General features: G+C 38.0%; 1 protein-coding gene across 1 annotated transcript; it reads right to left on the reverse strand.

The window, feature by feature from the left end:
* Positions 1-7,405: 7,405 nt before the first annotated feature.
* On the reverse strand, positions 7,406-70,152 carry IFNLR1 (interferon lambda receptor 1). The gene is made up of 7 exons (XM_053704799.1): positions 70,046-70,152; positions 55,481-55,625; positions 27,467-27,633; positions 26,487-26,629; positions 26,217-26,373; positions 23,625-23,755; positions 7,406-8,623 (listed from the first exon to the last, which is right to left on the reverse strand). The coding sequence occupies exons 1-7, from the start codon at positions 70,104-70,106 to the stop codon at positions 7,913-7,915; spliced, it is 1,515 nt and encodes a 504-aa protein (XP_053560774.1). The 5' UTR covers positions 70,107-70,152; the 3' UTR covers positions 7,406-7,912.
* Between the last annotated feature and the right edge of the window lie 74,027 nt (positions 70,153-144,179).

A 144,179-nucleotide genomic window follows, 5' to 3' on the forward strand; every position in this document is an offset into this window, starting at 1 on the left:
CAGATTACAAGTTATGCGCAAAACCGGGTGCGTAAATAACGCAAAAAAATGAGCGATATCACACTCTCCATAGCGCTGTCATTACAAGTTTCTGAAAAACCTTCTTTTGCTGTGCGGTATGGTGCGATAAGCTCCATACCGCACAAAACCCAAGGCCTTACTATATGTGCTTGTGCATGTTTTGCCCCATAGACATCAATTGAGAGAAAGTGTTAGAAAAAACTAACACCTGCTATCGCATAATGGCGATCGCTGTAACACAATCCCCATTGATGTTTATGGGGAAAAGAAAGTTACGTTAAAACCGAACACCCTAACATAAACCCCTAATCCACCGGCCCCCCGACATTGCTGACACTAAATAAAGTGATTAACCCCTAAACCCCTGCCCCCTGCATCGACAACATGAATTAAAACTATTAACCCCTAAACCGCCGGCCCCCACATCACCAACACTAAAATAAAGTATTAACTAAAGACTAAACTAAGCCTATTAACCCCTAAACCGCCAGCCGCCCTCATCGCAAATCCCTAAATTAAACTATTAACCCCTAAACCTAACTATCCCCTATACTTTAAATTAAAATTATAATATAACAATCTTAAAATAAAAAAAACCTTAGCTATTTTACCGAAAATAATTACAAAGTCCTCCATAAAAGTAAATTCCCCCACCCAACCAACAGCCAATAGAATTTAAGCAGCTCTCATCCTATTGACTGATTTTAATTTTTCAGCCAATACGAATGCAATGCTACCCAAATATAAAAAAGAGTACCTTGCATTCAAGCTTCAGTGTGCTGAGGACGCATGAAGAGGAGGCTCCGCGCTGGATGTCGCTGCCGGTCCTGGTTAGCTCTGCGCCGCCACAGCTCCACGCCACCAGGATTAAGATAGAAGATGTCCCCGCAATAGAGGAAGATGTCGCCGCCTGGATGAAAACTTCTAGCTGCCTGGATGAATATGGATGTCCGGACTTCAGGAACTGTGAGTAGATTTTCTGGGGTTAGTGTTTGGTCTTTTTTTTATTTTATTTGGGTGTTGTTTTTTTTTAGATTAGGGCTTTTTTATTTTTATGTGCGAAAAAGAGCTAAATGTCATGTTAAGGGCAATGCCCATATAAATGTCTCTTTAGGGGCAATGGGTAGTTACGTTTTTTTTAGACTTAGGTTTTTTATTTTGGTTGGGTGAGGGGGTTTACTTTTAGGAGGGACTTTGTACGTATTTTAGGTAAAAGAGCTGTTTAATTTAGGGCAATGTCCTACAAAAGGCCCTTTTAAGGGCTATTGGTAGTTTATTGATAGGTTAGGGGGTGTGTTTATTTTGGGTTGGCTTTTTTGTTTTTATAGGGCTATTAGATTAGGTTTAATTTTTATTATTTTTGATAATTTTCGTTTATTATTTTATTGTGATCTTAGTTTTTCTTTATTTTTCATAATGTTAGTGGGGGGTTTTTTTTTAGTAATGTTAGATTTTTTTTTATTTTTCGTAGTGTTATTTTTCATTTATTTTATTTTCTTAAAATAGGCTCGCCTGAAACGGAAGTTAAGAAGCAGTGGTCATAAGAAAAGGTGGCAAATTGATATCATCCCGATACAATACGATCGGGATGATTGACAGCCCCTGCTAGCGTCCGATTGGCTGCCAGTGAGCAGGGGTTAGCATTGCACAAGCATTTCACCAGAAATGCTTGTGGCATGATAAATGCGGAAAGCCTATGCTGTCTCATTTAGCTATATCGAGCGGACATGATTCGCTGTAGCGAATCATGTCAGTTAGACAATGACATATGATAAATCAACCCCCTTAGTCTAGATGAAGAAAATAAATGTGCAATATAGTATTCCATTGAAAAAAAACCTGGAAATAACAGCCAAAACTTTGGGATAATTAATTTGAAAAATGAACAAAAGCTTCCAAAATTTCCCGGTTTTAAACAGTTATGGCGACTTTCACTTATTATAAGTGCCTATTTGGCTATTATTGATAACTATCGGCTAGATCACGAGTTTTGCGGTATGAGTGAAAAAGAAGCGTTAAGTCTCTTTTTCACTACTGCTGGTATTGCGAGTTTTGCAGGTTTAGCTGCACCGCACACTTTTTTGGCCGTAACGCAACGTAACTACAGCAGCTTTCAAAAAGTCCTTTTTCAATGGGACTTCCATAGCGCCGGTATCACGAGTCTGCCTGGGAGGCCAAAAAGTGAGCGGTACAGCCAATACCGTCAAGATCCATACCGTAAACTGAAAGTCAATAGTTATGGGTTTTATGCTACAACGCCGTAACATAAAAGTCATAACTAAAGTGCTAAAAATTACACTAACACTCATAAACTACCCATTAACCCCTAAACCGAGGCCCTCCCGCATCGCAAACACTAAAATAAAATTATTAACCCCTAATCTGCCGCTCCAGACATCGCCGCCACTATAATAAACATATTAACCTCTAAACCGCCGAACTCCTGCATAGCAAACACTAGTTAAATATTATTAACCCCTAATCTGCTGTCCCTAACATCGCCCAAACCTACATTACACTTATTAACCTCTAATCTGCCGCCCCCAACGTCGCTGCCACTATACTAAAACTATTAACCCCTAAACCTAACCCCCAGTAACTTTAATATAATTAAAATAAATCTAAATAAAACCTACTAATAATAACTAACTAATTCCTATTTAAAACTAAATACCTGTAAAATAAATTTAGATATGTGCATGGCGAAAAAATTTGGTTCGGTTTGGTTCGGATCGATTCGGAATTTTTCGAATTTCGGTTCGGATCGATTAGAATTTGGAAAATTTTGAATCGATTCGGTTCGGATTCGTGTCGGATTCATTAGGATTCGAAGAAATTCGGCTGGATTCGGTTCGATTCAGTTCGGAAATTCGGAATTTCGGTAAGTGTTAGGTGGGATTAGACTAGTATTATGTACTGTATATTAGGTGTAACCCATAGCAGAGTGATCTAACCTAATATACTGTACAATACTAGTGTAATCCATGGCCATCCGAATTTACCAAATAAATCCGAACTAATTCGGATTTATTTGGTAAATTCAGCAGTATTTTAATTCGGAAATTCGGTCCGATCCGAATCTCCGAATTTGCTGAATTTTCTGAATTTCCGAATCGATCCGAAACGAATTGCACATATCTAAAATAAACCCTAAGCTAGCTACAATATAACTAATAGTTACATTGTATCTATCTTAGGTTTTAATTTTATTTCACAGGCAAGTTTGTATTTATTTTAACTAGGAAGAATAGTTAGTAAATAGTTATTAACTATTTACTAGCTACCTAGCTAAAATAAATACAAATTTACCTGTAAAATAAAACCTAACCTGATTTACACTAACACCTAACCTTACACTACAATTAAATAAATTACATTAATTAAATACAATTAACTAAATTACAAAAAAATCAAACACTAAATTGCACAAAATAAAAAAGAAATGATAACATATTTAAACTAATTAAACCTAATCTAATAGCTCTATCAAAATAAAAAAGCCCCCCCAAAATAAAAAAAACCCTAGCCTAAACTAAACTACCAATAGCCCTTAAAAGGGCCTTTTGCGGGGCATTGCCCCAAAGAAATCAGCTCTTTAACCTGTAAAAAAAAATAAAACAACCCCCAATAGTAAAACCCACCACCCACACAACCAACCCCCCCCAAATAAAAACCTATCTAAAAAACCTAAGCTCCCCATTGCCCTGAAAAGTGCATTTGGATCGGCATTACCATTAAAAGGGCATTTAGATCTTTTTACGCCCAAACCCTAATCTAAAAATAAAACCCACCCAATAAACCCTTAATAAAACCTAACACTAACCCCCGAAGATCCACTTACAGTTTTTGAAGACCCGACATCCATCCTTAACAAAGCGGCAGAAGCCAATAGGATTTTTTCACCTTTAATTCCGATTGGCTGATAGAATTCTATCAGCCAATCGGAATTCAAGGGACGCCATCTTGGATGACATCCCGTAAAGGAACCTTCATTCTTCAGTTGCCGTCGTAAGAAGAGGATGCTCCGCGCCCGATGTCTTGAAGATAGAGCCGCTCCACGCCGGATGGATGAAGTTAGAAGATGCTGTCTGGATGAAGACTTCTGCCGGCTTGGATGAAGACTTCTTCCGGCTTTGTTGAGGACTTCTTGCCCCTTGGATGAAGACTTCTGCCGCTTCGTTGAGGATGGATGTCGGGTCTTCAAAAACTGCAAGTAGATCTTCGGGGGTTAGTGTAAGATTTTATTAAGGGTTTATTGGATGGGTTTAATTTTTAGATTAGGGTTTGGACGGAAAAAGAGCTAAATGCCCTTTTAAGGGCAATGCCCATCCAAATGCCCTTTTCAGGGCAATGGGGAGCTTAGGTTTTTTAGATTAGGTTTTATTTTACAGGTAAATTTGTATTTATTTTAACTAGGTAGTTAGTAAATAGTTAATAACTATTTACTAACTAGTCTACCTAGTTAAAATAAATACAAACTTGCCTGTGAAATAAAAATAAAACCTAAGATAGCTACAATGTAACTATTAGTTATATTGTAGCTATCTTAGGGTTTATTTTACAGGTAAGTATTTAGTTTTAAATAGGAATTAGTTATTAATAGTAGATTTTAGTTAGATTTATTTTAATTACATTAAAGTTAGTGGGTGTTAGGGTTAGGTTTAGGGGTTAATAACTTTAGTATAGTAGCGGCGGTTTCGGGGCGGCAGATTAGGGGTTAATAAGTGTAGGTGGTGGCGGCAGATTAGGGGTTAATAAGTCTAATGTAGGTGGCGGCGACATTGGGGGCGGCAGATTAGGAGTTAATAAGTGTAGGTGGGTGGTGGCGACATTGGGGGCAGCAGATTTGGGTTTATAAGTATAATGTAGGTAGCTGCGACATTGGGGGTGGCAGATTAGGGGTTAATAAGTGTAGGTGGGTGGCGGCGACATTGGGGGCAGCAGATTTGGGTTTATAAGTATAATGTAGGTAGCAGCGACATTGGGGGTGGCAGATTAGGGGTTAATAAGTGTAGGTGGGTGGCGGCGACATTGGGGGCGGCAGATTAGGGTTTATAAGTATAATGTAGGTAGCGGCGACATTGGGGGTGGCAGATTAGGGGTTAATAAGTGTAGGTGGGTGGCGGCGACATTGGGGGCAGCAGATTAGGGGTTAATAAGTATAATGCAGGTGGCAGCGACATTGGGGGCGGCAGATTAGGGGTTAATAAATTTAGGTGGGTGGCGGCGACATTGGGGATGGCAGATTAGGGGTTAATAAGTGTAGGTGGGTGGCGGCAACATTGGTGGCGGCAGATTAGGGGTTAATAAGTATAATGTAGGTGGCGGTGACATTGGGGATGGCAGATTAGGGGTTAATAAGTATAATGTAGGTGGTGGCGACATTGGGGTGGCAGATTAGCGGTTAATAAGTGTAGGTGGGTAACAGCGACATTGGGGGCAATAGATTAGGTGTTAATAAGTATAATGTAGGTGGCGGCGACATTGGGGATGGCAGATTAGGGGTTAATAAGTATAATGTAGGTGGTGGCGACATTGGGGTGGCAGATTAGCGGTTAATAAGTGTAGGTGGGTAACAGCGACATTGGGGGCAATAGATTAGGTGTTAATAAGTATAATGTAGGTGGCGGCAACATTGGGGGCGGCAGTTTAGGGGTTAATAAGTGTAGGTAGGTGGCGGCGATGTTGGGGGCGGCAGATTAGAGGTTAATAAATAAAATGTAGGTGTCGGCGATGTCGGGGGCAGCAGATTAGGGGTGTTTAGACTCGGGGTTTATGTTAGGGTGTTAGGTGTGAACAATAATTTTGTTTCTCCATAGAAAACAATGGGGCTGCGTTACGGAGCTTTACGCTCCTTTATTGCAGGTGTTATACTTTCTTTTAGCCGGCTCTCCCCATTGATGTCTATGGGAAAATCATGAACGATCACATAAAAACAGCTCACCGCAGCTCACAGCAGCGCTGGTATTGGAGTGCGGTATGGAGCTCAATTTTGCTTTACGCTCACTTATTGCCTAACGCCGGATTTTTGCAAACCTGTAATAGCAGCACTATAGGGATGTGAGCGGTAACAATAACTTGCAAGTTAGTACCGAGCAGCTCTTACGGCAAAACTCGTAATCTAGCCGTATATTAGCTGTATCCTTGCACCATTAAACAGGTTGGGAAAGTTGTGGCTCTGTATAGATTCTGGTTGTTACTAATGCTTAATCATGGGCTGTTTACATGTTCTCAGTTAAACACATTTTCAGAAGATTGAATGAAAAGTAATAGAAATACCAGAAAAAAATGAGTAAGTCTATAGAGTACAAATGTATATTGACCAGTTGTGTTATCAGTTGTGTTATCACATTTTAACTTTTTTTTACTGAGGCAGTTACAGAGAAAAGTGTGAGGTTAAATGTGTTGACAAGTCATATGAGTGGCCACTCTGTGAGTGCTGCTTTGAGCAGGGTAAGAGAGGCACAAGCCCCGCGCTATGGGAGGTTTTTTTACGGGTGAGGGTATGATAAGATGCACATACTGTATTTAGTTTATGAAGAAGTGTTTGGTATCAGGAGGTGTAATATATAGTGTTGTTCTTTATATACAGTAGGACACATTGCAAGTTGGGTCAGGGGTGAGCCATACAGGTAGTGGGGAATAAAGGGCATAGGTTCCACAAATGTGTCTTGTCCAGTGTACCACAAATGGTGGCCCTAGATGACAGCAAAATATTTCACTGTAATGTGACAGAACCATGTGCTGTACATAATCACTTTTGGGGACGCGCAGTCCAAGTGAGTGTAATATAAAACGCATTCATGGTTCATATACAAGTAACACACAATCACCTAGATTATAAGTTGTGCGTTCGTGTTTTAACTCTGAAAAAATGGTAATTTCAGCGTTAAAACAGCAACGCAGCCATTACAAGTCTTGTCGGTATAGCTGTACCGCAAGCCTTTTAGACAGTAACGCGATGTCAACCCCGCACACGTAAAAAGTATGTTTTTTCATGGACTTCCATAGCGCAGCCATTACGAGTTTTGCGGTGAGGCTGAAAAGCTTGCATTGCAGCCTTTACCGACAAGATCCGTTTCGCAATCTGAGAGCAGTAGTTATGAGTTTTACGCAACAAAACTGTTACATAAAACATATTTATTTGACTCATTTTTGCATTTTTAAGTTTTGTGTTTTGGGGCGTGGGGGGGGGGGGGGCATATATTTGAGCTTTGCCTAAACCCTCACTAACTTAAGGGCCACCTCTGACTTTAAGCCTTAGTTTGGGCATATCTGACATATTGGGATATTTAGGGAAACATGCTGGAAAAAAAATATTATTAGGGAAGTTATAGAGAAATCCAGGCTACAAAGCAGCGGAATCCAAAAAACAGGAAACAAATTACAACACATTTTGCATCTTATTTAATTTTGGGGTATGTAGTGGAAGAATAAAGTGCATTAATGCACTATTACAAAGTGCAGGCACTTTCATGGTTAGGCTAGTTCAGAAATATTTTCAGCCAAGTGACATGTTAACAAGGAGAAATATGGGATATAAGACAAAAATGTGCATCCTAAATTGTAAATAAACCTTCTAGGTAAATGTTTGTATGCACAAGATCATACTTTACACTTACCTTAACTCAGCCTAAAATTCCCATAGAGAATTATTTGCAACTGCTGGTGTTTTAATAAATGTAGATATACACAGTATATATAAACAAAAATGTGTTACACATTTTAAACAAAGGCAGGATAAATGTGTATTATCCCTAAATAGCAATTCCTTCCATGTCAAAATGGAATATCTGCTAAATTCATTGGCCAATAATCACAAAAAGTCTTCATATAATGAGCAATCATAGAGTGCAGTTTAACTTTTGCATTAGCAAAAAGATCCACAGTCTCAGCATTCCCTAGACATATAACTCCTCTTTTCATAACCTGAACATTTGCTTCTTTGTGAATCTAAGTCTTTTGGAGAACTATGTAGCTCCTCTATCATATCTTCTGAGTCTGAAAGGAACTGGTCACATGATTCACTGTCTGAGTTCTCCATCTGGTCACTGATGTTTGCAATTCTTAATGATGCAAAATGCACATTTTGCTTTTTGTTTAACATGCAGATATCCCCAACTAGTTTACATAAAGATATGTCTTTAGGAAGTTGATTCAGTAAATTTGTCGACTGGGCAACCTGAAATTCCTCTGGATTGTGGGTTTGAGGTTTAACTTGATTCATATTTGCTATTAACATACTATGTCCAATCTGAACTTTATCCAGTATTGAAATGCCTTGAATGAATGGTCCTGATGAATTGTCACATTCTTCACAGCTCATGTCAGATGTAGAATATTTATCACTTTGGCAATCTGCCAATAACCCTCTGGAAGATGTATACTTGTAGCAAGTTAGTTGTGAACTATTAGTTCTGTCATTAGCTGCTTGTACATGCAATGTACATTTTTCAGTATATCCAAAATCACAACTTGTATCAGTGTCATCTCCAGTAAGAACAACAGAAATAACATCTGAAGACTTGACGGTAACGTCATCATGTTTTTCAATACATTCACCAGATAGAGCTGCCATTGGACATCTGTACTGTGAAAAATCCTGAGGAACAAGATGAAAACAAATGCAAACATTATAATTTATCAAAAAAGAGTGCTATTGATTTAAAAGTACACAAAATCAAATTTAAAATGCACAACATTGTATTGAAACGTTAACTAGAAGGTTTTTTGGAATAAACACATTACTTTTAAAAATGGATATGAGAAAAGTTGTCAAATATTCTGTGACAAATGTTCTGTTGCTTGAAGCTCCTTTAGTGGTTGCAAGTAAGCCGCACTCATGCGCATACAACATACGCACAGGCTCTGCGTACTGGTGGTGATGTCACACATGATCTCAATAGAACTATGAGTTTAGACAAGTAGCAGGTAACTGTGCACACTGCTAACCAGTGAATGCTTAAGGAGCCCTATACACAAGAAAAGAACATGTCTAAAGTTAACCCTACTCCTAATACTAAAACCTAAACCTACCTTCAGTAGAACAATATAAGCACCACTAGAAGGATAGAACTACAGTTAACTTGTCAGCATAAAAATAGGAAAACGCCTAATTTCTCACTCAGCCAGGACTAGTGAACTAGTGGAAATAACTAGTCCTGGCTCGAGGTAAAGAATAATTTTCTATACCTATTTGACACCAGTATTTCATTATTCCATGAATAAGCAGGTCTAAAATTATATATACCCATCAACCCTATTAATTCCAGTTTATTGATACTGTAATTATATCCAGATTAAACCTCCATGCTACTATTTGGTGGACTTTGCTCAATTTAGGAAGTATTACTGTTAATTTTTTTCTTCTTTAACCCCTTCACTTCAGAGAAAAACTTGCCGAAAATACCAGTGAATTTTTAGCATTTTCGCTATTTAAACAGAAATAGATATTTTTTTTTTTTTTTATTTACCTATCAAAACTATATATATATATATATATATATATATATATATATATATATATATATATATATATATATATATATATAATATTTTTAGTAGAAACCCAAGGTATTGGTCTAGACCCATTTTGATATTTTTCATGCCATTGTTTTGCCGCCAAATGTGATCATATAACAAAAAATCATGACTTTTTCACAAACTTTGGGTTTCTCACTGAAATTATTTATATACAGCTTAAGCAGTTATCACACAAATGGATGTAAAAGCTGATATGATGGCTTTGCCATTGCTTTTTGGTAATTAGAAGGCCAATAATTGCATATGATCACCATACTTCTGAAATTTCTGGTAGTGAAAGGGTTAATTAATTACCCTCCAACCTGACACCTCCCACCTCCCTAATCCCTCCAAAACAGCTCTCCCCCCCCCCCCCCCACCCATATACGCCTCACCACCATTTTAGGAACTGGCAAACAATCTTCCAGTATTAAGTTGTTTTTGTTTGTTTTTTATTATTATTTTAATATAATTTTCTATATTTATTTATTTTCTGCAGTGTAGAATCCCCCCTTACCATTCCACCTCCCTGATCCCTCCAAAAGAGCTATCTAAATCTACCCCCTCCAAATGGTGTCTGTCATCTTAGGTACTGGCAGTTGTCTGCCAGTACCCAGTTTAGTAATACATTTCATTATTTTTAAATGTATTTATTATTAATTAATTTTTCTCCTGTTTTGTAGTGGTCCCCCCTCCCTGCGATCCCCATATATATATATATTTGCACATCATTTTGGGTCAAGTGGTTAAATGTGTTCCCAATGATGCATTTTACCTGCTGGAGTATATTCAATTGTTTACAAATAGCTCCTTCATCTTTATTTTGTCAATATCACCTGCCTGATAGCTTCTTTGTATAGGTCTACAACAGTTTGTATACTCACTTCTTGAAGCAAGAGGGGTAATCTGGTACACGGTCAGTTAGTGCAGAAAAAAGCCTTATGGCAACAGTTGTAACCTCAGTTTACCCGGAGTGCCATAGCAGATGGCGGATCAGGCCAGGAAACAAGATAAAAGTACAAAAAATAGCAGTCACTGCTCAGCTAGTAGAAATAAAAAATATACATTTTATTAGTTACACATAAAAATGGAGAGCTCCCAGACAGGGGACAATACAAAAGGACTGTCTTACACCTTTCACGCCCCCTAGTGGCGCTTAATCATAGACTGCAGGTTCAGTGATGAGGCCACTTATTTATGCAAAAGGCAGCAACAGATTAACCCCCAATTGACCACAACATTTTTTAAAAACATACTTAGTGCAAAGTGAGGAATTAAAAGTAACATTGCTTACACAATATAATAACAGTGATATGCTGAACAGCAAACAATTGCAAACTAACATGTGTAAATTTATACATGCTTGTAAAATTTTACATAATAAACTTATGTTTAACACAATGGCCTATAGACAATAATAAATACTGGAAGGATCAAAATATTATATCAAATAATAATATACAAATCTATTATGCATGGGTCCTTCCTAATATTAGAAAATATAGACAAATGTTAAGAAATATGCTGGTATTTATATGAATATAGAGCTCAGTCATCAATAAAATAACTGATATCAAATTCTCTATTGATGCCTAAGTGTGGTATACCTTTAACTATAACCCCTCCTATTTGGTCTCCACCCTATATAAGGACTACCTGTAACACTCATTTACTGCCTGATTATTGAAGTCTTAGCTACTCTGGTGTAGCTTTCCTTATCTCAGTACCGACTTTGGATCATTCAACGGCCGGATCTACTTTTTCACCGCTACCCGGAAGTAAGCCGCATTCACACACGCTGCCTCTCCCTAACACGGATCTTCCAATGCGGTAACAGAAATATCACGGTCCTCAAGGTGGTAACGTACACGAACAATGCTAAAGCCTTTAAACTTCTTATCTGCTTGTTTTTTGTTACCATACTGAATTATTGGGCATATCCTATTACCTGCAACATCCAATATGAACAAACATTGTATGTCTGTGGAATGTCTGAACTTGTAAATATTTTAGGCTGTGTGTGATTGCGTGAAGTAAGAAGAATCATTTGTTTCTACCAATTCAGATTCTGAGCTTGTCAGTATTTCTTTTTCATCTGTGGCCTCCGGTTATATATATATATCTTGAACATAAGATATATATTATATTAAATATTCATTATATTTATTAACACTTAAGTCAGTAGTTAATATACAAATTCATCATATATTAAATGTCTCATATTGTTTAATCAGGCTACATAGAAGTTGTTTTCTGATTACTACAAAAAAGAGCAACAAGCTCTAATTTTAGAGCTAACCTTTATAACCAATGTGCAAATACTTGTTTACTTAAAGACAAAGCTCAGAATACCACATAATAATCAGGCCTAAAAAACCGAATTTTGAATTAATTAAACATTATGGATCCTAATGAAATAAAAAAGGAGTTTAATAATGTTTACCTTAAACTTGATTATTTAGCAAGAGCTGTGACTGAAGTGCAGACTGAAAATGCTGCACTTAAAACTATAGTTAAAGATTTTGTTACACAAAAGCCTCATGACCCACCTGAACCTCATATTAATTATCCACAACCTTTTTCAGGGAAACGTTCTGAGTTCAGGGAATTTAAGAATGCCTGTAATTTATTATTTTCTCTTAGACCTAAGACTTATCATACTGAGCGGATTAAAGTTTGTACCACAATATCTTTCCTACAAGGTGAACCCAGGACTTGGGCTAATAGGTTTTTTGAAAACAATAACAATATCCTGGATTCATTACAAGATTTTTTTTCTGCTTTAACTAGTCTATATCAAGACTCAAATTCTCAAATAAATGCTGAAATGAGATTGAGGTCTTTAAAACAAGGTAAGAGAAATGTGGAGGATTATACCACTGAGTTTCAGATGTGGGCAGAGGACTCTCAGTGGAATGAAATCAGTTTGAAAAATCAATATCGTTTAGGTTTATCTGAAACACTCAAAGATGAACTTTCACGTCTTGAGATCCCAGATAACCTTGATGGTCTTATTAAATTAAGTACATCTTTAGATCGTCGTTTGAGAGAAAGGAGGGCAGAAAAGGCCTCTAATGATACCTCATATAGAAGACCTTACCAAGTCACAACAAGTCATGACAAAGCTCATGACAGTGCTACCCCTATGGAGATTGGTGTACTTAGAGGACCTCTGCCACCAGAGGAAAAAATTAGAAGGAGGTTGGAAAATCTCTGTTTATATTGTGCTCAAAAAGAACATGTAGTATCTACTTGTCCTTTGTTGAAAAAACAAAAGAATGGTAAGACAAAAACCAGTGACTTTATTTACAGCATAGCTAATGATACACACATGACTTTGTCTATTTCTTTACAGTGGGACCAGAAAAATATCCAAACCAAGGCATTAATTGATTCAGGAGCATCCGGAAATTACATTGATTCCACTTATGTAAATAAAAATCAAATACCTACTATTTGTAAACAAAATCCTGTATCTATTAAGCTGATAGATGGTTCATTAATAGAACAAGGACCTATTACACATCATACTATTCCCCTGCTTGTAACATCATTGCAGGGACACACTGAATATTTATCTTTTGATCTCATAACCATACATCAGCATACACTCATCCTAGGCTATCCTTGGTTGAAGAAACACAACCCTCACATAAATTGGGTTTCAAATAAGGTAACATTAGATTCTGCTTTTTGTTCCCAAACTTGTTACCCACATCAAACCATAGCGTCACTTGATATTGGTTTACCCTCGTGTTATCAGGATTTGGCAGACGTATTTAATTTAAAAGAGGCAGAAAACCTTCCACCTCATAGGGAGTTTGACTGTCCTATAGATATAATACCTGGTTCCAAAATCCCTCATGGTAAGATCTATCCCCTCTCTCAAGAGGAACTCCAGTATATAAGAAACTACCTAGACGAAAATTTACGTAAGGGATTTATTTCACACTCCACATCCCCTGCAGCTGCAGGAATGTTTCTAGTAAGAAACAAGGATGGTACCATAAGACCTATTATTGATTATAGAGCATTAAATAACATCACAATAAAAAACAGATACCCTTTACCTTTAATACCTGAACTTTTGGAACGTCTAACTGGTGCAACTATTTACACCAAATTAGATTTAAAGGGAGCTTATAATTTGATTAGAATTAAAGAAGGTCACAAATGGAAAACGGCATTCAGGACCAGATATGGCCTTTTCCAATATAATGTAATGCCTTTTGGTCTGAGTAATGCTCCGGCAACTTTTCAGTTTTTTATAAATGAGATCTTTCGTGACCTGATAGACGTTTGTGTCATAATATACCTTGACGACATATTAATTTATTCTAGAACACCTCAAGAACATGAAAAACATGTACGCTGGGTATTAACTCGTTTAAAAGAACACAAACTATATGCTAAACTGGAAAAATGTTCCTTTCATGTCACAGAAATAAAATTCTTGGGTTACATCATCAGTCCCAACAAAATTCAAATGGATCCGGAGAAGGTATCAGCAATTCTAAATTGGCCTACTCCTACTTCCACAAAATCTGTACAACGATTCATTGGTTTTGCGAATTTTTATAGGAAGTTTATAAAAAATTTCTCTTCAATCGTTAAACCATTAACAACACTCACTAGTGAAAAACAAAGATTTAAGTGGACAGAATCCGCTAGTCTTGCCTTTAATAAATTGAAAGAAAATTTTACTACAGCACCCATTCTAGTTATGCCAGATTTTGATTCAGAATTTATCCTTGAAGTAGATGCATCCGACTCAGGTATCGGTGCAGTTTTATCACAACAAGATAAGAACAAGACTGAGATTCATCCTATTGCTTTCTATTCAAAAATGTTAACTAGTGCTGAGAAAAACTATAGCATAGGAGATAAAGAACTTCTAGCTATAAAACGTGCTCTAGATCATTGGAGACATTTATTAGAAGGTTCTAAGCTACCTTTTAAGATTTATACTGACCATAAAAATCTTGAATTTCTAAAAACAAGTAAGACCTTGTCTGCAAGACAAGCAAGATGGTCTATATTTTTTGATCGTTTCAATTTTCTCTTAACCTACAGACCAGGACATTTAAATACCAAAGCCGATGCCCTCTCTAGATTACATGAACAAGACACTCATAATCAAATTAACCAAATCATTCCAAAAGAAAAAATTATAGGTTTATTAACACCTTTAGAAGAGGAGATATTAAAAGAATTAAAACATGAACCACCACATGGAATAGACTGTCAAAAAGATTCCAAGACTGGTCTTTTCTATCATAATTCTAAACTATATATCCCCAAACAAATTAGATCTTCTATTCTTAAACAAACCCATGACGGGACACTAGCAGGCCATCCAGGTATTTCTAAAACTATAGACCTAACCAGGAGAAATTATTGGTGGCCACTCATGGATACCTATATTACAAACTATGTAAAACATTGTGATACCTGTGCCAGAAACAAGTTAACACACAAAAGACCATCAGGTCTTTTATCTCCTCTGCCTATTCCTGACAAACCCTGGAGTACCATATCAATGGACTTTATTGTCGAGTTACCTGAATCCCACCATTACAATACTATTTTAGTTGTCATTGATCATTTAACAAGACTGGCTCATTACATTCCCCTAAAAGGTCTCCCTACAGCTTTCACTACAGCTCACGTTTTCCTAGACAACATAGTTCGCTTACATGGACTGCCCAAAGTTATAATAACTGATCGTGGTACACAGTTTACCTCTAATTTTTGGAGATCCCTATGTAAGTTAATCAAAATTGATTCTAGATACTCGACTGCTTTTCACCCTCAGACAAATGGCCTTACAGAACGACTCAACCAAACCCTTGAGCAATATCTTCGTTGTTATATATCTCATCTGCAGGATGACTGGTCATCCTATTTACCTTTGGCTGAATTCTGTTATAACAATACTACTTCTACATCTACTAAACTATCCCCATTCTTCGTTACTTATGGATATCATCCTACTACTATTTCATTGTCCTCTCAACAAGTGAACTCTCCCTCAGCATTGGATTTCGCAACTACCCTACAAGAAAGACTTAACATCCTGAAAAAACATCTTTCGGAAGCTAAAGATTATCAAAAAAGGTTATATGATACCCATCACACTGCTAGCCCGGCTTATCAGATTGGAGATTTGGTACTACTCTCGACAAAGAATCTCAAACTGTCAGTTCCTAGCAAAAAGTTAGCAAATCAATATTTGGGTCCTTTTAAGATTTCTAGAATAATCAACCTCAATGCTGTGAGATTGGAGCTTCCCCAGGATTTTAAGATTCACCCCTCTTTTCATGTCTCTCTGTTAAAGCCATATCTTCCTTCACCTCAGTCTCTCTCCTTGTCTCGACCACCTCCAATACTCGTTGATGATCGAGAGGAGTATGAAGTTGAAGCTGTATTGGATTCTAGGATCCATAGGAAGAGGTTAGAGTATCTTGTGAAATGGAAAGGTTATGGTTCGGAGGATAACTCTTGGCAGCTTCATTCTGATCTTCGCACTCCCCGTCTTCTACGAAATTTTCATCGCCGCTATCCTGAGAAACCTAGTTTGGAAACCCCTGGGGTGCTTCCTTGAAGGGGGGGAGATGTGGTATACCTTTAACTATAACCCCTCCTATTTGGTCTCCACCCTATATAAGGACTACCTGTAACACTCATTTACTGCCTGATTATTGAAGTCTTAGCTACTCTGGTGTAGCTTTCCTTATCTCAGTACCGACTTTGGATCATTCAACGGCCGGATCTACTTTTTCACCGCTACCCGGAAGTAAGCCGCATTCACACACGCTGCCTCTCCCTAACACGGATCTTCCAATGCGGTAACAGAAATATCACGGTCCTCAAGGTGGTAACGTACACGAACAATGCTAAAGCCTTTAAACTTCTTATCTGCTTGTTTTTTGTTACCATACTGAATTATTGGGCATATCCTATTACCTGCAACATCCAATATGAACAAACATTGTATGTCTGTGGAATGTCTGAACTTGTAAATATTTTAGGCTGTGTGTGATTGCGTGAAGTAAGAAGAATCATTTGTTTCTACCAATTCAGATTCTGAGCTTGTCAGTATTTCTTTTTCATCTGTGGCCTCCGGTTATATATATATATCTTGAACATAAGATATATATTATATTAAATATTCCTTATATTTATTAACACTTAAGTCAGTAGTTAATATACAAATTCATCATATATTAAATGTCTCATATTGTTTAATCAGGCTACATAGAAGTTGTTTTCTGATTACTACAAAAAAGAGCAACAAGCTCTAATTTTAGAGCTAACCTTTATAACCAATGTGCAAATACTTGTTTACTTAAAGACAAAGCTCAGAATACCACACTAAGGGGGTTTTAAAATAAAAACCAATTATTTTTTGTCAAGGATTTTGTGTTTGTTACCTCCTCTAATAGGTACCCATGCTAAATCTATTATTTGTACCGATATATCTGCTTTATTTGTGAAGTATATGCCATTAAAATGGCTGGAAACAGCAGATTCTTTCACATCATTTTTGACATCCCTTACATGTTCTCCTTCTCTTTTTCTTAACTCTCTGCATGTTTGTCCTGTGTATTGATATTTACATAAGTTACATGTTAATAAATATACAGCCCATTGGGTACTGCAGTAAGCATAAAAATCAATATCAAAAACTTGGTTGGTGACACTAGAAGTAAATGTATGACCTTTTTGTTTTAAGGCACAAGTGTTGCAGTTTTTACTACCACACCTGAAATTGCCTTTATGTGTTAACCATCTCAATTCTGACTCTGATGTGTTCCTTTTAACCAAGCTTGGGGAAAGAGACTGACCCAAGATTCTCGTTTTTTTTGGAACAAATTTACATTTTTCAACACAAGACTTCAATATGTCATCTCCCAGAAGGAGGTGCATATGTTTTTTAAGTATTCTGACAACTGAGTCACATTTTCTGGTATATGCGGGGGTGAACACCACAGAATCTGAAAAGTCATCATTGCTTTGTTTTTTCTTAGATATTTGATTAATACTTAAATACTTTAAAAGAATAACCACAAAAGAAGAGTGGTCTTCGGGGCCTCAGAAGGGGATTCAACTGATGCTGATAATTTCAACTCTAGCCATTCTACCCATTCTTCTTCTCCTCTTCCCCTTCATCTTCCTCATCCTGTTCTTCTTCTTTTTTACAGGACAGTTCAGGAGGGGAGTCGGGGGGATGCCAGCAGGTGGTCCGCCCCAAGACTCGCAGGACCACCCAATCAGAAAAAGATGAAGACGTAGATGGAGAGAAAAGAGGAAAAGAAAAAGCAAAGAAGAGGAAAAAGGGACATTAAATCATGATTGCTCTTTATCTGAAAATTTCAGTATCGTCAATTTGTCCCAACACAATCTCACTACTAGTGAAAAATCTGTATTAGCCAAAGGTTTAGGATTTGCTCCAACTAATAGATTTACTTGTTTCCCCACTCCTCTGGATGTAAACACCACAGAATCTGAAAAGTCGTCATTGCTTCTTTTTTTCTTAGATTTGTGATTAATACTTAGGGTTTTAACCTGTTGGCAACATTGTGCTAAGGTGTCCTTCTTATAGCGTCTTTGAGCCAATCTATTCTCAAGCTCCATTGCCTGTTGATCATAAACCCCATCTGATTTGGTGTTACGTTTGAGTCTTATAAATTGACCCTTTGGTATTGCTGTGACAAAATGTTTGGGGTGTTGCGATGTAGCATGTAGTTTTGTGTTCCCTGCCGTTGGTTTTCTGAAAGTTTTTGTACATATTTGATCATCTTCAATATCTAAGGTCAGATCTAAGAAATTAACTTCTGTGCTACTATATGGGCCTGTGAATTTTAACCCCATGTTGTTATTGTTATTGTTAATATAAGAATTTGTGGAATGTGGAGTCATCAAGTGGTTTTTGACCATAAATAACAAGTCATCAATGTATCTTACAAACATGATGACATCCTCATGCCACGGATTCTGTGAGGTGTAAATGTGATTGAGTTCCCACCAGGTCACATACAAATTGGCAAACGATGGGGCAAATTTTGCCCCCATCGCCGTGCCACAGATTTGTTGGTAAAACTCTTGATCAAATAAGAAAAAGTTATGGGATAACAAATACCTGAGAATGTCACCAATGAAATATTTGGTAGTGTTGTCCAAATTCAGCTCTTTAGCCAAAAAGTATTCAATGATTTGTACTCCCAAACAGTGTGGGATACATGTGTACAATGAAGAAATGTCAACCGCTATCCAAGTGAAATTAGACTGCCATTGGACATGTTCCAGACTTTCAAGTAGATGCGAGCTATCCTCCAGATAGCTCAACTGTCTAGTGGCAATAGGTTGTAAAATGGCATCCAGCCAGGCACCCATAGGTTCAAAAAGGGAACCGATGCCAGAGACAATTGGTCTACCCGGAGGGTGCTTACAATCCTTGTGCACCTTTGGCACATGATAGGAAATAGGAGTAATGGGATTTGCTGGAACTAAACTATTCAAATCCTTAGTGCCAAAGATGCCCAAGGAAATGCCATCTTCAACTAGTCGTGACAATTCTTTTTTTAATGTAACGGTCGGGTTAGATGGTAATTTACAATACGTTCCTCTATCCGACAACTGTCTGTTGGCTTCAGAAAAATAGTACTCCTTATTCATAATAACAATGCTCCCGCCCTTGTCTGAATTTTTAATGACAATGTCATGATTGTTGTATAGGGATTGGATTGCCATACGTTCCCTTTAAGTCAGATTAGAGGCAGGGGCATTGTTTTTAATGCTTTGTTCTAACTTCAGGATGTCATCCTGTACTGCGTTTTGATAGGCATTTAGCATTACGCCTCTGTATTGTATGGGGTAAAAATCAGACCTAGTTTTAAAAGGTTTTTGTAGTGGTTTTGTGCTAGAAATTTAAACATCATTGCCATACAGATCATTTAAAGTTGCTAATGTACAAGCATCTATAAAAGCCAAATGGGGATGGATATAGGAAATGTGTTTGATTTCATCACTTTCTGAATGATCAGAAATTTCACCCCTGTCATCAGAGAGAGAAAAAAACCTCTTAAGTGCTAATTTCCTGAGAAATTTATTTACATCCAGAAGAGTGGTGAAACAAGTAAATCTATTAGTTGGAGCAAATCCTAACCCTTTGGCTAATACAGATTTTTCACTAGTAGTGAGATTGTGTTGGGACAAATTGATGATACTGAAATTTTCAGATAAAGAGCAATCATGATTTAATGTCCCTTTTTCCTCTTCTTTGCTTTTTCTTTTCCTCTTTTCTCTCCATCTACGTCTTCGTCTTTTTCTGATTGGGTGGTCCTGTGAGTCTTGGGGCGGACCACCTGCTCGCATTCCCCCGACTCCCCTCCTGAACTGTCCTGTAAAAAAGAAGAAGAAGAACAGGAAGAGGAAGATGAGGGGGAAGAGGAGAAGAAGAATGGGTAGAATGGCCAGAGTTGAAATGATCAGCATCAGTTGAATCCCCTTCTGAGGCACCGAAGACCACTCTTCTTTTGTGGTTATTCTTTTAAAGTATTTAAGTATTAATCAAATATCTAAGAAAAAATGAAGCAATGACGACTTTTCAGATTCTGTGGTGTTCACCCCCACATATACCAGAAAATGTGACTCAGTTGTCAGAATACTTAAAAAACATATGCACCTCCTTCTGGGAGATGAAATATTGAAGTCTTGTGTTGACAAATGTAAATTTGTTCCGAAAAAAATGAGAATCTTGGGTCAGTCTCTTTCCCCAAGCATGGTTAAAAGGAACACATCAGAGTCAGAATTGAGATGGTTAAAACATAAAGGCAATTTCAGGTGTGGTAGTAGAAACTGCAACACTTGTGCCTTAATACAAAAAGGTCATACATTTACTTCTAGTGTCACCAACCAAGTTTTTGATATTGATTTGTATGCTAACTGCAGTACCCAATGGGCTGTATATTTATTAACATGTAACTTATGTAAATATCAATACACAGGACAAACATGCAGAGAGTTAAGAAGAAGAGAAGGAGAACATGTACGGGATGTCAAAAATTATGTGAAAGAATCTGCTGTTGCCAGCCATTTTAATGGCATACACTTCACAAATAAAGCAGATATATCGGTACAAATAATAGATTTAGCACGGGTACCTATTAGAGGAGGTAACAAACACAAAATCCTTGACAAAAAAGAATTGTTTTGGATTTTAAAACTTCAAACCAAAACCCCCTTAGGCATCAATAGAGAATTTGACATCAGTTATTTTATTGATGACTGAGCTCTATATTCATATAAATACCAGCATATTTCTTAACATTTGTCTATATTTTCTAATATTAGGAAGGACCCATACATAATAGATTTCTATATTATTATTTGTATTAATATTTTGATCCTTCCAGTATTTATTATTGTCTATAGGCCATTGTGTTAAACATAGGTTTATTATGTAAAATTTTACAAGCATGTATACATTTACACATTTTAGTTTGCAATTGTTTGCTGTTCAGCATATCACTGTTATTATATTGTGTAAGCAATGTTGCTTTTTATTCCGCACTTTGCACTAAGTATGTTTTTAATTTTTTTTGTGGTCAGTTGGGGGTTAATCTGTTGCTGCCTTTTGCATAAATAGGTGGCCTCAACACTGAACCCGCAGTCTATGATTAAGCACCACTAGGGGGCGTGAAACGCGTAAGACAGTCCTTTTGTGTTGTCCCCTGTCTGGGAGCTCTCCATTTTTATGTGTAACTAATAAAATGTATATTTTTTATTTCTACCAGCTGAGCAGTGACTGCTATTTTTTGTACTTTTATACTCACTTCTTTCCTGTTCCTTATAGAAAAGGGATTGTAATGATCTCTGTGTGTGGTGAGCTGTGCACCAAGCTACTGCGAGTATAATACTGATTTTAAGGAATATTCAGCTTAGTGATTAGATTGACTGCTGTGTTCTCATTTTCCCTTTATTAATGTATGGACAAATCTATATGATTATAACAGAATGTTTATATTAGCTGCAAGAATAAGGGGATCCCAATAAAATGTTTGAGTGGAAAGGCTTGACTAAAGGTTGACATCTGTGTTTTCTTTTTATCTGATCTGATTGCTGTAACCATGGAATAATCAAATGAATAGTCCCCTTTGGTCACTGGGAAACAATATTAATATTGCAAATTGCAGTCACACACAGATAATTTAATGCAGTTTGGCATATAGTATGTGACAGACAAAATGTGTGCATGCATACCTGTCACAAACATATCAATTCATTAGCCAGATCTTCATTTATTAAAAAAAAATGTTAGTATGCACAGCAATGTATAGTTTAAAAATGAAATAGATATTATTCATATTAGACAAAAATATCTCCTTTCCTTAATGACAATAAAAGATATCAACCAATTTGTGACTGATAACATTGCTGAGTTTTTTTTTTTTTTTCATATCATACTGTAATATTTTAGTGGTTATATGATTGGTAACCATTATAGAAGAATAATAATAATATCCTTAAAAAAATACTAAAGTCAAATTTAAACGTGATTCCGATAGAGCATGCACTTTTAAACAACTATCTATTTTACTTATCTAATACTAATATCTAATTTGCTTCATTCTCTTGGTATCTTTTGTTGAAATGCAAAATAAAAATATTGCTGCAGTGCACTATTGGGAGCTAACTGCTGATTGGTGGCTTCAAAGGTATGCCTCTTGTCATTGGCTCACCCAATGTGTTCATCTATCACTCAGTAGTGCATTATTTTAACAATCTAAACCAAGATACGGAAACAAATTTGATAATAGAAGTAAACTCGAAAATTGTTTAAAATGATATGCTCTATCTGAATGATGAAAGAAAAAAATGCTTGAGTTTCATGTCCCTTGAACATTTATAATAAAGTCACTGCACATTAGTACTATATTAACTTAAAGGGACAGCCAACAGCAAAATTGTTATTTTTTAAAAAGATAGATAATGCCTTTACTACTCATTCCCCAGCTTTGCACAACCCATAGTGTTATATTAATATACTTTATAACATTTAAACCTTTAAATGTCTGCCTTTTTCTAAGCCACTAAAGACAGCCTCTTATCACATGCTTTTTTATTAGTTTTTTACAAGGGAGTGCTAGTTCATGTGAGCTATATAGATAACATTGTGCTCATGCCCGTCGGTTGTGGCAGACACTGCACTAATTAGACAAAATGCAAGTCAAAAGATAATAAATAAAAAGTAATGTGATTGGGGGGCTGTCAGAAAAGGCTTAGATACAAGGTAATCACAGAGGTAAAAGTATATTAATATAACTATGCAAACCTGGGGAATGGCTAATAAAGGGATTATCTATCTTTTAAACAATAAACTTTTTTGAGTTGACTGTCCCTTTAAAGGGACACTCAAGTCAAAATTAAACTTTCATGATTCAGATAGTGCAAACAATTTTAAACAATTTTCCTATTTACTTCCATTAACAAAATGTGCACAGTCTTTCTATATTTACACTTTTTGAGTCACCAGCTCCTACTGAGCATGTGCAAGAATTCACAGAATATACGAATATGAGTTTGTGATTGGCTGATGGCTGGCACATGATACAGGAGGAGTGGAAATAGACATAACTTTGAAATTTGTCAGAAAAAAATCTACTACTAATTTGAAGTTCAGACTAAGTGCTACTGTATTGTCTTTTTATCGTGCATTTGTTGATTATGCAAATCTACTGTATTTACTGGTCCTTTAAGTGGAAACGCCATATCATCAACAATAATTAAAGGGCATTAAATTCATAATTAAAAAGTTTCCTAATCCTGATAAGGCATGCAATAAAAAAAAAAAGTCCACATTATACAGGCATACGCATTTTGTGATTGGCTGATGGCTGACACATGATACAGGGGGAAAGGATCATTGGATTAACTGTGACATTTTTCCAGAAAATATTCTTCTACACATTTCAAATTTAAAGTAAGTGCTATTGCATTGTTTTTTTTTTGTATTTTATTTTTCTCAGTTATTCAATTCTACTGTACTGTATTGGTCCTTTTAATGATTCAACACATACCAATGAATCAGGCATTTTCACTTCATGATTTCTATAGCAACTTCTGCATGAAAAAAGAAGGAATCCAGAGATGATCAGTGCCGTTGAAATTGACAACCCTGCCATTAGTTGCCAAAGCTGAGCTTTCTGATCTGAAAAGAAAACATATTTCAGAGACAGGATATTCAGAAAAAGACAAACCCACAACAAAGTTGTGGTGATTTAGTGATCTAAACATTTTATTATTTTATAATTATCTTTACATTTCCCATTAATTTAATTTAACCTAAAACATTATATGATCTTTACCTAACTCTGAATAATCTGATTAAAGAACTAACACACACAAATGGTACTTCTGTGTCTTTATGGAACATCTTGAATTAATATTTACTGTGTTTGTTTGTATGTGAGTCTCCAAGATAAATTATGTCTAAAAATGGGGGTCACATGTTCCAATCAAAGAGTGGTCAGGAACATAGAAGTAACCATAACACCTGTATAACTCATAACACAACATTTCCAATGCTGCTATCAAATATGCCACTTTAATACAGGTAGCCCTCAGTTTACGCCGGTATTAGGTTAAAAAAGGAATGGTTGTAAATCGAAACCGTTTTAAATTGAAACCCAGTTTATAATGTAAGTCAATGGGAAGTGAGGGAGTTAGGTTCAAGGCCCCTCTCAAAATTGTCATAAGTAACACCTAATACATAATTTTTAAAGCTTTGAAATGAAGACTTTAAATGCTAAACAGCATTATAAACCTAATAAAATAATCACACAACACAGAATATATAATTAAACTAAGTTAAATGAACAAAAACATTTGCTAAACAGCATTATAAACCTAATAAAATAATCACACAACACAAACTTTACTTGCATTTTTCTGCAAACAGTTCTTTCTATGCATTCTAATCTGGACTGATTTATAGACAGGAAGATCTTGTTCCTTTTAAATCTGCTCGATACCTCAGGTCTGGTTAAACTGATTAATTTCAGCTTGCTTGGCTTGCATATATTTGCTGCAACACAAGGGGACAGCTCCACCTACTGGCTTTTTTAATCAAGCACTGCTTCTCAATGCTTTTCAATAGCAGTCACATGACTGTAAAAAAAGGTTGTTATTCTGAAACGGTGCAAATGAAACCATTGTAAACCGAGGGCCACATGTATACCTTTATTTAATTAGCAATGTTTTCCTAATTAATTAGACAGATGCATACCAGAAACAGAAATTAAAGTTAATATCACTACAATTATGGTCTCTGTCTGACCTTCAGAATGAGTATCAGTCGCTCAGCTCCACCACAGGATCTGGCTCCATGCTTTTTCCTAGTTATGTTCTAGCACAGTGTGTGCAATCCAAAATGGCAGTTGTAAGGATCACTTGTAAGGTACCATCGCTGGTCTAAGCAAGGGTTAATATCCTCAGAGAACTGAGACCATTGTGGTAAGATTACATTTTTAATTTCTGTTTCTGGAACGCATCTGACTTTTTAAGTAGGAAAAGTATTGCGGATAAATGTTAGACTGCACTTTCTCTCTTCTGTTTACTTTTATTAGATCTTTTGGATTTGGTGCAGAGATACCTCCCTGTGAGAGCAGCACTCTTAATGCAAAGCTGTTCAATCACGTGTGTCAGGGAGCCACCGGCGTCTTAAAATTAGGCCTTGGTGTCCTGCTTTAGAGTCCCTATGACACCAATGAGTGCCCAACTTTTCTCCGCTGGCCACCATCAAAACGTTCTAGGCATTGCAGCTGTGAAATCCAACTTTTATTGGGTTATTAAATAATGTACGTGTAATATGTATAATATATATAATATATATATATATATATATATATATATATATATATATATATATATATATATATATATATATATATATATATATATATATATCAAAATAACAAGAGTATTTTGATATCTAAATCTCTGGACTAACATGGCTACTCCAATCAACATTATATATATATATTTATACACACACACATACATATAATTATAAAGATGGACAAACGTTTTTGACTCCTAAATTTATGGGCTGGCTCCTAGATTTTTAACAACATAAAGAGTATTAATATCATATGTTTTATTGAGTTTTCAAGGGATTACCACTCTGAGACTCTAACAGAAAAACAAAAGTTGACATTTGTGAGGTTTTATTATCCTTACTCCAGAAATTCTACAGGATTTAAGGTTTGCATTTGGATGTTTAACCCTGAGTGCACTGATCTGTTTGTCATTTTTCAATTGTCTATTGTGATGAGTAGCATGATGGTAGGTTTAATGGCTTGGGGGTTAGCTTGGAACCTCAAGGTCTGGGCTACTCACAATCACTGATAAAATAATGAAAATCCTTTAGAAAAATGTATTTAATGATTTTCTACAGAAATCACCATTGAATTCTATGGGTATTTTGTGGATAAATAAGTTGATATGTTTTTCTAAAGGACTGAAATCGACATCTTAGTCTGAGACAGAGCAAAACATATCTATGTCTAGTTAACAATTAGATGACAATGCTGTGAAGTGAAAAGTGGATACATGGAAATCATCAGGCAGAGATCATTTTAGATTTACAGTAGCATTGAAAACAAGGTTACCTTTGTAAATTATCATCTGACAAACAGGGCTTGAGAACTTGCTCAATTTTAGTTTACCAATTAAATATTTAGTCTGGGCTGCTACACAATAGTTTCCTTCATGTCCATAAGTTCCAATTACCAGCTCAGAATTGATTATGTTGTCGGTATAAGTAGTCTGTTAGAAACAAGGATATGGTACAAGTTAAAGTAGAGAATATCGTTAGATGCCATTGTATTCTGTTTCTATAGTCTTTCTTTAATATCTATATACATTATTAGGACACTTACCTCTGATTCTCCAACCTGCCATACTCTTGCATCATATTTCAGATCATAAAGGTAACTGAGACAAGATGGCTTCTCTATGGAGGCATTAACAATTATACTGTCATTCCCCTGTCTAACTTGCAGTACCGGTGGGCCAGGCTCAACTGTAAGAGGGAAACAGTAAGATTGAAAAATATATTATTTGTATATATATATATATATATATATATATATATATATATATAATCGTGTATATATAGGTATAGATATATATTGTACCAAAATACCATCAGATATATGTAGAAATATGTATTTAGGAATAAATAGAACATATTATGCTCTGTAAAGAACATTTGGAATGGGAACTATTCATGTTTTCATGTCCGGTTTGCGCATTTGAGAAGATGCGATCAGGTGTGTGCGCGCAAGTAGGGCTTTTTCCCACATTTTTTGCTCCTTTCTTCTATGGACGAATGCGTTAACACACACTATCTATCTATCTATCTATCTATCTATCTATCTATCTATCTATTGGGTACTTATAGAGCGCAAACTAATCACCCGTGAGGGTCTCAAGGCGCTAAGGGAAACACTTGTTATCCTAACTTCGGCCTTTTCGCGTGCATCGGGTTAGCATGCAAGCGCAAACCCTTTACTCTTAAATTGTAATATAAGCATTACCCGACGCTCGCAAAAAACTTACTTCTAGCATAATTAGCTTGTGAACTGAAGCGTTAAATACCGCTCCACTTGTAATTTGGCCCTAAATGTTCTTTCTTCACAAAAAAAAATTTGACATTTAATTGCTGCACATTTACATGCATTACATTTTTGTAATTATTTTGGATGATGTTATTAGAAAATGTATGCTGAGGTCTATTTAGAAGAAAAAGTTGTTTTGTTGGTGGGGGGACTACAAATTAATTAATTAATTAAAATTATATCATTACACAAAGAGCAAATAGACAAAAGTTTAAATTGAATTTTGCATCACTACATACCTTCAAACATGTATGTTATATTTCCAAAAGTTGCCCACGGAGAGACCGATTTTTTATACACTGCTCTGACACGAATTTTGTAAGCACGTGTATAATCTTTTAGATAGCATGTCAAGTCACATTCAGTTGCACTGAAATTGTTGCAAAGGTCGATAGTGTTCCATTTACTGAAAGGTAACAGAAAGGGGGTGAATTGTCACACTGACTATACAACATCACACACAGGTTTTCAAACAAATCAGGAGCATACTGTACCTACATATTAAAGGGATATTAAACACTAAATAAATGCTAGATAGAATGAGGCACTCAAAAAAAAAGATTAGTATGAGAATAGCATGAAGATGCATTTTTAAAAGTTTCATTAGTTGTTTAAATATGTCTATAAATCAATGGGAGCTGCCATGTTGTAACTTAGGTTACCTTCTCTGCTGTGGCCAATTAGGTACAGATATAAATAGGTCACTAGAGTGTGCAGCCAATGGCTGTGTGGAATATAACAGTGTTCTGCACTTCCATTTCTAACAGGAACTGAAAAACTCACAATTTCAGAATGGAATTACAGGAAAAGGGGGGAAAAAAACAAATAATGAAAGTATATTGCAGAGGTTTTTATATATATATATAAGATTTATCATTTTATATTACCATCTCAAAGTCTTTAATGCCCCTTTAAAGAGATTGAAAGGTCAACATTGAAATGATCATGGGTGCATGGGTGCATTTAAATTTGAAGTAGAAGCATTTATATATATATATATATATATATATATATATATATATATATATATATATATATATATATATATATATATATATACTTCCATTAGCAAAAATGCTTCTAGTAAAAGTAATTACTGTTTTTAAACTACATACACCCATATTCTATTCATATTCATATCATATAAACTAGGATTAAATCACCACACCTTCTCAGAGAGTCAGCAGTGACTTGTATGACACTAATTAAAGGGACAGTCAACACCAGAATTTTTGTTGTTTTAAAAGATAATCTCTTAATTACCCATTCTCTAGTTTTGCATAACCAACACTGTTATACTAATACACGTTTTACCTCTGTAATTACCTTGTATCTAAGCATCTGCAGACTGCCCCCTTATTTCAGTTCTTTTGACAGACTTGCATTTTAGCCAATCAGTGCTCACTCCTCTGTAAATTCACTTGCATGAGCTCAATGTTATCCATATGAAACACATGAACTAACGCCCTCTAGTGGTCAAAATGCATTCAGCTTAGAGGCGGCCTTCAAGGTCTAAGAAATTAGCATATGAACCTCCTTGGTTTAGCTTTCAACTAAGAATACCAAGAGAACAAAGCAAAATTGGTGATAAAAGTAAATTGGAAAGTTGTTTAAAATGACATGCCCAATTTAAATCATGAACGTTTTTTTGGACTTGACTGTCCCTTTAAGTTTTCACTAACGTAGTACACACTACTGCCAGCTCTCTGAGGAGTTATGGTGTTTGAATCCTGTTCTAGTCACATGTAGCATATGTAGGTATGCTACTGACACAGTAATAGCTTTTACTAAAAGCATTTTTGCTAATGGAAGTTTATAAAATGAAATGCTTCTATTTAAAATTAAGATGCACCCAAGCACAATTCAACTTTAATAGGTATATAAAATATTATGTTTTTTTTTAAATTGTTAACACACCAAAACAAAACAAAAAAAGTTAATTATTTTAAGTTTGTGTTGGTAAATAGAAGACACACACAAGATTTTAGAAAAGAGGGGGAACTAATGTATGGAAAATCACAACACAAAATTATCTCACATATGCACCAATAGTACTGTTATTCCTCCAGTTTAGAAGGTATCATTTATACCATAGGGTCTATATCATATCATAGGCTCTGTTACTAATTCATAAGATTTGACAAAAAAAAAAATCATATTAAAGGGACAAGAAAGTCATTGAAAGGGACAAAACATTGATGTTTTGAATAAAGCATGCAACTTTAAAACACTTTTCAATCTATTTCTGCGATTTTACTTTGTTCTCTTGGTATTATTTCTTGAAAAGCATCCCTAGGTAGGCTTAGGAGCAGCAATGCACTACTGGAAGCAAGTTATTGATTAGTTGCTACATACATTTGTCTCTTGTCATTGGCTCACCAGATGTGTTCACCTATTATCTGTTGGCGCTCTACAAATACCTGATAAAGAGAATTATATCTCCCAGTAGTGCATTGCTTGTTCTAGACCTGACAATAACAGTGTTTATTCACTGTATACAAGTGGGTTATCCGGTAGGGTAGATGCAGTGTGAAATATATCTTTATAAGACAAAGCAGAAGAATACAGAATTTAGATGTCTTAATGATTCTATTTGCATTATAATTTGCTAACTGTATACTTAGCAAAACTTGTTTAGATATTTTATTACTGTTATAAACCAGTTATGTTATAACATTTGTTTGCAAATAGTTCATTTGGTTATCATTTCTTTCTCTTTTGTTATTAAGTGTACTGCTCCAGACACCTACCTAGGTATCTCTTAAGCACAAAGCTAATTTGATAGTAGAAGTGAATTGTACACTTTTTTAAATTTGCTTGTTCTTTCTGAATCACAAAATATTTTTGGGGGGTTTCATAGCCCTTTAACAGCTTTTCCCAGTGCAATACTTGCATCCAGTTTGGTGGATCTTCCCCTTTAGAAAATGGTGACAGACTCATACTGATGCCTGTCTATAGTTTAGGATTTGCCATACTTGGCACAGCAGTTTTACTTCTGCCTGCTGGATGGCTTCCTGCTATTGTTGATCAGATGCCGTCCCTGGCTTGAATGGTTTCTGCTTTTGATTCAGATTCTGTTGAGACCCCTGTTTGAACTGATTTATCCATATATGAACTTTGGCCTGGCTGACCCTCTTTATTGAGACCATCAAAGCTTTATATTATAGTGTAACATTTACTAAGATAAATTTCCTTTCCTGCAGTATTTCATATTTTAGAAACGGAAGAGTCTAAACCTGGATGACCTAAGAGCTAGAAAATACAGCATGTCAAAAATCAGCTGCTGAAGGAAAATCAAGATATGCATAGAAATAAGCAGACAAATATTATTCCAAATAATTCTTGCAGTAGCCATACTGCATCTGCATGCATTGCACATGGAATACGGTAATGTCTCTGCACTGTAAAATAACTCCTCTAGAGGGCAGCACAGTGTAATCATTAACCTGATGCCTATCTACAGGGAAATTGTAAAATAGAGTATTTTAAAACATATTACACAGCTTTGCTATAAGAAAAAAAATGGATGTTTCTGTGCTGAATAAACCAATGTATCTGTGTCCATATCAGCCTCAGTAAGCAGCAGATACCTAGGTATTAGTTGTACACACAACATACTCCTTCTTTTACACATTCTACTTAACACAGCTTGGGCTTTAAAAAAAAAATCATCAGGCTTAAAGGGATATTCCAGCCAAAATTGGAAACCACATGGGTGCATTTTGGTATTGAACAGAAGCATTTTCGTAATATACATGCATTAGCAAAAAGGCTTCTAATAAAAGCTACAGCTGTTTCAAAAGTGTATTTAAGTATGCACCGTGCACCAGCATTTTAAACACAACACTTGCTCAGAGAGCCTAAGGTGCTTGTACCATCTGGCAATGACTCAATTTGTTAATTGCTGACATGATACAATCCTCACTGATGATCTGAGCAGCTGCAGTATTTAATATGTTGGTGCAGTGACTATATCTAGCTATGCACATGCAGAGAAAAATGTTAACTCTATAACAGTGATAACTCTTACTAGAAGCATTTTTGCCAATACATGTGTATATTGCAAATAAGTTTCTATTCAAATATGTAGTAAATCTATGTGCACTTACATTTTCACTGGAATGTCCCTTTAATTGCTGCCCTTTCATATACATAAAAAAATTGGAATACAGTGTCCCTTTACATCACAGAACCTCATATATTGCATCGCAGTGAAGAAACTTAAATGTAGATTCTGATGCAAAAATGACATTAATTTGTTAGAGCATTACTGACTCAAGCTATAGGGGTTAAACACACAGGTAAAGTCCTGATAGATAGCCACGAGCATTGCAGCCCCAGAGCAGGACACAACAGTTGATTGGCTGGTATGTGTTGCTGTCACCTCTCGGTGCCCTGCTCGTGAGCTTGCTAGGATCAGTTATACAACAATCACACGCTGTAACAAAGCTGAGTCATTTTTACAGCTTAGTACATAACCAGTTTTTCTACTTGACAAAGGGACATGAAACTAAAAAATACATTTTCATGGTACAGCTAGACTATGCAATTTAAGAGACTTTCCAATATACCTCTATTATCCATTATACTTTGTTTTCTTGGGTTCCTTTGTTAAAAAGCATACCTAGGTTGGCTTAAGAGCAGCAATGAACTAGATGGCGATTGGTTGCTACACACATATGCCTCATGTTATTGGCTCAAAGGATGTGTTCTGCTGGCTCCCAGTAGTATATTGCTGTGCTGGAACTAAATTTATAGGGATAAGACAGCGAAAATAAAACTTGTCTGATTCAAATAGAGCATTTAATTTAAAGACACTGACATTCGCTGCTATTTTCAATTTTACTTTGTTCTCTCTGTGTCTTTTGTTGCTCTTAGAGTCTAATCCATTGAGCATGTTATTTTAGACTATCGATTCTAGACTACTGTGTGTTTATATTATATTGGCTAAAACTCCGCCCACTTTGCACCCCATGTTATGCAATTTTAAAAACAAATATACCATTTGTTTGTGCTGCGTTTGTGCTGATTTGTGCTGCAAAAGCAAATGTTTGTACTGGTTTGGTTTGGAGATATTGCGCATATAGTTTATGAAACCCTGCCTACTTTGCACCTCGTGTTATTCAATTTTAAAAACAAATACCATTTGTTTGTGCTGATTTGTACCACAAAAACAAATGTAGTGATATAGTGTAAATCATGAGCCAGGGCATTGGTTCCCACATAAATGCCCTTTGACATGCTAACCATTTCGCTTTCACACAGAATAGCCCTTCCTGAACAGCCCATAATAATTCTTTCTGATACAAAATGAGAATGCTCAGTGAGAAAAAAAACTACTTTAATTAAAGTGTAAATAAACGGGAGGGAGAATTCCAAGTTGTAGATTTCATCTATGAGTTTACTGGATAAAATATAAAGCAGTGATTGTGAACCTTGGCACCCAGGATGTTTCAGAACTACATTTCCCATGATCCTCAACTATACTGCTGTTTCCTTGATGTAATGCTCTGCCCCTGTACTGAGCAGCACTGCATACTGGACTCTGGGAAAGGCAGCAACTACATGCTTGATGGTTTGACTGCTAGCCAAGATAATCCAGGGTAAATGAATATTTAACCTCCTCACTTTTACTTTTGTTGTGTTACTAACTGATGCAACCATGTACAGTCATGTGAAAAAGAAAGTACACCCTCTTTTAATTCTATGGTTCTACGCAGGCCTGGACTGGGACAAAAAATAGTCCCCCTTTCACCCCATTTCAGCCTTCCCCCTCTTCACCCCATTTCACCATTCGCAGCAATAACTTCAAGTAATCGTTTTCTGTAGGACTTTATCAGTCTCTCACATCGTGGAGGAATTTTGGCCCAATGTTCTTTACAATATAGCTTCAGGTCATTGAGTTTTGCCTGCATTTGTTTATGCCCAGCTCTCTTTAAGGGGCAGTAAACCTAAAAAATAATGTTATATAATTCTGGACATAGTGCAGAATTATATAACATTATCTGAGCGCTAATTTTATACTTCAAAATATTGCTGCAATATTTTATTATAATTTACTACTTTACAGACTGCCGCTCCTTGCTCTACTGAGCGGGTCTGTTTTTTTTCTAAGCGCATCTAGGCACGCTGTCTACTCACAGCTGGCCCTATCGCGCCATTAAACTAAATGTAGCTCGCTCCCGCTCTGGTCTGGTAGCGGGAGAATGCTACATTTAGTTTAATGGTGCGATGTCTGTGATTACATGTTGCAACATGTAGATTTCAGTGCACATGTTGCTTTTGATCCTCTTTTGGCAAGTTATGGGCGAGATTATATATGCGACGTAGGTTTCAGCACAACTGCTGAGAACCACGTCGCCTGTAAGTTCACCTCGAACAGCGGATGAATCACATATACGGCGCCATCAGATGATAAGATCAGGCGGCACCTAAGTAAGAAACAAAAAAAGTAAAAATCGCCTGTAAAAGTCTAACCCGCCTCCTAAAAATAAGCCCAACACGTCAAAACCCCTATATCCGCCATCCCCCCACATAGCAACTAATAATAAAGTGTATTAACCTCTAAACCACCATCCCCCCACATCGCAATCTACCTAATACAGTTATTAACCACTAAACCACCATTCACCCACAACGCAAATAAGCTAATTAAAGTTTTAACCCCTAAACCGCCAACCACCAACAACGCCAACTACCTAATTACACTATTAACCCTGAAACCGCCTACCCCCCACAACGCAAAGTATCAATCTATACACTAAGCCTCCTAACCTAACACCCCCTAACTTAACCCCAAATAAACTACCATTATCAAAAATAAAAAAAGGCTGTCGTCTCTAAAAAAAAAATTAATTAGCAAAATAAAAATATCCTAACTTCGTATTAAAATAAAAAACCTAAATAACAGTAAAAATAAAAGAAAGAAACCTAAGATTACATAAAAAACAGAAAATCTAAGATTACAAAAAATTATAAACCAAATTATCCAAAATAAAAAAAATTAACCCTAATCTAATACCCCTATAAAAACAAAAAGGCCACCCAAAAATAAAAACACCCCCTAATCTAACACTAAACTACCAACAGCCCTTAAAAGGGCCTATTGTAGGGCATTTCCCTAAAGCGATTAGCTCTTTTACTTTTAAAAATTACAAATTAACCCCTTAAAGTAAACCACCCAAAAAACCTAACTCTAAAGAACCTAAGCTACCCATTGCCCCTAAAGGGGCATTTGTATGGACATTGTCCTTAAAAGGGCAATCAGCTCTTTTGCTGCCCATTAAAATAAAAAAACCATAATATAAAAAAACCCCACCCAAACACCCCCAAAAAAACCAACCTAACTCTAACCCCGAAATAGGTACTCACCATTCCTGAAGTCCAGCGGTGAAGGTCTTCTTCCAGACTGCTCCATCTTCATCCAGCGCGGGGACATCTTCTTTCTTCATCCGGAGCGAAGGTGGCGCGGAGCAGGAACGGTGGCCGCAGAGACATCCAGCGTGGAGGATTCTCTTCATACGATCGTACTATTGGCTGATTTGAAAATGTCAGCCAATAGGAATGCAAGGTACCCAATTATAAAACGGGTACCTTGCATTCAATCTTCAGTGTGTGGCAACGATCGCATGAAGAGGATCCTCCATGCTGGATGTCTCCGCGTCCGCTGTTCCTGCTCCGCGTCCGCTGTTCCTGCTCTGCCTTCGCTCCGGATGAAGAAAGAAGATGTCCCCGCGCTGGATGAAGATGGAGCCGCCTGGTAGAAGACCTTCATCGCTGGACTAATGAGTACCTATTTCGGGGTTAGAGTTAGGTTTGTTTTTTTCTGTGGTTTTTTGGGTGTTTTATAAATTTTTATATTATGGCTTTTTTATTTTAATGGGCAGTAAAAGAGCTGATTGCCCTTTTAAGGGCAATGCCCATACAAATGCCCCTTTAGGTTTTTTATTTGGGGGGGTTGTGTGGGTGGGAGGTTTTACTTTTATGGGGTAATTTTTAAAAGTAAAAGAACTTATCACTTTAGGACAATGCCCTACAAAAGGCCCTTTTAAGGGCTATTGGTAGTTTAGTGTTAGATTAGGTGGTGTTTTTATTTTGGGGTGGATTTTTTGTTTTTATAGGAGTATTAGATTAGGTTTAATTTTTTAAAAATTTTGGATAATTTGGTTTATTATTTTTTGTAATCTTATTTTTTTTTTCATTTTTGGAAATATTAGATTTTCTTATGTTTTATGTCATCTTAGGTTTCTTTCTTTTATTTTTACTGTAATCTTATTTTTTTTTATTCTAATAGGAAATTAGGATAGGTTAGGGGGCTTAGTGATTAGATTGATACTTTGCGTTGTGGGGGGTTGGTGGTTTAGGGGTTAATAGTTTAATTAGCTTATTTGCGTTGTGGCTGAATGGCGGATTAGGGGTTAATCACTTTATTAGTTAGATTGCGATGTGGGTGAATGGCGGATTAGGGGTTAACCACTTTATTATGTACTTTGCAATGTGGGGGTTGGCGGATTAGGGGTTAATACATTTTATTTAGTCATTGCGGTGGGAGTATGGCGGTTGACAGGTTGATAGGTGTTACATATCATACATATTCAGTGCAAGGCTTGCTCGTCTGCCTATGCGTGGTGAGGTGAAAATGGAGTAAAATTGCGCTAAATATGTTATACCGACTTGTGACGCCGGTTCTATGCTAGTTTATGGGAATAAAAATGGCGGGCAACGGAGGAAATATATTTGCCACATTTATATGCGGCTCTGTATATGTGATAGCAATATCGGACTAAAAACAGCCCATATGTGCAAGTTACAAATGCATGTGTGTGAGTATGGTAAGCTAAGTTTCAACAAAAAATAACAATCAATAGTTGAGAGAAATGAGCATGGAAACAGTAAGCTATAATATATAATATAATTTTATGAACTATTAGAAGTTAGGAATTGATTATTTTGGTATGGCTAAAAAAACATTCTTGTTTTGATCAGATGCCTAGGAAGCCAGCTTGTGAAAGTGATGAGATTATCAGTCATCTGTGCTGCAAGGGAAAAAATTATTACAGGACAGACAATAGCAGTTCCCTCAAAGTTTGGGTAGACGTGTGTCAAAAATTAAGCAATAAAATGTCGCCCAAAAACCTTTATACATTCAGACAAAGACAAACAGATACAATATATGGCAAGTCCTCGATCTGTGTGAAGGTGTAACAGATATTCAAGACCAAACTCCCAACAGTGACAGCTCAGAAGGTGCAGTTAGTCATTCATCAACTCAGTGCTATGACATCCAGTTTGAGTTCAGTCTTTCTTTTCAACGTTCGATAGGAATCTAGCCTGAGAAAGTAATTTACAATGAAAAATCCATGCACACTGGTTAAAGAGTATACACCATCTTGAAACCTGGTGCATGGACTCACATCTTGAATGAGGAGATCTGGAAAAATATTAAGTTATCATGCACACTTAATTTCAAGAGGGCAAAAATGTATCCAAATGTTGAATCTCGCTACATAGATATAATAGGGTGTTGCATTGAGTGTAATGCACAACGGTCCATAACAGTTAAAAAAAATACCAGAGATTGTCAAATCTGTAGTGCTTAAGTGCATGATCTGCAATATTGATGACAGTCTCCACACAGGAAAATCTAAACGCAAATTATCAGGAGATTTGAGAAGAAGAGTGTCAAAAGAACTCTGAAAAGGACGAAAACTAGCACATGTGTGGCGGGCAGCTGAAGCTCTCAAAATGATGGATGTTGGTGACCCTGAGCCGAGTCATCTACCAAATCTGGCAACATTAAGAAAAGCCAAACAAGAGATGGGTAACAAAGAGCTAGAGCACAATGACCCAATACTTTCATTACATATCATGAAATACAGTGTTCCCCAGATTGGAAGCATTCATAACATAGGTTTGGATAAATTCTTTTGCCATTACTGGACCCCATCCCAGATGCAAGTGTACCAAATGAAGTCAAAGAATGTATGCTCCTATATGAGTTTTGATGCAACTGGTTCAGTTGTGAGAAAACTAAAAAGACCCATTGGCATTTCTGGACACATCTTTTTGTATCAAGGAGTTTTGCGTTCACTTGGAGGTCATGTCCCAGTAGTGAAAATGCTTTCTTAGAGCCATACTATAAATTCCATATACCAATGGCTGACAGAATGGAAACAAGCAGGTGCTCCTATTCCAAAGGAAGCAGTCTGTGATTTTTCCCTTGCTTTGCTTGGAGCTCTAGTTAAGGCCTTCACCCCTTACCCAGACTTGAAGACATAAATTAGTGTTTTGGAGTCTTGACCAGAAATGGCTCATCAAACCTGCCACCTTGCTTCATTAGAATTGATGTTCCACACTGTATTAAGCTCATTAGCCGATGGGAATGCCTGAGACAATCAGGAAACAGAGTAAGAGAATTCTACCTCAGAGCAATGGCACAACTTTTACAGTCAAATTCGCTGGATGATGCAAGGGAGCTCATTTATTCAATTTCAGTTGTTGCTTTTAGTGAATCAGAAAGGGGTTGATGACAGAGGCATACCTGTTATATCCGAGACATGCAAAACTCAACTGAAGAGACGTATCGCAGAGGGATGTGTCTTGCCTAGTTTCATTGAAGATGACAATTTAGTAGAGATGAACAGACAGGAAAAGGAGACATTTCAAACATGCCAAACAGACCTGAAAATATGGGTAACAGAAATTTGTGAAAAGAGTAAGATGCTTGCAGCAAATCATAGAGACCAAGACAACCTACATTTCCTTCCAGAGCTTGTCCCTAATGTTGTAAGAATGGCATGTTATCTTCCGCTTTGGACAGCTGTGATGGTCCCACACTTAAAAAAGCAGGAACATAACAGCAAGCTCTGCAAGTGTTGATACTGAATTTAAAAATATAAAACATGGGCTCTTCAAACATGAATGCCTGCCTATCAGAACTGACTGATTTGTGATTCGTCACCTTGAGTTCATGGAAGGCAAAATGAGGCTTTCCTCTGTACCAATAAGAGAAACAGATTACAGGGAAGAAAAGAATCAGAAGAATGATCAAAAAATTAACTTTGAGGATAATCTACAAATTAATGTAAAAATTGAAGAAAGTAGAATACAAGAAGAGCCTGTTCCTCCAAAAAAGAGACTGTCTTAACTCACCCTTTTCTCTGAGTGGTTGCATATGCATACAAACATGAAAAGAAAAATGTAAACGTACCTATAAAATTAAACAAAATGCTTGTAAGTGTTATTAAAGGGGCAGTAAACTTACAAACTAACAGCATTTTTACTTTAAAGGATTGCAGAGAAATTGTAACTAAAACCTCCTTTTACCAGAACGCCGCTCCTTGCTCTACTGAGCGGGTCTGGATTTTACACAGCGCATCTCTGCAACACTGTGTGCCCGGTCACGCCATTAAAATGAATGAAGCTCGCTCCCGCTACTAGACCAGAGCAATTTCTCTGCAATCCTTTAAAGTATAAATGTGCCGGTAAGCTAATGTTATATAATTCTGCACTATGTGCAGAATTATATAACATTAGTTTGTAAGTTTACTGCCCCTTTAATACATGTGCATTTGATTCCTTTTGCCAATGCCTTTGTTGTGCATTCTGTGACAGTGAAACATTCTGCCATTATGTCAACAGAGAGCACAAAAACAATTGACATTTTAAATTAGCGGTGAAGACCATTGTGACTAATGGAGTGGGAAAGGATGCTTATACAATGAGGGCAAAAATACTATCAGAAATATTTGAATGTGTTCAGCTGAAGTCAGGTGTGAGTCAGGTCAATGCTGAGTGCAATGTTGCGTACATAATCACAGCAACAATGAAGCAGGTACCAAGTGCAACAATTACACCTAAGTGTTCTTCTGCGTACTGTAATAGAAGTACAAGTTCTTTAAGGGCAATCCCTCTCCTGCCAGTCAATGTAGATATTTTACAAACAAATGGACTGAATTAACTTCAGATAGCACTGGAAGATGGGCTACATCTTAATCTGTCCAAATGTCTGAAGCCATTAATGTAACCTCAAGAATGCCCTGAGAGCTGGAAAACCAAGGATGTAACATCATTGAAATTTCTTTTCAATGGCTCAGTCACACCACTGGACAACTACTTTGTATTGAAATAAGTGCAGAAACACATTATCCACTATCTGAAATACCTGTGATCATGCACATGGACAGTGATTCATTCACATTAAGAGGAGTTGTTGCCTTCATTTCAGGAATCAGCAGAAATTCTGTTGGTCATTATGTGGTCTATTGTAGAAGAAAGTCAGCTGGCTGGGAAAAATATGATGACCTGTGTGACTGCATTACGTCAGCCGCTGCAAAAACCAAGATACAACCCCATGTTGTATTATTCACAAAGGAGGAGTCAAATATTTTCTTAATAAATATACATTACTAATGTCTCACTAACAGAGTGTTAACAGAATACGAAAATGTTAATGTGAACTTTTTCGTTATTGATTTTTCCATTATGTTTAAATAGTTAAACAATTCTATGGTTCTTTGAACAGTTCTGTTGTCTTCAGAAATTATTCTCTGTCAGACTTCCTTTTTTTGTGTTTGATGGTCAAAGATTCACAATTCTGAGTAATGCTTTTTAATCTGACAACCATGCTGAAATGCCAATGTTTCTGGTAGAATTTGTTCTCATTCCCCAATTTTGAATGCTCTTCAAATGTTGGTACTTATTTACATACCCAAAAAGATCTGGAAATAAAAAATATCAGGTAGTAAGATATTTATTTATGTGTACATGTACTCTTTGATTCAAAAGTATTATAACAACAAAAATGTTCGTAAGTACAAATAGAATTATAAAACTTTGGGGTATACAAAAGAACACACCAGAAAAAAAGATTTAAAAACATGGGGAGATTACATCCCTGACGACGGGAAAAAAACCTGTTTCAGATTTCTATGCCGCGCAGCAGTGTAGTTGCTTAGCGCAACAGTCTAGTTACGCTGAAACTAGACTGTTGCTCTGCGTAACTACACTGCTGTGCTGCATAGAAAACTAGTGAGACAATTTATTTCCCTATCGCCAGGGATGTAAATGTCCCCCTAAATGTTTTAAAAAGAAAAAAATGCGACTAAAAAAGAAGTGACATATAAGAAAACTTGCTTGAGTGCTTTTAAGCGCTTGTTAACTCTAAGCAAGTTAATATTGGGCTGTCTGTGGTTAACATGACATTACAGGCGATTAATATGGCAACAAAGAGGTTAAATTGGCTAAAGGAGGTTTATTAGGCCTAATGGGGTTGAAGAGGGCTTTACTGCAATTTAATTGAAAACTTCCTTTTTCAATTAAGTAGTGAGTTTCTTCTTATTCACTTTGCAGTTACATTACTTAAGCTATGGTTTGGGCTCCTTCCCATCCATTACGCTTCAATAACCCCATGTAAGCTGTATAAACCGGTATGTTACCATGTTAATTCCTTAATGCCCAGGACTGGATTTACGTTTCGGGCGCCCGTAGGCACAGAGCGCGCTATACAGAGCGCATCCCCCTTGTTTTCTGTTACCGGCAGCTTCCGTGGGGGCAGGGAAGGACCCCGGTGTAGACTGCCCAATGAAACGCCTGCCTTTGCTGGACAGGCATTTTAATGGGCAGCCTACACCGAGGTCCCTCTCTGCCCCCACAGAAGCCGCCGGTCATGGAAAAGAAGGAGGTGCGCTCTGAATAGTGTTCTATATAGAGCGCACCCTCCGTGTTGTTGTCGGTGTTCTGTCGAATTAGTTGACAGAACACCAGTAATTAGGCACAGTCACGGCTCCCCTCTATGGAGGGCGCCTGTAGGCATATGCCTACTCTGCCTCATTACAAATCTGTCCCTGTGAATGCCACATTAACCTCTCTAGTGCAATGTTAACCCTCTTACATTAAACTTTCTGGTGCAGTGTTAAAGGGACAGTATACACCAATTTTCATATAACTGCATGTAATAGACACTATTATAAAGAATAATATGCACAGATACTGATATAAAAATCCAGTATAAAAGCATTTAAAAACTTACTTAGAAGCTTCCAGTTTAGATCTGTTTAAAAGGTTACTGGAGCACCCACTGCAAGTAGGAAATATCAGACACTCCCCCTTCCTTTGCATATGAAAAGACCCTTTACACAAACTGGAGCAAGCTGGAGTAGGTATACGTCGGTATTCTCCTAAAACTTTGGGGCTTGGTTAGGAGTCTCAAAATCAGAGCAATGTTATTTAAAAATAAGCAAAAACTATCCATTTTTATAAAAAAAACAAAAACTTTATGAGCTATATAAATAGATCATCTACAAATCATTTATGCAAAGAAAAAATGAGTGTATAATGTCCCTTTAATCACTGGTTTTCTATATTTCCCCTAAAAAACATCCACAAATTGTCTATCCAGCACAATAGTGTATTTTTATTTACAATTAATTACTGGTTGCAGACTAAGGATACATGTCCTAACATATGTGTAATATCTCAGTAGGCAAAACTAAACAGATTAACTAAAATATTATGTGCAATATCCACCAATTTGGCACAAATAGGGAACAAATGAATATAGTTGTATGTAACATTTAATAACATAAAGTGTAAAGTCAGTGGGGATTGATAACATATAATATGCAGTATCTTCGAAACCAAATCGACACAAACATTTCTTTTTGTGGCACAAATCAGCACAAACGAATGGGATTTTTGTTTTTTAAATTTAATAACATGGGTGCAAAGTGGGCGGTGCTTGAGTTTAAATAATCTAAAAATCTTGAATGTCCAAACCGGCACAAACGTTCGTTTTTGCAGCACAAATCAGCACAAACGCAGCACAAACAAATGGTGTATTTGTTTTTAAAATTGCATAACATGGGGTGCAAAGTGGGCGGGGTTTTAGCAAATATAATGCACAATATCTCCGAAACCAAACCGGCACAAACATTCGTTTTTATAGCACAACCGCAGCACAAACGAATGGTATATTTTAATTCACTTTTTACAAACATGGGGTACCAATGCTTTAAATAAAAATCTGTTTAAAATGTATCTAAATTGGTAACATTTGCAACTTTGGAATAGTCCATTAAAGTGTATATAATTGGGATTTAATATTCCTATGAAAAATGGAACTTAGATTTGCTTAAACAGGATGTACTAGGGTACATGATTGAATTAAAGGGTTAGTGCATACTCTGTTAATATAACATAACGCTAAACTATAGGCTTAAAACTACGATGTATAAGGAGTTGTGAGCAAAACTATGCAAAGATTACCACATTATAATTAAAAATCTGACCTTCTGCTTTGCTAAGGTATCTATGATATATACAGAAATGTACTGTATAGAGGAGCAATACGTAAGGTTCATATGTATCATATATGTATTTAATCAATCTGTTTAGCCTGGTGCAGCACGGTCTATGAGTTAGAAAAGAGCTGAAACGCATAAGACCGATGCTGCACCGACCATTTTTCTTGTGATGTCATTTTAACTTTCGGAATAAAAGATACGTTTCAACTTTTCAACTGTCCCCTGCCGCACAAGTTTGTTTTTTTTACTTGGAAAATAAAACCAAGAGTGAGAGATAGAAATCAGAGCACATGAGTAGCTCTGCAATGCTATATGTTTTTTTTTTTTTTTTTTTCACCTGTGCCATATGGCTGCAAAGCGGATTGGATAGGTGAAAATGTCACCTTGAGAGAAAAAACCCCAAAACATTTGTATAGGGTGCCTGGATGAAATTAATCAAATGTATAGATGACAATTAAAAAAAAAGGATTTTAGACATCTTAAAAAAAAAAAAAAAGTTATAAAATTAAAATACTATTGAATTAAAAGGTAGATTCAAGATTTACTTTCATACTGTATAAATGTTACCATCACTTTAAGTAGAAACCAGATAAATAGACTTAATGATTACTAATCTTTAGCTATGACCATGATGATCACAGTGCACAGATCAATTCTAAGTCAGGTGACAAATAGTAATTCTTTATGATATGTGGAAAGAAAACCTCCAGGACAAAGAAAACAATTACATAAGGACCACTTTAGCAACACATGTTAAACAATAAAGAACCCCCTGTTCCTAGGTTATGAGTAATATTACATACGTATGTATTTAAACAAGGGCATAACTACAACAGCAATACCAACAAATCTTAACTGAAGTAACTAAATATTCACTGTAACATTAGCAATGTTACTTACTATTGCACTTATGTGATACATAGGGCCTATTTATCAAGCTCCGTATGGACTCGCCAGAAACAGAAGTTATGAAGCAGCGGTCTAACCTGTCCGCCTGCTCTGAGGCGGCAGACAGACATCGGCAAAAATCAACCCGGTCCACTATGACCGGGTTGATTGACACCCCCTGCTAGCGGATCTGCAGGAGGCGGTATTGCACCAAGCGGTATTGCTGGTGCAATGATAAATGCTGAGAGCGTATGCTGTCGGCATTTATCGATGTGCAGCGGACATGATCCGTAATGTTGGATCATGTCCGCTCGCACAATGATAAATGGGCCCCATAGAGTAGTATGATACTATATAGTCAAAGTAATGACAAAGGAACCATCAAAATGTCAAATAGTAAATGATTTGGAGGGCTTTTTAGGTAATCCTCTTTATATATATTTTGATTTTTTTTTTAATGCAATGCAGTTATTAAAGTTCTTCAAGTTCTTCAAAGTTCTTCAAGCAGGGGGTTTCCCAAGTGGAGGGCTTATGAAGAGAGATGTCACTTAGGGGTTAATTTTTTTGATAACAGAAAGTATTGAAAAAATGCTATTTTTTAAAACTGACATCTACAAGTTTTTATAAAACACTATTCTAAATGCCATATGATGTCATCATTAACATATTTATATGATTGTAAATGTCAGATAACCTAATGCTAAACATATTGATAATACTACCCTATATGTCAGATTGTCACCCTAAACATATTAAAAATATAATTCTAAAATGTCAGATGATGTCATCCTAAATATCTTTTAAAAAACCTTTCCTAAAAGTGGTCTATTAAAAGACAAAAGACATGGGCGTGATCCATTTAGTTTAATGCATCACATCTAGTCCTCTTTGAATACTGCATTATAGGGTATTTAAAGAAAATATGTTCTTGTATATTTTAAATGAAGCATAACTTTTAAAAGCTGGCTCTGTTTGCTGCAGTTGTTTTTAATTAGCCTTGATGTATACAAGTTATTAACTCCATTGACAGTGTACTCCTGGATGCTTATTGCACACTGGGGATGAGTGAGTGAATTAATGCTGTTTACATACATTAGTTTCACACTACCATGCTTTCACGCTGTCCCTGATATTGTGTGAGTGTTACAGGTTGGGAGGTCTTTCCGCTATTCTTTCTGCAGCCTTCCTCCTCAAGGCAAATCTCTCAGTTTGGAGGGACTGTTCTGGCTCCGCCCATAACACATATCACACCTCTGCCAAACCCTATCCATAACACACACATCCCTGCTCATGGCACACCCATGATCGGTACTCTTGTCATGGCTCCGCCTCCAGCAAATGTTAAGAAGTTTGCACTACCTGGGGACTTGCAATGTACTCCCACAGAAGATAATGGCTCAGAAATGGGTTGACTTTCATTCAAAACATGCCAAAACAAAGTATAGATGTGTGAACTGGAAGTAATGAAATGTAATTAATGCATCATTTCAAGCCCTCTCTAAAAATAATAATAAAGGATACTCTGGGAGACAACTAGGTTCTGTACAAACTGAGGTTGATAGTATGGACTTAAACTAAATAATTAGATGTGTATATGACTGTATATACATAAATTTATATGTACACACACATATATATATATATGTATATATATATATATATATATATATATATATATATATATATATATAAACTTCTCAAAAAGAAGAGGCACTCACAGGTCTTAATAAGCAAAAAGTACTTTTATTAGTTCATAGGTTCAGTCAACGTTTCGGTCCTCGCAGGGACCTTTGTCAAGACTGTTCTATATACAGAAAATACAAAAGTGTAGAAATAATGTGAAAATTCATCAAAGGGGAAAAGACACATTACAGAGCTTAAAGACTTATACATAAGGTCCCAAGAGGGACAATGAGAGAAAGAAAGCATTTAAAACAAAGGATAACCAACATATGTTAAACACATAGAAACAGTATTCATAGGGAGCATTGTCTCAGAGTAGAGTAATTAGTGATAAGTTACTGTTTTGAGGAGGCCAGAGGCTTATCTTACTATACAGGATAGCAAATAACAGCATAAGGGCATCAATTGCAACTCACTATGTAAAACATGCATTAGAAGTATACTGACATATTCTCAAAGAGACTATGATAGATTGACTATAAACTGTATAAAAAGCATGAGACGTGTCTCTTATGCAAAACAAGAAGTCAATATGAGTCATAAGGGTAGTGTGTAACACATTGGTAGAACTAAACATATGTAAGGCATCATAGGTATCAATAGTGGTAGTTGTTATGTTCAGGTGTTAAAAACAGATAAGAGGCTCACGTACCATAAATGTTCCCAATCACAGTATGTGCAAGTGGTAAGGCTAAGTATATGCACAGAAAACATTACTAGAAACTCCTCAGAGGTATCCACAACACTGTCGTGAATACACTGTCTCATACACAAGTCTGGAAAAATAATAAGTGTGCAGAAGGTTAAGTGCCGTAACAGATGAGCAGCATGGCGGTGGCAGACCGCAGGCTGAAGGACTTACTTCTGATTCCATAGTGTCAGGCGGTCAGCGGTGAGCATATTGTGTTTCTGCGCCGCCCTTAAATAGCCAGTATGTGTCCGCTACTAATGACGTAGCGCGAGGCGCGGGAGTGCGTCTCAGGTTGCCATGGAAACAGGAAAGGCCGGAGCGTATGCGCTGTTAGCGCAAGCTCACTCAATTAAGAAAACGGGCACAGGGGAAAAAAATAGCGGTCATTGTGAAAGCAAAAACTATAGCATGGAAGAAACAATCACTACATTAAAGAAAAATTAAATGAAAAATGGATAACTGTATAAATGTATTTAGACAGTGTGTCACAGGTTGCTATGGTGACATACCGTATGTGGTGAATACACAGACGCCCAGAGGGGGTAATGGAAAAAGGGGACATACGTTGTAAGGGAGATTAAACTAGAGGGTAGCAAGGCAAAAGGTGTGATACCAAGAGCCAAAATGTACCAAATACACGATATGTCAAAGATGAAGGCAGAAACAGAGCTGATGCATCACAAAAATAACAGGGGACTAAATAGACAAAAATGAGTCCAAATGTTGTACACACAAGCACTGACTGTGGGTGGGAGCAGTACGTGGGGAATGTATGGCGATTAAAAACATGTAGATGTATGTGTGTGGGGCATGGGGAGCATGTAAGGGACATGTAGTCAATCTATCATAGTCTCTTTGGGAATGTGTCAGTATACTTCTAATGCATGTTTTACATAGTGAGTTGCAATTGATGCCCTTATGCTGTTATTTGCTATCCTGTATAGTAAGATAAGCCTCTGGCCTCCTCAAAACAGTAACTTATCACTAATTACTCTACTCTGAGACAATGCTCCCTATGAATACTGTTTCTATGTGTTTAACATATGTTGGTTATCCTTTGTTTAAAATGCTTTCTTTCTCTCATTGTCCCTCTTGGGACCTTATGTATAAGTCTTTAAGCTCTGTAATGTGTCTTTTCCCCTTTGATGAATTTTCACATTATTTCTACACTTTTGTATTTTCTGTATATAGAACAGTCTTGACAAAGGTCCCTGTGAGGACCGAAACGTTGACTGAACCTATGAACTAATAAAAGTACTTTTTGCTTATTAAGACCTGTGAGTGCCTCTTCCTTTTGAGAAGTTTCTACCTATTCACCATAGAGTGCACCCAGGCGCATACCACTAACAGTGAGTGCTTGGATCCCAAAAACTTGTATATATATATATATATATATATATACACACACACACAAATACATCTTTAGCAATATATATGTATGTGTCTAAATGTTAAAGCCTTTTTTTTCTTTTTTTTTTAGCACCCGAGATCTCATAACTTTGAGCCCTTATAACTATAATTTTTTATTAGACATATAATATAATATAATATGAGTGTATCTGTACTTTGCCATGTATTTTTTAAGTGTTTTGTGCAAGTTTTTTAGCTTCGAAAAACAGTTAACCACAGCTCTGAGATCGCAATTTCGCTTTACTTGTAATAGTGAAATGAAAATAGTATGTAAAAACACGATTGCGCTAGCGCAAAACCGTTTGCGCCTCACTTGTAATATAGCCTTTAGTGATTGCACAAAGTGATTTCTCCCTTTTATCTACTTAGATCTTATGATTAATATTACTTTAATATTTTTTAATGCCTAGTTAGAACATTTTAGTAGATTTTTTTATTTCTCCTGTACCTGCCACCATATTGTTTGCATTAGGAGGGGTATATAATTTTTATCATTTTAATGTGACTTGCATAGTAAAAATAACAGTCAATTTTTCTTTTCAGCATGCACATATATTATGTTCACTATTTGATCAACACAACCTTTTTATACCAGTTATGGCAATTTGGGGTTTAAATAAAATTTCATGTTATGCTGTTCAGCTAATTTGCTTTCACTAGAAATGCAGCAATCATATGTGAGATCTAAATTAGAGAAGGTAGAAAGAGAAATGTGGCCCTTGGCACAGAACTAACATGTGCCAAGATTTTACTTTAATACAAGCAAAAACCCAGGAACAACTTTTTGACATTTAGGGCCAGATTACGTGTGGAGCGCAAAATTGAGCTTCGTAAGAGCTATATTTGCGCTCCACTAGTTATACCAGGGCACGCGATTGTGCACTGGTATTTTAAGTGGCCTGCAATGCAAATGCCACCTCGCGTTTGCATTGCATGGAAGCTTTGCGCTCAGTAGAAGTATATACACATATTAATACATAAATATATATATACATAAGCATATACATATTTATTTACAGGGAACACACAGTTCCCCATAGACTGCTATGTAAAGGCACTTTTCAGTACCGTTTTTTTCTAACACCCCACACCCGCCACTTTTAACCCCTTATAACTGCTTAGTGCAGTTTTTTAAAAAACAGAATGCTACTATTTTTTTATTTTAAAAAAGCCACTACACACATTTTTTGGGGGGCAATTAGGGCACAATTAAATAATTAACCAGAGGTCTGACCTCCGGTTAATTTATTGAGTGTTAATTGCTACTGCGAGCATGTGGTACCAATAGCCAGCCACTTGAAATGGCTGGTTATTTATCGCGCGCCCTTAAATGGGCAAATTTGCCCATTTGCGGGTCAGCGATAAATTAGCGTTCCACTTGTAATCTAGACCTTAGTTACCATGGCTTTAAAGGGAAAAGACTTAATTACCATTTTTACCACACAGCATTTAGGTTAAAAATAATCACACAAACAGTACTATAAATTTGATCTGGTTGTTATACTCAAACATATGCTTAAAAAGAATGAAACCCAAAATTATTCTTTCACGCTTCAGATAGAGAACATGATTTTAAACAACTTTCTAATTTACTTCTATTATCAATTATTCTTCGTTCTCTTGGTATCTTTTGTTTAAAAGCAGAGTCATGCTTAGGAGCCGGCCCATTTCTGGAACACAATATAGCAACAGTTTTGCAAGAATGTTATCCATCTGCAAGAACACTAGATCGCAGCACTATTCCCTGCCATGTTGTGCTCCAGATGCCTACCTAGGTATCTCTTCAACACAGAATATCATGGGAATAAAGCAAATTTGATAATAGAAGTAAATTGGAAACTTTTCTAAAATGGTATGTTCTGTCTGAATCACACACACAAAATATTTGGGTTTCATATCCCTTTAATGGGGAGACTGCTTAAATTTACAGGTAAAACTAAAGGAACTTTTTTGTCTCGAGAGAAAGAGGTTGTGCAGTATGAGAACTCTAAATATCAGTGACATACGAATTTAAAAGTTCAAGATATGACACAAACAGTACATAAAAATGTGATAGCTGGCTCCTGGAACAATAAAAGACTCAATAAAGTTCTAAAACGTTTGTATTATTTATTTCATTTATTTATATTTTGGCAGAATATCCCCTGGAATTTTTATTTGCTGCTATTTGGAGATAAAGTTGCCCATATATACTGCAAAATCAAATAAGTGAGTAGGAAGATTTATCTTATTTTACTAAGCAGAACTACATGGTGAATCAAATGTGGAAATGAAACCAACATAGATGCCCTTATTCTATAAACATTTTTGTAAAATTCCCCTTTTTTCCATCACATTTAAATTTTATTTTTAAATATAATTGGGTGCTGTTGTATAGGTAATCATTTTCTGCCTTGTACTGTCACTAAAATTATATGACAGAACCAGAACTTTCATTATATAGATAGATAGACAGACAGACAAACAGATAGATAGGCAGATAGACTAGAATAAGATATCTGCATGTCCTAACAAGTCAGAGAACTTTTCAACAGAAAAACTTGAACAGAGGATCCTGGGTAACTTCACAAAGTCTCATTTTAAACATACACTCCCTCATGCCAGTGCACTGCTACTCTGGGCCCCATTAAAGCATGGCAGAGATTGAAGGGTATAACTAGAGACAGCAATGTGCCTGTTTGGAGTAGCATCCAGAATCCTCTACTCCAGTGGAAACATAGTTGAGGTTTTCTGAGGAATGTGTCATCTAATTTGATGGAGTAAGAAGATAAGGAATAAAAGGTTTTTTTTTATATTAGTGTATTTATAGTGGAGTTTTTCCCCTCATCTTTTAACCATAATTTATTTTTTATATTGAGATAAAACATTTACTTGTTAAAGAGATGTCTTTAAAAATATTTTATTTTCTTTATTTCCCTCCAGAGGAGAAAGGTAGTTGTCTTTGTGCATGTGCAGTAAAATTGATATCTGCACTTGGCCACTGGGGAAACAGCACTTTAAAGGGACCATGAGAAAGGTTTCATATGGGTTTTCAAATTTAAGACCATTCCATTTGAAAATCTGCGTACTGTGTCTCACAGTATAAACCCTCCTAATACTTGGTATAGAGGCATTATGACATAAGTTTTCCAATCCATTAGAAAACATTTTGCAATCAGATTTTGGCAGAATTGTTGTAGCTTTGCCTCTTGAAAATCTACTTGGTTTTCTTACTATGTGACATCTTGTATTGTTTAGAAGTTTTTCATAAACCCAGATGCAGCTATCAAACGTGCATAAAATCGGGCCAATAAAATGCAAGATAGTGACAATAAATAAAATGTTACCTTCCAGTTATGAGTTACTAATTTGTAATCTAAAACATGTATTTTGGTGTTTTTGGATTGACTCTAAGGGGTAGATTTATCATAGGTCGAGCGGACATGATTCGCTATAGCCTTGCTAAATACTGACAGCATATGCTGTCGGCATTTAATATTGCAAAGCATTTTTGCCGCTAGCAGGGGCCGTCAATCATCTCGATTGGATCGGTGTGATTTCAGTCTGCCACTGCTTCTGAACTTCCACTTCTGGCGGACCAGAAATTATGGGGCGTCGTCGTCGATGCCACATTCGCTGCTTGTTAAATTGACCCCTAAGTGTTGTATTCACCAAGTGTATGATTTTTAGAATTAATAAAATAATAATGCCTATGCTGTTTTTTGCCATGTAACGATACCCCATAGTTACACTTTCTAATACTGGTTGGTGTCTCTATGACATTTCCTAAATAATATTTGTAAACTTTAGCTATTTTACATACGGAATAATAATGCGATGGTTAATCCCAACAAATGTATTTTAAATTCCCCAGTTAGCTCTTCTAATACTCAAACTACATTCACCATTTTAAAGCAAGAGGTTTTCTTTACAGTGGATAAAATGGCATAGTCTAGTGTCAAGATATTAATTTTGGGTAACGTTTATATCAATTAATCTGATTTTAAATCTTATGAGTCTAGACTGTGAACTGGGTAGAATGCTGGCTTAAGGATAGAAAACAAAGTGTCTTAGTAAATGGAGTACAGCAGAGGGTGCTGTTACTAGTGGTGTTCCTCAGGGGTCAGTTCTGGGGCCTGTTTTCTTTAACATTGATCAGAGATATCAGCAAAGGGCTACAAGAGAAAGTATGTCTGTTTGCAGATGCTACAAAAATGTGTAATTGAGTAGATGTTCTGGGCGGTAGACAAAATGAGAACTGATATACAATTGGAAGATTGGATAAATGACTGGGATCTAAAGTTTAACACTGCAAAATGGAAAATTATGCATTTAGAGAATAAAAATCCAAATGTTAATTACAGATTAAATGACACTTTACTGACTGTAACAAATGAGAAACAGGACTTGGGAATTATTATTTTAGATTATTCAAAATTTTGTAAGCAATGTAGTATTTAAGCGAGTAAGGCCAGTAGAATGCTTGGGTGTATTGGTTGAGGTATTTGTGGCAGAAATAGTAAGGTTCTTATACCACTATACAGATCATTCATTAGGCCTCATCTTGAGTATTGTATGCAGTTCTTGAGGCCATATCTCCAGAAGGATATAAAGAAACTGGAATCTGTACTAAGGAGGGCTACCAGAATGGTTCCAGGTTTAAAAAATAAAACGTACCAGGAGAGGCTCAATTACCAAAATATGTATAGCTTAGAGGAGAGAAGGGAAAGAGGTGATATGATAGCAACTTTCAAGTATATTAAAGGGCTTAGTAAAGCTGAGGCTGTGAGTATTTTACATAAAAAGAAAAATTCAAGAACAAGGGGTCATGATCTCAAGCTAAACGGTAGTATATTCAGGAGTAATTTGCGGAAGCACTGGTGATTGATTCAAGGAATAAACTTCCACAAGAGGTGGTAATGACAAACACTGTGTGGGAAGAATGCCTGGGATAAGCATAAGGCAATCCTACAAACTAGATAAGTATATACTTTGATATATCAGGCAGACTCGCTGGACCTATGGCTCTTATCTGCTGTTGAAATAAATTTTTCGAGGTTTTTATATAGTCCATCAGTCTGTTTGGTCCAGTCTGGTCAGGTAATACACAAATCTATGCATCTCAAACATAGTAAAATTGAAATCACTTATGCAAAATTAGCATCATTCCCAAATCAATATAAACACAATACAAGTTCTAGATTTCAAAATGACACCTATGAATTCTTTCAAAGTTCTATTTCAACCATTTTGTATATTGCACATAAGCAACAAACATCGAAATAATATTGTTAAGGGTTTAGATCTCCAAATCTACTGTTATTTTTTTTATAAGACTAGGAAAACTCTCTCCTGTATAATCAATCTTCTTGAGGTTTGTTGCAGAAGTTTTCACTCTGCCTTTGTCAGAAATAAAACTTCATAAAACCTTAATAAAAAATGTACAAATTTCCCATCTTAATTCAAAAGTACTGAACAAATTTAGCTCAGGTTTCAGAGTTTGTGGTGAGTCAATAAAAAAAAAGTGTATATATATATATATATATGTTACGGGTAAAGTCAGATATAACTGGGTAAAACGGACATTACCCAAGTGGCTGTGGGTAAAACCCTACAGGGAGTGCAGAATTATTAGGCAAGTTGTATTTTTAAGGATTAATTTTATTATTGAACAACAACCATGTTCTCAATGAACCCAAAAAACTCATTAATATCAAAGCTGAATAGTTTTGGAAGTAGTTTTTAGTTTGTTTTTAGTTATAGCTATTTTAGGGGGATATTTGTGTGTGCAGGTGACTATTACTGTGCATAATTATTAGGCAACTTAACAAAAAACAAATATATACCCATTTCAATTATTTATTTTTACCAGTGAAACCAATATAACATCTCAACATTCACAAATATACATTTCTGACATTCAAAAACAAAACAAAAACAAATCAGTGACCAATATAGCCACCTTTCTTTGCAAGGACACTCAAAAGCCTGCCATCCATGGATTCTGTCAGTGTTTTGATCTGTTCACCATCAACATTGCGTGCAGCAGCAACCACAGCCTCCCAGACACTGTTCATAGAGGTGTACTGTTTTCCCTCCTTGTAAATCTCACATTTGATGATGGACCACAGGTTCTCAATGGGGTTCAGATCAGGTGAACAAGGAGGCCATGTCATTAGATTTTCTTCTTTTATACCCTTTCTTGCCAGCCACGCTGTGGAGTACTTGGACGCGTGTGCTGGAGCATTGTCCTGCATGAAAATCATGTTTTTCTTGAAGGATGCAGACTTCTTCCTGTACCACTGCTTGAAGAAGGTGTCTTCCAGAAACTGGCAGTAGGACTGGGAGTTGAGCTTGACTCCATCCTCAACCCGAAAAGGCCCCAGAAGCTCATCTTTGATGATACCAGCCCAAACCAGTACTCCACCTCCACCTTGCTGGTGTCTGAGTCAGACTGGAGCTCTCTGCCCTTTACCAATCCAGCCACGGGCCCATCCATCTGGCCCATCAAGACTCACTCTCATTTCATCAGTCCATAAAACCTTAGAAAAATCAGTCTTGAGATATTTCTTGGCCCAGTCTTGACGTTTCAGCTTGTGTGTCTTGTTCAGTGGTGGTCGTCTTTCAGCCTTTCTTACCTTGGCCATGTCTCAGAGTATTGCACACCTTGTGCTTTTGGGCACTCCAGTGATGTTGCAGCTCTGAAATATGGCCAAACTGGTGGCAAGTGGCATCTTGGCAGCTGCACGCTTGACTTTTCTCAGTTCATGGGCAGTTATTTTGCACCTTGGTTTTTCCACACGCTTCTTGCGACCCTGTTGACTATTTTGAATGAAACGCTTGATTGTTCGATGATCACGCTTCAGAAGCTTTGCAATTTTAAGAGTGCTGCATCCCTCTGCAAGATATCTCACTATTTTTGACTTTTCTGAGCCTGTCAAGTCCTTCTTTTGACCCATTTTGCCAAAGGAAAGGAAGTTGCCTAATAATTATGCACACCTGATATAGGGTGTTGATGTCATTAGACCACACCCCTTCTCATTACAGAGATGCACATCACCTAATATGCTTAATTGGTAGTAGGCTTTCGAGCCTATACAGCTTGGAGTAAGACAACATGCATAAAGAGGATGATGTGGTCAAAATACTCATTTGCCTAATAATTCTGCACTCCCTGTATATACTGTAATTCCCCTTCTACACTATTTTTTTTGCCTCCGTCTGGGGGTTCAAGGACCCCACCTATCCTCTGACATCCACCCCAAGTGAACCTTGGGGAATGAGGTTTACAAGGCGCTTGAACTCGCCAGGCAGAGAGAAAAAAGATAGTGAAGATGGGGGAATTACAGTGCATTGTATATATATATATATGTTTGATGTGGTGACTCGATGATCTTATGATCTTACATTGGGCTTTACCCACAGCCATTTGGTTAATGTCCGTTTTACCCGGGTAATCCTAGGATTACTCAATATCTGACTTATATATGTGATGGTTAAAGTCAGATATTGAGTAATTATACCTGTTAAAAGTATCTACTTAAGGATACCTTAAAAGTTAAAAAGCAATTAAATCACTACTTCCAGTGACTAATTAACAAAGTCCTTTAGCTGGATATGGAAGAGGAGACCGACAGCTTCCTGGGAATACAGGTGGTGGTTCGTACCTGAAGGTGTAGTTAAATCTAAAATGAAAAAAGGAAGTGTACAAAGATACTCACCATAGTGCGTATCTTTAATAATATCAACGTTCAAATAATAAAACAAATAACGATCCAACCCCTTAGGGTGCCTACTCACAGGATAGACCCTCAAACAATATGAGGTATGTAAGCTGTCAGCTTGTTTCACACTGATTGAAGATACTCTTGCTTGCTTTCAGTAAGATGCTGGAGCACAAACTGAGCACAAACTAAGTTCTGTTGGGGGAAATACTCGCTTTTGTGAGAGGATCAAGTTTGAGGAACGGCTATCCCTTGATGAGTAACGGTACACTTGGACTTGTACTTGAGAGACTCGATCCTTACATACCTCATATTATTTGAGGGTCTATCCTGTGAGTAGACACCCTAAGGGGGTTGATTGTTATTTGTTTTATTATTTGACCTTTGATATTATTAAAGATACGCACTATAAGGAGTATCTTTGTGCACTTCCTTTTTTCCTTTAACATATATATATATATATATATATATATATATATATATATATATACACACACACATAAATACACATACAGTATTTGGTGCGTATGGTACTTTGTTTTTTTTTAAGATAACCATTGGTTGAGAAAGTATTACCTGTCTGTAGCGAGTCTGTATTGCAGTCTATATTTTACATTTGGAGGATTCTCGGGAGCTGGAAGCCATGTGAGAAAAAGCCTAAGGTTCCGAGACACTGTAGTAATATTTATAGGCTGATGCAGATCATGGGGCATGTCCATACCTAGAATAAAGAGCAAGATTTTGCTAAACCAGTAGTTAAATATTATACTGACAGAACAGAACTGATTTGATTCCTCAATGAGATGGAATCATGCATAATAATATATACCTCCCAACTATACCAGATAATGTGGGATTGTCAATGGTTAAGAAGTCTGCCCACTATTTTTAAATTCTCAATGCGACCAGTAAGATGACTTCCACCCAGAAGTCTCCCCAACATTGATACTAAATTTTAGTTAAACATTTACATTTGTTTTTGGTAAAACTAATGTAACTGTTTTAAAGCTACAGGTGAAAAGTAGCTACATAACTTACCTCAACAAGCTCTAGAGAACATGTTAATCCTATTGTCTTCATGCCAGAGCACCAGACTCGCTAACAGCAGGCATAACGCTCTTAATTCCCAGGACATGCACTAACTTTAGCCGGTGTTCTGGCAAGAAGAGGATCAAGTAATTACGCTCTCCAGAATGCATTAAGCTAAGCATTAACCCCCCTTTTTTTATTAAAGGAAACAAAAAAAACTGACGATTTTCATCAGTATTTTTTTGTTTTCTTTCATTTTCTTTGTGCATTCATTCGGATTTTCGTTTTGTTTAAACGAAAATCCGATTTTCGTAAGAAATGCATATTGGTGATGAAATTCTCAGAGCTATTAATGTGTGCCAACATGATAAAATTATGTAAAGATATTATATATATTTTCACTAGTCACAGACTAGTAAGAACCCTTTAAATAAAATCATTACAAAATATAAAGGCTCATTTTTATTTAAGTTCAACAAGAGTTTCTCATTTCTAAATGTGTCTGACTGAACTGCAATGAAACAAATTACCTGAAATCTGGTATTACAGTATATAGGGTCTGGTTGGTATACTAAGAAATTAAATTTGAGTAAATTAAATGTGCTTTTAAAACATTTAGGGCTAGATTGCGAGTGGCGTGCTAACTGTAGCACAGCTTTTTGGGTGCAACGGAAATAGCACACGTATTACCAATTGAAAGTAAACGCATTTACTGCAATCCAATTTAACCTGCTTCAGGTTACTACGACTTCAGAGCTCGTGTAAAGGGTAGTGTGTTAAATGCATAAAACACAACATAAATACATGTAAAAGTTCAGTTACACTGATATAAACACTCTCTGATAAAAAAAAAGAAAAAAAAAAGTTATAAGGCCTCAAAGATAGATGGTATAAGGTGTTTTTTGAAAAAAGGCGCTGCAAACGGCTTTAACATATATATGCATACATACGTGTCTAAATATGTGTATGTATGTATGTATGGGTGGTTTTTTTATGCAGTTTTCACACTCCTTAAAGGGACAGTCAACACCAGAATTTTTTTTTAAAAGATAGATAATCCCTTTATTACCCATTCCTCAGTTTTGCATAACCAACACAGTTATAATAATACACGTTTTATCTCTGTAATTACTTTCTATCTAAGCCTCTGCAGACTGCCCCTTATTTCAGTTCTTTTGACAGACTTTAGCCAATCCGTGCTAACTCCTCTGTAAATTCACCTGCGTGAGATCAATGTTATCTATATGAAACACATGAACTAACGCCCTCTAGTGGTGAAACACTGTCAAAATGCATTTAGATTAGAGACGGCCTTCAGGGTCTAAGAAATTAGCATATGAACCTCCTAGGTTTAGCTTTCAACTAAGAATACCAAGAGAACAAAGCAAAATTGGTTATAAAAGTAAATTGGAAAGTTGTTTACAATTACATGCCCTATTTGAATCATGAACGTTTTTTTTTTTTTTTATTTGACTGTCCCTTTAAGTCTATGGGAGAATAGTTTAACAGGGTCGCAATGGAGTTTCATTTTTCCGCTTCGGGTATTTACTTTCAATTTATAATACAGGTATACCCCGCTCATACAGCGGGTTAGGGACCGGAGCCCCGCTGTAAAGTGAAAACCGCCTTAAAGTGAAACAACACAGTTTTAGCTTTCTTTTCACTTGCCAGTGTGTTTAAAAACTTGAAAACATGTTTGAACTAACATATATTAGGGGTGCAATAGTGCTAGGTTTAGTTTAACACTAGCACAGCACAGTATTCAATAAATACTGTACTTGTAAAATAGTGACAATTACTGTAGTAAAATTTGCCAGACTATAGCACTGAGACACAGATTGCACTGTAATGCTGTAAACAGAGTGAACTATTCATAACAAAATGGTGCCAGTCACTTTTCTCGCAATCTCACGATGATTACAGCACTGTTTCAAAATCACTGGAGGATGAACTTCAGCTCCACAAAGCGCTGTATTAGTGAAACGCTGTAAAGTGAAGCGCTGTAAAGTGAGGTATACCTGTATGAGTGCATCCTGACACGCAAAAAGCCTCCATCTAGGAACGTGTGAGTGGGAGTGCAAAATAGCGCTTCACTAGTAATCTAGCCCTTATTTTGCAAGCAGATATTTTCTAATGATTAATTTATGATGTACATATAAACATGACTTTGATGTAGTTTTAATGTATTTTTAGTAATGTCCCGACTTTAAATAGTTCAACAGTGGAAATCTTTCTTTTGAAAGAAATGTAAAAGCGATTAATAATCGGCACATTTTCCTCTCACTCACATGCTGAAGGATAAGAATATAGCTAGCTTGTTTGCATGCTCTGCATTTAAAGGGACATTCCAGCCAAAATTAAAATAAACATCAATGTATTTCACCTTTAAACAGAAACATTTTTGCAATATACATGCGTTAGCAAAAAAACGTCTAGCAAAAGGTAACACTCTGTTTTTAGTGTGAGCTTTTACTGTACATGTGAATCATATCATATCTAAATATGCTTCATGCACCAGCATTTTAAACAGTGCATCTACTCAGAGAGCTGGCTTGTATCATGTAAAATGAATCATTTCAACCATAATACAAGGCACTGTTTCAGTTTTGGCTGGAATATTCTTTAACATGCAAAGCAGAGTGCTTCCAAACCAATCAGCAGCTAGCTGCTGCATTCAAAGCTTCTGATTTGTTCATGCAACCATACAGCAAGTGCCTTTCAAATTTGTTTAGTAAACTACTCTGGCTATATATATCCTCACATTAATTTGAGCTGGAATTTTCACTGTCACTATCTTCCAGGTGTTCATTTGTTTAATGGGTGTGACAAGCACTGTAGCACACATAGCTTTCTCAAGGTCCCAGAGCTCACAACCATTTCATGTTTGTTTCTCTTACCTGTCTATATATAAGCCCCCTGGTTCTGTAAAAGAAACCTCAAACCCATTAATACCCAAGCTCAGCCCATTAAGGCCCACACACCACTCAAGGAATGTGACAATTCACCCCAGTCTGACCAAACATCATTCCTTAGTTTCTTGATCACAAAATCAAAAGTTGAAATATTAGGAGGTATTTGGTCCTGCTTATAAGTAAATAATAATTGTTTAATTTATGCTTCAATAAAGCAGATTTAAAAATAAAACAAAAAAACAAACAAACACCTTTTAGTGCATAAATGTGTTAGGGCTAGATTACAAATTATGTTGTATATTGCGTTTTCACAATAGCGAAAACTCCGCTAAAGTAAAGCATTTGGCGCTAGTCGGTTTACGATATTATTACAAGTTAAAAAAAAACACCCAACTATAGTGCAAACATCATCCCATTTTCACAATTGCGCTAACCCAACATGAAAATATGTTTGTAACATAAAGGAATTTGTTCTATTTATTCATTATTAAATATTTCTACATATACCTGATGGTTTTTAAACAAATATATATATACAGGTAGCCCTCAGTTTACGCCGGGGTTAGGTTCCAGAAGGAATGGTTGTAAATCAAAACCGTTGTAAATTGAAACCCAGTTTATAATGTAAGTCAATGGGAAGTGAGGGAGATAGGTTCCAGGCCCCTCTCAAAATTGTCATAAGTAACACCTAATACATTATTTTTAAAGCTTTGAAATGAAGACTTTAAATGCTAAACAGCATTATAAACCTAATAAAATAAACACACAACACAGAATATATAATTAAACTAAGTTAAATGAACAAAATCATTTGCTAAACGGCATTATAAACCTAATAAAATAATCACACAACACAGACTTCACTTGCATTTTTCTGCAAACAGTTCTTTCTATGCATTCCAATCTGGACTGATTTATAGACAGGAAGATCTTGTTCCTTTGAAATCTGCTCTATAGCTCAGGTCTGGTTAAACTGATTAATTTTAGCTTGCTTGGCTTTGCTGCAACACAAGCGGATAGCCTACTGGCTATTTTTATAAATGCACTGCTTCTCAATGCTTTTCAATAGCAGTCAGATGACTGGAAAAAAAGGTTGTTATTCTGAAACGGTGTAAATTGAACTGTTGTAAAACAAGGGCCACCTGTATATATATATATATATATATATATATATATATATATATATATATATATATATATATATATATTATATATAGGTATAGATATATATGTGAAATATTTACAGTTAATACATAGTTAAACATATATACATACAAATACATCTTTAGCCCTTATAACTTTTGTGTGCAGTATTTGTTTTTGAATAATTTTTATTAGAAAGTGTTACTGTACTTTGTAATGTATTTTTGAAGTGTTTTGTGCAACTTTTTAGTTTTGCAAAACAGTTAACCACAGCTCAGAGATCTTGATAAGAATTGTAGCGTAAATTAAACCGGATCGTGAAAACATGATATCGCTTGCACAAAAAATGTCTGTGCCTCACTTGTAATCTAGCCCTTAAAGGGACAGTCAAGTCCAAAAAAAACTTTCATGATTCAAATAGGGCATGTATTTTTAAACAACTTTCCAATTTACTTTTATCACCAATTTTGCTTTGTTCTCTTGGTATTCTTAGTTGAAAGCTAAACCTATGAGGTTCATATGATAATTTCTTAGACCTTGAAGGCCACCTCTAATCGGAATGGTTTTTCGCCACTAGAGGGCGTTAGTTCATGTGTTTCATATAGATAACATTGAGCTCACGCACGTGAATTTACCGAGGAGGGAGCACTGATTGGCTAAAATGCAAGTCTGTCAAAAGAACTGAAATATGGGGGCAGTCTGCAGAGGCTTAGATACAAGGTAAATACAGATGTAAAACATGTATTATTATAACTATGTTGGTTATGCAAAACTGGGGAATGGGTAATAAAGGGATTATCTATGTTTTTAAACAACACAAGTTCTGGTGTTGATTGTCCCTTTAATGTCTTTAACAGTACAAATAGCACACTCTGCTTACACAAAAGGTTAGCAGATATGATTGAATGATTTCTTTATGGAAAATTATTTAAATATAACTTCAAAGAAAGAGTTTTAGCACTTTGTGAATATTTGATATTTGTTTATTTTCTGAAAAATTAATTCAATTAAAACTACAAATGGAACACAAAATTTTAAATACAAGGAGTCTAATGTAGCTGAATATTCCTTGAAACCATAATATAGAGTCCTATTTTATAGTTTTCTAACGGATGGTGGTTTTTTTTATTTTTTTAGTGGTCATTTCTTATTAGAGATTAATATATAAAAACAAATAATCATTATTTTGGTGACATTTATGTTGTAATTAAGCTTGCCATCTTTACGCCACAAATATACTGCACAAACAACTGACCAAACAAATGTATTAGTTGGAATAATGTATTAGTGCCTCCTCAAAGTCTACATTAGGGTTCGGGTACAAATGATCAAGCTAGCAGGCAGACAAATTCTCAAGTAGAGAACCGGTTCACCTGCATTCACTACTTGCAAAAGGGCTCTTTTTTTCAATGCTACCCGTGATCTCAAGCAACTAATTGTGTGAGAGCAGGGAATATTAATCTCCCCAAATAAGAGAGTATCTTGGCACTTCTGAGGTGGTGGAGAGGCAAAATAAGCACTTTCTGTTTCTTAAATTTGTGGTTGCAAAACTTGCAAATACAATTATTTTATCAGATAGTGTTTATATAAATGCTACTTTGTAAGTAGCAAAGTTTGCACATTGTATTTGCAGAAAGTACATTCCTATTGCAGCACTGACAAACACACAATTTGGGCAATGTGCTAAAACTATTATCTAAAGGGATATTATATAGCCATGAAAATGCAAGACACGGAAGGAGACAGCACTCTCAAACCGGACTGGGTACACATTCCATGACCCTGCAACATGCTCAGCTTTTGGTGTTATAGCATTCTCAGGAAGCTGTGCTATTTCTAGAGTCACAGGCAGTTAACCCCAGACAAGCCTGGGTGCAAGGTCCATAGAGAAAAATACAAAACAAACAATACAACATAGAGAGAAAGTCCAGCACTCGCTTATAAGCTGTCAGCTAAGATTAAAAGCAAAACTGGAAGAGTTAGTCACTGCATTTCACCAAATGGGACAAGTCCAGGTACCACGTCAAGGTCGCTTCCAAAACTTGGGTCCCTAATACAGCCACACATGTAAATGCAAGGATATGTTATTACTATAGGGGCTGTAGGGACCTCATTAGTGTTTAAACTTACTTCTGAGAGGGTAAACAGGACAGAGACAAATTGCACAGGAAAAGTGAAAATGGAGAAGAAGGTAGAGTATAGATAGAATGGAGAGGAAAAAAAAGAGTGAAGAGATACAGCCACACAAATGCAAGCTCTTAATAAAACAAACTGGGAACAAGTCAGGGTTCACAGACTTATGTAATCACCCTAGACATATACAAAACACGGAAGGGGACAGCACTCTCAGACCGGATTGGGTACACATCCCATGACCCTGCAACATGCTCAGCTTTTGGTGCTATAGCACTCTCAGGAAGCTGTGCTATTTCTAGAGTCACAGGCAGTTAACCTCAGACAATCCTGGGTGCACGGTCCATAGGGAAAATTACAAAGCAAACAATACAACACCGAGAAAAAGTCCAGCACTCACTTATAAGCTCTCAGCTAAGATTTAAAGCAAAACTGGAAGAGTTAGTCACTGCATTTGGCCAAATGGGACAAGCCCAGGTACCACGTCAAGGTCGCTTCCAAAACTTGGGTCCCTAATACAGCCACACATGAAAATGCAAGGATATGTTATTACTCTAGCGGCTGTAGGGACCCCATTAGCGTTTAAACTTACTTCTGAGAGGGTAAACAGGACAGAGACAGATTGCACAGGAAAAGTGAAAGTGGAGAAGAAGGTAGAGTATAGATAGAATGGAGAGAAAAAAAAGAGTGAAGAGATATGAGAGAGAGGAAAGAAAGTCTAAAAAGAAGATTTGGCCTGAGAGAGAAGGGAGAGGGTAAAAAGAGAGTTTGAGGAGAGAAGGGAGTTGAGAAAGACAGTTAAGAGCGAGAAGGGAAAGATAATCATGACTGTCAGCACTCTCTCCACTCTCTATGTTCAACAATTTCCTTTTTCTATCCAGCTGTTGTCTTCCCCAGAACCACCAAGTTGATGCTGCTAACTGCTATGCACCTATTTTTGTTAATGTATTACTATATGTAGCATTATTTAATTTGTTATGGTATAAAATAAAACAATATTACAAAAAGTTTCACAATGGCTTAACATATGCAGAGGGGGCTAGTAACTTAGGACTTGAAATTTATATATATGTGTGTGTGTGTGTGTGTGTGTGTGTGTGTGTGTGTGTGTGTATTTAGAAAGTAGTTTACATTTCAATGATCTTAATAATCTTTTTATTTTTAAATATATATATATTTTTGTAAAATATCTATCTATCCATATATATCTATATGAATATACAGGTATAGATATATACAGAGATATATATATATATATATATATATATATATATATATATATATATATATATATATATATATATATATTAAAAAGAACATTTTCTTCTAAGTGAACGAGACTGGAATGTAAAACATTTACAGTAAAAACACAGTTAAACACATTGTTAAACATTAAAATTAATAAAAAATGATTTTTCAACTTTTAAGGTATTTGAAGGGAAAAGGGCTCCAAAGTGTATATGTATATATACAACCCCAAATACCGAAAAAGTTGGGACAGTATGGAAAATGCAAAAAAAACAAAAAACTAATTTATTTGAAAATTTAATTCACCCAGTACTATATTGAACACACATTATTAACACATTATTGATGTTTTGCTTTGTAAATTTAATGTATTTTTGAAAATATACATTCATTTCAAATCTGATGACTGCAACACACTCCAAAAAAGGTGGAACAGTGGACTGTTTACCACTGTGTAACATCACCTTTTCTTTTAATAACACTTAATAAGCATTTGGGCACTGAAGACACCAGTTCGTTAAGTTTAGCAAGCGGAATTTTCATCCATTATGTGTGTCTTCAGCTGCGCAACTGTACAGGGTCTTTGTTACTTTATTTTGCACTTCATAATGCGCCAAACATTCTCAATCAGACACAGGTCAGGACTGAAGGCAGGCCATGCTAGCACACGCACTCTCTGCTTACGCAATCATGTGTTTGTAATCTGGGCAGAATGTTGTTTGGCGTTGTCCTGCCGGATGACGTCTGGATGGCAGCATATGTTGCTCCAAAATGTATACATATCTTTCTGCATTAATGGTGCCCTCACAGATGTGCAAGTTTCCCCTGCCATGTGCCCTGACACACCCCCATACCATGACAGACGGTGGCTTTTGAGCCTGACGCTGGTAACAACTTGGATGGTCCTTTTCCTCTTTGGCCCAGAGAACATGACTGCTGTTTTTTCCATAAACTATTTGAAATATTGACTTTTTTAGGATAAAAAACACTACCCCACTGTGCTACTGTCCATCTCAGATGAGACCCAGCCCAGAGAAGTCGGCAGCATATGTGGACAGTGTTGATGTATTGCTTCTGCTTTGTATAGTAAAACCTTAACTTGCATCTGTGGATGCAGTGGTGAATGGTCTTAAAGGGACAGTATACTGTAAAATAGTTTTTATATTAATGAATTTTCAATAACTTGTTATACCGGCTGCAGAGTATAATATGTATGAGAAATTGCATTTTCATGTTTATTTGTGTCTATGAATTAGCTGGTTTTGTGCTTTTAAACCACAGCCTATAACAATTTGTTGAACTTCAGGAAATATCATATCTCATTATGTTATCACTTTATGTACACACACTTGCTACCTTATCTTAATTTCTTCTTCTGGCTGTGTTTACGGCTATTCAATAGTTGAGACTCCAGTATCAAAACTTTCAGTATAGGTTGGGAAACCACAGGCTAAATCAGCTATTTCAAATGCCGAAATAAGGGTAAAGGAGCTACTTGTAAACAATTTTATACACTCCACCAGGTAAAATGGATCATTGGAACAATTTAAATGGGAGAAATTGTTTAGGTAGACTGTTCCTTAAACTGACAAAGGTTTACTAAAGTATTCCCAAGCCCATGTCAGAATATCCATTACAGACTCATGAAGGTTTCTGAGACAATGACATCTGAGGGATCGGAGATCACGCGCATTCAGAAGTGGTTTTCAGCCTTGCTATTTACGCACTGAGATTTGACTGGATTCCTTGAATCTTTTAATAATATTGTGCACTGTAGTTGAAATGCCCAAAATCCTATCGATTTGTCTTTGGGGAATGTTGTTCTGAAAGTGTTGGATTATTCGCTGGCGCATCTGCTGGCAGATTGTTGAGCCTCGACCCCTCCTTGCTCTTGAAGGACTAGGCCTTTTTTTGGCGGCTCCTTATATACTATGATTACTCAATTACCTCACCTGTTTCACATCACCTTCTAATTTCAACTTGTCACATCACTATTAGTCCTAAATTGCCCCTGTCCCAACTTTTTTTGGAATGAGTTGCAGTCAAAAGATTTGAAATGAGTGTATATTTTTAAAAATACATTAAATTCACAAAGTGAAACATCAAATAATGTGTTAATAATGTGTTTTCAATATAGTACAGGGTGAATTGAGTTTTCAAATGACTCTTTTTTTGCATTTTCCATACTGTCCCAACTTTTTTGGAATTGGGGTTGTTTATATATGTGTGTGTGTGTGTGTGTGTGTGTGTGTATAAATGTGTATATATGTATGTTTATACATAAATATAAACACAGAAATACACATATATATATATATATATATATATATATATATATATATATATATACACAATATAGCCCTTTCAATTCAAACACCTTGACATATACCACATACATTTTAACCTATATAAAAAAATATTTATATGAACAATTTTTATCAGATAATGTATATTTGTGTATTTTAATGTATTTATGTTTTGTTTGGTGCACCTTTTTTTAACCCTTACACTTTGCTCTAGGTCTTTACTTACGCTTACCTAATGCACGCAAGTTAGTTTTGCGCTCAACTAAATGCGTTTTAACTTGTAATATGTGCACAAGTAAGCATAGCTGTGATATTGGTTATCATGACATGATTATATATATAGGTATAGATATATACAGATCTATCTAGGAATATTGATTTATAAATACATAGAACAAATTCTGCAATGTGCAGAACATTGGAATGTCAAATATTTACAGTAAATACATAGTTAAAAACGTTATTAAAAAATGAATGTTGCATAAATATGCTTTTACATGGTTTTCATAATTGCAAAGGGCTCCAATGCACTTATATATGTCTATATGTGCGTACATATGTATATGTATGTCTGTAAATACATATATACATATATAAATATATATTGTTCCAAAATACCATCAGATATATATATAGGAATATGTATTTATGAATATATACAAAATATCCTTCTACTGTATGTGAAGAACATTGGAATGTGAAATATTCATATTTTCATGCTGGGTTAGCACACCTGAGAATATGTGATCGGGTTTGCGTGCGAGTTGGGTGTTTTTTCCACTTTTTTTGCTCCATTGATTTCTATGGGGGAATACGTGAACACGCATGCGATATTCTACGTTCTAAGCTTTATGCACATCTCAGGTTAGCGCACGAGCGAAAACAATTTACTTTCAACTCAAAATAAAAGCGCAACTCGACGCATACAAAAAGCTTACTTCTAGCACAGTTAACGTTTGAGCGGGAGCGTTTATTAGTGCCCCACTTTTAATCTGTCTCTGTGTACTAAAAATAATTTAAAAAAAATCTTTCACCAAATAAAGTCTTTGATGTGGGAAATGTAGTCTTCTTTATTATTCAAACAACAACAAAGTTTCCTTAAAAGGAAATAGAGCAGAAATACACTTTCATAGTGTAACACTGTATCCAAACTAAATCTTAATGCCAATAGAATGGCAATACTCACATTCGTCTGAGCTACAATAGCTCTAAGGAGATATTGACTCTCCTAGTAGAGTCACTCTCCTCTAAATGATCAGACAGATGTTTTCTGCTCCCCAGGGGCTTTTTCTTAAAAAATAACTAAAAATTAAAAGCATTGAATATCTATCACATAATCCTGATGTGTAAATTATTACTATAATAAATGATATACTATAATAAATATATATATATATATATATATATATATATATATATAAATAAATGTCCTATATACTTCTTCTACTGTGTGGTCAACCCCTTTGCAGCAGTTACACACACAGTAGTGTAACAAATTAGAGCATTACCTATTATGGCCTTTTAAAGGGACGTGAAACCCACATTTTCTCTTCCATGATTCAGAGCATAACATTTTAAACAAAATTTCCAGTTTACTTCTATTATCAAATTTGCTTAATTGGTATTCTTTGTTGAAGGGGCAGCAATGCACTAATGGGAGCTAACTGAATATATCTAGTGAGCCAATGATAACACAGGCTTATATGTGGAGCCACCAATCAGCAGCTAGATCCCACTAGTGCATTGCTGATTCTAAACCTACCTAGTTATGCTTTTAAACAAAGAATACCAAGCGAACAAAGCAAATTAGATAATAAACTATCTGAATAATAAAAGTTTAATTTTTGACTTTACTGTCCCTTTAACTAAAGAAAATAAAAGAAATAAAAGCAAAGGTTGTTCTAACTATATTCTGTAGTACATGGGACTTACATGGAAACATAAAACTGTATCATTTCATTGAACAACTTCATATTTTCATAATAATAATATTGTAACCCCTACTAAAGAGAGAGATGCAGAACACTGTCTAGTATGCAGTTTATCAGGAAACTGTTGTTCTTCTATACAGTGCTGCACTTCATTTTAGAATTGGTGGCTCATTGGTATAAAATGGTAAATCAATAGGGTGCTTAAAGGGTCACTAAACCCAAAATCTTTCTTTCATGATTTAGATAGAACATACAAATTTAAACAACATTACAATTTACTTCTATTATTTATTTTGCTTCATTTTTGAGATATCCTTATTTGAGGAAAAAGCAATGCACATGGGTGAGCCAATCACATGAGGCTTCTATGTGCAGCAACCAATCCGCAGCTACTGAGCATATCTAGATATGCTTTTCAGCAAAGAATATCAAGAGAATAAAACAAATTAGATAATAGAAGTAAATTAGAAAGATGTTTAAAAATGCATTCTCTTTCTACATCATCAAAGAAAAAATGTGGGTTTCATGTCCCTTTAACAGATATATGGCACAAAATTACCAATTATTCAATCATAAAAAAAGGTCGGATAGCTATGCCTTATAATCTAAATGCTCCACTTACAGTGCTCAAATAATATTCCACGCACATTTTCAATTCATTTTAAAATACATTTCAACAGATTTTATTAAAATAAAAAACTTCCCTTTTTTTACGCTTGCTATATACAGATCACAAGTGAAACTATTTCTACAAACCACAACAAAAGGAAAAACAGCATACAAGCATAAACTTATGTCACCAAATAGTAAAATTCACCTGCCAATTTGTATACATCCTTTAACCCTTTCCGGTCCATTAAATGTTTCATTTGTGCGGCCGGCGCGTCTGATTTAATTTTTGCGGCAATTTTTTTTAATTACACAGCTAAATAGCAAGTCACTGCGGAATGTTACTATGTAGCTGTGAAATTAAAGTAGCAAAGTCGGAATATATCCAACATTTGAGCCCATGCTCTAAAACCCATTGTCGGATATATTCCGACAAAGGACCGCAAAGAATTGATAAGGAAAAAATCTACTACTTTACCATCTTCCCATCCCAAGCTATAAACACAACCTACTACTTTGTTCTCATTTTTTTACCCGCATTGAGCTAGATTACAAAAGTGGACGCTAACTGTTTTGCTTGAGCGAGATTGGGTTTATTGAGGGTGTTTGCATGCATCGGAAGTAGCACAAAACACATATAAACATATATATATATATATATATATATATATATATATATATATATATATATATATATATATATATACATTGGAGCCTTTTGCAGTGAAGTAGCTGAAAACATGTAAAATCATATTTATGCAAAACTACTGTGTATTTACTGTAAATATTTCACATTCCAATGTTCTGCACATACACGTTCTAAGTATTTAGAAATAGATATTCTGATTATATAGATATACATGTCACAGATACAGACATACACAGTACACACACATATACATTACATACATACAGACACTATCTACTTCACCTTCATCTACTAGGGATCATCTTTGAGGGAAGAATCACAATCTCCAAACCCTGCACTATCATGTTCTCAACAAAATTATCCTTTGCGTTATTTCTGTATAAAGTTTAAAAAAAAAAATTGTATGATTAAAGGGACATTAAACACTAGATAAATGCTAGTTGTTTAAATAGTGACAAAAATAAGTGTAAAGTTTTAGCGTCTATAAAATTGTAACATTCTCTGCTGTGGCCAATTAGGGACAGTTATAAATAAGTCACTAGAGTGTGCAGCCAATGGCTGTGTGGAATATAACAGTGTTCTGCACTTGCATTTCTAACAGGAACTGAAATGCTCACAATTTCAAAATGGAATTACAGGAAAAGGGGGACGAAATAAATAATGAAAATATATTGTAAAGTTTTTAAAAAAAAAATATGATTTATCATTTTATATTAACATCTCAGAGTGTTTACTGTCCCTTTAAGCATTACTTACAGAAAGTAGATACGGAGATGATTTGCCTTAAAGGAAACTGCTCCTGATCCTGTTAGCCCAGGGGGATCCTCCTGCTCAAACCTGCACTGCTGCGATAGAGATCGCTATATTGTATCTAATCGATAACTATTTACTTTCAACTTGTAATACACGTGGTATCCAATGTGCACAAAAAGCAGAACTGGAGTGCAGTTAGCACGAGAGCAACAATTAGCGCTCCACTCATAATCTAGTCCTTCTCTTCTAAGTTTCGTCTTTCATTACACCACCCTCATGCTGTTTTCTCTGCCCTGTGATGTCAAAGGTTTCCTCTTATCCAGCAAAGCAAACAGCATTCCACGAGTCTGTAAGCTACTAATGCCATAACATACTACATAGATCATTTGCCCAAAAGAACAAAATAAAATAGAGAAACATGACCTTACCTGTGACATAGTATAGAACACACTGGCAGAGTAGAATAGTCCATGTAAACGAGAAAGACATAGCAGCAGAGAATACAGATTTGCTGTGTGGTTTTGAATCATTATATGCTGACTCTTCTGGGTAGGGACTTCCTGAGTCACACTGTATCCACAACACTGCACCTGAGCTCAGACATACCTCAATCCGCCCACATAGGGGAAGTCCCAAAGGAGTTTGTTTCCATGCCGACAAGTATGTTTTCCTTTTACTACTCACTTTCAGTGTAATACAGATACTAGCAGAGATAAATATAAAATCTTTCTAGTAATAACAACATTTAAAGGGACACTAAACCTAATATTCTTTTCTTCCATGATTTAGAAAGAGCGTGCAATTTTAAACAACTTTCCAAATTACTTCTATTATCTAATTTGCTTCTTTCTCTTGATATCCTTTGTTGAAAAGCATATCTAAATAGGCTCAATATCTGCTGATTGGTGACTGCACATAGATGCTTCATGTGATTGGCTTACCCATGTTGCATTGCTTTTCTTCAACAATGTATAAATAATAGAAGTAAGTGTTGTTTAAAATTGTATTCCCTATCTGAATCATGAAAGAAACATTTTGGGTTTCATGTTCCTTTAAACAATTTGAAATTAATCAAAACAAATGGACACAGGGGGCAAGATTACATATTCAGCTTCTCCTGCAAAAGCCGGCGACGCCGGTTTTTAGTCCGGTTTTGCTATCACATATACGGCGGCGCTTATAAATGCGGCGCGTATATTTCACCTGTCGCCCGCTAATTTTACTCCCATAAGCTAACATAGAACTGTGTCGCAAATTGGTATCACATATTCAGCGCAAGGACTTACGGGACGAAAATGGAGAAATTTTACTCCATTTTCACCTTGCCACACATAGGCCGGCACAGCAGTGTAACCCCTGAAAATAATAACTAACACCTAACACATGTGCAATATCTATCTACCTGTCAACTGCCAACCCCCACCGCAATAACAAATAAAACTATTAACCCCTAATCTTCCATTCACCCACATCGGAATCTACCTACTAAAACTATTAACCCCTAAACCGCCATTGACCCACAACGCCAACTACCTATCAACACTATTAACCCCTAAACCGCCAACCCCCCACAACGCAAATATACCTAATTAACCTATTAACCCCTTAACCGCCAACCCCCGTCAACACAAATAACTAATTAAATTACTCAGCCCCCTAACCTAACACCCCCTAAATTAACCCCAATTACCTAAAATTAAAAAATACTAAATTACAATTAAAATAAAAAACCTAACATTACTTTAAAAATAAAAAACTATATTTCAATTAATCTAACATTACAGAAAATAATAAACCAAATGATCAAAAAAAATAAAAATAAACGTAATCCCTATGGAAATAAAAAGCCCCCCCAAATAAAAACACCTCCTAATCTAAACTAAACTACCGATAGCACTTAAAAGGGCCTTTTATATGGCATTGCCCTAAGGTAAACAGCTCCTTTACCTCTAAAAAAAAGTCCCCGTCAACAATAAAACCCCCCGTTTACCAAACCCCCCAAAATAAAAAACCTAACACTAAAAAAAACTAAACTACCCATTGCCCCTAAATGGGCATTTGTATGGGCATTGCCCTTAAAAGGGCATTAAGCTCTTTTAATGCCCTTTAAATGGTATTCAGCTCTTTTACAAGTGCCCATTAAATCCCTAAGCTAAACCCCCCCCCCCCCCAAAAAAAAAAGCCTAAGGGCTCGATGATTGAAAGCTCTCTGGGCTGGTGAGATTATTAAAGAATGCTCACCAGTCCTTCTATTTCCCTGGTGGAATGATCTAAAGCCACTTTTTACCATGAAAACAGAGTCTCGCTATGGGGCGTATACTGCATTTTCATATGTATGTATGGTGTACTTGTAAAGCGCAGCTAATCACCTGTAAGGGTCTCAAGGTACTGCTCATTTTATCAACCTCAGAAGGATGAGTGGACCTCGCCAGGGATCAAACCTGCAACCCTTGCATTGCTACAGAGCTCAGCCACAGTGAATTAGCATGCTGAGCTATCTGTGTACAATAAAATTCAAATTTTAACCATCATACAAAACAAAAATTTGAACCATTCACACAAAAATAAGCAGAGAAAAATTGTATTGTTAAAGGGACACTGAACCCAAATTTTTTCTTTCAGATAGAGCATGCAATTTTAAGCAACTTTCTAATTTACTCCTATTATGAATTTTTCTTTGTTCTCTTTGCTATCTTTATTTGAAAAAGAAGGCATCTAAGCTTTTTTTGGTTCAGACTCTGGACAGCACTTTTTATTGAATTTATCCACCAATCAGCAAGGACAACCAAGGTTGTTCACCAAAAATGGGCCGGCATCTAAACTGACATTCTTGCATTTCAAATAAAGATACCAAGAGAATGAAGAAAAATTGATAATAGGAGTAAATTAGAAAGTTGCTTAAAATGTCATGCTCTATCTGAATCATGGAAGAAAAAAATTTGGGTTCAGTGTCCCTTTAAGGTGCATCAAAAATTGTAACAAAATTCTTCACCAAAAATCGTATGTTAACAAAAAAGTCAAATTTGTATGTAATTTACACAGGAATAAATCAAATTAAACATGCACAGCATAAATCGTAATTGTAGTACACTGGATGTGCAAAAATCACACAAAAACTTATAAATACAAAATGCAAAGCGTAATTGATGTTTTTTCGTAAAATGGGCTGAATATGGGCGTTCCATGGGCGGATATGAAATTGTCACAGATCTCACAGTTTTTTCTCGCCAACTAAAAGGTGGCAAGCTTTTCTCAATACAATATGAACACTTATAACCCCAAAAGAAAAACAATTGCATACTAAACTATAGAAAATGTAAGATGCTATACGCAGAAAGCAGCATAATGTGAGTTAAGTTGGCTGCAGGATTTTAATTTCAAAGTGCTCCCCCTGCTAACTTCTCACTAAGGAGCAAAGTTTCCCTAACCAGCGAGCTACTTTTTTTTTTATAAAATAATTTTTTATTGAAGTTGCAAGAAAATTGAACAAAACAAATTTGTCTATAAACACGATAACACAAAGCTAGGATGTACATTGTAGTCACATAAACAGTAGAACATAGATAATGGTTTACTATCTTAAACATCAATACTGTGCTCTCGTATGACAAGACATGTACATGTAATTGATAAAGGAGCCATATCTCCAATATATAAAGCTATTTCTAACATTTAGGCCTCTATTTATCATAGCCTGGCAGACCTGATCCGACAGTGCGGATCAGGTCCGCCAGACCTTGCTGAATACGGCGAGCAATACGCTCGCCGTATTCAGCATTGCACCAGCAGCTCACAAGGGGGGTGTCAATCAACCCGATCATACTCGATCGGGTTGATTTCCAGCAATGTCTGTCCGCCTGCTCAGAGCAGGCGGACAGGTTATAGAGCAACGGTCATTGTGACCGCTGCTTCATAACTGCTGTTTCTGGCGAGCCTGCAGGCTCACCAGAAACACAGGGCATCAAGCTCCATTCGGAGCTTGATAGATATGCCCCTTAGAGTGCTTGAGTGGAGATCTAGTTAGAAATCTAGAGTTTGAGGTGAATATGTATAAATGGAGTCTTATACAATGTAACACTGAAGTGACATAGAGGAAATGGACTAAATCTATAAGAACTTAAGTTTTATGTTATATAAAATGAAAAATGTTCCCCACATTGCCGTTGTAAACACTCATTTGGCTCTGTCTAGATAAATATATTTGGGGCAAGGGGAATTGGCTTTTTGGTCACTCTTGGACCAAATTGTATTCGGGGAAAGGGGGTTGAGTCAACGGACAAAAGTCGTTCAGAGAGATGGGGGAAGAAATGGAGGCACGAGGCTTAGAAATTGATATGGAGTTGTAGCTAATAGAATGAAAGGAGTATGTTCCCTATCAGGAGGTGGAGGGAAGGGTATATAGTTCTGTATCTATCTTTTAGCTGAACTGATTGCATTTGATATGAGGCCAACCTCAAAGTATCTATGTAACGCGGGTCGTATAAGACCTAGATTGGTGGCAATAAATATAAGTAGGTTACCAGAATTTTGCAATATATATAGTTAGGTCTACAAATAAAAACTGCGCCAAGCAGACAGACGAGTTTAGCAACAAACTAGCATATTCATCCTTGATAGAGTTGAGTTAGGAGCGATATTAATATAAATTACCAGGATAATAGATCAAACATGATCTAGAGCAAAACTTTACGTGTTCCCATACGTGTGTCCCTTACAGCAGGTATCTCACAGTATAGAACAGGGATTCTATCACAATAAATCATATCTGTTATAAGATAATAAAAAGTGTGATTTGAAAATTTAGATTGTGTCTTGTGAGAAGTAACATTAAAAATGGGAAGAACAAAAGGTAAGGTATGGAGTTCTCCTACGGATATCCTCATCATATGTAACCAATTGTAGAGAACATGATGACATTGAGGCTAGCTTAGATTTGCCCTACATTACATATTGCAGGTCTAAAGTAATTAACATACTCCTCCATAGTACTCCTTGCTAGTGTGTGGGTATCGGAGTGCTGTGTACCTCAGAGCAACTTCTCTCAATAACCTACTGTGTAGTTGTATACCGTAAGTTATATTTGATCACAAGGGTTGTTACTATATATTCAATGACCCTATATGTAAAGTAGTTTATCAGAGAGGCCAACAGTTAAGAATCCCGTAACCAAAAGCTTTGTAGAACCAGTTTAGAGCTCAGGAATATTACACTGGATATTATTAGTGATGGCAAGAGGACAAAATGTATACAACTCACAAAGATAAGTTCCTCACATACGGGTTGAGATAATCTATAGTTGACATTATTGCCGCTTTAAAAAGGGACACATATGAAAAATACATATGTCAGGGCTGTTTCCAGGGCTGTTTAAAGAAATGTGTTGCATAAGAACCCTGATATATGTATTTTTCACATGTGTCCCTTTTTAAAGTGGCAATATGGTCACCCTATCTATAGTCTATGGGGAATGTTATTTTACCCTGATGATCATTATACCAGTTATTTTCAGGTGCATTAAGAAACGGTATATGTACCGTAAAGCAACACCCCATCACAGATGGTAGTTAGTCTGCAAACAAAGACTGTACCAAGTAGGCTAGCAATATTATGTAAACCTATGAAAGTTACGCAGCAGACCAGCATGTGTAACTGGGGCAAAGTTGAGTTAACAGTAATACCAATATATATGACAGCGATAATAGGTCAAACATGAACTAGAGCTAAACAATGTATAGGACATGGATTCTGTCACAGACAAACTCTATGCATAAGGGGGTTTAGTAAGCAGGGCAACAGCTAAAAACCTCTTAACAATGAGCTTAATAATAAAAAAAACATATCGAACAGACGTAAGTAAAAACTGAGCCTTGTATAAAGGTGCACGTAATATAGTTCTCATCTGTAAATGAAGGGCATATACATTAAAGGATCGAGCATCAGACTTTATAGTCATCATCTGAGTGGTGAGGATAAGGTCAGTGTCCCAAAGGTAGATCTCTATTGAGGGGTAGAGAGTCTTAGGGAACATTACCTAATGCCAATCTTAATGCAGTAAGCAGGGAGAGAATGGGTTAAGAGGTTGCATATCGTTCTCAGAAAGACACTTCTCGTTTTTAATGAGTAGTATAGACATTGATGTCGCTGGTGTAAGAGCCAAACTCCAGGTACTTTAACTAGCAAGGACGAGTCAGGACGGAGCATCAGAGGGCTGGCCGCATCCCCCGACACTGCCGTCCAGACCCGTGAGGATATTCTGCGTCTAAGGGCTCGTTTGCTGTTAGGTGTTTCCCACTCAGTATCTACCCAAATGGTAGATAGCGGCACACTCTTCTGCGATCTGAGCATAGTAAGGGTGGTGACTTGAGATACTGGCATGATCCAGAGGCCATGTAGCTCCCTTTATGGGCTCGTTATCGGTGTCAGCTCCCTCATTGAGAGATTAGGGGATTTTAGGCCCTCGAGTCTCATCAACTTGTGTAGTGATGCAGTGAATATCTCCAATACTTGTTGTGCATTGTTTTCCTTAGAAATGTCATTCACTTTGGAAGTGGCTCTTTCTATCTGATGGTGGTACAGAATATCACAGACCCTGGGTGCACTCCTGTGTATTTCACCACCAGTATAAAGAAAAGTAGGTCCAAATTGTGAACTGTTGCAGACTGGCACCTCCGGAATCTGCCCAAAGCGCTCGGACATTTGGCCTCCATAGCATTCACCCATTCCTCCATAAACATCTGTGGTTTTGTCCTCTGCAGGTAGGGTCTCTGTATATGGGAAGTTCATAACCTCGAGAGTGGTTAGGCTGTCTTCAAGGGTCTCTAAAGCTTCTTCCGAGGTTCCCTGTGTAGGGTTACAGGCAAACCTTATTTCTTGGATCAATGTGTAGTGATGAGTATAAAGCCTACTGATTAATGCACGTATAGCACTAGTAATCTGTGTCTCCATAGTGGATAAAGGATTAATTGAAGATGTCCAACTGTGAGTAATACCGAGCAGTGTGTAGTCCCAATTTAGTATGTCTCAGGTTCATTGGGAAGTTTTCCCCTACTAAGGGTCAGGCTCTGCCTGACTATAACGAGGGAGATCAGTATGTTTTATAGTAGGCTGTCTTTGTAGTTCTCCGGTCAACAAAGTAGCATTAATAGCCTTCAGGAGTCAAATGGAGAAAGTGTTGCATAGCTTGCTGATGGATAGCTGTTAGCTGTGCCCAACTTGGCACTTACCCTGAGCACCTCATGGACTGAAAAATGGCCGCTCCTCATCAGAGTTGCATGTGAGCTGCGGTGGTTGAAAGATAGCTTGCTTCGATCCTCTTATTCAGGTCCCCGCTCCTTCAGCAAACCCTTCAGCACTGACCTCTCGGTCATCGGTCACAATTCTGTGATATGTTAGGCAATACTGAGTGGTCTTATTGTTAATTTCAGAATTGTATGAGCGGAGCTCTCTCAATTTGCGACCGCTCAGATGCGTGGCTTGCTTTGCCCCCCAAGCTTTATTACTTTTAATAGGAGCCATCTCACCACTCGCAGGGACTGACCCTTTTTTACTATTGTTGCACCGGGGCAGCCCTGCGAGACTCAGCGAGAAAAAGTAGGTTTGAGCTGGCAAAGATTATATTATCGAGCCCTAAGTCTAACCCCCAAAGAGGTACTCACGGTTCCTGAAGTCCGGCGGTGAAGTCTTGTTCAAGGCGGTGAAATCTTCTTCCAAGCAGCCGACATCTTCTTCCAAGCAGGGGACCTCTTCTTTCTTCATCCAGGACCAAGCAGGCACGGAACAGAGATCACCGCAGAACTGAAGACCTGCGACCGTGGAGCCATGGAGCGTGGAGTATCCTCTTCATACGATTGCCCCCATACACTGACTATTGAATGCAAGGTACGCGTTTAAATATGGTGTACCTTGCATTCCTATTGGCTGAAAAAAAACAAATCAACCAATAGGATGAGAGCTACTCAAATCCTATTGGCTGATTTGAATTAGCCAATAGGATTTGAGCTACTGAAATTCTATTGGCTAATTCAAATCAGCCAATAGGATTTGAGTAGCTCTCATCCTATTGGCTGATTTGAATTTCAGGTTAATTGCGTTGGGGTTGATGGTTTAGGGGTTAATAGATTTATTTGGTTTATTGTGTTGTGGGGGTTTGGCGGATTAGGGGTTAATATGTTTATAAGATACTTTGCGATGTAGGGGTTGGCGGATTAGGGGTTAATATGTTTATAAGATACTTTGCGATGTGGGGGTTGGCGAATTAGGGGCTAATAGTTTATTTAGTTAGATTGCGATGTGGGGGGTTGGCGGATTATGGGTTAATACCTTTATTATTAGTTCTGATATGGGGGTGATGACGGATATAGGGGTTTTACGTGTAGACTTTATTTTTGGGAGACTGTTTAGAATTTTACGGGAGATTTGACATTTTTTTTATTTTCTTAGGCGTCGGCAGTTTAAAAAGTCACTGGCGACTCTAGAAATTTGTATTTACGCAAATTTCTGGACATCGCTAGTTTATCCGACTTACGGCAGTTTATGAACTGCCGGTGGGGCTTATTGGATTCCCCCGAAGTGCAAAGTGAAATTACGGGCCGCATATGTAATCTCACCCCTAGTGTGCAAAGGCTGGTTTGTGTCACATAGAGGCCTATGTATCAAAGGTCTGCAAGACTTCGCTGAATGCAGAGAGCAATACGCTGTCCGTATTCAGCATTGCACCAGCAGCTCACAAGAGCTGCTGGTGCAATGCCGCCCCCTGCAGACACACGGCCAATTGACCGCCAGCAGGGAGGTGTCAATCAACCCGATCGTACTCGATCGGGTTGAATTGTGGCGATTCCTGTCCGCCTGCTCAGAGCAGGCACACAGGGTTATGGAGCAGCGGTCTTTAAACCGCTGCTTCATAACTGCTGTTTCTGGCGAGTCTGAAGACTCGCCAGAAACGCGGGCCCGCAAGCTCCATACAGAGCTTGAGAAATGGGCCTCTTAGTGTGTGTTGCTATGGTTGTACTACTAGAAATGAAAACAAAATAATTTGGAGTATGTTTTAAAATGAAAGTGCAGGTAATCGTTGAAATGTAAATATTACATAAATATTATCTAGTTAGCTGATCATTTTCTTACCTTTGTAATGAATCTAATTTAACACTTTTGTGCTCTTCACATTCTAACATTCCCTTTCATTACTCTTTCTGTGTTACTCAAGTCAAATGCAGTTATTTCGGCAGAGCATACTGAAATATACCTGCATTTTGTTATATCATAAAGTGATATGAAAGTACAGTATCTGTAAGTAATATAGTTTAAAGTTGAAATGGTATATTTATGGATACCATAGTGTTATGCGGGTCCACTGAAATGTTTCCATTGATGAGGCATTATAAAAAAAAATGGAAAAAATGTCTGAACATATCAGAGGCAACATGTAGCATCAGAAACGTTGTTGCACACAAAAAAAACTCATTGGCACTGTGACAGCTATCTTATAGTAATATTTTATTTATTGCTCTGTATACTGGAGGATGTTAAATGATGGGAGATACTACATCCCAGAAGTCTTTAGTGCAGATGTGTGTAGTTAGCTGTTAAAGGGATAATGAACCTCAAGAAAATATTTTGTGATTCAGACAGAGGGGCCGATTTATCAAGGGCCGAATGGCCCCTGATGCCCGCGTGAGCCTTCAGGCTCGCCGGAAACAGCAGTTATGACGCAGCGGTCTTAAGACCGCTGCTCCTTAACTGGTCCACTGCCTCTGAGGATGCGGACATCAATCAGCCCAATCCTATATGGGGATGATTGACACCCCCTGCTAGCGGCCGCGAATCTACAGGGGGCGGCATTGCACAAGCAGTTCACTAGAACTGCTTGTGCAATGTTAAATGCTGACAGGGTATGCTTTCGGCATTCAGCGATGTCTGTCAGTCAGACAATGATAATTTTCAAATTTGATAAGAGGTACCTAGGTAGGTGTCTGGAGCACTACATGGCAGAAAATAGGGCCTTGAAAATTGATAATATTCTTCAAAACTAATGCCATATAGTGTTCCAGACACATGCACGCTCCTGAGCTTACATCCCTGCTTTTCAACAAAAGATATATACAAATAAAATTTGATAATAGAAGTAAATTCGAAAGTTGTTTAAAATTGCCTGCTGTATATGAATAATAAAAGAAAAATGTTAGGGTTTCATGTCCCTTGAAGGGCGATGTTTACTAGCAGATTAATGCCCCTTCTAACAGACTTTATGGCACCTGATAACGTCTCTTATCTCCCATTAAAAGAACAAATTAGAACGTCCTCTCAGAGAGAGCTCACGCCAGATCCCAACTTCGGCTTTTTGTGCTAGTTAAGAGCGAAAACAGTTTAATTTCAACTCATAATATGAGCACAAAAAGCTTACTTCTCGTGCAGTAAACACTCGAGCCGGGGTGTCAATTAGCACTCCACTTGTAATCTGGCCCTGTATACTTAAAATAATAATAATAAAAAATCTTTCACCAAATAAAGTCTTTGAAGTGGGAGATGTAGTCTTCTTTATTATTCAAACAGCAACACAGATTCCTTAAGAGGAAATAAAGCAGAAATACACTTTCCGTGTATCCAAACGGAATCTTAATGGAAGCAGAATGATAATACATTTGTCTCAGCTACAATAGCTCTAAAGAGATACTGGCACTCAGGGTAAAACAGCTTTGGCAGTAAACACGAGAAAACAAACAATCCGTATGCGTCTCTTACAAGTTCAGTACTAATTGATGAAAATGCCAAATCCTGCTGGCTCATAGTGATATGGCACTCTCTTCTAAATGAGCTGATGTAATACGAGCTTAACACGGCAAGAGCTAAAAATCGTACTTCTAGCGCAATTAACGCTCAAGCGGGAGCGTTAATTTGCGCTCCACTAGTAATCTAGCCCATAATTTTGTCAGAATCGATAAACCCACAAGATACACATTTACAATACAATAAATTGCAAATTAAAAAGAACTAACAAAGTCAAAGTGGCTTGATGTTGCTGTACAGAAGACCTATGAATTACCTGCTGACATTTTTAAATAGTGAAAGATAAAACATTAAACAAAATTACAATAAAACAAAAGGAAAAATGTAATAAAAATAAATATAAGTATGGGAGAGCTTTTACCTTTCGCAAAGATGAATAAACGAGGCGCGCTTAATTCTTTTGTGCTGTTATGTTAAGCACAACACATAACTTTCAACTTACGATATGAGTGATGTTTAATGTGACTGCAATATCCATCGAAAGAATATGGTGAACTAAACATTCTCTGGTGATTCAGTTTTATCATGGACCTCTAATAAAAGATTGCATGCTAATTCTCACTCGGTACAGTGATATTAATAGCACACCCTGTGCTATCAATAGCGCACCACTTGTAATCTAGGCCTAAATGTGTGTTTGTTTAAAACACTTTGGTGATAGGAAGGTGTAATTAGAATTAGTGGACATGTTTCTTTTATATAATGTGTGATATATTTACATGCTTTAGGTAAAATACTGCACTTTAAAACAATTATAATAATTTATAATATGGATGTTTACCAAATAAAATATTATGATAAGAAAAATTCTGTCATATTGGTTTCTGGGCCCTTAGAAACAGATGCGCAACTATAGAAAATTACTTTAAACCACCTCTCCCATTATTGGGCAACAAAGAAAATAAGAACATGTATTTGTTTTATATTATAATAATAGTCCAGTGTAAGGATGCCCGTGTAGAGTGATAGTAAGCTATATACTTAGTCAATGAGCCTATTTTTGTTGATTTCAAAGTAAGGTTGAGTGGTGTATTTTTATAAAATTGTCTGTCAGGAATTCTCCCCTTTACAATAAATTTGTTGTCCCCATTCACACTTTTTGTCAAAAAGCGACAATCAAGTCCAGAAAAAACTTTCATGATTTAAATAGGGCATGACATTTTAAACAACTTTACCAATTTTGCTTTGTTCCCTTGGTATTCCTAGTTGAAAGCTAAACCTAGGAGGTCCATATGCTAATTTCTTACACCTTGAAGACTGCCTCTAATCTGAATGCATTTTGACCACTAGAGGGCATTAGTTCATTTGTTTCATATATAACATTGAGCTAATGCACATGAAGTGACCTAGGAGTGAGCACTAATTGGCTAAAATGCTGTCTGTCAAAAGAACTGAAATAAAGGGGCAGTCAGCAGAATCTTAAATACAAGGTAATTACAGAGGTAATGTGTATTATTATAACTATGTTGGTTATACAAAACTGGGGAATGGGTAATAAAGAGATTATCTTTCTTTTTAAGCAACAAAAATCTGGTGTTGACTGTCCCTTTAATGATATAATAATGGATAATAAAAAGTAAATATAATTAAAATAAATCACATTTTATTATAATTGACATCCTTTCTGAGGGGTAAAGTGGGTTAAACATCTAATTTCCCAGAGCAAAAACTGACACCTGGACACTTATCATGAGTATCTGGACAGAAGAACAACATTTATAACTTTGAATCACAGCCAACATCATTAGCTAATTTTCCTGTTAGAAAAATAGCTATTCTAAGGTTTCTGATTCTATCATGATTATAAGATTCTGCCACTTGTAAAAGTAAGAAAAGCAAAAGAGCATCTCATGGGATAGGATCTCATTAAAAACACACTTGCTTAAAAATGAGAAAACAAACTAAACATTGCTAAAAAAAAGTGCTACAGCAAGCAGGCAGAGGCCTTGCAGTCTACCAGCTAAACAGTGTCCCAAATAAATACAACTTCAAATGTTCACCTAAACACTCTTACTTATTGGTAACAGGAACAGATTCAATCCAAAACTACTATTTATTGTCTAAAACCAAATAAAAGCCATGCAGTTAATATACTGTAGTTTTCTTCTTTTTTTTTTGTAGCACATTAATTTTTATTTTTTTTGTGCCTTACTGTAACTGTCAGTGTTACACAATTCTGTGCTTGTCAGTTGTTCCCCCATTTTTCTTTCCATGAACCACTTGACACATTTACACGGACCTTCATTTCAGCTGTCACACTGCTATGCAAAAAGGTAGCCTCTGGAAGATAGCAAATACCTTTAATGGTTATTTTGTCGGATGCTCCACCACCCTGATTGACAAACTAATAAATGGCACGCATCCTGAAAATACAAATGTGGATCAGGCCCCACTAAATCAGCAAAGACCCAATATAGAGAAGTTCAGTTTTATTCCTGTACCCATCAATGTCATTAAGAAACACCTTAATAATCTAAAAATGAAAAACCAGTCTGGACCTGATCAAATCCCAGCAATGCTGTTGAAGCTCAGTGCGCCGGCAATTGCTAAACCTGTCACAACCCTAATTAACGAATCCTTGGTGTCTGGATACATACCCACAATTTGGAAAACTGCAAGAGTAGTGCCTATCCATAAAAGTGGGGAGTTAACTTTGGTTTCTAACTATCACCCTATATCATTGCTCCCAGTATTGTCAAATATCTTAGAAAAATGTGTCCATACGCAACTATGTGAGTATTACCAACAATCTAACTATCTGACCCCTGATCAATCAGGTTTTCGCCCAAATCACTCCACTACAACTGCCCTCCTAAAAGTTTGCAACTACATCCAAACTGGCATGGAACAAGGAGACCTAATTGGAGCTATTTTCCTTGATTTTGCAAAGGCCTTTGACACAGTAGACCACGACATACTACTGCTCAAACTAAAAAACTCTGGTATTCTTTGCCATCTGCATCTCCCTTGACAGGCAAGCTGTCCGGGAACCTCAGGCAGATAGAAGCCTTTCATCCGCTTCTTCCCTGGAAGTCAGTTTATTAAAAGAAGGGATTGCTAAACAATGGCCGCGGCAAGGGACATTGCTCTCCAACTATGTTCTGTCTTCCTGCCTAAGTTTGAACAGCTATTTACCAGCTGTGAAAAGCTAACAGATGCTGTTCGTGCAGCGGTGAAATCGAACTCCATAATACCTGACGCCACACATGGGACTACCTTACCGCTACTGGTAACAAATTGTGGCCTGTGAGAGCAACCACTCAATACCAACAATCATCGCAGTGGAACACCACGTGGATCACCGCTGCGCTCCCGGAGGTAATTCGGGGCTGTGGCGCGCCCCATGACGAGATTATATGCAGCAGAGCAGGACCTTACCCGGGGGAATATCCTCTGGGTCTCCTTAATGTGGGGTATGCTACGGGGCAGGAGGAGAGCCTGACAAGATCACTACCGGCTAGCGATGTTATAACCACAGGACTCACTCACGGCCCGGACTGTGTAGCGCTGGCTGATTGGGAGCTTCCTGATGCGGGGTCCTCGCCTGTGCTGCGGTACAGGGATCCTATATTGATTCCACTTTTTGCCACAAGACGTTACACTTACCCCTTTGCTGGAAAGCAGCATGGCGGCTGGTACCCTCCACGGGCAATCTGGACTCCACTGACCTGCAACGGCTCAGATACACCTCGTTCTGGAATCGGGTAAATTGCTCCCCACACACTTTGACCACTTCTCTTCCTGTAACATTGCCGACTGTACGCATTCTAATGAGATACTTATGGACTCCAAAATAATCTACAATCTAATATATACTCGCTAAGAGCCATGTTGCCTACTGACCCCAATCCACGCAACCTTAGTTTGAATCTCTTGTTTAATAAAGACCAGCATGTCCCGCATGGCTACAGGAACAACCACCTGTTAGAATACTGTCAAATCATTAATATCTGTCACTGTACATATTTCTGTCTTTTCTTATGGTATATCAGCATTTGCTCCTCAAGTAGCTGGGATATTTAACTGCCAGTTGGAGATGGCTTATACTATGTCCTAATTGGGGACCATGAAACACTGCAAACTGGGTCAAACAAGTACAGTTGAACTCTATGAATCCTGATTATAAATATCGATGTTTTGCAGAAGTATTGTCTTGTAACTTTAATTAGCACTATAGGACCTAGTGGACTTAGGTTAGTCTGAATAATACTAGGTAAGAAGGGTAATGTCTATTTTATATTCTTTAGTTTAGTGTAGTTAAGTATTATTTTAATCATATCAAGTTAGGTAAGGGCAGCATAGGGTATCTCTGATAATGATGAAATGGGTAACAAATATAGAAGAAATCTGGGTCAAATCCATCATAACAACATGTCGTACCTAAGTTAAGTATATACTCATACATACATGTTTGTAACCTGTTACAATTCTATTCAGGATGTCATAATTTTGAACTCTTACTAGTTGCCTATCATGCATCTCTTATCCAGCCTTTACTGTAACAGCACTAAGTATTAGATCATATGTATTTAATTGTTTATTTGTTGTATGCCTGGATTATCTCCAATAAAAAGAATTAAAAAAAAACAAAACAAAAAAAAACTCTGGTATTGCTGATCGTCCGTTAACCTGGTTTCGATCATATGTATCAGATCAATCACAATTCATTTCTGACAGCGACACCCTCCCTCTCCCAGTCACATGTGGTGTTCCCCAAGGTTCCATTCTTGGCCCCCTACTATTCACATTATTTATTAATGATCTGCCTAATGTCTGCAAATCATCAACTGTACACATGTACGCAGATGACACAGTAATCTATGCAAACAATTCCAATCTGCCGCAGCTTGAAGCAGTGCCCCAAGACCAGTTCACAGAGGTAGAAAAATGGATCTCAAAAAAACAAACTCTTCCTAAACACTGACAAAACTTTCACAATGATCTTTGGAACGGGACCTAAATTACACAAATTACAAAATTCCCATCTACGCATCAAAACAAAATCCAATTGCACACTGACCGCAGTCCATTCTTTCAAATACTTGGGTATGTTGTTAGATCCCAATCTATGTTTTGGCCTCCACATAGAAAAACTTGCAACTTTATCCAAAACTAGGTGCCTTGTACAGAAACAAATCCTGCCTCAGCCCTACAGTAAAGGAAAAGATTGTACAGCAAATTCTGATGCCTATCATAGATTACAGGGATGTAGTATATGCACCTGCACCACACTCTCACCTTAATAACTTAACACATTGTATAACTCATTCTGCCGCTTTGTGCTACAATGTAACTACAGGACTCACCATTGTGACATGCTAAAAGAACTAAACTGGCTGTCGCTGGAATCCAGACGCACCCTCCATTGTTCCTGCCTTGTGTTTAAGAGCCTTTCTGGAAAGCTCCCACCCTACCTGAGCAGAATGCTCTGCCCTGCTATTCCCACCTCCTATAACCTCCGATCCAGTACCAGCACATTATTTAGCTTGCCTCAATACAAAAAGAAAGCAGCTCGATCCTCCTTTTCCTATAGAGCACCACAATTATGGAACGACCTCCCGCACACTTTCAAACCTTCCCCAAGCCTAATATCCTTTAAAAGATCCCTCTCTACATATCTCAAAACAGAATGCACCTGTCATGGTTGATTATATATTTCCTACCTGTTCTATGCTAAATTTTTGCATATATTGTGTATTATTATTGTTTTTGTATTTTATTGAACCCTATTGTATCAATGCAATGTTTTGTGGACCCAGGACATACTTGAAAACGAGAGAAATTTCAATGTATCCTTCCTGGTAAAATATCTTATAAATAAAATAAATAAATAAATACATTTCACCCTTTCATTTTCTCAAAAGGGTTGCAGGCCACGCTAAAACTGGATATTTATCTCTTGTAGCCAGAAATATCTATACTTTTACAGAGACAGAATGTTTCACAGAGACTAAAAATAAATAGTATGCGGATAAAGATTAAAGGGACAGTCTACACAAAATTTGTTATTGTCTAAAAAGATAGATGACGGCTTTACTACCAATTCCCCAGCTTTGTACAACCAACATTGTTATATTAATATACTTACATTGCATTCACATTGCACCTAACTTGTAATACCAGCACATATTTGTGTGCACTGGTATTACTAAGTTGAGCACAAATATTGTATTCGCGGAAGCAATATTTTGCGCTCAACTTGTAATCTAGCCCTAAATGGGAGTATATCAGTAGCCACCAATCACCAGCTAGCTATCAGTAGCGTATTGCTGCTCTTGAGCCTTTGTCACAGGGCCTAGAGGGAAGCCCTTACCTGCTCCTCGCCACCAGCTATGCCCTTATTGTCCCCGACGCTATGCTGCAACTGTCCACACTTCTGGAGTTTGAGTTACTGCCTCCATCTATCGTGCACTGCCGGGCGCCATTCTGGTTTCACACTGTAGACACAGCAGAATGGAATGACACAGCTTTGATGCTGGCTGCTCCAGATATGCTGAAAGTATGTGCTAAGATGGGGATGTCACACCTGGCTTTATTTATAGAGTTGGGTGACACCCCACCTACAGGAAGAGGCTGTCCTTGTGAACAGGAAATCCCTATGAAAGCCCTGATTGCACTCAGTCCAGTGCTTGGTTATTCTAAAGCTTTGGCTAAGGTTACCTGACATTCTGCTCCTGTTCCTGGGTCTGACTCTGCTCTTGCACTTGCACTTGTTCCTAACCCGCATACTGCCTCCCTGGTTATTCCCTGCTTCAATTGTCATTGGAGCTTGGACTTTGTTTATTTCATTAATAAAGCCCCATGCCACCAAAGACCTTCTAGGATCTTGTCCTCACCTCCAGGTTCTCCTAGAGATCATGCTTGTAATAGTATACTGTATTACTACTATTGGGTACCAGCTCCTGATAGGCCTACCAGGTCAGTGACATAATAACAAAGCCAGTATTGAACCCGAAAGGACAGACGGATTGCTCACAGCCCTGCAAGTGACAACCTTAGCACAATCTGTGCAGGAACATCATGCCTCTCATGTCTCAAAGACAACATGCTGAAGCAGCTCCTCTGCCATCTTCACCTACAGTAACAGCTGCAGGACCCAGGGACTGCGAACGGATGTTTTCTGTTTAACAATGTACATACACCACAGACTGAATCTAAATTATAACAACCCTCTCCCTCTTTTATCGTCAAACTAAAACCTGGACCTACCAATTGCTTCATGCCAACAGTCTTGTCCTGGAGTCCTACATCCATGCTATGAACAGCATTTATGCTGTGCTCCTCAAATACTCATGCTACTCTCTGCTCCATAAAGCAAGGCCATTACCTTGTGATTTTATCACTGAATTCCGTAAAGTAGCATCTGAAACAGGATTCAACGAAAATTGAATTTATTAACCAGTTCTGCATTGGGTTATCTGAAGCCCTTAAAGAGAAGCTTGCGTCGATAGGAATCCCAGCCTCCCTGGAAAAGTTGATCTTGCTAGTTAGCTTGATCGACAATTCCAAGGAAAAAGGCAAGAAAGGATGACTTCTAATGCTCTGCCATCTCAATGCCCCAAACTTGCTGGGGTGGCTACCCCTCCTGCTCCTTCTACTGATGCAGAGGAACAATTATCCACTTTCTTTGGAGGAGCACAGACACAGAAGGACCCATGGATTTTGTCTTTATTGTTTAGAAGCGGTCATATGCTGAGGTTCTGTTCTGCAATTTCATGTTGTAAGGGAGTTACCGCTCTTCTCTCCCTGAATACTTCACCCACTCCTCTAGCCTTTTACCTCTCCCTGTCTCTACAGAAGGCTAATAATTACACCGGATTACAGCCATCTTTGACTCCAGGGCCAGTAGGTGTTTCTTGGATCAATCCCTGGCTGAATCTATACAGATACCACAGAAACCAAAGGCACACTTCCTTCTACTATTTGTAGTCTATGAAACATTATCAAGACTGGCCCTGTGACCTATGAAACATCTCCCATCTGTCTCAGCATTGTCACTCAACACATTGAGACCATCAGCCTCAACCTTGTCCCCTCACCTCTGTTCCTGTCGATATTAGTTCCCTTATGGCTCTGTACTTACAACCCTGTGATCAACCAGACTCTCGGTTCTGTGACTTTATCCTTCTCATATTGCCACCAGTCCTGCTTCCCTGTTCTTTCTGCACAAATTTTTTCCCTAGCTGCTGCACATTACCAAATATATATCAGGACTTAAAAGATATGTTTAAGAAGAAGAGTGCTGACAAATTACCAGCCAGAAGACCATATGATTGTATCTATCCCTTGGCTGAACCTGACCTCCAACATTTGAAAGAATATATTGAAGAAAACCCTGCTAAGGGTTTTTTAGCCGCTCTACCTCCCTGGTAGGGGCAGGTATCTCTTACTTCTTACTAAAAAGGATGGAGTACTTTGCTCCTGCATGGTCTACATGTCTCTCAACAACATTCTAATAAAGAACAGATAGCCTCTCCTGTTGATTCCTGAGATGTTAGACTGCCTTTAAAATGCTACCATCTTCACAAAACTTAACCTGATGGCAGACTACAATTTGGTCCATGTATGGAAGGATGATGAATTGAAGACACTGTTATGGAAACTTTAAATGTCTTGTCATGTCTTTTGGTTTGTGCAATGCATCAGACACTCCTCAGCACTTTCTGAATGACATACTTTGAGATCTACTAGATACCTTCATAGTAATTTACCTTGATGAACTTTGCTCCTTCACCAGTTCAACATACAGACCATGTGCATACTGTACTAAAACGCCTACAAGAACATGGACTTTATGCTGAGATCAAAAAATGTATATTTGATACCAACGCCATTGAGTTCCTGGGCTACGTTCATTCTCTTCTATTTGCATTAATATTGATCCCTGCATGGTACAAGCAAACCTCTCTACTAGACCTCCGCAAGATGAAAATCCCTCCTCCAACAGCCACACCACCACTTCAAAAATAGCAAGACCTATTGTACCATTGCTCCCAAGTATACATCATTCCTTTGCTTCATCAGGAAGTTCCAAGTCAGTTCCATGACATGCTAGATGCCAGTCATGAAGGTATCCAATCCAGCAAACACACATCATTCTTTGCCCCGAAGACTCAATTCCCTTCAACGCCATTGACATTTGCTCCGTCTAGCCCTCCCGGCTGCTCAAAAACAATACAAGTCTCAGGAAGACAAAAAAACGTAATCCTGCACCCCCGTATAACCCCGTTGACAAGGTGTGGCTTACTACTACCAACCTCCATCTGTCCTGTCCTTCTTAAAAAATTAGGTCTATGTTTCATTGGCCCTTTCAAGATGATGAAAGTCCCTCAACCCAGAGCGGGCAACTAGAACTCCCAGAGACCTACAAGATCCATCCTGTGTTCCATGTTTCATTGCTCAAACCCTGTAGACCAGATCTACTCTTCAATAGAACCACTATTTCTCAAGCCCCTGTTTTTTTGGATGACTCAGAAGAATATGTGACCCAAGAGATCCTTGACTCTACACTTCAATTATATTGTTTGGAGTACTTAGTACATGAAAGGGGTATGGCCCCAAGGAACATGGGAAATGGCTGAGAATGTCCATACTCCAGCTAAAGTAGGGGCCTTCCACAGAAGGCATCCGGTAGTCATGCATTGGGGGACTGGACACCATTAGATGTTATTGAATGGAATGTCATGATTTTGATGATGCCGGTTGTTCCCGAACTGCTGCAAGTATGTGCTAAAATTTAATTGTCGATTTTGTCTTCATTTATGGCCATCCTTGTGAACAGAAAATCCCTATAAAAGCCCTGAGCTTGCTCAGTCCAATGCTTAGAAGGTTACTCAAAATAAACATTTATTGGGGACTCATTAAACACTGTTATTTTTAACACAATCATTACAGAAAAAAAACTGTAAGCTCCAGTTTAATGCCTGTGTTAACCACTACTTACTACACAGAACCTTAATCCAAGACATATTTTTCTGCTGGTGCAGGATACCTCTCAACATTTGAATGTTTGTATATGGAACCAGAAGTGTTACCAGCAATATTATATATTCGCTTATGTTTGCTTTTGGTTATATATTAATTATTTTGAGGCATGACTGTGTCACATCGTCTATGCCAAAGACCTTGAAAGGAATAAAATCACTAGCCATGGTCAATACTAGATTCTACATCGATTTTTATCGTTTTTTGTTCTTTACATTTTTTATACATTTCCCATGCTGATTTTACAATCTCTTGGCTGCTCCTGAGGTATAGGCTCAGATTACAAGTGGATTGCCAAAGATAGCATGGGATGCAATATAAATATTGCTGGGCCACCCTAAAAATTAGCATGCAAATTGATATTGCAAGTCCATGGTAAGACAGATTTACCAGAGAAGGTTTAGCGCGGCTATCAAAATAAAATATTACACTCATATATACACATATTTAATTTAAAAAAATATAAGATTAATGTTGAACTGTTTAAAAAAAAAAGGGTTAATATTGGATATGGTATTTGTCAAGGTGTTTGATTGGGAAGGACTCCAAAGTGCGCGTGTGTGTATATATATTTATATATCTATATCTATATCTATATATATATATATATATATATATATATATATATATAGTCTAAATATTTGTATGTGTGTATGTATACATGCTTATAAATGTGTATACATTTGTATTTATGTTTTACATGTGTAAATATGTATGTGCACACATATATACATGTCTACACAGATATACACATATATAGATATGTATACATTTTTGAGCCCTTACCCAAATTCTAAAGGAGGGTGACGGAAGAGCTATTAATCTAAACTTCATATGTCAGAAGATTAGGGCCCCAAAAATTATTTGTAAGAATGCAAAGCTCCTGACGGGTTCCGCCCATCAAGCCTAACCAGATGCATCAGGAGCCTAGGGCCAGCAGGCCTGCAGGGAGAAGCACAATAGGCTCTGACCTGCTGTATCTTGCCCCTCCGATTTGCTCGACCCTCACTCCAGCAGGCTCTGGTAAAAATTATTGGCCCTGAAAACAGCCTGCTAGAATGACAAATCAAACTCCAAACTCATTAAGAATCCAAGTAGTGCTACCTGTCCTACATGCAGCCAATTGGCATAGCTAAAACATAAAGCCATGGACTTAAAATAAAAGGAGCTAGCAAGATTGCACATGCCCCAGCCACCAGGAACTAGTCAACCCTAAATAAGACTGTCAGCTCTGCGCCAGCACACCCAATAAACACGAATATAAGACAATCTTTGGTAGGAAAGGGAGGGAAAACCAGGAAAGAATGGCAGGAAACGAGGAAGAAGAGCTTGGAGGCTTGGAATATATAAGGTAAATGAAAGCCCTCCCCTAAACAGCAACAATGTATCCAACTAACTAAGCTAGGCCATTCCTTGCCGGGTGTCTTAAAGGGACACTCAAGTCAAAATTAAACTTTTATTATTCAGATAGAGCATGCAATTTTAAACAACTTTCCAATTTACTTCCGTTAAATAAAAGTGCACAATCTTTTTAAACTTAAACATTTTGAGTCACCAGCTCCTACTGAGCATGTGCAAGAATTCACAGAATAAGCGTATATGCATTTGCGATTGGCTGATGGCTGTCACATGGTACGTGTATGCATTTGTGATTGGCTGATGACTGTCACATGGTACATGGGAGTGGAAATAGACATAACTTTAAAAATTGTCCGAAAAAAAAATCTACTATTCTTTTCAACTTCAGACTAAGTGATATTGCATTGTCTTGTTATCTTGCATTTGTTGATTATGCACACCTATTGTGTTGATTGGTCCTTTAACCCTTAAAGTGATTGTAAAGTTGCAACATTTGTTGCGTTTATTTACGCTTAGATTTAGAGTTCTGCGTTAGTCGTCAAAAGCAGCGTTAAGGGGTCCTAACGCTGCTTTTTACCGCCCGCTGGTATTTAGAGTCAGTCAGGAAAGGGTCTAACGCTCACTTTCCAGCCGCGACTTTTCCATACCGCAGATCCCCTTACGCCAATTACGTATCCTATCTTTTCAGTGGGATCTTCCTAACGCCGGTATTTAGAGTCTTGGCTGAAGTGAGCGGTACACCCATAAACTACCTATGTACCCCTAAACCGAGGCCCCCCCACATCGCTGCCACTCTAATAATTTTTTTTAACCCCTAATCTGCCGACCGCACACCGCCGCCACCTACATTATCCCTATGTACCCCTAATCTGCTGCCCCTAACATCGCCGACACCTACATAATATTTATTAACCCCTTATCTGCCCCCCCCAATGTCGCCGCTACCTTACCTACACTTATTAACCCCTAATCTGCCGACCGGACCTCGCCACCACTATAATTAATGTATTAACCCCTAAACCGCTTCACTCCCGCCTCAAAAACCCTTTTTTTTAGGGGGCTTAGAGTAGGTATAATTAGTTTAAAATTCTTGTAATCTTTTTTTATTTTTTTTAATTTTGTGTTTGTTTTTTTTTGTAATTAAGTTTAGTTGATTTAATTGTAGGTAATTGTAGGTAGTTTAGTTAATTAATTTATTGATAGTGTAGTGTTAGGTTTAATTGTAACTTAAGTTAGGATTTATTTTACAGGTAATTTTGTAATTATTTTAACTAGGTAGCTATTAAATTAAAAGTTGCCTGTAAAATAAATATAAATCCTAAAATAGCTACAATGTAATTATTATTTATATTGTAGCTATATTAGGGTTTATTTTACAGGTAAGTATTTAGCTTTAAATAGGATTAATTTTTTTAATAAGAAATAATTTATTTTGTTAGATAAAAATTATATTTAACTTAGGGGGGGTGTTATGGTTAGACTTAGCTTTAGGGGTTAATACATTTATTAGAGTAGCGGCGAGGTCCGGTCGGCAGATTAGGGGTTAATACTTGAAGTTAGGTGTCGATGATGTTAGGGAGGGCAGATTAGGGGTTAATACTATTTATTATAGGGTTTGCGAGGTGGGAGTGTGGCGGTTTAGGGGTTAATACATTTATTATAGTGGCGGCGAGGTCCGGTCGGCAGATTAGGGGTTAATAAGTGTAGGTAAGGTAGCGGCGACGTTGGAGCGGCAGATTAGGGGTTAATAAATATAATATAGGGGTCGGCGATGTTGTGGGCAGCAGATTAGGGGTACATAGGTATAATGTAGGTTGCGGCGGTGTCCGGAGCGGCAGATTAGGGGTTAATAATAAAATGCAAGGGTCAGTGATAGCGGGGGTGGCAGATTAGGGGTTAATAAGTGTAAGGTTAGGGGTGTTTAGACTCGGGGTACATGTTAGAGTGTTAGGTGCAGACTTAGAGAGTTTTTCCCCATAGGAAACAATGGGGCTGCGTTAGGAGCTTAATGCTGCTTTTTTGCAGGTGTTAGTTTTTTTTCAGCCCAAACTGCCCCATTGTTTCCTATGGGGGAATCGTGCACGAGCACGTTTTTCCAGCTAGCGGCTACCGTAAGCAACGCTGGTATTGAGAGTTGAAGTGGCGGTAAATATGCCTCTACGCTCCTTTTTGGAGCCTAACGCAGCCCTTCAGAGAACTCTCAATACCAGCGTTATTTAAAAGGTGCGGGGGGGAAAAAACACGCGTAGCTAACGCACCCCTTTGGCCGCAAAACTCTAAATCTAGGCGTTAGTTAGCTTATATATTTATGAACAAAGTTGCTAAGTTTTTTTTAATCTTTTTTAAAGTTTTTAAATAATAAATCTGAGTAATCTAAAAAAATCCTTGTTAAATTGCCTCGCTCCTCCCCTGTTGTACTTCCTGCTGTAATATATCTATATTTTAGAGAGCAGTCCCACCCGATCTCTACGTCAGGATCTAGGCTCGCTCCCGAGACAGTAAGCTGGGTGCATGCGCAAGTCTAATCTCTACGTCACAATGTAAACAATGAAGCATGCTATGCATTGTTTACTATTGTGCTAGTGAGCTGTGCCGTATATCATTTTTCTGCGTTCCCAATTTTGATTAACACGCATGCGTCACACAAGAGCGAGCTTTTACTTTGCAAGGTAAATATATAACTTGTGCGTGCGCTATAGATAAAGTGGGTGGATAAGCTAAAGTCCTGGTCATCTAACAGCCAGGATTTCAACTTGATGAAAACCAAAACGTCACAGAAAATAAAAAATGACACAGAGCCCGGTGGAATACGGGACACTAGGAATCAAACGTTAAAACAGTAAGAACTTTAATGTTATTGATAATAAAAAAATTGATGAATGAAAGCTCCATTTTATTTTGAAAAGCTATCAAATTCCGATTTGACCTTTGTGTAACTTTACAATCACTTTAATGCTTTTCAGTTACCTTACACTTTTATTCTTTTTTATTTCTAAATATATATTTCTAAATATATCTACATCTATATATTTATATATATATATATATATATATATATATATATATATATATATACAGTTGCAAGAAAAGGTATGTGAACCCTTTGGAATGATATGGATTTCTGCACAAATTGGTCATAAAATGTGATCTGATCATCATCTAAGTCACAACAATAGACAATCACAGTCTGCTTAAACTAATAACACACAAAGAATGAAATGTTGCCATGTTTTTATTGAACACACCATGTAAACATTCACAGTGCGGGTGGAAAAAGTATGTGAACCCCTAGACTAATGACATCTCCAAGAGCTAATTGGAGTGAGATGTCAGCCAACTGGAGTCCAATCAATGAGATGAGATTGGAGGTGTTGGTTACAACTGCCCTGCCCTATAAAAAACACATACCAGTTCTAGGTTTGCTTTTCACAAGAAGCATTGCCTGATGTGAATAATGCCTCGCACAAAAGAGCTCTCAGAAGACCTACGATTAAGAATTGTTGACTTGCATAAAGCTGGAAAGGGTTATAAAAGTATCTCCAAAAGCCTTGCTGTTCATCAGTCCATGGTAAGACAAATTGTCTATAAATGGAGAAAGTTCAGCACTGCTGCTTCTCTCCCTAGAAGTGGCCGTCCTGTAAAGATGACTGCAAGAGGCTGCTCAATGAGGTGAAGAAGAATCCTAGAGTGTCAGCTAAAGACTTACAAAAGTCACTGGCAAATGCTAACATCCCTGTTAGCGAATCTACAATACGTAAAACACTAAACAAGAATGGATTTCATGGTAGGATACCACAGAGGAAGCCACTGCTGTCCAAACAAAACATTGCATTTACAGTTTGCACAAGAGCACCTGGATGTTCCACAGCAGTACTGGCAAAATATTCTGTGGACAGATGAAACCAAAGTTGAGTTGTTTGGAAGAAACACACAACACTATCGGCTAGATTTAGAGTTGGGCGGTAGCCGTCAAAATCAGCGTTAGAGGCTTCTAACGCTGGTTTTGGCCGCCCGCTGGTATTTGGAGTCAGTTAGGAAAGAGTCTAACGCTCACTTTCCAGCCGCGACTGTTCCATACAGCAGATCCCCCTACGCCATTTGCGTATCCTATCTTTTCAATGGGATCTTTCTAACGCCGGTATTTAGAGTCTTGGCTGAAGTGAGTGTTAGAAATCTAACGACAAAACTCCAGCCGCAGAAAAAAGTCAGTAGTTTAGAGCTTTTTTATATTGTAGCTATTTTATTATTAATATTTATTTTACAGGCAACTTTGTAATTATTTTAACCAGGTACAATAGGTATTAAATAGTTAATAACTATTTAATAGCTAACTAGTTAAAATAATTACAAAATTACCTGTAAAATAAATCCTAACCTAAGTTACAATTAAACCTAACACTACACTATCAATAAATTAATTAAATACAATACCTACAAATAAATACAATTAAATAAACTAACTAAAGTACAAAAATAAAAAAGAACTAAGTTACAAAAAAGTAAAAAAATATTTACAAACATTAGAAAAATATTACAACAATTTTAAACTAATTACACCTACTCTAAGCCCCCTAATAAAATAACAAAGACCCCCAAAATAAAAAAATGCCCTACCCTATTCTAAAATTAAAATAGAAAAGCTCTTTTACCTTACCAGCCCTGAAACCCCCTTAAATAAACCTAACACTAAGCCCCTGAAGATCTCCCTACCTTGTCTTCACCACACCAGGTTCACCGATTGGTCCTGGATCCGACATCTTCATCCAAGCCCAAGCGGGGGGCTGAAGATGTCCATGATTCGACTGAAGTCTTCATCCAAGCCGAAGCTGAAGAGGTCCATGATCGGGCTGAAGTCTTCATCTAAGCGGGAGCTGAAGAGGTCCATGATCGGGCTGAAGTCTTCTATCAAGCGGCATCTTCAATCTTCTTTCTTCCGGATCCATGGTCATCCCGCCGACGCGGAACATCCATTTTCACAGACGACTTCCCGATGAATGACGGTTCCTTTAAGGGACGTCATCCAAGATGGCGTCCCTCGAATTCCGATTGGCTGATATCGGAACAGCCAATAGAATGCGAGCTCAATCTGATTGGCTGATCGGATCAGCCAATCGGATTGAACTTGATTCTGGTTGGCTGATTCCATCAGCCAATCAGAATTTTCCTACCTTAATTCCGATTGGCTGATAGAATCCTATCAGCCAATCGGAATTCGAGGGACGCCATCTTGGATGACGTCCCTTAAAGGAACCGTCATTCGTCGGAAAGTCGTCGGTGAAGATGGATTTTCCGCGTCGGCGGGATGACCATGGATCCGGAAGAAAGAAGATTGAAGATGCCGCTTGATAGAAGACTTCAGCCCGATCATGGACCTCTTCAGCTCCCGCTTGGATGAAGACTTCAGCCCGATCATGGACCTCTTCAGCTCCGGCTTGGATGAATACTTCAGTCGGATCATGGACATCTTCAGCCCCCCGCTTGGGCTTGGATGAAGACGTCGGAGCCAGGACGAATCGGTGAACCCGGTGTGGTGAAGACAAGGTAGAGAGATCTTCAGGGGCTTAGTGTTAGGTTTATTTAAGGGTGGTTTGGGTTAGATTAGGGGTATGTGGGTGGTGGGTTATTGGGTGGTATTGTATGGGGTTTTTTTACAGGCAAAAGAGCTGAATTCTTTGGGGCATGCCCCGCAAAGGGCCCTTTTAAGGGCTGGTAAGGTAAAAGAGCTTTTCTATTTTAATTTTAGAATAGGGTAGGGCATTTTTTTATTTTGGGGGGGTCTTTGTTATTTTATTAGGGGGCTTAGAGTAGGTGTAATTAGTTTAAAATTGTTGTAATATTTTTCTAATGTTTGTAAATATTTTTTTATTTTTGTAACTTAGTTCTTTTTTATTTTTTGTTCTTTAGTTAGTTTATTTAATTGTTAGTGTAGTGTTAGGTTTAATTGTAGGTAATTGTAGGTAGTTTATTTAATTTATTTATCGATAGTGTAGTGTTAGGTTTAATTGTAACTTAGGTTAGGATTTATTTTACAGGTAATTTTGTAATTATTTTAACTAGGTAACTATTAAATAGTTATTAACTATTTAATAGCTATTGTACCTGGTTAAAATAATTACAAAGTTGCCTGTAAAATAAATATTAATCCTAAAATAGCTACAATATAATTATAATTTATATTGTAGCTATATTAGGGTTTATTTTACAGGTAAGTATTTAGCTTTAAATAGGAATAATTTATTTAATAAGAGTTAATTTATTTCGTTAGATTTAAATTATATTTAACTTAGGGGGGTGTTAGTGTTAGGGTTAGACTTAGCTTTAGGGGTTAATACATTTATTAGAGTAGAGGTGAGATCCGGTCGGCAGATTAGGGGTTAATAATTGTAGGTAGGTGGAGGCGACGTTGGGGGCGGCAGATTAGGGGTTAATAAATATAATATAGGGGTCGGCGGTGTTAGGGGCAGCAGATTAGGGGTACATAGGGATAACATAGGTTGCGGCGGTGTACGGAGCGGCAGATTAGGGGTCAATAATAATAAGCAGGGGTCAGCGATAGCGGGGACGGCAGATTAGAGGTTAATAAATATAGGGGTCGGCGGTGTTAGGGGCAGCAGATTAGGGGTACATAGGGATAACGTAGGTTGCGGCGGTATACGGAGCGGCAGATTAGGGGTTAATAATAATATGCAGGGGTCAGCGATAGCGGGGGCGGCAGATTAGGGGTTAATAAGTGTAAGGTTAGGGGTGTTTAGACTCGGGGTACATGTTAGGTTGTTAGGTGCAGACTTAGGAAGTGTTTCCCCATAGGAAACAATGGGGCTGCATTAGGAGCTGAACGCTGCTTTTTTGCAGGTGTTAGGTTTTTTTTCAGCTCAAACAGCCCCATTGTTTTTGAAGCTGGCCGCGTCCGTAAGCACCGCTGGAATTTAGAGTTGCAGTGGCGGTAAATATGCTATACGCTCCCTTTTTGGAGCCTAACGCAGCCCTTCTTTGAACTCTAAATACCAGCAGTATTTAAAAGGTGCGGGGAAAAAAAAGCATGCGTAGCTAACGCACCCCTTTGGCCGCAGAACTCTAAATCTAGCCGTATGTGTGGCGAAAAAGAGGCACAGCACACCAACATCAAAACCTCATCCCAACTGTGAAGTATGGTAATGGGGGCATCATGGTTTGGGGCTGCTTTGCTGCGTCAGGGCCTGGACGGATTGCTATCATTGAAGGAAGAATGAATTCCCAAGTTTATCAAGACATTTTGCAGGAGAACTTAAGGCCATCTATCTACCAGCTGAAGCTCAACAGAAGATGGGTGTTGCAACAGGACAATGACCCAAAGCATAGAAGTAAATCAACAACAGAATGGCTTAAACAGAATAAAATACGCCTTCTGAAGTGGCCCAGTCAGAGTCCTGATCTCAACCCGATTGAGATGCTGTGGCATAACCTCAAGAAAGCGATTCACACCAGACATCCCAAGAATATTGCTGAACTGAAACAGTTCTGCAAAGAGAAATGGTCAAGAATTACTCCTGACCGTTGTGCACGTCTGATCTGCAACTACAGGAAACGTTTGGTTGAAGTTATTGCTGCCAAAGGAGGTTCAACCAGTTATTAAATCCAAGGGTTCACATACTTTTTCCACCTGCACTGTGAATGTTTACATGGTGTGTTCAATAAAAACATGGTAACATTTCATTCTTTGTGTGTTATTAGTTTAAGCAGACTGTGATTGTCTATTGTTGTGACTTAGATGATGATCAGATCACATTTTATGACCAATTTGTGCAGAAATCCATATCATTCCAAAGGGTTCACATACTTTTTCTTGCAACTGTATACAGGTAGCCCTCAGTTTACGCCGGGGTTAGGTTCCAGAAGGAATGGTTGTAAATCGAAACCATTGTAAATTGAAACCCAGTTTATAATGTAAGTCAATGGGTAGTGAGGGAGTTAGGTTCCAGGCCCCCCTCAAAATTGTCATAAGTAACACCTAATACATTATTTTTAAAGCTTTGAAATGAAGATTTTAAATACTAAACAGCATTATAAACCTAATAAAATAATCACACAACACAGACTTCACAAGCATTTTTCTGCAAACATTTCTTTCTATGTATTCCAATCTGGACTGATTTATAGACAGGAAGATCTTGTTCCTTTGAATTCTGCTCAATAGCTCAGCTTTGGTTAAACTGATTCATTTCAGCTTGCTTGACTTTGCTGCAACACAAGCGAACAGCTCCACCTACTGGCTATTTTAATAAATGCACTGCTTCTCAATGCTTTTCAATAGCAGTAACATGACTGGAAAAAAAGGTTGTTATTCTGAAACGGTGTATATTGAACCGTTGTTATACGAGTGCCACCTGTATATATATATATATATATATATATATATATACAGAAATAAAGATTTAGGAACAAAAAATAACACTTTCTTCTAAGAGAAGAACATAGGTATTTGCTTTATTCAGTTTTAGAGCAGTTGTCCTAGCGCACCTTAGGGTTAACGCTGAAGCAAAAAAAAAGAGAAGGCTATGGGGAAAGAGATTTAGTGTGGTTGCGATATCCAACCTTCAGATGTTAGCGTGCCTTAGTCTTTAGCTCTTACGCTAAATTTTTACTTTCAACTTGTAATATTAGCACTAACATAAGAGCACTATTGATTTACATTGAGCACAATTAGCACTCAGGATTAGTGTTGCCACCTCGGCCATGTTTTCCTGGACACTTATGAGTTACACATGCTGCAGGGTGTGCAGAGGGGAACATGCATTGCACACCTAAACAGCACATGAATAGTGACCTTGGATAGCACTATTCATGTTCCTCCCTGCACACCCTGCAGCATGTGTAACTCATAAGTGTCCAGGAAAACATGGTCGAGGTGGCAACCCTACTCAGGATAGATAAAAATTTATTGCACCCCTTGTAATCTAGGCCAAAGTGTTTGTTGTTGGTGGCAAATATATATAAACTGTGCTTTATGAATGTAGACCTTGAACTTTACTATCAAATTAGGTATAAATTAAAAGTAAAGCACATTTTCACACTATTTTTTACTTGTTGCTTTAAGAAAAAAAATGTTTTTTTTTTAAGATCAATGTGAAATTTAAGTGACACTTAAGTCAAACAAACTATCATGATTCAGATAGAGCAAGCAATTTTAATCTACTTCTATATACAAATTGCATACAGTCTTCTTATGCACACTTTATTAGGCAGCAGCTCCAAATCATCATGAGCAATGTGATTGGCTGATGGCTGTCATATGATACAAGAAGCCGGCACATGAAAGGATATTTTGAAATATATTAGAAAAGAAATATGTTCATTTAAAATGTGCTATTGCATTGTCTTTTTATTACGCACTTGTTGAATGTTGTATTTATTGGTGACAGCTGACAGTAGCTAGATATCACACAAGCTGAGATAACTTCAATGAATGTGTTTAGTTGTTTTTAAGTTTGTTATTCAAATGTTTTAACTTCTTGCCTTTAGACCCCATATTTTAAAGCTGACTAAAAAAAAAAAAAGATACTACATATTACAACTAATATCAAATTATAGAGGCTGTATCACACTCAGAGCACAGTAATACTGATAATTATAGACACTGAAACCATGACTCATACTATGAGTTGGAGAATAAATAAATAAACCTTTCCAAGTTCCTGCATAACAGACCTGCAAGATCTTGCATGCTTCATAATTAAATTCATGGCACACACTTAAAAGAATAAATTATTGACTCAGTTGCTTAATTTTTCTATTTGGGCAATATGCCATATTGAAACATAAACTTCTCTCTTCCTCAGGTCTGAAGCAATATTGATCACATAATTGAATTTACAAGTTATTAAAAGTTAAAATCACAATGCAGAGGTTAAGAATACATGAGATGGGATGAATATCTAACATACAATAGTAAGTGCAGTGTTAAAAAAAAAACCTTGTAAGCAGATGGTATGTTCTAGGGATGTTGCTTTGTAATGGGGCTGCTGGGTCCTTGCACCTGGTCTAAGGTTGAGTGTTCATGGTATCATGGTATCTTGATATATGCTGGATGCCCCACTCACTCTCTCACCTAGCTTGCTGCAGCTGAGCTTCCACCAGCAGCGGCAGTAATACAACATGAACTGAGTTTCTTTGCTGTAGACTGGCAGGGAAGTTCTGTTTCTTTCTTCCACGCATTGATGAAATAGCTCCTACCTGCAAGCCAGACGTAGACCTGCCATACTCTCAGTCTCGCTGGCCCACATGAAAGTGGACAAATATTTTAAAGTCTCTGCTACACAAGCTACACCTATCATGTCAGGCAGACAAAAACCAGCAGAAAGAAAGCAAAAACTGACAACAGAACCCCAGCTGGAACCACCGGGGCCCCCTGACAGGGAAACACCTCAAGACACTTCTCACACAATGCTCCAGGACTTAAAAGCCTTTTTTCTTCCAAAAATGGAGTCCCTACAGGCGGGCATGGATACCCTCACTTCAGAAATACGACAATACTCCACCCGTCTGCAGCAAGCAAAGCAAAGGATCTCAGATGTGGAGGACAATCAGCACTCCTCCTCTGTCACTGTTCAAAATTTCTCTGTCACTGGAGCGTCAAAATTTCCCACTACAAGAAAAACTTGACGACCTTGAGAATCGGTCTCATCACAACAACTTGAGACTGATTGGGGTCCCTGAATCAATAAAGATCTACTTGAATTCACAGCCCTGACACTACCTAAACTGCTGCAGCTCGACCCAGACACACTACCCCTAGATGTGGAAAGGGCACATAGAATAGGGCCAGAATCTTTACCCACTAGAGCTAATCAATGCCCCAGACAAGTCATCTTCAAGCTCCATCGCTACCAAAAAAAGCTGGCGCTTCTCAAGGCATACAGAGCTAAACCAGACCTCTGCTTTGAGGGACACAAGCTGCTCATTTTTCAGGCCTTTTCAGCAGAGCTTGCAAGAAAAAGGAAGGAGTTTGCCCCTTTATGCTCCAAACTGCACTCACAAGGCCGTCAGGCTTCACTTTTATACCCGGCCAAACTAAGGCTTACCACCCCTGGGGGCCCTAAACTCTTCCTCACACCCCAACAGTTACAAGAATATCTTGAGGCCGAAGACAAAGATGGACAGAGCTGATCGGTAACACCCATCTCTACTCACGGTCTTTGTACCTCTGAAACTCCATCTTGTGATGGCTTTCAATGATTGTGACCTGGCCCAACGGTTTGGGCCTGAACTCTTGCCCTTTCAATCACAGACTCTTCTGGTACATGGAGACTCTAACTCTGGGATCCAAGCAACTAGGCCCCTACGGGCTACTCAACTTTTGCCGCACTTTGCCCTCTTTTTTCTTTCTGTTATGGACACCACAGTGTGGAGACTCAGTACCTGGCAGCCCCTACCTGATAACTTATGGAGTCCTGCGGGGGAGGTCCTTGGGACCAGCATAATCACAAACCCCTGATAATATGTATATGTAGTGTTGCTAATTTCACCATTGTTCTCTATATGTATGTCTGTCTATGTATTGCACTTTTCCAAATATGGTTGTCTCACTCTGTTTCGCCTTCCTTGTTAGGTCCTGGGGGGGGTCCGTGGAGGGACTGGCAGCCGACTTTTCGCTTTTCAGGACCCGGAGCAGCTTTTGCCCTGGACGGTAGTAATTGTAAGTAGACGGTAGTAATTGTTCATCTGACGCATATTACGGGGAGCCGGGATGCCCTGGTCCCATCTGTGACTGCAACGGTGCATTATTTCCCACACTCTATACACCATGTCTCAAAGCCTAAAGATTGTGTCCTGGAACGTCGGGGGTATAACATTCCCGGCCAAAAGGAGCATCATACTGCAGCACCTTAAACGCCTACACGCAGACGTGGCTCTGTTGCAAGAGACACATCTGACGGATGCCGAACATGAGAAACTAAAGGTTAGATGGGTGGGCCAGGTTTACTACACTCCGACTGAGGGCCGTAAGCGTGGGGTGGCAATACTGGTTAAAAAGGGCTTAGCGATTCAGATCTCCACACTCCATACAGATCCCAGAGGCAGGTTCATAATAGTAAATCTCAATTTTGCTGGAAAATCTTACACTTTATGCAATGTCTATAGCCCTAACCGCCCTTTTCCCCAATTCTGGCACACCCTTCAGGCGGCCCTGTTACCGCATGCGGATAAGCCTTTTCTGGTGGGTGGCGACTATAATCTGATCCAGACTACACTGCTTGACCGCAAGGTTGAGAACACTGACTTAGAGCACACCAGAGAACAAAGTAGACGTCACAGAGCAGAAACAGTCACCATCGCAGCATTTAAAACTGCCCTAGATCTAGTAGACCTATGGAGACTCCGCCACCCGACCCATAGGAATTTCACTTGCCTTTCTAAGACACACAGTTCTCTGTCTCAGATAGACTATTTCCTATGCTCCCCACAATTAAACAGACAGATCAAACACACACACATCGCGGACATTTTGATCTCAGACCATGCTCCTGTGTGGCTGGAGTTGCAACATAATCTATGCCCCCACTCCTCTCGAGGGGCCTGGCGTTTCCCTACATACCTATACAATAACTTAGACTTCAAAAAGCACCTGAAGGCAGGTTGGCCAGACTATATTAGGTTTAATGCTCAACACCAAGACACCCCGGCACTTTTCTGGAGTGCCTCAAAAGCAGTAATGAGGGGACACATAACCAGCTACACGGCCCATTACAACTCCAGGCGCAAACAGCAGACACAGATACAGCGGTTACCTCTGCGTATAATGACTATCTGGCGCGCCCGTCTACCCAGACTAGATTAAAGTACTATTAATGTAAGAAAATAAGGGAAGATGCGTTGTATCGCCAAGATTTAAATTTTCAGCACCATAGACAGGGACGTTTTTACAGATTTGGGAATAGGACGGGGAAACTATTGGCCAACGCTGTGAAATTAATTACACCCAGATCAGTAATTACTGCTATATGAGCGAATGGGACTATTCAGACTGACAACAAAAGCATAATGGACGAATTTGTCACTTTTTACACAGACCTGTACACTAAACGCACCACAGCACCTAGTGACAAAGACGCTTTTTGGAAGCAAATACGGACTCCCACTATTACGCAGGAACAATTAACTTGCCTAAATGCACGCATATCATCCTTGGAGGTCCAGAAAGCCATTAAGAGGGCCAAACTAGGGAAAGCCCCAGGTCCAGACAGAATCCCCATAGAATATTACAAAATATTGCAAGACGAAAGCTCCAACTGTTGCCACTACTCCTTACGCGAAAGGATACACAGACTGTAAACACAATGTTTTCCAGATTTATATGGAATGGTAAAAAACAGAGGATTAGTCGCCTTAAGCTGGCTATGCCGGCAATTCGAGGTGGGCTTAAGTTGCCTAACGTAGAGTGGTACAACTGGTCCACTTTGGCTAAGTTGATTTTGGAGTAGCTGGAGGGTACATCGATGTTCGGTGATAAACAACTAGAGACACATCTTACACACCGCTAGCCCGAGCCTTCCTGCCACATGCGGAACTCCGTTCATTACCGCCCCACATTAAGGACAATATCTTATTTAGAGACCCCTTGAGGGCATGGATGAGATTGTGCAAATGGTGGAGTCTGTCTCACTCTGTTACCAGGCACCTCCCATTGCAAGGGAATCCAACCTTTCTCCCAGGCATGACCACACAGGCGTTCAAGGCCTGGGGGGAGAGAGGCTTAACCTCAGTATCGCAACTCATAGACCCCCTCTTCAATAAAGTGTATCCGCTAGCTACGCTCCAGCAAAAGTACAATCTCCCCCCCATAGTACCTTCCCATACCTGCAATGCACCCACTATGTACAACATAAGCTTCAAACTGACGGACTAGACATTACGAAACGCACACATATAGATAGCCTGTGTTCTTTAGCAAAACAGGGAACTCACTCCATCTCCCACATTTATGACTTAATCATGCAGCAGATGTCTACAGAAGTCATACGACACCTGAGTGCCAGATGGACTGCCACTATGCACAGGGACATAGACGCAGATACACTGACGGATAGTTTTGAACGGGTAATACGAGCCACTTTGGCTTCGGAAACTAGAGAATCACACCTCAAACTCATGCATAACAGCTACATCACACCAGCCTTACGAGCCAAATGGGTACCAAACGCAAACAACTCCTGTTTGAAATGCTCTCTCCCGGATCCAGACATAATGCACTTATTCTGGGAATGCCCCAAAATCTTACAATTCTGGGCAAAAGTACAATTCTGGCTCTCAAAAATTAGTGGCAAACACACTAAGCTTACACAACACAAGGTCTTTTTCCTGAGAGGACACGCTCAATCATCCCAAGCAGACCGCTTCACAAATGCCATTATACTGCTGTCCAGGAAATTAATGCTTAAGCACTGGATTCTTCCTAGGCCCCCACACATAACCAAACTCATACGTTTGACACACACTCAGCTCCTAGTTGAACAGGCAGATGTTAAGGGAGATGTGGAGAAGAGAGTAAAGCACTTCATGTCCAAGTGGGAACCCTACCTAATGTATCTCGCTCCGGGCATCAGACGACACCTTCTGACCCCCTTTCTCAACAGCACCTACCTTATGACTGAACAACTGAGGGGCCGATGGCTCCTGACTGAGGGAAACCTCTGACTTCCAACATAGCAACCAACACCTACTCCCCTGACAACGACAGACCCGGACTGTGGCCAAGGATATTGAGATTGACCACTCACAAGCTGGCTGTTGGACCCCTGGGACCCCCCTCTTCCCCCCCTCATCATCATCATCACCATTGTCTCTGCCCACCCCCCTCCCTCATCTTCTTCTCTCTATCAATGGCAGAAGCTTTGAGGTAAGCTGAAGGATTAGCCATAGCTGTTCATTGAACTGCACAGGGCATAGAACTCGTAGTCTGTAGTTTGTGGTTTATTCGCACCAGGATTGTTACCTGTATATCACATTTTGACATGTTTGTTCACGGTTTCACTTGAAATGAATAGTTACAAGACATTTAGCTTAATTGAACGTAGTGATTGCCTGGCATTAGCCTCTATGCAAGGTTCCTGAGGATTGCACCCCAGTAATAAATGGCTAGATGGATTAAAAACTTCGACAAAAGTAGCAGGTGCCACCTACTGTGAAACTAGGTTCTCAAATAGTTGTTTACTCTCCCTTGTTTCCACTCTTTCTTACCCCCCCTCCTCTCTTACCCCTCAAACCCCACCCTGCCCCCTGTTCCGGCCCTACCCATCCCCAATCCCAGGTTTTACCCTCCCCCCCTTTCCCCCCTTCCTTCTTTTCTCCTCCCTTCTCGCACCCTTGCCCCCCCCCCTTACCCTCCCCATCTTTCCCAGTTCGTTTATTTCAAAAATGTAAACAGGCCCGGGAGGAGAGAGATGAGTAATACTTGCAAGTACTTTTCATCACTACTTGCTGCAAGATCGATTATGTAAAAATATCTTTGTATTATGTTTACTGCAGTGATTTGTATTGTCTCTCTCTGACTGAACTTGTGAAAATAAAGTTATTAAAAAAACAAACAAACAATATGTTATATTAATCTAGTTTATACCTCTGTGATTACCCTGTATCTAATCCTCGGCAGACTGCCCTATTATATCACGGTTTTTTGTTTTACAGAGTTATAATTTAGCCAATCAGTGTTGGCTCATAAATAACTCAACTGGAGTATGCACACTGTTATCTATATGACACTAGCACTGTCTAACTTTGAAAAACTGTCAAAATGCAGTGAGATAAGAGGCGACCTTCAACATCTTAGAAATCAGTTTATGAGCCTACCTAGGTTTAGTTTTAACAAAGAATACCACATTGATCATAAAAGCAAATTGGAAAGTTGTTTAAAATTGCATGCCCTATCTGAATCATGAAAGTTTACTTTTGACGTGTCCCCTTAACTTTTATCTAGTCAATGTTCTTCTGATCATGTTGCTGCTTAAAGGGCACTTGAACCGAGATGTCAATTTCTAGGCCTATTGTTTCTTAAAGTTGATCCTTCAATATATGAGGAAAACAGACTAGCTGAAGGTTTGACAAATACAGGTAGCCAAAGGATTTACTTTTATATATTAACTTTTGTGATTATTCTTTGTATATCGATAATTCTTTACCTGACTCTTAAATAATATGTGGATGGCTTCTTAATATTCTGTATGGCTCCTAATTTTCATATAAATGTGCTATCCCCTGGTCTAGTTATCTATGTATGATTTATTTTTATTTTTTAATTGATGTATTTTATTCTCTCTCTATCATTCCCTCTCTCTCTCTCTCTCTCTCTCTCTCTCTCTCTCTCTAACTCTCTCCCCTCTCTCTCTCTCCTCTATCTCTCCTCTCTTTCCCTTTTCTCTCTCTCCCTCTCCTCTCTCCTATCTTTCTCTCCTATCTCTCTCTCTTCTATCTCTCCTTTCTCTCTCTCCTCTCTCTCTATCCTCTCTCTCTCTCCTCTCTTTCTTTCCTCTCTCTTATCTCTCTCCTCTCTTTCTCTCCTCTCTCTCTCCTCTCCCCCCTCTCTCTATCACCCCCTCTTTCTCTCTCTCTCGTCTCTTTCCTCTCTCTCTCCTCTCTCTCTCTCTCCTCTCTCTCTCCTCTCTTTCTCTCCTCTCTCATCTCTTTCTCTTTCCTCTCTTTCTCCCCCTCTCTCTCCTCTCTCTCTCTCTCTCTCTCTCTCTCTCCTCTCTCTCTCTCCTCTCTCTCTCCGCTCTATCTCTCATCTCTCTTCCTCTAATTCTATCCCCCCTCTCTCTCCTCTCTTTCTCTCCTCTCTCTCTCTTCTCCCTCTCTCTCTCTCCTCCCCCTCTCTCTCCTATCTATCTCTTCTCTCTCTCTTCTCTCTCTCTTTATCTCTCTATCCCCCCCCCTCTCCTCTCTTCTTTCTTTCTTCTTGGTTCCAGCATCCAATTAATGGGAGGTGAATGTTAGCATGTGGGTGGTCCTTTGGTGCAGTAAACTTAGGTGAGGCAGGGTCATGAATGTTGCTTGGGTGGAGTTGGGTGTGGTATTAGTGCATTATTGGGTAGGTAGGATGTGGCTTGGTGACCAGGGGTGTGGCTATGTGGAAAAAAAGGCTGATTTGCACCTCCTCCTCAGCACAACAAGGTCAACCTGAATGATTGTGACTGTTTTGCACTCCTGTAGAACTACTACTGCTCAGCATACACATGTTAACCTGAAACTCCTTTTTATAACAATAACTCACAAAGCACTTGCTTTTCTGTCTCCCGAGTACATAACTATCAATTATGTGGAATAAGTTGGTGCTTCCAGATTAATGATATATGCATACATGTGTTCTCATGTCTACAAACAAGATATAAAGCCAATTTACTACTCAAAATTATTTAGTTATCTTATTACCTAAAAGAAAGTGGGCAGGGTATGCACATACACACATCATGTGGTCACTAATTACAAAACCCATGAAAAGGGACAGTATAATTGAAAATCATCTTTACTAAAAAGCAACATTTAAATATAATAACATTTTATATGAATAAATATGTTGCAAAATGTGTTTGAATTGTATTATTTGTGTACCTTTTACTTATTGACATTTAGGTTTTTACTACTACTTTTCAATAATTACAGGATAAAATCGGGATAAGGATATAAACCTGACTATCAGCCAGTACGTATTAACACAGCTGAGTTCTTGTCATGCAAAACAAAAAAAAATTAAAAAAATTAAAAAAAGAAAGAAAAGAAAATTTGATGGTACTTTTTTCATAAGGATGACTTTTGTTTTTAGAACCTTTTAGGATTTAGGAACTTTTACGACTTAAAGAACTGAGACCTAAACTGGATTATGAACAAATATGTTTCCCTTAACATGATACCGAGGGATTTGAGGGTGAAGAAATTTCCTACATTTGAGGTTCATGACAAAGATTTAATTAATGAATGGAATAGCATTCTTTCAGAGTGTTCAATTAGGCTTATGGTTATGTTAATCAAGTACAAGTCTGAACAACTAGCTATTGTTAGGAATGAAATTGTATTATTACAGGGGGAGCTGAATGGACACCAGTTAAATACTGGGTATGGAGAAGATGATAAGATGTTGCAGGAGGTGATTGAAACTACAATTAAAGAATAAATTGTATAACTGAACCCTCTGTAAGAATAAAGAAAAAGAGGTTATAGGTTTACTACAGAATAATTTATCTATAGTGATAAAAAACTCAGATAAGGGAGGCAACATTGTTGTAATGGATAGACAGATGTACATATCTGAAGCTTTACGTCAACTTAATGATCCAACTTCCTATAGGATATTAAATAGGAATCCAACAAAATTTTTCCAAACCCAGCTTAGAGCACTGCTAGATGATGGTTTGTATTTTGGTATTATTGACAAAGATACTTTTGATTTTTTGTACATATCGAACCCTATCACTCCTATTTTACATCACTTGCCCAAGACCCACAAGAGTTTAGATAATATTAAAGGACGACCAATAGTTGCGGGGATAGGTTCTTTATTTGAACATTTGTCAGAATGGATTGACAGTATCCTGCAGCCATTGGTTATGTCTCTCCCTAGCTTTTTGCGGGATACAACTCATTTACTTAACATTGTGGAGTCTGTGCAAGTGGTGGAAAATATGAGCTGGCTCACAGTAGATGTGATAGCCTTATACACTTCTATACCTCATATACTGGGTTTGGAAGCTGTTTCTTTCTTTTTAAATTTATTGACTAATTATTCTGAGGAAACTAAGGAATTTATTATCAGGACGTTTCTTTTAGAGCACAATTATTTCTTATTTGAGGGAACTTATTATGTCCAGTTGAGAGGTACAGCCATGGGGGTGAAATTTGCCCCCTCATATGCTAATTTATGGGCTGGTTTGAGGATAAATATCTATTTGAGCTTAATAATGAGTTCTCTCACAAGATTTTGTGTTACAAAAGATTCATAGATGATCTTATCTTTGTCACTAATTTTTCATCACTAGAAGCGAAGTCTTTTGTTGAATATCTAAACTCCTGTTTTTCTGAAATTCAGTTTACTTTTAAATGGTAAAGAAGTAAAATTCACTTTTTGGATGTGGAGCTGATGATGGATTTGGATTCTGGAAAAATAGAGACTCAATTGTTTCGTAAACCCATAGCAGGAAATTCTATTCTCCATTCATTTAGCTCCCATCCGAAACATGTATTTCAGGGTATCGCTAAGGGTCATTATCTTAGGACTAGAAGGATCCGTTCCGGTGAGAAGGCGTTCAATTCTGAATGCGCATCTCTGGGGTTAAGATTACATAATTGTGGTTATAGTGATAAGGTCATTCATCAAGCTCGTGATTATGCAGCTAGAAGTGATAGGAGTCTTCTTGTGGGGAGTAATACGTCTAAAGCAAACAAGAAGGAGCTTGAAAGTAGACCAAACTTTATTACTAGATATTCAAATCAATATTATCTAATTTGTAACATAGAAAATATTTACCGATCCTTTATGGAGATGACTTGCTGAAGGATGTAGTTAAAAGAGGGTTTAGGTTCACATATAGAAGGAATCTTACTCTAGGCAATATGGTATCACCAAGCCAACTACGTAAACATGGTAGCCATAGTTCTTGGCTGAGACACAATGGGACATATAAATGTGGTGTGATTGTAAGGCCTGTGAACATATCAGGATAGGCAGCTCTTTTAATTCATATGTGACCAATCAAGTGTTTGATACTAGAGGATGTATAAATTGTTCTTCAACGTTCGTGATTTACCTTATAGGTTGCACATATCATAAATTACAGTACGTGGGTATGACTACCCGTGACATTCGTACTCGGATATATGAACACCTAGGGTATATCAGGAATAAGATACATTGTTCTGACCTTGCTAGAAATTTTATTGAAGTCCATAATGGCAATGTGTGCAATTTCTAATGGAATGCCATAGAAACTATAAGATACCCTCCCCAGGGTGGAGATAAATGGCCTATTTTTGCCAGGCAGGGGGTCTATTGGATCCACAAACTGTGCACACTTATGCCAGATGGCTTTAATTCAGAAAATGACCTTATTAATTTTTGGGAGATATAAGTATATGAAATGTGTAAGCTGAGCATTTGCTGTATTTTGCACATAGGTTTTTGTCTTATGGATTTGAATTAATCAATTTATGTAGTTATATGCTAGAAATGTTAAAAATGTTGATTGAACTATTTTCCTATTTAGGTAACTACGGGAAATAGGATTAACGCCAGTAGGCATATGTATGTGGTTTTGATGATCATCCAGGCTATGAACTTTATTTATTATATTTTTTATATATAAATTAAAATAATATTTTTCATGTATTAATTATGTTCTCTCTTGTAAATAATATCTTTAAATGATGTCCCTGTATAATATCTCTATTTTTGCCAATGTTTGAAATGTATGTATTGTTCCCTTTAACATAGGTGAGGAAGGAAAAAGAGGGTGTGTGGTTTTATCCTCCAATGGGTGATTTGTGATTGGTATAAATGGAAGTAACACCTGAGAGAAAATATGGTCTATGATTACGGCTATGTCTTGCCGAAACGCGTAAGACCGGCTCTTCTACTTTTTTATCCCACCTAGATGCCCATGTACTTTTAACGTATTGAATAAAGTCTATCTGATTTTATTTTTGGAAATCTGTTTCCTGTGTATTCCTTTTTTTCTATACTACTTTTCAGTAATTACAGGATAAAATCGGGATAAGGATATAAACATGACTATCAGCCAGTACGTATTAACACAGCTGAATTCTTGTCATGCAAAACAATAAAAAAATTAAAAAAAAGAAAGAAAAGAAAATTTGATGGTACTTTTTTTCATAAGGATGATTTTTGTTTTGAGAACCTTTTAGGATTTAATCCCTATAAATGTGTATGTCACCATATTTACCATGGCTCTAACAGAGTGCAGGGTGGAATACATGAGTCAGAACAAATTCGTTTTAGACACTTTCCTGGAACTCAGTATAATACTTTTTATTTTGACTCAAGCTATGAATCTAGGTAAAGGGCTACAAGAGTATTATGAATCATCCACTAGAAAAGAGCATCAACAAATCTTAACATGTATTTACTTATTTACATGTCTAAAATGGGTTTTATTTAGTCTTATGGGAAAGAGAAGCATTGTCCTGAAGGAATCTTCACAAGTTTACAGTTACCAGACAAGGAAAACTGAACCCTCTGTAATTAAACCCTAGAAGAGCCTCCAGGACTTAAATGTAAAAAGGAAGGAAGGAAAACTTCAGGTCACATGCAAGTTTAAACAAATTTCCAATTTAAAACAGTTATGCACAATCTTTCACCATAAAGATCATTATTCCTAATGTTTACCGTCCCTTTAAATATAGGGATAGACAAGAAAGCAAAGATATGTGAGAAAAATTATAATCCCATAATTATATCTCTCCTCCCCCAACCCCAAATAATTGTAAGGCATCATGAAAGTGATAACCCATTTAGTCCACACTTTTCAATGTATGAAAACTTCCAAACCCCTTCTTTGCAGTATTTTTTAACTTTTCAGTTTGAAAAAAAATTGTTCACGTTAACCATAGTTTTGTTTTATTAAAAAGTAAAAAATGATGTTCAAATCACATTTTAAACCTGGCAACACACAAGCATATTAAAGGGACAGTCTACTCCAGAATGTGTTTAAAAAGATAGATAATCCCTTTATTACCCATTCCCCAGTTTTGCCTAACCAACAGTGTTATATTAATATACGTTTTACCTCTGTGATTACCTTGTATCTAAGCCTCTGCAGACTGCCCCCTTATTTCTGTTTTTTTGACAGACTTGCATTTTAGCCTAGCAGTGCTGACTCATAAATAAATAAATCCACAGGGGTGAGCACAATGTAATCTATATGACACACACAAACTAGCACTGTCTAACTGTGAAAAACTGTCAAAATGCACAGAGATAAGAGGCGGCCTACAAGGCCTTCGAAATAAGCATATGAACCTACCTAAGTTTAGCTTTCAACAAAGAATACCAAGAGAACAAAGAAATTGTTATGATAAAAGTAAATTAGAAAGTTGTTTAAAATTGCATGCTCTATCTGAATCGTGAAAGGTTAATTTTGACTTGACTGTCCCTTTAAATTAAATTATATTGTCTAAATGTTCATGAGTGTTTGAACATTTAAACATGTTAATGATAAAATTGATTAGAAGGATATTATATTTATTAATTGCACACGTCATGAATTAATATTAATTAAAGGGACAGTCTAGTCAAAATTAAAGTTTCGTAATTCAGATAGACCATGCAATTTTAAACAACTTTCCAATTTACTTCTGTTATAGAATTTGCTTTGTTCTGATGGTATTCTTTGTTAATCAGTAAATCTAGTTAGATTTAGAGTAGCTCAGGAGTGTGCACATGTCTTTAGAACTCAATGGCAGCAGTTTTTTGCAATATTGTTTGTAGCAGTGTTATACATTATTGCAAATACTGCTGCTATAGGGCTAGATTACAAGTGGCGCACTGTTTCATGCAAACAATATCGGGTTTATCAGGGCTGTTTGAGTGTCAGAGGGGGCGCTTGCAATACAATTTGAAAGTTTATGCAAATGCTTGAGTGCAATTACGATTTATGCTAGAATGATTACTGTGACTTCTGAGCTCTGGTTAACTGTTATGCGAGTCAAAAAAGTGGCACAAAACACACTAAAATTTTATTACAAAGTACACTCATAATAACACCATATGAAAAAAATTATTTAAAAAAAAAAAAGGCAGGCGAAGGGCTTAAACATAGAGACATACATAAATAAAAAGAGGGAAGCGCTCAACCTGGGAACAAACAATAGCATATGTATGCATATATATATATATATACTGTATGTGTGTGTATATGTGTGTACATATGTTTGTATTTAGATGTGTATATATGTATTTACAGACATATACACATATAAACACATAAATACAAATGTACACAGATATAGACGAATACAGATGTAATCAAAATGAATCACCCTCCATTGCAAATCAAGGCCTAGATTTAGAGTTTGGCGTTAGCCGTGAAAACCAGCGTTAGAGGCTCCTAACGCTGGTTTTAGGCTACCTCCGGTATTTGGAGTCACTCAAAAAAGGGTCTAACGCTCACTTTTCAGCCGCGACTTTTCCATACCGCAGATCCCCTTACGTCAATTGCGTATCCTATCTTTTCAATGGGATTTTTCTAACTCCGGTATTTAGAGTCGTGTCTGAAGTGAGCGTTAGACATCTAACGACAAAACTCCAGCCGCAGGAAAAAAGTCAGTAGTTAAGAGCTTTCTGTGCTAACGCCGGTTTATAAAGCTCTTAACTACTGTGCTCTAAAGTACACTAACACCCATAAACTACCTATGTACCCCTAAACCGAGGTCCCCCCACATCGCCGCCACTCGATTAAATTTTTTTAACCCCTAATCTGCCGACCGCCACCTACGTTATCCTTATGTACCCCTAATCTGCTGCCCCTAACACCGCCGACCCCTGTATTATATTTATTAACCCCTAACCTGCCCCCCACAACGTCGCCGCCAGCTACCTACACCTATTAACCCCTAATCTGCCGACCGGACAGCACCGCTATTATTATAAAGTTATTAACCCCTAATCCGCCTCACTAACCCTATAATAAATAGTATTAACCCCAAATCTGCCCTCCCTAACATCGCCGACACCTAACTTCAAACATTAACCCCTAATCTGCCGACTGGAGCTCACCGCTATTCGAATAAATGTATTAACCCCTAAAGCTAAGTCTAACCCTAACACTAACACCCCCCTAAGTTAAATATAATTTAAATCTAACGAAATAAATTAACTCTTATTAAATAAATTATTCCTATTTAAAGCTAAATACTTACCTGTAAAATAAATCCTAATATAGCTACAATATAAATTATAATTATATTATAGCTATTTTAGGATTTATATTTATTTTACAGGTAACTTTGTATTTATTTTAACCAGGTACAATAGCTATTAAATAGTTAAGAACTATTTAATAGCTAAAATAGTTAAAATAATTACAAAATTACCTGTAAAATAAATCCTAACCTAAGTTACAATTAAACCTAACACTACACTATCAATAAATTAATTAAATAAACTACCTACAATTACCTACAATTAACCTAACACTACACTATCAATAAATTAATTAAATACAATTCCTACAAATAAATACAATTAAATAAACTAACTAAAGTACAAAAAATAAAAAAGAACTAAGTTACAAAAAATAAAAAAATATTTACAAACATAAGAAAAATATTACAACAATTTTAAACTAATTACACCTACTCTAAGCCCCCTAATAAAATAACAAAGCCCCCCAAAATAAAAAAATGCCCTACCCTATTCTAAATTACTAAAGTTCAAAGCTCTTTTACCTTACCAGCCCTGAACAGGGCCCTTTGCGGGGCATGCCCCAAGAAGTTCAGCTCTTTTGCCTGTAAAAAAAAACATACAATACCCAAGCCCCCAACATTACAACCCACCACCCACATACCCCTAATCTAACCCAAACCCCCCTTAAATAAACCTAACACTAAGCCCCTGAAGATTTTCCTACCTTGTCTTCACCTCACCGGGTTCACCGATCTGTCCAGAAGAGCTCCTCCGATGTCCTGATCCAAGCCCAAGCGGGGGGCTGAAGAGGTCCATGATCCGGCTGAAGTCTTCATCCAAGTGGGGCAGAAGAGGTCTTCCATCCGATTGAAGTCTTCATCCAAGCGGCATCCATCCCGAGCGGAGCGGCAGCATCCTGAAGACCTCCGACGCAGAACATCCATCCTGGCCGACGACTGAACGACGAATGACGGTTCCTTTAAATGACGTCATCCAAGATGGCGTCCCTCGAATTCCGATTGGCTGATAGGATTCTATCAGCCAATCGGAATTAAGGTAGGAATATTCTGATTGGCTGATGGAGTCAGCCAATCAGAATCAAGTTCAATCCGATTGGCTGATCCGATCAGCCAATCAGATTGAGCTCGCATTCTATTGGCTGATAAATAGGACAAATGCACAGAAAAACAGCGCAATTAACATATGACTAAAAACTATTTGTCTTTCTCAAGCAGTCTTCTAAACATAGGTATAAAGGAACAGCAAGCTAAGTGTTTAACCTAATAACTAAGAACCATGTCTTAAAATACATTACGCTACAAATATGTGCTCAGTCTGTGTTGTCAAACCATTTGGGTATCATGTATGGCAGAGTCTCTGCAATATGAGTCGGCAAGTCTCTACTGCTGCTGACAGTCAGTGAGCAGCTCAAGAGTGGCTATATCTATCTTAGCCAACACCTGTCTTAGGATTCAGCCGGGGTCTTAAGCGTGCGTTTGGGATGATGTGCCAAGGATCCCATAGCCCTGACGAAAGTAGAAAGCGCTGGACATTATTCTCTCCATCTGCAAGTATGAACTTGGTGTTCGTCTGAGGGGGTGAGACAGTGCAGCGAAAACCTAAGAGGTGCTGGGCTGGAGTCAGGGTCGCCGAGATACTGTAGGTTCCCATGTAGATGTAGCTATCACGAGTATCTAGGTTAGGAGCGTGAGCAGTGGGGAGATAGGTAGGGTGCGCTCGCATCCAAAGACTGGGGCCTCCAAGCTGCCGGTGATGGGCGGATCTCAATCGCATCCCTCTGCTGGCTTATGTGTAAGTGAGCTACTGTCTCTCCCCTTTGCACTCTTACAGTCGATGAAACGGAATTCTCAGACTCTTCGTGAAGGGGATCCTCCTGCTGTACAGACCAGTCTGCGTTAGTGTTACTTAGTGCTGCAGACTCAGGAGGCGGAATTGTAGAGAGTAGGGCGCCATCTTGGAGACCGCAATTGTGGTGTATTTTGGAGAAACAACGTGAGAGCTGGATATAGTGGTAGTCCAGTTTTTCCCCTACTCGTTTTAGAAAAAAACGTAGTGCAGCCTCCATTTCTCTTCAGTAGCCACTTGCGGCAGTTGGTAGTGGTAAAGGGTAATACAGTTCTTTTGTATGTCCTGCGCTGCTGGTATTCCAATGATCCATGCGCTTCAGCTCTCGGTTACAGGGAGAGTAGGCCTTACATGGAGGTGCCGGTTTCGGGTGCTCATATCGCCACTCTGTTCAATTTGGTCTCTCTGAATATGTTCAGGAGGCTTAAGTAACATCAGAGAAAGATTTTAGGGTATCTTATTTAACATTTTAGTAGTTTTTCATAGAAGTCGATTGCAGAGCTCCAGAGTTGTGCTGCCATGCTTGTCGGCGGTTGGCTCCGCCCCCCATAATGTTATGTTTAAACCTAACACCCTAACATAAACCCCACGTCTAAACACCCCTAATCTGCTGCCCCCGACATCGGCGACACCTAAATAAAGCTATTAACCCCTAATCTGCGGCCCCCAACATCACCACCACTAAACTAAAGTTAATAACCCCTATTACCCTGCACCCCAACATCACCCACACTATAATAAATCTATTAACCCCTATTCCGCCGCTCCCCAATATCACCGCCACTAAATAAAGTTATTAACCCCTAAACCTCTGGCCTCCCATATCACTGCCACTAAATAAACCTATTAACCCCTAAACCGCCAGCCCCCCACATCGCAACAGCCTAAATTAAACTATATATTAACCCCTAAACCTAACCCTAACCCTAATATAACCCTAACCCTACACCTAACCCTAACACCCCCTAACTTTAACATAAAATAGACCTAAATTAAACTTTCAATCATATTGCAACAACCTAAATTAAACTATATATTAACCCCTAACCCTAACGTAATCCTAAACCTAACCCTAACACCCCCAATTTTAACATAATTAAAATAGACCTAAATTATCTTACAATTATTAACTAAATAATACCTATTTAAAACTAAATACTTAGGGCACGATCCGATAAAGATCGTAGTTTGCGGAACCCCCGCCGCCCGCAGTTTCAGCTCGCAACTTAAGCTATCCTATATACGGCGCCGTCAGAGGCTAAAGTGCCGTAAGTCGGATAAACCAGCGATGTCCAGAAATCTGCATAATTAAAATAGACCTAAATTAAACTTTCAATCATATTGCAACAACCTAAATTAAACTATATATTAACCCCTAACCCTAACGTAACCCTAAACCTAACCCTAACACCCCCAATTTTAACATAATTAAAATAGACCTAAATTAAAATAGACCTAAATTAAACTTTCAATCATATTGCAACAACCTAAATTAAACTATATATTAATCCCTAACCCTAACGTAACCCTAAACCTAACCCTAACACCCCCAATTTTAACATAATTAAAATAGACCTAAATTAAACTTACAATTATTAACTTAATAATACCTATTTTAAACTAAATACTTAGGGCGTGATCCGATAAAGATCGTAGTTTGCGGCGCAAGCGAGGGAACCCCCGCCGCCCGCAGTTTCAGCTCGCAACTCGAGCTATCCTATATACGGCACCGTCAGAGGCTAAAGTGCCGTAAGTCGGATAAACCAGCGATGTCCAGAAATCTGCGTAAGCACAAATTTCTGGAGTCTCCAGTGACTTACGGCACTTTAGAAACTGCCGGCGCCTACAAAACCACTAAAGTTATTAAATCTCCCGTACTGTCTAACACGCCTCCTAAATATAGCCGGACACGTCTAACCCTCTCCGCTATCCCCCCTCACTATCCTAACAATAAAAAAATGTATTAACCCCTAAACCGCCGCTCCCGGACCCCGCCGCCAGCTATATTAAATCTATAACCCCCTAATGTGATCTCCCTACACCGTCACAAGCTACCTTACCTACCCCCTAAACTGAGCCCCTACCCCGCCGCCATCTACCTTACCTACCCCCTAAACTGAGCCCCTACCCTGCCGCCATCTATCTTACCTACCCCCTAAAGTGAGCACCTACCCCGCCGCCATCTACCTTACCTACCCCCTAAACTGAGCCCCTTACACCGCCGCCATCTATTTTATAAATATTAACCCCTAATTTAATCCCCCTACACCGCCGCCAGCTATATTAACTATATTAACCCTAATTATATTAGGGTTAACATAGTTAATATAGTTATTATATTATATATATTAACTATATCAACCCTAATTATATTAGGGTTAATATAGTTAATATCGTTATTATAATATATATATATTAAGTATAATAACCCTATCTAACTCTAATATCCCTAACTAAATTCTTATTAAAATAGATCTAATTAATATTATTAATTAAATTATTCCTATTTAAATCTAAATACTTACCTATAAAATAAATCCTAAGATAGCTACAATGTAATTAATAATTACATTGCAGCTATTTTAGGGTTTATATTTATTTTACAGGTAACTTGGTATTTATTTTAACTAGGTACAATAACTATTAAATAGTTAATAACTATTTAATAGCTACCTAGTTAAAATAATTACCAATTTACCTGTAAAATAAATCCTAAATTAAGTTACAAATACACCTACACTATCAATAAATTAAATAAACTACAAATATCTAAACTAAAATACAATAAAATAATCTAAACTAAATTCCAAAAAAACAAACACTAAATTACAAAAATTAAAAAAAAGATTACAAGATTTTTAAGCTAATTACACCTATTCTAAGCCCGCTAATAAAATAATAAAGGCCCCCAAAATAAAAAAAATTCCCTACCCTATTCTAAATTAAAAAAGTTCAACGCTCTTTTAACTTACCAGCCCTTAAAAGGGCCTTTTGCGGGGCATGCCCCAAAGAATTCTGCTCTTTTGCCTGTAAAAGAAAAACACAATACCACCCCCAACATTACAACCCACCACCCACATACCCCTATTATAAACCCACCCAAACCCCCCTTAAAAAAACCTAACACTACCCCCTTGAAGATCTCCCTACCTTGTCTTCACCCAGCCGGGCCGAATTCTTCATCCGATCCGGGCGATGTCCAATGGAGCGGCAGTGAAGTCTTCTTCCATCCGGGCGATGTCTTCAATCAAGCGGCAGTGAAGTCTTCCTCCATCCGGCGATGTCTTCTTCCATCCGGCGATGTCTTCAAGCAAAGTGGCATCTTCAATCTTCTTTCTTCGCTCCTCTGCCGCGGAGCATCCATCCGGCACGACGACTTCCCGACGAATGAGGTACCTTTAAATGACGTCATCCACGATGGCGTCCATCGAATTCCGATTGGCTGTACTTGAATCTGATTGGCTGATTTTTCTACCTTAATTCCGATTGGCAATCGGAATTCGACGGACGCCATCTTGGATGACATCAATTAAAGGTACCTCATTCGTCGGGAAGTCGTCGTGCCGGATGGATGCTCCGCGGCGGAGGAGCGAAGAAAGAAGATTGAAGATGCCGCTTTGCTTGAAGACATCGCCGGATGGAAGAAGACATCGCCGGATGGAAGAAGACTTCACTGACGCTTGATTGAAGACATCGCCCGGATGGAAGAAGACTTCACTGCCGCTTGGACATCGCCCGGATCGGATGAAGAGTTCGGCCCAGCTGGGTGAAGACAAGGTAGGGAGATCTTCAGCGGGGTAGTGTTAGGTTTTTTTAAGGGGGGTTTGGGTGGGTTTAGAATAGGGGTATGTGGGTTGTAATGTTGGGGGGTGGTATTGTGTTTTTCTTTTACAGGCAAAAGAGCAGAATTCTTTGGGGCATGCCCCGCAAAAGGCCCTTTTAAGGAATGGTAAGGTAAAAGAGCTTTGAACTTTTTTAATTTAGAATAGGGTAGGGAATTTTTTTATTTTGGGGGGCTTTATTATTTTATTAGGGGGCTTAGAATAGGTGTAATTAGCTTTAAAATCTTGTAATCTTTTTTATTTTTTGTAATTTAGTGTTTGTTTGTTTTTGTAATTTAGTTTAGATTATTTTATTGTATTTTAGTTTAGATATTTGTATTTTATTTAATTTATTGATAGTGTAGGTGTATTTGTAACTTAGGTTAGGATTTATTTTACAGGTAAATTGGTAATTATTTTAACTAGGTAGCTATTAAATAGTTATTACCTATTTAATAGCTATTGTACCTAGTTAAAATAAATACCAAGTTACCTGTAAAATAAATATAAACCCTAAAATAGCTACAATGTAATTATTAATTACATTGTAGCTATCGTAGGCCTAGATTTGGAGTTTGGCGGTAGCCGTGAAAACCAGCGTTAGAGGCTCCTAACGCTGGTTTTAGGCTACCGCCGGTATTTGGAGTCATTCAAAAAAGGGTCTAACGCTCACTTTTCAGCCGCGACATTTCCATACCGCAGATCCCCTTACGTCAATTGCGTATCCTATCTTTTCAATGGGATCTTTCTAACTCCGGTATTTAGAGTCGTGTCTGAAGTGAGCGTTAGAATTCTAACGACAAAACTCCAGCCGCAGAAAAAAGTCAGTAGTTAAGAGCTTTCTGGGCTAACGCCGGTTCATAAAGCTCTTAACTACTGTGCTCTAAAGTACACTAACACCCATAAACTACCTATGTACCCCTAAACTGAGGTCCCCCCACATCACCAACACTCGATTACATTTTTTTAACCCCTAATCTGCCGACCGCCACCTACGTTATCCTTATGTACCCCTAATCTGCTGCCCCTAACACCGCCGACCCCTATATTATATTTATTAACCCCTAATCTGCCCCCACAACGTCGCCTCCACCTGCCTACACTTATTAACCCCTAATCTGCCGAGCGGACCGCACCGCTACTATAATAAAGTTATTAACCCCTAATCCGCCTCACTAACCCTATAATAAATAGTATTAACCCCTAATCTGCCCTCCCTAACATCGCCGACACCTAACTTCAAACATTAACCCCTAATCTGCTGACTGGAGCTCACCGCTATTCTAATAAATGTATTAACCCCTAAAGCTAAGTCTAACCCTAACACCCCCCTAAGTTAAATATAATTTAAATCTAACGAAATTAATTAACTCTTATTAAATAAATTATTCCTATTTAAAGCTAAATACTTACCTGTAAAATAAATCCTAATATAGCTACAATATAAATTATATTATAGCTATTTTAGGATTAATATTTATTTTACTGGTAATTTTGTATTTATTTTAACCAGGTACAATAGCTATTAAATAGTTAAGAACTATTTAATAGCTAAAATAGTTAAAATAATTACAAATTTACCTGTAAAATAAATCCTAACCTAAGTTACAATTACACCTAACACTACACTATCAATAAATGAATTAAATACAATATCTACAAATAAATACAATTAAATAAACTAACTAAAGTACAAAAAATAAAAAAGAACTAAGTTACAAAAAATCAAAAAATATTTACAAACATAAGAAAAATATTACAACATTTTTGAACTAATTACACCTACTCTAAGCCCCCTAATAAAATAACAAAGACCCCCAAAATAAAAAATGCCCTACCCTATTCTAAAATAAAAAAGTACTAAGCTCTTTTACCTTACCAGCCCTGAACAGGGCCCTTTGCGGGGCATGCCTCAAGAAATTCAGCTCTTTTTCCTGAAAAAAAACACATACAATACCCCCCCCAACATTACAACCCACCACCCACATACCCCTAATCTAACCCAAACCCCCCTTAAATAAACCTAACACTAAGCCCCTGAAGATCTTCCTACCTTATCTTCACCATACCAGGTTCACTGATCGATGCAGAAGAGCTCCTCCGATGTCCTGATCCAAGCCCAAGCAGGGGGCTGAAGAGGTCCATGATCCGGCTGAAGTCTTCATCCAAGCGGGAGCTGAAGAGGTCCATGATCCGGCTGAAGTCTTCATCCAAGCGGGAGCTGAAGAGGTCCATGATCCGGCTGAAGTCTTCTATCAACGGCATCTTCAATCTTCTTTCTTCCGAATCCATCTTGTAGACCTCCGACGCGGAACATCCTGCTGGCCCGACGGACTACCGACGAATGAAGGCTCCTTTAAGGGACGTCATCCAAGATGGCGTCCCTCGAATTCCGATTGGCTGATAGGATTCTATCAACCAATCGGAATTAAGGTAGGAAAATTCTGATTGGCTGATGGAATCAGCCAATCAGAATCAAGTTCAATCCGATTGGCCGATCAGCCAATCAGATTGAGCTTGCATTCTATTGGCTGTTCCGATCAGCCAATAGAATGCAAGCTCAATCTGATTGGCTGATCGGATCGGCCAATCGGATTGAACTTGATTCTGATTGGCTGATTCCATCATCCAATCAGAATTTTCCTACCTTAATTCCGATTGGCTGATAGAATCCTATCAGCCAATCGGAATTCGAAGGACGCCATCTTGGATGACGTCCCTTAAAGGAGCCTTCATTCGTCGGTAGTCCGTCGGGCCAGCAGGATGTTCCGCGTCGGAGGTCTACAAGATGGATCCGGAAGAAAGAAGATTGAAGATGCCGTTGATAGAAGACTTCAGCCGGATCATGGACCTCTTCAGCCCCCTGCTTGGGCTTGGATCAGGACATCGGAGGAGCTCTTCTGCATCGATCGGTGAACCTGGTATGGTGAAGATAAGGTAGGAAGATCTTCAGGGGCTTAGTGTTAGGTTTATTTAAGGGGGGGCTTGGGTTAGATTAGGGGTATGTGGGTGGTGGGTTGTAATGTTGGGGGGGGGGGTATTGTATGTGTTTTTTTACAGGAAAAAGAGCTGAATTTCTTGGGGCATGCCCCGCAAAGGGCCCTGTTCAGGGCTGGTAAGGTAAAAGAGCTTTGAACTTTTGTAATTTAGAATAGGGTAGGGCATTTTTTATTTTGGGGTGCTTTGTTATTTTATTAGGGGGCTTAGAGTAGGTGTAATTAGTTTAAAATTGTTGTAATATTTTTCTTATGTTTGTAAATATTTTTTTATTTTTTGTAACTTAGTTCTTTTTTATTTTTTGTACTTTAGTTAGTTTATTTAATTGTAGTTATTTGTAGGAATTGTATTTAATTCATTTATTGATAGTGTAGTGTTAGGTTTAATTGTAGGTAATTGTAGGTATTTTATTTAATTTATTTATTGATAGTGTAGTGTTAGGTGTAATTGTAACTTAGGTTAGGATTTATTTTACAGGTAAATTTGTAATTATTTTAACTATTTTAGCTATTAAATAGTTCTTAACTATTTAATAGCTATTGTACCTGGTTAAAATAAATACAAAGTTACCGGTAAAATAAATATTAATCCTAAAATAGCTATAATATAATTTATATTGTAGCTATATTAGGATTTATTTTACAGGTAAGTATTTAGCTTTAAATAGGAATAATTTATTTAATAAGAGTTAATTAATTTCGTTAGATTTAAATTATATTTAACTTAGGGGGGTGTTAGTGTTAGGGTTAGACTTAGCTTTAGGGGTTAATACATTTATTAGAATAGCGGTGAGCTCCAGTCAGCAGATTAGGGGTTAATGTTTGAAGTTAGGTGTCGGCGATGTTAGGGAGGGCAGATTAGGGGTTAATACTATTTATTATAGGGTTAGTGAGGCGGATTAGGGGTTAATAACTTTATTATAATAGCGGAGCGGTCCGGTTGGCAGATTAGGGGTTAATAAGTGTAGGCAGGTGGAGGCGACGTTGTGGGCGGCAGATTAGGGGTTAATAAATATAATATAGGGGTCGGCGGTGTTAGGGACAGCAGATTAGGGGTACATTTGGATAATGTAAGTAGCGGCGGTTTACGGAGCGGCAGATTAGGGGTTAATAATAATATGCAGGGGTCAGCGATAGCGGGGGCGGCAGATTAGGGGTTAATAAGTGTAAGGTTAGGGGTGTTTAGACTCGGGGTACATGTTAGAGTGTTAGGTGCAGACGTAGGAAGTGTTTCCCCATAGAAAACAATGGGGCTGCGTTAGGAGCTGAACGCGGCTTTTTTGCAGGTGTTAGGTTTTTTTTCAGCTCAAACAGCCCCATTGTTTTCTATGGGGGAATCGTGCACGAGCACGTTTTTGAGGCTGGCCGCGTCCATAAGCAACTCTGGTATCGAGAGTTGCAGTGGCGTTAAATATGCTCTGCGCTCCTTTTTTGGAGCCTAACGCAGCCATTCTGTGGACTCTCAATACCAGAGTTATTTTAAAGGTGCGGCCAGAAAAAAGCCAGCGTTAGATACGCGGGTCGTTACCGACAAAACTCTAAATCTAGCCGTTAGGGTTTATTTTATAGGTAAGTATTTAGATTTAAATAGGAATATTTTAATTAATAATATTAATTAGATCTATTTTAATAAGAATTTAGTTAGGGATGTTAGAGTTAGATAGGGTTATTATACTTAATATATATATATTATAATAACGATATTAACTATATTAACCCTAATATAATTAGGGTTGATATAGTTAATATATATAATATAATAACTATATTAACTATATTAACCCTAATATAATTAGGGTTAATATAGTTAATATAGCTGGCGGCGGTGTAGGGGGATTAAATTAGGGGTTCATATTTATAAAATAGATGGTGGCGGTGTAAGGGGCTCAGTTTAGGGGGTAGGTAAGGTAGATGGCGGCGGGGTAGGTGCTCACTTTAGGGGGTAGGTAAGATAGATGGCGGCGGGGTAGGGGGCTCTGTTTAGGGGGTAGGTAAGGTAGATGGCGGCGGTGTAAGGGACTCACATTAAGGGGTATGTAATGTAGCTTGCGACAGTGTAGGGGGATCACATTGGTGGGTTATACTTATAATGTAGGTGGCAGCGGGGTCCGTGTGTGGCGGTTAAGGGGTTAATAACTTTATTAGGGATTGCGGTGGGGGATCGCAGTTGACAGGTAGATAGACATTGCGCATGCGTTAGGTGCTAGGTTTTATTTAGCAGCTAGTTTAGGGAGTTACGGCGCTCCAATAGACAGCGTAAGGCTTACTACGGCTGCATTTTGTGGCGAGGTGAAAATGGAGTAAGATTTCTCCATTTTCGCCACGTAAGTCCTTACACTGTATATTGGATACCAAACTGCGCTGGTTTGTTATACCTGCCTATGGCCCAAAAAACTACGGGCGACGGCAGAAATATACGGGTGTAACTTCTAGGTTACCCGTTTATAGGATACCAAACCAGCGCAAATTTCGGCGTCGCCGGCTTTTGCGGGCGACGCTGCATATCAGATAGGGCCCTTACTTGTGAAATAAAACCTAAGCTAGCTACAATATAACTAATAGTTATATTGTAGCTATCTTAGGTTTTATTTTTATTTCACAGGTAAGTTTGTATTTATTTTAACTAGGTAGACCTCTTTGTAAAAAGTTATTAACTATTTACTAACTACCTAGTTAAAATAAATGCAAACTTACCTGTGAAATAAAACCTAACCTGCCTTACACTAAAACCTAACATTACAAAAATATAAACCTACCATCACAAAAAATAACAAACCCACAAAATAAAAAAAACTACCTAAAAAAAATTAAGCTAACCATTTCCCTGAAAAGGGCATTTGTATGGGCATTGCCCTTAAAAGGGCATTTAGCTCTTTTGCTTTGTCCTGAAAAGGGCATTTAGCTATTTTACGATAGCCCAAACCCTAAACTAAAAAAAAGAACAACCCAAAAAAACCTTAAAAAAACCACTAACCCTCGAAGATCCCCTTACATTTTTTGAAGTCCCGCTTGAACAATCTTCATACAGGCGGCATCTTCTATTTTCATGCCGGTGGCACAGAGTGGGTCCATCCTGAAGATATCCAATGCGGAGCATCCTCTTCATACGGTCACCGCCGTACACTGAATCTTCAATGCACGGTACGCGTACCCTATTGCGTTTTAGGGGTTAATAACTTTATTATAGTGGTGACGATGTCAGGAGCAGCGGAATAGGGGTTAATACATTTTATTAGTAGCGGCGATGTCAGGAGTGGAAGATTAGGGGTTAATAACTTTAATATAGTATTTGCTATGCAGGAGGGCCTCGGTTTAGGGGTCAATAGGTAGTTTATGGGTGTTTAGTGTACTTTGTAGCAGTTTAGTTATGAGTTTTATGTAACAGATTTGTAGCGTAAAACTCATAACTACTGCTTTTAGATTGCGAAACAGATCGTGTCGGTATAGGCTGGAACGCAAGCTTTTTAGCCTCACCACAAAACTCGTAATAGCAGCGCTACTACAGGGAGTGCAGAATTATTAGGCAAATGAGTATTTTGACCACATCATCCTCTTTATGCATGTTGTCTTACTCCAAGCTGTATAGGCTCGAAAGCCTACTACCAATTAAGCATATTAGGTGATGTGCATCTCTGTAATGAGAAGGGGTGTGGTCTAATGACATCAACACCCTATATCAGGTGGGCATAATTATTAGGCAACTTCCTTTCCTTTGGCAAAATGGGTCAAAAGAAGAACTTGACAGGCTCAGAAAAGTCAAAAATAGTGAGATATCTTGCAGAGGGATGCAGCACTCTTAAAATTGCAAAGCTTCTGAAGCGTGATCATCGAACAATCAAGCATTTCATTCAAAATAGTCAACAGGGTCGCAAGAAGCGTGTGGAAAAACCAAGGCGCAAAATAACTGCCCATGAACTCAGAAAAGTCAAGCGTGCAGCTGCCAAGATGCCACTTGCCACCAGTTTGGCCATATTTCAGAGCTGCAACATCACTGGAGTGCCCAAAAGCACAAGGTGTGCAATACTCAGAGACATGGCCAAGGTAAGAAAGGCTGAAAGACGACCACCACTGAACAAGACACACAAGCTGAAACGTCAAGACTGGGCCAAGAAATATCTCAAGACTGATTTTTCTAAGGTTTTATGGACTGATGAAATGAGAGTGAGTCTTGATGGGCCAGATGGATGGGCCCGTGGCTGGATTGGTAAAGGGCAGAGAGCTCCAGTCCGACTCAGACGCCAGCAAGGTGGAGGTGGAGTACTGGTTTGGGCTGGTATCATCAAAGATGAGCTTGTGGGGCCTTTTCGGGTTGAGGATGGAGTCAAGCTCAACTCCCAGTCCTACTGCCAGTTTCTGGAAGACACCTTCTTCAAGCAGTGGTACAGGAAGAAGTCTGCATCCTTCAAGAAAAACATGATTTTCATGCAGGACAATGCTCCATCACACGCGTCCAAGTACTCCACAGCGTGGCTGGCAAGAAAGGGTATAAAAGAAGAAAATCTAATGACATGGCCTCCTTGTTCACCTGATCTGAACCCCATTGAGAACCTGTAGTCCATCATCAAATGTGAGATTTACAAGGAGGGAAAACAGTACACCTCTCTGAACAGTGTCTGGGAGGCTGTGGTTGCTGCTGCACGCAATGTTGATGGTGAACAGATCAAAACACTGACAGAATCCATGGATGGCAGGCTTTTGAGTGTCCTTGCAAAGAAAGGTGGCTATATTGGTCACTGATTTGTTTTTGTTTTGTTTTTGAATGTCAGAAATGTATATTTGTGAATGTTGAGATGTTATATTGGTTTCTCTGGTAAAAATAAATAATTGAAATGGGTATATATTTGATTTTTGTTAAGTTGCCTAATAATTATGCACAGTAATAGTCACCTGCACACACAGATATCCCCCTAAAATAGCTATAACTAAAAACAAACTAAAAACTACTTCCAAAACTATTCAGCTTTGATATTAATTAGTTTTTTGGGTTCATTGAGAACATGGTTGTTGTTCAATAATAAAATTAATTCTCAAAAATACAACTTGCCTAATAATTCTGCACTCCCTGTAAAGTCCCATGAAAAAACTTCATTTTTACGTATGCGGGACTGACGCACTGTTTTAAAGCTGAAATAAACTTTTTTTTCAGCGTTAAAACATGAACACACAACTTGTAATCTAGGTGACAGTGTCTCAAGACAGATACGCACACCAAACACATCCCAATACAAAACACTTCTACACAGCACAGACAGTCTGTGATTCATTAACTGATTCAGAAAAAGATTCTCAGTAGCAGTCTACACTTACTAGACAAACATATTCTGCAAAAAGATGACTATAGTAAACAGAGTTATGAGATGCTGCTTTCTGGCAGCTCCAGAACATATCTGTGATTAGAAGCTTGGTAAATACGTTTATTTGTTCCTGAATGTTTAATTTACAGTCTTATTATTTGCTCCTGAATGTTTAATTTACAATCTTATTATGATAAGAGTTCAGTTGGACACACTTTCAGCATTACTGAAAAACTGGTTGCCAACATACAAAACATCTGTGCAGCTGCATTTTTATAGCAAACTAAAGGTAGTGGAAACCCCTGTCTAAAAACACATACACAAAAACCATGATGATACACCCCATATTTACACAATTTTTATAATGATAAACCTTGTTGGGCACCAGAAAGAGATCACTTGCGGCAAGAACCTGGTTACTGTTTATGTATATATGCAAAATAAAATCATTATATATAAATATTAACTGTGACTTTTAATATTATGGGCGTGGTTATATACTGGGCGTCATGGCTCTGAAAAAAACTGGATGAAACTGCTACAGGCATGGCTCAACTAGACAGATTTGCAGTACTGTATGATACCGAGCCTAAAACATATGTACATATTACACCTTAAGTACCACAGTGGTTCTAGAATATACATTTTGCAGCATGAGTATATAGAGCACTTTTTGCACACAGAGCAGTGTCTAAATTAATACAGCAATATTTTATTGTATTAAAGGGATGTATGTATGTGTTTGTGTGTATGTATGTATATACTGCACTCTTAGTTTTACTGCTTAAGCAATAAAATTAAGAGTGCGGTATATACATATATACACACACACACACATACATACGTACACGCACATACATACATACACACACATATATGTGCATTCACTCACAAACACTTATACAAACACACGCTCACAAATACACTTACTCATACATATGCGCACAGACTCATCAGGGGCGTGGAATTTAAAAAAATCTACTTGTCCAAGGGAATAAAGTGGTAGTCAAATCGGTTTGTGCCTCATGACATGTAAAATAATATAGCTTGAAATTCAGTGGAAATTATAGCTCATATATACAATAAAAATCTATGTTTTAACTCTTTAAAACTAAATGTAAAGGGACAAATATATTTATGTCACAGAGGGGTACTATCTACACCACTCACAATTAAAACAATGTAAAATAAAATCCTGTTATATAAGAAGAGTTTTTTTAAAAAATCTCCAACAGACAGTCATAGAACAAAGTGTATTGCACTTTGCTTATACAAATGTAGCATATGAACATGGCCGACGCTCCCACTAGGCAAGCTAGGCATCCGCCTAGGGTGCACTGCCATCTAGGGCGCAGCCGGCCACGACCTGGGTTGCACAGACTCCAGTACATCATTTGCCAAAGTGCTTGATGAAGAGGCAGCTGCCGTAGCATGCAAAATAGCGCTTTGAGAGAGCAGGTTGCAAAGAAGCTGGAATCTAAGCAAGTTAACTAGAAATGTGCGATTCGTTTCGGATCGATTCAGAAATTCGGCCGAATTCGTTAAATTCGGAGATTCGGATCGATTCGAATTTCCGAATTGAAATAGTGCCGAATCTACCGAATAAATCCAAATTAGTTCGGATTTATTCGGTAGATTCGGATGGCCATGGATTACACTAGTATTGTACAGTATATTAGGTTATATCACTCTGCTATGGGTTACACCTAATATACAGTACATAATACTAGTTTAATACACAGCACATCCCACCTAACACATACCGAAATTCCGAATTTCCAAACCGAACCGAATCGAAATGAATCCAGCCGAATATTTTCGAATCCGAATGAATACGAAACGAATCCGAACCGAATTGATTCGAATTTTTCCAAATTCGAATTGATCCGAACTAAAATTCGAAAAAATCTGAATCGATCTGTACCGAACCGAATTTTTTCGCCATGCACATGTCTAAAGTTAACCACTGACTTATTAGCTGGAATCTGTTTGCTGATGGCAGTAAAACAGACCTCCAGGCCATTCCCTGTGCGGGCTGCATTTATTTCATGTGGGGGCTAGGCGAGTTAAGGACAAAGACTGGTGTAGCACACTGACGGCAATCCTGGCCCCGCAGGTAAAAGGGGCCTGCTGCCTGACCACAGTTCCACTGTGTAAGATGTGCACAGTGCAAGGGGTCATTAGGGGGTGGCTGACAGTGTGTGGAGCCCTGAATGTACCACTTTTGGCATCTTATATAGACAAAACATATTAATTTAGCATGCAGTGTTAATCATGCATATTACATGATTGCTGCATGCTAAAATAAAATTAATTATTTATATAAGATGTAATGCATGTTTTCCCTAGTGCAATGCTTACTGTGTGTATAACCAGAATGATGTATCTCCTGCAAGAGCGGGAATGCCAGGGAATCTCTCTCTCAGCACAGTTAGTAGGAGTAGAGCCGGTAGCACAGGGCTCAGTCGGAGAGCAAAGGGCCCAATGTGGAAGTATAGATCTTTACGGATCTGCTGCTTCCTGTCTGATCATGTATACTGGAGGCAAAAAAACAATTGTGATTTTATTGGCTCCCACACACTCCCCATGACAGTATTCTTCTCCATTGCACATGATTCCTCTGTTATAGGACTGAATCCTCCTCCCTAGGACCAGATCCTCCAGAGGGTAAGAAGCTCACTCAGTAAATTATCAGTTAATTATTTTGTTGCATTGCCAGCTTTATGGATCTAACAATTTTCCCTTCTGGTGTGTTCAGTTCTCTCTTCTGTAAAATCCTTGTCTTATTTTGCTGTTAACTCTTTGGGCCCCTCCTGTATGTGATTGTTGTTGTTAACTCTTTGGGCCCCTTATGTATATGATTATTGCTACAGATACCTGAACTCTCAGCCCCTAGATATACACAGAGTGTGATAATTATTATTATTATCAGGTATTTGTAAAGTGCCAACAGGTTCCGCAGCGCTATGAACATAGGTGGTATATAAAAACGATTACAGGTATCAAATGGGGAGAGACGGTCCTGCCAAGAGTTGCACTGTTGTAGTCGGCTCTTATGAAAATGAACTACAAACATCTGGGCTCATAGGCTTACATGCTATGGGGTTTTAGGGGATAGCAGTGGAGAAAGGAAGGTTAGTGTAGGTTGTAAGCATCCCTGAATAGTAGAGTCTTCAGGGAGCACTTGAAGCTTTTAAAACTAGGGGAGATTCTTGTGGAGCGAGGCAGAGAGTTCCATAAGATGGGAGCCAATCTGAAGAAATCTTGAAGATGGGAATGTGAGGAGGTAACAAGAGAGGAGGAGAGTAGGAGATCATGAGCGGAGCAAAGGGGACAGGAGGGAGAGTATCTGGAGACAAGGTCTGAGATGTAGGGGGGAGCAGTGCAATTGAGGGCTTTGTGTGTCAGAGGGAGAATTTTGTGTTTAATCCTGGAGGCAAGAGGAAGCCAGTGAAGGGATTGGCAGAGAGGTGTGGCAGATGAAGAGCAACGTGCAAGGAAGATGAGCCTGGCAGAGGCATTCATTATGGATTGTAAAAGAGCTAGGTGGCAGCTAGGGAGACCAGAGAGGATAGAGTTGCAGTAGTCAAGGCGGGAAAGGATGAGACAGTGGATTAAAATCTTTGTTGTGTCTTGTGTAAGGAAATGTCTAATTTTAGCAATGTTTTTAAGGTGGTAGTGGCTGGCATTAGCCAAGGACTGAATGTGAAAGAAAGATCTGAGTCCAGTGTAACCCCAAGACATCAGGCATGTGAGGTTGGGGTAATGATGGAGTTATCAACAGTTATAGAGTCATGGGGGGTGGAGATTTTGGAAGAAGGGGGGGAAATAAGGAGCTCAGTTTTGGAGAGATTTAGCTTGAGGTAGTGAGAGGACGTCCAAGAGGAGATATGAGAGAGATAGTTAGTGACACAGGTTAGCAAGGAAGGAGGTAGTTCTGGTGCAGAGAGGTAGATTTGGGTATCATCTGCATACAAATGATAATGAAACCCGTGGGACTTTATTAAGGAACCTAGTGTGGATGTGTAGATTGAGAATAGAAGGGGACCGAGGACAGAGCCTTGCGGTACCCCAACAGAAAGAGGTAACAGGGCAGAGGATGCTCCAGAGAAGGCTACACTAAAGGTATGGTTAGACAAATAGGAAGAGAACCAAGAGAGAGCTGTGTCACAGATGCCGAAGGATTGGAGGGTGTGGAGCAAAAGAGGGTGGTCGACAGTATCAAAGGCTGCAGACAGATCAAGGAGGATAAGTAGAGAGAAGTGGCCTTTTGATTTTGCTGTAAGTTGGTCGTTGGTAACCTTAACAATTGCTGTCTCTGTTGAGTGAAGGGGGCAAAATCCAGATTGCAGTGGGTCAAGGAGGGAGTTTAGTGTAAGGAAATGGGATAGACGTGCATATACTAGCTTTTCAAGAAGCTTTGAGGCAAGAGGTAGTAGGGAAATAGGGCGGTAGTTGGATGGGGAGGTTGGATCGAGAGAAGGTTTTTTTGAGAATAGGTGTGATTAATGCATGCTTAAGAGATGTGGGAACTATACCAGTGCTGAGGGAGAGGTTAAAGATGTGTGTGAGTATAGGGGTAAGGGTAGAAGAGAGGGAGGGGAGTTGTTGTGAGGGGATGGGGTGGAGGGGACAGGTAGTGAGGTTATAGAATAGTATAAGGGCAGAAACTTCATCCTCTGTAACAGGGGCAAAAGAGCTACATATATGGCTATGTGGGTTTTGGATGATTGTGAGCTTTTGAGGGGGAGGGAGACCGGTAGTATGTTGAGAGATAATTTCATTTCTGATGGAGTCGATTTTGTTGTTGAAGTAGCTGGCAAAATCATGGGCTGAGAGAAAAGTTGTGGTGGGAGGTGGGGGTGGGCGGAGAAGAGTATTGAATGTGGAGAACAGACATTTTGGGTTTGAGGAAAGAGTAGAGATAAGAGTGGAGAAGTAGTGTTACTTATATAGATTAAGGGCAGAATAGTAAGAGTTCAAGATGAACTTATAATGAAGAAAGTCAGCAGAACTCCGAGATTTCCTCCAGTGTCACTCAGCAATATGGGAACATCTGCGTAGGTACCGTGTTAGAGGAGTATGCCAGGGCTGAGAATGAGTGTTTGTTTTCCGAGTCATGGTAGGTGGGGCCAGGTTATCAAGGACCGATGTAAGGGTGGAGTTATAGTGGCAGATGGATTCATCAGGACAGGAAAAGGAGGGGATGGAAGAGAGAAGAGGTTCGAGAGAGCTTGTGACTTGATTCTTCTGTGAAGTTTAGTGTGAGGGGTAGAAGGAGGGAAACCAGAAAACATTTAAAGAATTGTCTTATTATCATATTTAAATACACTTTAAATATACCTTTCTAGGCACCAGTCTATTAAAGATATTAATTTGCACTATAATTCACTAATGCTCTAATGCACTTTTGTCTCCTTTCCCATTTATATTATCATTTTTTCATTATGATATATTTTCAGTCTTTTTAATCCCATAAAAAATCACTTCATTTAGGCAATTTAACCATCAATAAGAAAATATTAAGACACTGTTAAGATAAAACACTTTATTTGATATGACCAGATTGTTAACTAAAGAAGGATAATGGATGGGATAGTAATGAAGCTGTCTGCAATTACACAATACCACCTTAACTTTAAGGATTAAGAATTACCCAATAAGGAAAGAGCTGGATCTACAAAAGGAAGGTGTTGCATGGTCTAAAATTATTCTTGATAAAGCTCTAGGAGAGAGCGAAACGCGTAGAATAGTGGGACTGTGCAACTTCAACATCAGTGCTAATACTTGACATTAGCATTTCCTAACAACCCGGGTTGCTTATTCATTACTACAACTTCATTTCTGGCTAAAAAAACCTGCATGCGCAAGCACTAAGGGCAGGTGAAGTTTGCACTACAAAGAAACAGTGTCTATAACTAAACAAGTAATATCTGCAATATCGTTTTGATCAAACTATCTGTGGGACATAAACTTGGAGGTCGGAACAGATAGGCAGACTCGAGACGAGCCTTCTGAGTGCTGATTGGTAGGTGCTAGTCGAGCCCCCAGAGTACCGGGTGTGACGTAAGACGCCGAAGACACGAGGAATTCAACAACCGAGAGACACCGCAGGACGCATAGGATACCCTGCTGCCTTAGAAGAAAAAACTTAAGGTACGATCTTTACAGGAATCTCATATGAGGATTATCTAACGCTAGCAGATACATAATATTGCATAGCTTCATTACACAGGCCTCTAGTTATCAACTTGTCTACTTTACCTGCCTTCGCTGGCCCAATACGCCCGCCTAAGCTCGCCTACCATCGCCGCCGCAGACCTGAAAAATCTCACCAAAGTTATCAATAAATCTGTCAAAAAGCCGCGCACCAAGTACGGGGCGATGAGCAGCGGACTGTGATAGTTATCACTCATCTGATCTCGCTGCTCGGCTTTTTTACAGCTTTATTGCTAGCCTGTCACTAAGCACCCACACTAAACTACACTGTTCTAACCCATATAACGGCGCCCCCGGAGCCCCCTGCAACTTAATAAAGTTAGTAACCCCTAAACCGCTGCTCCCGGACACCGCCGCAACTATAATAAATGTTTTAACCCCTAAACCGCCGCTCCCGGAGCCCACCACCACCTACATTATACCTAGTAACACCTATCCTGCCCCCCTATACCGCCGCCACCTATAATAAATTTATTAACCCCTATCCTGCCGATCCCGGACCCCGCCGCAACTAAATAAATTGTTTAACCCCTAAACCGCCGCTCCCGGACCCCGCCGCCACCTATATTAAACTTATTAACCCCTAATCTGCCCCCCTACATCGTCACCACCTATAATACATTTATTAACCCCTATCCTGCCCCCCCTAAACCGCCGCTCCCGGAGCCCACCACCACCTACATTATACCTAGTAACCCCTATCCTGCCCCCCTATACCGCCGCCACCTATAATAAATTTATTAACCCCTATCCTGCCGATCCCAGACCCCGCCGCAACTTAATAAATTGTTTAACCCCTAAACCGCCGCTCCCGGACCCCGCCGCCACCTATATTAAACTTATTAACCCCTAATCTGCCTCCCTACACCGTCACCACCTATAATACATTTATTAACCCCTATCCTGCCCCCCCTACACCGCCGCAACCTATAATACATTTATTAACCCCAAACCTAAGTCTAACCCTAACACCCCCTAACTTAAATATTAATTAAATAAATATTACTCTTATTAACTAAATTAATCATATTTAAAACTAAATACTTACCTTTAAAATAAACCCTAATATACAGTGGGGCAAAAAAGTATTTAGTCAGCCACCAATTGTGCAAGTTCTCCCACTTAAGAAGATGAGAGAGGCCTGTAATTTTCATCATAGGTATACCTCAACTATGAGAGACAAAATGTGGAAACAAATCCAGACAATCACATTGTCTGATTTGGAAAGAATTTATTTGCATATTATGGTGGAAAATAAGTATTTGGTCACCTACAAACAAGCAGGATTTCTGTCTCTCACAGACCTGTATCTTCTTCTTTAAGAGGCTACTCTGTCCTCCACTCATTACCTGTATTAATGGCACCTGTTTGAACTTGTTATCAGTATAAAAGGCACCTGTCAACAACCTCAAACAGTCACACTCCAAACTCCACTATGGTGAAGACCAAAGAGCTGTCGAAGGACACCAGAAACAAAATTGTAGACCTGCACCAGGCTGGGAAGACTGAATCTGCAATAGGCAAGCAGCTTGGTGTGAGAAATCAACTGTGGGAGCAATAATTAGAAAATGGAAGACATACAATACCACTGATAATCTCCCTCGATCTGGGGCTCCACGCAAGATCTCACCCCGTGGGGTCAAAATTATCACAAGAACGGTGAGCAAACATCCCAGAACCACACAGGGGGACCTAGTGAATGACCTGCAGAGAACTGGGACCAACGTAACAAAGGCTACCATCAGTAACACACTACGCCGCCAGGGACTACGCAGTGCCAGACGTGTCCCCCTGCTTAAGCCAGTACATGTCTGGGCCCGTCTGAAGTATGAAAGAGAGCATTTGGATGATCCAGAAGCAGATTGGGAGAATGTCATATGGTCAGATGAAACCAAAGTAGAACTGTTTGGAAGAAACACAACTCGTCGTGTTTGGAGGAGAGAGAATGCTGAGTTGCAACCAAAGAACACCATACCTACTGTGAAGCATGGGGGTGGCAACATCATGCTTTGGGGCTGTTTCTCTGCAAAGGGAACAGGACGACTGATCCATGTACATGAAAGAATGAATGGGGCCATGTATCGTGAGATTTTGAGTGCAAGCCTCCTTCCATCAGCAAGGGCATTGAAGATGAAACGTGGCTTGGTCTTTCAGCATGACAATGATCCCAAACACACCGCCTGGGCAACGAAGGAGTGGCTTCGTAAGAAGCATTTCAAGGTCCTGGAGTTGCCTAGCCAGTCTCCAGATCTTAACCCCATAGAAAACCTTAGGAGGGAGTTGAAAGTCCGTGTTGCCCAGCGACAGCCCCAAAATATCACTGCTCTAGAGGAGATCTGCATGCAGGAATGGGCCAACATACCAGCAACAGTGTGTGACAACCTTGTAATGACTTACAGAAAACGTTTGACCTCTGTCATTGCCAACAAAGGATATATAACAAAGTATTGTGATGAACTTTTGATATTGACCAAATACTTATTTTTCACCATAATTTGCAAATAAATTCTTTCCAAATCAGACAATGTGATTGTCTGGATTTGTTTCCACATTTTGTCTCTCATAGTTGAGGTATACCTATGATGAAAATTACAGGCCTCTCTCATCTTCTTAAGTGGGAGAACTTGCACAATTGGTGGCTGACTAAATACTTTTTTGCCCCACTGTAGCTACAATAAAAATAATAATTATATTGTAGCTATTTTAGGATTTATTTTTATTTTACAGCCAACTTTCAATTTATTTTAACTAGGTACAATAGCTATTAAATAGTTATTAACTATTTAATACCTACCTAGTTAAAATAAAGAGAAAATTACCTGTAAAATAAAAACTAACCTAAGTTACAATTACACCTAACACTACACTATACTTAAAAAAATTATTCCTATTTAAAACTAAATACTTACCTGTAAAATAAACCCTAAGATAGCTACAATGTAATTAATAATTACATTGTAGCTATTTTAGGGTTTATATTTATTTTAGCTAGTTAGAATAGTTATTAAATAGTTATTAACTATTTAATAACTACCTAGCTAAAAGAAATACAAAATTACCTGTAAAATAAATCCTAACCTAAGTTACAATTAAACCTAAGACTACACTATCATTAAATTAAATTAATTAAATAAATTGCCTACAATTAATAACTACAATTAAATACAATTAAATAAACTAACTAAAGTACAAAAAATAAAAAAAGCTAAGTTACAAAAAATAAAAAAATAAGTTACAAACATTTCAAAAATATTACAACAATTTTAAACTACTTACACCTAATCTAAGCCCCCTAATAAAATAACAAAGCCCCCAAAATAAAAAAATTCCCTACCCTATTCTACATTAAAAAGTTAACAGCTCTATTACCTTACCAGCCCTTAAAAGGGCCTTTTGCGGGGCATGCCCCAAAGAAAACAGCTCTTTTGCCTGTAAAATAAAAATACAACCCCCCCCGGGGGGCAGAGCTAACCGCCAACAAGAGCAGACGCTTGAAGGGAGAGCTCCTGCCATTTCAGCATTAAAAGTGATATTTAATTAAGACTTGGCGACTATTCTTGGCAGGTGAAGCAGTCACAACACCAGGGAGAACATCTTTACGATAACCAGATCTGCCAATGTTCTAAAAACATTAATCAACATCTAGATACTCTTTTCCCGCCCGGCTACATAAAGATGGATAGTGACCTTTGCAATACTACTCCACATATTTCTGAGAACATGGAAGCTCAAAACATGACTCTCTACAGTCTACTGCTGAACCTGGACTTAAAAATGTCAGAGGGATTCAAAAATCTTACAAACATACTAAGGGGTATATATGAGGAGGATCCCATTACTACGTCGGAGACACAGACCATGTCCGGAACGCTGGAAAATGGCGACTACAAGGAGAGCAACGCTTCTCCAGGACTACATGTCCCGAGCTACATGCTCACTAACAGTCACACAGTTACTAAGCCTGAGCGCTGCCCGACCCAGCCCAGAATACTTGAGGCTGATCTTAATGCTCAAGTGACTAGGAGGGAACCAAGTATTCTTTCTAATGCGGCTAGCGATAACACTCCAATACAATGGCACTGCCCTCGCATTGCCCTAGCCCCTACTGAAATTCTGGATGGTGCGATCAAATGTCTTATACAGAACGCTATTCGCACTAACATCAGGAAGACGGGCAGTCAGCTATTAGCAACGCACGGACTACGAAGTTCCCGGCAAGGCTCTATTTACCTTGAGTCACAATGGGCTAAAGGACAAAATACTTTAGGGGAGCTGGATCTTTTACAAGGAAGATGTGCCAGACGATGGCTCAACCAGCGATCAAGCCAGACTTTGTACTTGTGTCCATATCTGCACCATCGGACTGAACTTGCAGCTTCTGGAGTAGGATAAACATATTTGCCTTCAGATTTTGCTCAAATATTTGAGATAGTTCACAGCTCGTTAAAAGGGCTGAGTTATAAATAACCCTAGTTGCTGCCTATGTTATTCTGTGTTTGTACATGTTTGCAGCTACTAATCCATATAGTTCCCTACAATATTAGTTAACATATGAGTGAGTTATGCCGATCACTGATATCTGACGTTACTTAATTTTTACATTTTCTCTCTTCACTAGCACTAGTTCTAATGTGTCTGAAGCTGCCTGCAATGTAAACTGTTATACTGCATTAGCTGTTTAATGCTAACCTATGCTTTTTCACTTAATACACAAATGTTCATGCAGGATACTACTACTTTTTGTACCTTAATAGGGGCAATGCCTAGTGGATATATTTCACCCACGACTGCCATAATTTAGAGCTCTATTTTTTCATTAATATGGGGTGCATGTTCTTATTGTGCTCTGTATATGGTCCTACAGGGAGTATAGTCAATTAATCCTAAGTCTCCCTAATGGTTTTGCTCCCTTTTACTAATTTTCTTGTTGCATTGTATTGAATATGTATCTGGGTTATATGTCTTTTTATGCCCTGTCTTCCCTAGTATGTTATATAACCTAGTGATAGGTATCTAAATAGCTAGGGTATAGGATAGGGATGAAGCTTCAGTTTATCTATTTATGGGGATCAAATATACTTAGGTGCAGCAAAGTTTAATGCTAACTCTCACTCAATAATACCCTCATGGGCAGCTGTTAAGGTAGTTAGACTAACAGAAAATGTACAAACCCAATCCCAGACGCACACTATGCTTTTATATTATATTTTTCCATAGGACACCATTAATTTTTATTACTTATTCTGGTTAGATACCTGTCATACATTGAAGAACTTTGTGGCTCTGCTCTGGTGCACCATTTTGCATATGTACTTATTAGAAGTTCCTTTCTACCTATTAGGCTGATATAGTTTGCTCCCACACATTTGGCTAATAATTTTAGAGAAGCCTATGTCCCCAGTTACTAAACTAAATTATGAACTGATATTCTCATTACCATAAAATAGTATATTTGCTTACATACACATCAAGTTTCCCCATCTTTCTAAGCGATTTTAATATTCTGAACATAGATATGTCCTACCTGCAATCAGCTAAAGCAGAAGTTTTCATTGTAATTTAATATGCCATTGGAACCCATATTAAATTTTGTTGCATATGCATAAAGTTATAATGCTAGTAATGTCCTAGCCCATAATTCACTAATAGCAATTAGGACTCTTTTAAATTGCAAGCTAAGTTGTAAGTTTAGCTATACTTACTCACCTGTTATTAAATGATTCTGTTATACGATATGCTTACTAAATGGCAGAGATTCCAAAGCAATATGCAATTATCAATATTTTAAGTTCATATAGCTTTTATCTGGTATGTATGTTTATCTTATGCTTGCTATCTGTGTTCTAGGCATTTTTTAGAGATCTTTCTATCCCCCCCTACACAGGGGAATCTTCTTTACATAATCCGTATATGTTCTCTGCTAAAAAGGGCATACCCCCTGTGTAGAATTTATTGGTAGCATAAATTTTCTATTCCTGTTGAGCTCCTCTCTTTCCTTTCCCGCCGGTACTGGTTACCTGCGGGTCATATCCATATTCCTTTCTCCCTATAGCTGGCACTTCCCCTGGAGAGGAGCTCATTCAGAAGTCCTCTATATTCCATACCACCTAATATTCCCCCTCTAGCATAACTTGGTCAAGAGCTACCCTTATTCAATTTATAGAAAACAGTTCAACTTGTCCCATAAAGTACTTAGAGCTGTTCCTTATTACAAAGTATATTTATATGTTTATATACCATCTACTGCAGCATATTATGCCATGGCTTTTTGTAGTGTCATAAGCACTATATTTCTGAACTCCACAACATTCAGCAGACCCATTTTGGATGTCTCCGCCCCCCCCCCTTTTTTTCCCCTTCTTCCATACTCTAAGCGGTGCTTACCCGCTGTTTTGTCCCCTGCTCCCCCCCAACTATCATAAAGCCCAAAAGTGGTTATCCTTCAGACTACCATACCGATTTATTGATCACAACTGAAATGGCCCATGAGTGGCCTGCTAATTAGTCTGTCAAATTAAGATGGAAAAAATATAAAATAGAGGTTTGGTTAGCCTCGCTCTTATCATATATACACTGTCTTGCAACTGTTATTGTTCTGTATATCTTGACATGTTTACTGTTGGCATTATGAGGCGAAGTATGCTTATTTTTTGTTGTATGTATTATAAAACCTCAATAAAAAATTATATTAAAAAAAAAAAATACAACCCCCCCAACATTAAAACCCACCACCCACACACCCCTACTCTAACCCAAACCCCCCTTAAAATAAACCTAACACTACCCCCCTGAAGATCTCCATACCTTGAGTCGTCTTCAGCCAGCCGACCACCGATGGAACAGAAGAGGAGATCTGCAGCGGCAGAAGTCATCATCCAAGGGGCGCTGAAGAAGTCTTCCATCCGATTGAAGTCATTATCCAAGGGGCGCTGAAGAGGTCTTCCATCCGATTGAAGTCATTATCCAAGGGGCGCTGAAGAGGTCTTCCATCCGATTGAAGTCTTCATCCAAGCGGCGTCTTCAATCTTCATCCATCCAGAGTGGAGCGGAGCCATCTTCAGACGAGCCGACGCGGAGCCATCCTCTTCTTCCCTGACGACTAACGACGAATGACGGTACCTTTAAGTGGCGTCATCCAAGCCAATCGGAATTAAGGTAGGAAAAATCTGATTGGCTGATTTAATCAGCCAATCAGATTGAAGTTCAATCCGATTGGCTGATCCAATCAGCCAATCAGATTGAGCTCGCTTTCTATTGGCTGATCGGAACAGCCAATAGAATGGGAGCTCAATCTGATTGGCTGATTGGATCAGTTTAGATAAGAATTGGAAGGGAGCGCTACAAGCTTAATAGGATAAAAATCGCTAATCTAAAATACAGTGATGCAAATTAAAAAACAATTTAATATATATAAAAGGTAGTGACAGCAGTCTAGATGCTATTACATAAAAAGTAACATGGATCCATGATACGAACAATAAGATTAAAAAACGGTATGAGTCTAACGAAAATGCTACACAGAGCTAAACATGTACTAGTACAGTATGGATATGATATGCACGGTATATCAACAGGTAGTTACAAGTGATACAATATAAAAAACATTCAGTGACCCCAAGTGGACCGATAAAAGTCAATAGAAGGACAATAAAAAAATATTAAAAAAAGCTCAAAAAGTGAACAAAAAAGTGGTTATAAAAATGTTCAAAACGAAATGTTTCCGAAAGTCTCTAGTTTCCAAAAATGGTAAAAATAAAAGTCAAATCCTCAAATTGTACAAATTCAAATATTGGTGAGCAATCCAAAATCTGTGAAGTAGTGTTCAACAAAGTTAATGTGAAAAAGTCAAAGTGGATGAAATCGTGAAAAAAAACAAAGAAAAGCATACAAAAAAGAGGGTAAAAATGTGAAGTTAGCTGTAGATCCTGCGTTATCCAAACTGAAAAAAGTTAAATAGGTGTTGTAGGAAGTGTATCCAAATGAGGAAACAGGTGCTAGTAAAAACTTGTACCAGTAGAAAGTGTAGGTGATGGTAGAAAATTCTAGGTAAAAACTAGTAGAAGCTTCTAACCTGTAAATAAAAACAATCAAACAATGGTGCAATAAAGTTTTTACACTTTACAAATAATAGGAAATAAGCTTACCAGTATGTCTGTGTCTACGCGTTTCGGCCTATATCAAGGCCTTTCTCAAGACTATTAATCACTTGTTGTAACTACCTGTTGATATACCGTGCATATCATATCCATACTGTACTAGTACATGTTTAGCTCTGTGTAGCATTTTCGTTAGACTCATACCGTTTTTTAATCTTATTGTTCGTATCATGGGACTACTTTGGAGGAGAGCTTTAGGACCCTATA

This window comes from Bombina bombina, chromosome 3, assembly GCF_027579735.1.
Source record: "Bombina bombina isolate aBomBom1 chromosome 3, aBomBom1.pri, whole genome shotgun sequence".
Classification (NCBI taxonomy): Eukaryota; Metazoa; Chordata; class Amphibia; order Anura; family Bombinatoridae; genus Bombina; species Bombina bombina.

Excerpts from the sequence above, each read along its gene's own strand:
- IFNLR1 (XM_053704799.1), bottom strand. The coding sequence starts at position 70,106 with ATGTCTTTCTCGTTTACATGGACTATTCTACTCTGCCAGTGTGTTCTA. Across the intron at positions 26,630-27,466 it reads TATAACATACATGTTTGAAG|TTGAGCCTGGCCCACCGGTA; the intron begins GTATGTAGTGAT and ends TCCCTCTTACAG. Across the intron at positions 23,756-26,216 it reads TCAGATGATAATTTACAAAG|ATCAGAAAGCTCAGCTTTGG; the intron begins GTAACCTTGTTT and ends TTTTCTTTTCAG.